We start from the raw sequence: 137,985 nt of genomic DNA on the forward strand, positions 1-137,985 counted from the left end.
GCAGGACACAGATGGGCCCAGTGGGGTAGGCTGGCATCTGTGGGAAAGCTCCAAAGGGTGGACGTTGTCATCCAAGACCCCAGAGAGGCTCAGCAGGGAAGGGGCTGATTTCTCACTCAGCCTCTGCCTGCTCTGCAGGGCACCTCCCTCAGTCTAGCAAGAGCGCCTGTGAGTTCAGTTATTTTCAGAAGAGGAGCAAATCCCAGGCTTTGAGTCCTGTTGCCAGCAGCTCAGTCACATCCCAGAGCCACCAGAAAATGCGGATGCCCTGGTACCTCTCCGTCATCCATGAGAAGGTACCAGCCCCACACTCCCTGGCTCTGGGCCCCGTCCCAATGACTCTTATTCTAGGGTCTGGTTAGCTGTCTAGCAGGTCACCAGGTATGGTCTCAAGTGACCTCCACACCCCCTACTTGACAAATCTCCTGGTCTCTGTTCCTCCTCCTCCCAGTGACTGTCTGGAGCTCACCAGCTCGTTAGCAGCTCACGGCACACCTGACAACCAACCATCCGTGTGTCTTTGGGCCTATAAGGTGCCCTTTGGAGAATGTATCTAAATAATAATAATAATAATGATAGCAACCAGTTTGATACACAAACATTTACATACAAGCCCATTCACTGTAGTGTTCTTTTAAAAAAATCTGTGCTTATGAGAGAGACAGACACAGATCTCACCTGTCCTGTAACCTCACCGTCAAATTTTGGTGTCAAGATTATTTTGCCTCTTAAAAAAAAAAAACCGGTTGGCCCCATTGGTCTCACTCTTGCTCAGATTGGTCTCTAACCTGTGAGCTCAGGCAGTCCACCCACCTTGGCCTCCCAGAGTGCTGGGATTACAGGCGTGAGCCGCTGCACCCTGCCGAGATTTCTTTTTTAACCCATGGGCCATATAGAAGCCCATCACTTAATTTCCAGACATTTGGAGGTCTTTCTGGTTATCTTTCCTTCCAGAATATTTTCTGTTGGGATCATTTTCCTTATGTCCAAAGAATTCCCTTTAGTATTTGTCTTAGTTCAGATCTGCTGGTGAAAAATTCTTCCAGTTTCTGTTTGCCTGAAAATACCTTTATTTTTGTCTTCAGTTTTGAAGAATTGAGGGAGTTAGGGTTTTGAGAATGGAAGGTTGGGGACTTCCTCAGAAGGCTGTCAAAGCAGCTCTTATGGGTGCTGCTGGTTAAGTGTGGTGAGGAGACATCTCACACTGCAGTGGCAGAGGGTGCCGACTGTGCCAGATAGACAGGGTGGGGCTGCAGTAACAGGGCACAGCTGCTGGAAGGAGCTGGAAGGAGGCATCTTGGTCTCAGGACTTGGGGTTTCAGGACAGCAGATTTCTCCTCCCGAGCTGGACGCAGGGGTGGAGGAAAGACTCTGTAAAGTGAGGGCCCATGGGGGCTGCCCCTGTTTTCTTGACCAGGATCACCACCTGTTCAGGTTGGGACAGGAAGTCCATCGCCTCTCCAAGCTGGAGGTGCAGATTCAGAAGAAAGATGAAGAGATTTTGGCACTCCGGGAGGAAAGGGAGGCCCTAAAGAAGCAGCTGAAATCCATCCTCAAAAGCAAAGGGCAAGAGACACCAGTGCCCCAGTACAAGAGGGTGAGTCGGGTTCCTGTGGGGAGAGCAGAGCTCTGGGGCGTCTGTTTCCGAATGGAAGTGTCCAAACGTGCTGGTGACCGCAGGCCCCTGGCACATGCCCAGGCTTCCTGGAATGTCTCCAGTTTCCCATGGGAACACAGACTGGGTATCAGGGCTCTGATAGATGGGTCAGAATGCGGGGTGGGGGCCGAAGAAGCAGGAAATAGCTGAGAGAGCTGTGAGCTGGGCGTCAGCCACTGCTCTCTACTCTGGCCTGCTTTCTGAGTTCAGTTTCCTGACCTATGAAAACACGGCTGAGCCGAGCTCTGAAATCCTGGAGGGTGGAAGGCTCCTGCTGCAGGTGGAATCCCCTCTCTCTGCTTCCTGGCCAGCAGGCACCTGATGGCCACCCCTACTCCAGGTCTGTGTAAAGAACTGGATGGGGCAGGTCTGCGTGGGCCCCAGGATGCTCACCTGGTCTTCCTAAGACCTGATTTCTTTCCCACTGAGGACACAGCCTGAGTTTATTCTGGGGGCAGATGCAAAGTGGAAGCCAGGGCCAGGACATGCTTCAGACCATGCTGGACACCCTGGAGCCCTCCAGGGAAAGCTACCTAGATAATAGATTTTGCAGGTGGAGCAGGCAGGCTCTGTCCCTGTCTTCCCATGGCTGTGGGGTGGCTGTGCGTGGGCAGAGCATGGGGCAATGTCCTGCATGCTGGCAGCCTGAGGCTGGCCCCCTGCTCTTCCACAGAAGCCTGCTCACTGGTGGCAGCCTGAGGCTGGCCCTCTGCTCTTCCACAGAAGCCTGCTCACTGAAGCCACTGTGGGTGGCTGCTCTGAGGTTGCCCAAAGCCCTCTGGCCCTGTGGCTGCCAATCTGCAGATCTCTGTCCCCCTCCACTGACAGGGCGCGACTTTCCCTGTCTTCTTGGCAGGAGGGCATGTGTCCCCTCCTGGACCCGGTGGTGGTAGGGCTGCGGTCGCCTTCCAGGAGGAGGTGCACCAGTGTGTCCTGGGGGTGCTGCAGGAGTGGCTCCCAGCCTGAGGGCTTCCACTTTGCAGGAGCGGCCCTCTGAGGCTACAGTGAGGGTGGGCAGGTTGAGCATCCTGAAGATGGCCCACAGGGACAGGGAGGACGAATTGTGGTGCTACGAGCAGGTGCGGCCCCGCCCAGGAGCCCCGGGCTGCCTCGGCCAGTGGGAGGGAGGCCCAGCCCCAAGGTGTTCCCGCCTGCAGCCCTGACCCTCAGCCACCCTCTGGCCCAGCCCAGCCCCCTGCCTTCCCCTCCCAGGTGCAAGAGGAGGGTGCGGTGGCTGAGGAGAGAGGCAAGGAGGAAGAGGGTCCGCAAGGGGAGCCCCCGGGGGCGGAGGGCGAGAGAGTGAAGGGTGGGGCGGGCAAGATGGTGGCTGAGCACGCGGAGGGCATTGAGGAGGAGGAGAAGGAGGAGGAAGCTGAGAAAGAAGCGGAGGAGGAGGAGGAGGAGGAGGAGGAGGAGGAGGAGGAGAAGAAAGAGGATGAGGAGCTGCTGGAGGAGGAAGAGGAGCTGGCCCAGAGAAGGGCCTCCTCCCCGGGCGAGTCCTTTGAGGAGGAGCTGCTGGCCCAGCTGGAGGAATACGAGCAGGTGATCCTGGAGTTCCAGTACGAGCTGGAGATCACCAGGACCAGATACTCCCTGTCGACAGGTGGGACATCAGGCGCAGGGTGCAGGCAGGGCTGAGGGCCCTGCCAGGAGCTGGGCTGCCCGATGATGGGCGGAGGGTGGCTGCAGGGGGCACTTGCCTGCCCCTGTCCCTCACAGCCCCTCCTTTCCCTCGGCTGCTTAGGCGCGATCACGTCCTTACAGCAGCAAGTGGACTTCCTAGAATCCCAGCTGCGGAAGGTCAACACGGAGAAGGAGATGCTCCAGAAGGAGCTCCGGGAGCGGAAGCAGCAGCTGCAGGCCATGAGCGAGAAGGTGGCTATGTCCTTAGCCACGCTGCTGTGCCCCCTGAGCCCTGAGACTGGGCCTGGGAGCCCCCTCTGCACTTGCAGAGAAGGCTACTACCCCACTGAGCCTGGTCTTGCTGGTTTTTTTTTTTGTAGAGACAGAGTCTCATTTTATCACCCTCGGTAGAGTGCCGTGGCAGCACACAGCTCACAGCAACCTCCAACTCTTGGGCTTAAGCGATTCTCTTGCCTCACTCCCGAGTAGCTGGGACTACAGGCGCCCGCCACAACGCCCAGCTATTTTTGGTTTGCAGTTCAGCAGGGGCCGAGTTTGAACCCGCCACCCTCGGTATATGGGGCCGGCGCCCTACTGACTGTTTTTTTGAGACAGTCTCAAGCTGTTGCCCTGGGTAGAGTGCTGTGGTGACATCATAGCTCACAGCAACCTCCAACTCTTGGGTTCAAGTGGTCCTCTTGCCTCAGTTTTTTGTATTTTTAGTAGAGACGGGGGTCTCGCTCTGGCTCAGGCTGGTCTCAAACCTGTTAGCTCAAGCAATCCCCTCACCTCGGCCTCCCAGAGTGCTGGGATTACTGGTGTGAGCCCTGTGCCCGGCCCAGTCTTGCCGTTTTTGTTACACATCTTTCATTTTAATTTTTACGGCAGTTACTCATGCATATCCCTTAAAGAATCGCATAGTCGCACCAGGCTTGTTATGAAAAACAGAAGCCCAGGCGGCGCCTGTGGCTCAGTAAGTAGGGCGTCGGCCCCATATATTGAGGGTGGCGGGTTCAAACCCAGCCCCCGCCAAACTGCAACAAAAAATAGCGGGTGTTGTGGCGGGCGCCTGTAGTCCCAGCTGCTCGGGAGGCTGAGGCAGGAGAATCACCTAAGCCCAGGAGTTGGAGGTTGCTGTGAGCTGTGACACACACACTACTGCGGGGGATGAAGTGAGACTGTCTCTGAAAAAGAAAAAGAAAAACAGAAGCCTGACCCTCCTCCCTCTCGTCCGCCCCTCCCTTAAAGCAAACTCTCCCATTGTTTAGGAAGTGATCTCCAAATTGCTAAGTTGCAGGCTCTTGGTGCCCATCTTACATTTTTCTCTATCTTCACACCATCTAATGCTCCCCTTTCCTCCCCCACCTGCCCCCCACGGCGGGGGGGGGCACACTCCTCTCAGCATCATTCTGTTAAGTGTCAGTGAGGCGTATGCTGCAGTGGCATTATCAGGACAGCTATTTGTAACACACATGCATGAATGAAGCCAAAGTTTTGTGAAACAATATTGAGATTCATAAACCACCACTTAAAACTGCTCATCCTGGCTGGGCATCCATAGCTGAGTGGCTAGGACGCTGGCGATGTACATGGAGAGTGATGGGTTTGAACCTGGCCCGGGCCGCTAAAATAATGACAACTACAACAAGAAAAAAAAATGCTCATTTCACATCTTTCTCTTCCTCCCTTATTTTTGGTGGAGCACATCCTTCAGTAGCCTTTCTTTTTCTTTTTAGAGACAGAGTCTCCCTTTGTTGCCCTCAGTAGAGCGCGTGGCATCACAGCTCACAGCAACCTCCAACTCCTGGGTTTAGGTGATTCTGTTGCCTCAGCCTCTTGAGTAGCTGGGACTACAGGTGCCCGCCACACGCCCGGCTATTTTTTGGTTGCAGTTTGGCCGGGGCCGGGTTTGAACCCGCCACCCTCGGTATATGGGGCTGGTGCCCTACCCACTATGCCACAGGCACCACCCAACCTCCAGTAGCTTTCTTAGAAAGAATGGATGGGGTAAAATTTGGGGGCAGATGTATTAATTATACGTTAATAACACCTTGCTGGATTTCACATCCCAGTTTGGACAACATGCTCATCCTGCATTACCAAGGCTGTGCTCCCTTGTCTGCTGGAAAGTCCAGTCGGCCTGACCCTTGTTCTTTCATAAGACACGTTCTCAGCGGATGCTTGTCCTGTCTGGAAACTTGAGGTGTTCTGAAACCTCATGAAGTTATGCCTTGGTGAGGGTGTACTTTCTTCCGTTGCACTGGGCACTCAGTGGCCATCTGGAAATTCGTGTCCTTTAGCTCTGAAATTTTTCTTTGGTTATGCCGTTTTCATTCCCTCTGTTTTCTCAGGAGTTTCCTTCTGGAACTCCAATCATTTGGCTACTGGGTCTCCTGCTCAGATCTTCTTTTCTTCTTATCTGGTCCCTCCCACTTTTCCACTTTTCCTGTCTTGTGTTTTGATCTGTTTTCTTTTTTGTTTTTCTTAAGAGACAGAGTTTCACCTTGTCGCCCTCGGTAGAGTGCTATGGTTTCACAGCTCACAGCAACCTCCAGCTCTTGGGCTTAGGCGAGTCTCTTGCCTCAGCCTCCCGAGTAGCTGGGACTACAGGCGCCCTCCACAACGCCCGGCTATTTTTTTGTTGCAATTTGGCTGGCGCTGGGTTTGAACCCGTCTTTCTTCTGTTCTCTGCTCCCTCTTTTTGGAGGCACACCCTTTTTCTGCTTCACGACTATGGGTTCTTTTCTCTCCTCAATGAGACATAAGTTACAGCTCTAATTTTTAAACTTCTTGCCCCATTTCCATCTCCTACAAGTTCCTCTTTTTAGTTTTGCTTTTGGTTTCCATCATTTGCTGGAGAACTTTGCTCCAATCTCCGAGCTGACCAGATCTCCCTGCCAGGGAGGAACAGGGCGGGTACCCCAGCAGCTCAGTGAGCCTGGGTCTCTTAGTTTCTGAAACAACACCCTGCCAATCCCCCAAATGTTATAGAAGAACCCAGAAGAACTCAATTTCTGAGACTTTTAGGAAGTAAAGTGTGAACTGGGCATGTTTTTAGCTTTCCCTACCGCCAGCTTGAGATTCAGCTTCCTAGAATGTGCAACATCAGATACCGGTTAGCCACCTGCTCCTCAACCTCCAAACTGGTCTCAGTTCTCTTTCTTCTCCCCGCCTCTCCGTTTTCAACGGAAATCCCATGGCCTTCAGTTTGGGGTGGTTTCGGGAGGGAGAAAAGTTAGACGCCTGTGTCCAGTCTGTTATGTCCACCTGGGAGTGCCCTGTGCCAACCCCTCTGTCTGCCTTTCAGTTCTCCAACCTTCGCGAGGGTAAGAAACACCAGGAGATGATGGGGTGTATTGAGAAGGACAACCTCCTCCTCCGGCAGGTGATGACTGGGAACGGTGAGAGGGCGAGGCTGCAGCGTCACCACAGCTGAGTTGGGGTCCACTTAGCCCAGGCAGATCCCACTTGGCGAGTGAGTCTCAGGGCCATGGGGCCAGACCGAGGGCTTTTCGCAGCTGTAGCTGGGTCCACATTGGACCGGAGGGACCCAGTGAGAGCTCCAGGGCATCTTTTGGGAAAAATGTGGTGGGAAACCATGTGGCATCGGGTCAGGCCTGCGTCTCCCTGGCTCTCCCCAGCGGGTGTCAGAGCTGGAAGGTGAACTCAGGAAGCAGGACAATGTCATTTCCGAGCTGGAGGCCAGGGTCAGTCAGCTGCAGACCCAGGTCGAGCTGGATGAGAACAACCTGCAGAGGTGGAAGCGGCTGCAGGAGGACCTGCAGAGCAGGATGGAGGCGGTGCGGCAGGAGGAGCAGCAGGCCCACGTGGCCCTGGAGAGCGCCCAGGCCAGGGTATGCCCAGCTGCCTTCTCCTGAGGGAGCCGCCCCAACCCCAGGTTTTCCATCTCCCAGCCCTATGTGGAGTTGATGCTCAAGAAATGTGGACAGGGAGGGAGTGAGGGTCGCAATGAAGACCCCGAAACAGGAGGGGCCCCGTAGGTGGTGGCCAGCCTCATTTATGGGAGAGGCAGTGGTCCTGGGCTGTGCAGGGGTGAGAGAACTTGGAGACAGTGGGAAGGAGGCACCCAGGTGGGTGGGAGCACGATGGTGATGTCCCCGGCTCGTGACCTCAGAGCTCAGAGCGTTGGCTGAGGCCCGGCACTGCACTGAGCCCTTTATTGATATTAAAGTCACTTAATCCTTTCCATACACTGTGAAGTGGTTATTATCAGCATCCTCACTTTACAGACAAGCAGGAGAGGATACATAACCCACTGGAGCTCCCAGACCTGCTCTGAGATGCCCCTGGGTTTGCACCCAGCAGTGTTTACTGCCACAGTGGGTGTGGCCCACGCTCGGGGCCAGGGGATGTAGGGGAGAGTGGGAGGTGGGGAGTGGTGGATGGGGCCATGCCCGGGAGGAGAGTCTGTAAAGAACACACCTTGATTTAGAGCCCCAGAGTGAGCAGAGGCAGCCTGAGTGTGCAATTTTAGAAATGACATTGCCACCCCCCACCCCCAGGGATGCCAACTGTAACCCACTGTTTCCTCTCTCATGTTTAATCCGGCCTCCTGGCTGGTTCAGAGAGGGTCACTGAGGCCCCTGCACCTGCCTCTCTTACAACACTGTGCTTCCAATGCAACCGTAGCTTGAGCCTGAATAGCACATAAGTGTCATTTTATTGCCAACTCACATTGCTTTGGTAGAGCCTGGGATGCTGTGCTGAGGATTCTGAGGGTTTCAGCAGAACACAGTGCCAGGACCAGTGGTGAAGGACTGTACAAGGGCGGGTAATTGAGGGTGGACAGCCCAGGTGACAACTGCCCCTCACCTAGGGGCAGGACTCCCCAGTAGAGGGACTGAGCCCCTCATCCCCTTGGTGCCTCCAGTGCCTGGCACAGAGTGGGGATCAATAAATACTGGAAAGAAAGGACCCGAGTCCTCACTCGAGGCCCAGGGGCTGGTAACTGTCCGGTGCTGTTCCTGACACCTATTGGAGAGACAAACAAAAGTGCTGGCACCTCTAGGGCAAGGCCGAGTCTCCATGGTCTGGCTCACAGTTGGCACCTCTGAATCTCGGGGTTTCTGGACATTGAGGGCTGAGGAGTTGGTACTGAGCCTGCCACTGTAACTTGGGGACCCCTGTCTGAGGCTTCTGGGGCATAGGTTGAAGGAGTTTTCTCTGCACTTCCCTGGGAGGTAGTTTCCTCTGGGAAGATGAGCCGTGGCCATGGACATCTACAAGGTTGTTTGTGGCAGCAAAGCCCATCCTGATGTCCACAGCCTGGCAGCCTCAGTAAGAAATCAGTAAGAAAAGGAGGAGCCCCAAGTCGAATACTGAGAACCAATGCAAGGGACAGACAGGGCCAGAGGACCAACCCTCCCTTAACAGAGTGTGACTCAAGGGCCGGAAAGAGTCTGTTCACTGAAGTTTCCCTGGGAGGGGAGAAAAGCCCGGGGGTTGTATGCTCTTTTATTTATTTTTTTATTTTTTGAGACAGAGTTTCACTATGTTACCCTCGGTAGAGGACCGTGGTGTCACAGCTCACAGCAACCTCAAACTCTTGGGCTTAAGTGAGTCTTTTGCCTTGGCCTTCCAAGTAGCTGGGACTACAGGTGCCCGCCACAATGCCCGGCTATTTTTTTGTTGAAGTTGTCATGGTAGTTTTTGTTAGCAGGCCTGAGCCGGGCTCAAACCTGCCAGACCCAGTGTATGTGGCCGGCGCCGTAACAACTGAGCTACGGGCACTGAGCCCGTATGCGCTTTTATTGCTCAAGTATGTGCAGGTTTTACTTTCCCAATTTTAAAAAAGAAAACAGAACAGTTGGTGAGGTAGAAAGTCCACGGGCTTTGATGCTAGGCCACTCGGGTTTGGGTTTCGAACTAGCACCTTCTAGCTCTCAGGCAGACCACGCTGACCTCTCCGACTCCAAAGCCCCCCAAAGTGTGGGTAAGCTGTACCTTCTCGGCCTGTGAAACTTAAATACAGCAGTAGGAGGCTGCACCCCACATGCCAGGGGCTTTTCTCTGGCAAAGAGAAGCGACAGTGTCTTCCCTTTGCTTGCAGCTTGAAAGACTAAGAAGTAAGATCATCCAGGCCACATTTAGCACCTCTGGGACCAAGTCCTTGACCAGCGAGATCTCTGATAGTGATATCCTGGAAGCTCTGCAGGTACAGATCGGCCCAGTGGCCTCCATCCCACAGACCTGCAGCTGGGACAGGGGTGGGGAAGGCCTGGATTGGGTTCAGGGGACCCTACTCTCATTCTGGCCATGTGTCCCCCTCAGTGAGAGCACTAGGGATATCCTTTCTCTCTGCCCAGGCAGAGGGGACCAGACCAACCCCTGAGCATGCCCAGAGGGGACCAGACCAACCCCTGAGCAGCCAGTCTGGGGCTGCTGTCAGCTCAGCAAGGGGGAGGGACATGAAGTGACTACAGCAGCCCAACGAGCCCTTTCTGAATGCCTCAAAGGAGGGGACAGCTGCATGGGTCTTGGAGATTCTCCCACCGCAGGAGCTTGGCTCTGCTGGAATTATCCCCTGCTGAGCCAGGGCCCTGACGCAAACCCCTCCCTTCTTAGCCTCAGTCTCCTCCCTGACCATGGGATCCCAGGCAGAGGCCTCAGAGGGGCAGGATGCTGTAGGAGAGATTATGCAGGCTTTGTGGTCATGGGGCAAGAGTGAGTCACCACCTACCACCCCTGGGCAGCAAAGCTGGGGGCCCACACTCGTTTCTCTCAGCCCTGAGGTTTCCCTCAGTAACAGAGGACAACCCTGGCCAGGCGCCCTGGGACCCAGAGCTCTCTGTGGGGCCACACACCACAGCTGCTTCTGTTCCCAAGACCCAAACCTCCTCCAGTGGGACTGTTCTTGGACCCAGTGTGTGCCCATGACTCCCCAGGAACTGCCCTGGGGAGTGGGCTGGGCCTTGGCCCACACGCCCCTGAAGAGGGGTCACAGCAGGGGACATGTCTACCACCCTAGTTCTCCTGTCTGGAAGAGGGAGGGAAGGGAGAGAGGAGAAGAGGGAAGACAGGGAGACAGAGGGTGTCCCACCACACAGCCTTTTCCCTTTGCCTGGCATGAAACAGCAACGGGCTATTCAGAGGAGCCTTGAGGAGACTGGGAGAGGGGTGGGGACAACCTTCCCTCTGCACAGGAGAGAAAGGACTTGAGGGACAGATGTGACAACCTCAGAGGTCTCTAGGAGTCTGGGGGAACCTCATCATTCTAAGAGGACAGAAGAACCCTGCTCAGTGCAGGCTGCAGTGACTCCACCTCTGGGTGGGACTATTTACACCACAGAAACTGGCAAATGCTACAGAGCAGAGCTGTTTTTGCTCTTTTCCCCAAAGAGGAAAACATTTACCAGCGCAGCACTGCCACAGGGAGCCCTTCTGGGGAGGAGGGGTGGTGTCCCGGGTACCCAGCCTGGCTGGGCAGACTGGCCTCAAGGCCCAGAGAGGAGCTGGGCAGATCCTCACAGTGGTTGTGTCTCTCGTCCAGCTGATCATCACGGAGAGAACTGACTACTACAACCAGCTGAAGCAGAAAGGCGTCAAAGTACCCCCCCTGCACCAGTCAGAGATCTCCTTGCCCACCAAGTTCAAGAAGGGGACCTCCAAGTAGACCCAGCCAGGACCCCAGGACTCGGTCAGCCCAGCAGAGGCCAGCCAGGCCCCAGCCCAGAAACCCACCTGCCATGTGCCCTGCCCTCTGACTCAGGATTAAACCAGGCCTTGGCACAGTCCCACCTTTTTCTTCCCAGGGACTCACACAAGGGATTACTTTCTGCAGCCTTGGCGGGGTGGGGGCGGGGGGTGGTCAGCACACCAGCTTGCACCCCCAGCTACTTTCTGGGGAAACCGCACAGGACCAGTGTCCCCTCAGAGGCGCTGGGTTGCAGGAGGCCAGAGATGGCATGTCCACCATGCTGGCTCAGACCTGACACCTGTCTTCCCTAACAGCTGCACACACCTAGGAGCAGGCAGGGGGTCCTGTGACCACCTGCCATGAGGTCTCCCCTGGCTGGAGACTCTCTTGCTGGGTAGCACCAGTTTGGACGGTGGATAGGGTGGGAAAGTCTGTTTCAATTCACCTGCTCCTGGAAGGAAAGCCCCGCGAGCGAGGACTCGTGTCTGTGGTCACAGACGTTTCTCCAGGGCCCACAAGAGGCACACTGTGGGCTCGGGCACATGAGAATGTGCTGGAGGGCTACTCTGTCACCCGCATCTCTCCCCATCTTCATCCCGACCTGGGCGGGCACCCTCCTCACAGCGCCCAGCGCAGGTCACGCACGTGCAGGCGCCCCGCCGAGCCCTCTGGGAGGACAGTCCCCCTCGTCTGGTGCTTGGTTCCCGGGAGGCAGCCTCGGTCCCTGGGCTCCGAGCAGAAGGCCGGGGTAGGTGGGTAGCTGAGCCTCCGTGCGTCTGGGGGTGCCGACCCAGAAGCGCCCGGATCCTCCAGGAGCCTCGTCGGTGGGGAGGACAGGTCGCCGGGCGGGGACGGTGGAGAGTTCCAGGGCCGCCGCGTGTGGGGACCGCGGAGTAGCGTCCTCCCCACGACCCCCAAGCCCCACCGGCCCGCCCGCCACCCGCAGCTCCCAGCCGCTGGTCACCGCCACCTCCGGCTGGGAATCCGTTGCCCCGCCCCTCCCTCTCAGCCTCCCTCCCTTCCTCCCTCCGCCCTGTCCGGACTCTGCACGTCCCCGCCCCTTTCGGATTCGCCCCGCCCCTCCCCGCCCACCAGGAACAGGCCACGCCCCCAGCCGGGCCCGGAGCCGAGCCTGCGCAGCGGCCGGGGGCGGGGGCGCAGGTGAGCTGCGCTGGGTCTGCGGCGCGCTCTTTGCGCGGCGGGAGGGAAGGAGGTGGTCTGGGCGTCGTATCTCTGGCCAGTGAATCGCGAGGGTCTGGGCTTGCCCCAAGCCGACCCCGACCTAACACGCGACGGGGCTGCCAGGTTCACAACTGCCCATCCAGCTCCTGGTGAGCGCTGGGGACAGCCCCGGGATCACTTTCCCTTCCCGGACCGCTGCAGGGCGATTCCTCTCTTCACCTTTTTAAAAAAAGTTTTTAAGGCCTGAGGCATCTGCCACACCTCAGACCCCGACTTGCCTGGCTGGGAGGAGGTGAGGTCCTCCCTCTGGCCAGGCCCCGACCGTCTTCCTGGGCCCTGGAGGCTTCAGCCACCACGCAGGAATCTCCCTGGTAAGTGTGAGACGCTTGGAGGTGCTGTGGGGCGAGGGGTCACGTGTGAGCCCAGAACTTCCTATGCTGACACCCTCCAGGAGTGGTAGGACCGCGGAGGCTCCCAGGGCTTGGAGGGTGTCTGGCTCTCCTGCTGCCACCACCTGAGCTGGTCAGGTGGGTGCTGGACAGATGACTGAGCCTGCTCTAGGCACCTCAACTGCTCTGGAGGCTTTGTCCGTCGGGATGGCCCCAGAGCTCATATTCTGTATCAGTCAGGAAGCCACTGTTCCAGGCCAGAGCAAATTGGGGTTGACTCCTCACATGGAGAAGCCCACAGGTGCACAGCTGCTGGCTGGATCTGGAGACTCAGCATTATTATTATTATTATTATTATTATTTTTGAGACAGAGTCTCAGTATGTCGCCCTCAGTAGAGTGCTGTGGCATCACAGCTCACAGCAAGCTCCAACTCCTGGGCTTAAGCGAGTCTCTTGCCTCAGCCTCCCAAGTAGCTGGGACTACGGGTACCCGCCACAGCACCAGCTATTTTTTTGCTATGGTTGTCATTGTTGTTTGGCAGGCTTGGGCTGGATTTGAACCCGCCAGCTCCGGTGTATGTGGTTGGCACCCTAACCACTGAGCAACAGGCACCAAGCCTAGAGGCTCAGCATCATTGGGGCTAATGTTGCTTGAATGTCTGGGTTGCAAGGTGGCTGTTGTGGCTCCAGCCATCATGTCAAGAGGAAGGAGGTAGCTCCTGTTTCCTTCATGGAAGCAAAAGCTGCCCTGTCCCTGTGCTGTATCTCAGCTCTTTGCCCACAGCTGGGTGGGTGACTTAAGAAAGCAGGGACTGAGGGTATTTAGTGTCAGGTCATAGCTGTTACCTGTGGCTGGCATAGTGCAGCTGGAACAAGATTGGGATTCTGCCCACCAGGAGGGAGGGGGAATCTTGGGTGGGCAGTTCTGAGCTGGCCAAAGTCATCTGGTCAACACACTGGGAAGCAGGGCCAGGCCCCTCCTCCCCTGCTGGCCTGGGGTTTGGGAAAGGGCAAACACAACACATCTGGACTTTCAGAACTGCTGGGGCCCTGAGTGCGGCCAGAGTTTGGGGCTGGCTTCTTGCAGATGTGTAGCCTGTGGTGCCTTTAAGCCTCTGTGTGCAGGATTACCCAGGAGAAGAGTCAGCCTTCACCACTGCGAGGGGTGGGGGCAAAGTCTCAGTTGCTGGAAGTGTGGGGCCTGCTGCCTGCCTGAGCACACTCACTGCTGGGGCCAGATGCTGTGAGGGCATCCCGGGGCCCAGCAGACTGGAGACCCAGCCCTAATCCTGTAGCCTGGGTAGAGGTCAGGTTGTAGCAGAGGCTGAGGGCAAATGAGACCCTTAGTGTGGAGCACCAGCACTGGCCTGCTGGCAGCAGCAGCGGGAAACGTGGCAGCCCCACTTCAGTCCCCACTCTCTCTGGTGCCTGGCACGGTGCTCAGTGAGTTGGAGCCCAGCAGACAGCTGGTTCTCCTTCTGCTCCAGGCACCCCCACCTCCCACTGCCCTCCTGAGTCCCTGGACACCCCCGCCAGGGGCTTAGCGCTCAGCACAGGGTGCCCCCCTACGCTCCAGCACCCCAGGCAGCAGGTGGGGGAGGCGCTGCAACTCACACAAGCTGAGGACACAGCTGCTGGGCTGCCCGGGGCCAGCCGGGCCTCTTCCCTGGACAGGGACCAATTTGGTCTGGCTGTACCAGCCACTGCCCCCGGCTGCTGCCCTGCCCTGCCCTGCCCAGCCCCCTCTTGGCCAGACTTCCTGGAGGTTGAGGAGGAACTTATCAGGGAACATAGCTGAACAGAGCTGTAGGCTGCCCTGATAAATGCAGGGGAGTGGAGGCCTTGAGGGGTGGGAAGGCCCCTAGGAGGCCTCTCACTCCTGAGGTCAGGGCTGGGTCACCTTTCAACCTTGCTGGTTTAGAATTCCTCCTTGGGCTGGTCTTACTGGTGGGACCCTGGGTAAGCTGCTTCACCACTCTGTGTCCTGGTCACCTGGTAAGTCAGATGGAAACCATGTGGGTGAGAACCTCTGTGTCAAGCTCACACTTGTAATCCTAGCACACTGGGAGGCCAAGGTGGGAGGATCACTTGAGCTCAGGAGTTCAAAACCAGCCTGAGCAAGACTGAGATCCTGTCTCTACTAAAATAGAAAAAAACTGGCTTGGCACCTGTTGCTCAGTGGGTAGGGCGCCGGCCACATACACCGGGGCTGGCGGGTTCAAACCTGGCCTGGGCCAGCTAAACAACAATGACAACTGCAACAAAAAAAATAGCTGGGTATTGTGGCAGGCACCTGTTGTCCCAGCTACTTGGGAAGCTGGGGCAGGAGGGTGGCTTGAGTTCAAGTGTCTGAGGTTGGTGTGAGCTATGATCATGCCATGACACTGTAGCCTGGGCAACAAAGTAAGACTTTCAAAAAATAATAATTTAGGGCGGTGCCTGTGGCTCAAAGGAGTTAGGCACCGGCCCCATATGCCAGAGGTGGTGGGTTCAAACTCAGCCCCGGCCAAAAACCGCAAAAAAAAAAAAATAAATAAAAAAAAAATAAATAAATAAAATAACTTAAAGAGTTTTATTCTGAGCCTATTCTGAGGACCAGGATACAGAGCCTTACCCAGGAAGCCTTGAGCATGAGGACTGTCTGTGGTGGGGTTTCAGTTTGGTTTTGTACATTTCAGGGAGGCAGAATTATAGGTAAAATCATAAATCTGTACGTGGAAGGCATACATTGGTTTGGTCGAAAAAGGTGGGACATCTCAAAGCAGGAGCCCACGGGATGTAGGTGGGTTTGAAAATTCTTTGGCTGATAATTGGCTGAAAGAGTTAGGGTCTGTCTAGTAGACCAGGAGTTAGTGAAAAGGAATGCCCAGTTAAGGGACTGTTCATCAGAGACAAACTAAAGCCATGTGCCCAGACCCAAGTGGTTTGTCATGTATATTGACACCCTGCAGGCGTGTCTTCCAGAGCCTTAGGCCTGTTAAAGAGTCACAGAGGACATTTCTAACTAGAGAAGGGGACCTGATGAGGTTTGTCTGATCTTTCTCATGGCCAGCAACTCAGTTCTAGAGATCCCCCTTGGCCGAGAGGGATCCAGTCAGTTAGCCACTGGGGGGAGCCTTAAGATTTTATTTCAGTTCACACCTGAGTGCTCCTTCCCCTGCTAGGCTGACTGTATCCCTGAGGGGCTGTGTTTTGCAGTGAAGTTAGAGCCTGGACACCTGCCTGGGTCTCCCCGCTGTGAAGGCTTTGCCCCTCCCCCCGCAGCCTGGCACCATGCAGTCCCCAGAGAGCGGTGTGCACTACAGCAGGTGGGATGACAGCAGCCGGGACGAAGTCAGCATGGCGGCCGTGTCCAGCACAGAGGAGGAGGCCTCATGTTGCCAAAGGTGAGAGGGTTGGCCGGTCTCTCCCTGCACAGATGCCTGCCTTGTCCCTGCTGCAAGCGTCATCTGCCCATGGGGCCCAGCCCCCTGCTCCAGCTGGCTGGATGTCCACGGATGGGTGCCCAGTTTTGCTGTCTCAGCAAAACTTCCCTCTGGCTGGCTCTTGGGCATGTGGGGCTATGGTCTCACACCTCCAGCAGAACACCAGCTCACCTTTGCCCACGCTCCTCCTCCTGACCGTGTGGCTGCCTGCCCTTGGGGCCCACCTGCCCTCTCCCTGATCTGGCCCAACTCCCCACAGTTCACTGAGGGGTCTCCTCCTTCACCCCGACCCAGGGCTCACCTCCAGATGGTTCTCCTTCCCCTAGGATCTCCCGGAAGCTGTGCAGGGGCAAGCTGGGTATCGCCATGAAGGTGCTGGGCGGAGTGGTCCTCTTCTGGGTCATCTTCATCCTGGGCTACGTCACCGGCTACTACGTGCACAAGTGCAAATGACAGCACCAGCAGGCGCTCTCGGGGCTGGCTGCACGCACCTGGGGGCCCCGTGTACAGGGAGCCCTGCATACACACTGCCCGTAATACAGACCTCCATAGATGCAGGGCCCCCATACACACAGACCCCATCTTATATCCATGGGCCCCAGAGGCAGACACCCTACAGGGCATGCGAGGACCCCAGGGGCACAGCTGTTCCAGGCCTGATAGGAGGCAGCACACACACACCCAGCACACTCAAAGGATCCAGAGACAAACACCTGGCGCGGCTGCCACCCAGAGGCGCGTGTGGCTGGGGGAAATAGGCTAGCATCACGGGAGCTGCAGGACACACCCAGGCCACACCAGGAGGCCAGTTTTCCCAAGCCCAGGGCCCAGGGCCTTCCTTTGTCGAGGCCAGGATGAGGGGTGCCTTCTGCAAATAATCCCAGCCTACCCTCCCTGGCAGCCCCCGACGATGGATCCTGCTGTTGTTCTATACGGGCACTGTGCAGAGTTGTGTGGCCTGGGCAGGCCCCTGCCCTCTCTGGCCCTTCTGACTCTGGTTGTGTAAGGATGGCCCCAGCAAGGGCTGTGTCCCCACCTACCTTCCCCTGGGGGTTGAGACCAGCCCTCGGAGGTGCTTCCTGTACAGAGTGAGGTGGGAGCCTTGGTCTCAGACCCACTGGCGGGGCTTCCTGAGTGAGGCAGGCATGGTGCTTGCTGGGCTGGGTGTGTCCCCTTGGGCTGGCCCTTGCTAGGAGGACCCTGGTCTCCCCCCCACCCTGAGGAGCTGTCTGCAGGCCATGCACAGGGCATCATTAAACATCTGCTGGGTGGCTGTGGCCAGTGTTACTCTCAGACTTGTGGATGGGCCTGGTGCTCTGGGGCAGTCCAGTCTGGCTCAGCCTTGGAACTCATACCCTCTTTCCTGGGCCTTCTGGCGAGGACTGGGGCAGGCCTGAGGGCCAGGATTCGGCTGGACCTCTGGGGCTGGCCACACTGGCTGGCTCTGGACCTTCAGTCCCATCTCCTTGGCCACTTGTCCTGACTTCTGTGCTCTCAGCAGACACTCTCCTGGGCACACACTTGGCCCTCGCCTATCGCAGACTGCCCTAGGCCCTGGGGACCCCTGCCTGAACATCCCCTTGGGGAAGTGGTCCTCACCCCAAGGCTGGGGATGAGAGACATGAGCAGCCACTGTCCTCACAGGCATGGAAAAGGGAGGCCAGGTGAGACTGGTGTCAGAAAGCTGAAGCTGTGCTCACCCCAGGTGGGGAGCTTCTAAGTGCCCCTCACTCTATTGAGTTATGTAAATGGAGGGGCTTTGCCAGGCAGGGGACAGAGGTACCACCCTACCACCTTTCAGGAGAGCTGGCCCACCCAAGTCTGCCTGGGGTCAGGAGGTGGCACATGGGGCCACACACCTGTCTTCCCAGTGCCCTGAGGAGGTCCCTCGCTGGAACCAAAGCAGGGGGCCAGGAGGCCTGGTCTGGGATGTGGTCTTCAAGCAGTGGTCATTGGGAGGCTGCTACAGGGTTGGGGCAGTCTGCTTTAGCTGGCCCTGGTCTCTGGGGGTACTGCCCACCCTGCATGGAAGCCCAGGAGGGGAGCAGCTGGAGGTTGGGCTATGAACACGTGGCAGTCTCACTGTGGCCTCCTGTGAGCTCCAGCCCCAAGGCCTGGTGAGGCCCTGGCCAGGAGCCCAGCAAGGGCAGAGGACAGAGGGAGGAGGGGTGCCCTAGCCCTACTGCAAAGGAGTGGGAGTGTCCTGGGAATTTCTCCAGCTGGTCTGCCCTAGCAGGTGACATCCATGTGCCATCATTCTGGTCAGCGGGGGAGAGGTGCAGGTGGCAGGGGCTGACACTGGGGCCTGCCCAGATTTGGCCACTACACCGTTCCAGCCCCCGTGGGGAGACTCACCGGATGGGCACTCCTTGCCCACAGCCTCTACTGAGCCACTTCTACAAGTGAACCCAGGCCCCATCCAGAGCCCACCCCCTGCCCCTCACCATCCAGAGGGTAGGGGAGATGGGACGGGACTCTACCAAGGGGCTGCCTGGCTGCCCCTCCCATATTCATGAACAGGATTTGTGGCGGATGGGCTGGGTGCCAGGGCTGCTCTGCATGAGCCCCAATCTCAGGTGTCCACTTTGTGCTCCCGGTAGGGGGCCCAGTAGGGTGGGGAGGGCCTGGCCCATTCCCAGGATCCCTGGTTGAAGACACTGGCTTCTGTGACAGGTCCCTCACTTCCTGCTGGTAAGATGTGGGCAGGGCAATAGGGACAGCAGGCAGTGCTGCCAGGCAGGCCTCAGTTTCTCTACTCATAATCTACTGCTGGGCTAGTATGGATTGCTGACACTTCCAGCAGTGCCCTCTGGAAACAGTGGTGGGAAAGGATCCACTGGGCAAGGAATTGAGATGTTTCTTATTAAGTGTTTTTACTATTGAGTCAGATGGGCAGAGATAGAACCTAAAGCTGTGTAAGGTGACTATACCTGACACCTCCGGCAGCTGTCAGCAGCACCGGTGACATCTGCTGCACGGGGGCTGCTGAGCCCTTCTAGCTGGAGGCACCAAGAGGCAGCTCAATCCTCCCTCTCTGAGAAAGGATGACCTCCCCCAGCAATTATTTATGGCTCCCAGGCCAGAGCCTGGGCAGAGTCCCAGCCGGGGGAAGCTGCTCAAGGCTCCCAGCAGGACCCCAGGCCCACTGCAGCATCAGTGGCTGTGACTGCCCAACAGCATCATGAAATGACAAGCCAGGACCACTGACACCTGCACACATTTATTTGGTGGGTTTAAGGGGAAACAAAACAAGGACAAGCTGTTTGGTAACGTCTGGAGCCCCTACCTGCAGTGGGACCCATGGAAGGCCTGGTGGTGACCAGATGATGGGCGGGGTCTTAAAAGGCTCTGGACAAACCACCTGGGGATTTAGTCCTCTGGTCTGGTGACAGTACAGGGCCAACAGGGCTCTTGCAAAGCTTCAGGACACCCTCAGACATTTCTACACAATGCAAAAGTTGTCACTTTAGGTCAGAGACCACTGAACAGAAAACAAATGGTGTTAACAAAGAGAGCAGAAGAGTCAGTGTTATGCTGCAGCCAGACGGTAAGGCAGGGGGGCTATGAAAGCCACCTCCTCTGGCTGGCTGGGTCCTTTTTTTTTGAGACAGTCTCATTTTGTTGCCCTTGGTAGAGTGCCGTGTCACAGCTCACAGCAACCTCCAACTCTTGGGCTTAAGTGATTCTCTTGCCTCAGCCTCCCGAGTAGCTGGGACTAAAGGCACCTGCCACAGCACCTGGCTTTTTTTATTTTTTGGTTGTTGCAGTTGTCACTTGTTTTTTAGCTGGCTGGGGCTGGGTTTGAACTTGCCACCCTTGGTTGATGGGGCTGGTGCCCTACCCACTGAGCACAGGCACCGCCCTGGCCGGGTCCCTTCTACCCAAGCACATACTTCTCTCCAGGGAGGGGTGTGTGCACATGTGGCCAGGCACAAAGGCAGTCAAAACTGGAAACACCTCAAACAAAATGCTGAAGAACCAGCCCCCTGACATGCACGCTTCAGGATTTTTGGCTTAAAAATCTACAGGTCCTCTAGTCACCGCCACTACCTGTCCCTGGCTGGCTAGCAACTGCTAATGGCTTGCCAACAGAGCTGGCTGTCCACTCTTGAGAACTCATGCAGACCCTAGACAAGGGCCTCTGCTCCTCACTGCTATTACCGTGGTCAGGATTAAAAGCCACTGCTAGTTCCCTCCCTGCTCGGCCCGGCAGCACCACAGCAGTGCCTGGGGGTTCAAAATGTCTCTGCTCCCGCAAAAGCATTCCCACAGCAGCGTTAAGAAAGTAATTCTGCCAGATCTAAGGTCAAACTAGAAAGTTTTTTGTAGAAAGATTATCATCACTGCAAGCTGGAAAACCCATTCCAGGCTGCACACTGGACAATGTGCTCTAAAAAGATGCTACATCATAGGAAGATGATTTTTCCTTTTATGCAGTTCACAAAAGGTCACGCCGCCAGCTTCATGACGTGTAGCTGGACATTCAGACCGATCAGTCACATGGTGCTCAGAAAGGCGTCATGAGGTGATTTCATCGTCTTGTCAGAGTCGCAGTGTGTACTTATTCAAACCCTGACGGTGTATTATAGTCATACAGTTTTTCATGTGGAAAAGCCAATGTCCAGCACCAGTGTGACCACCAGCCATGTCCCCCACGTAATCTTCACTGCCAACAGCGAGGGCCACGCACCAGGTCTGCACACACAGGATGCTCTGCTACCACCTGACGCACAGCCCGGCCCAGCAGCCTGCCATCAACAGAAACGACGTCGGGGGCGCCAGCGCAGGGTGGTTTCTTCCTGAAGGAGTGTTGCTGCTGTGTGCCTACGCGATTCACAACGGTCTCGACAGTTAATTCTGACATTCGGATGATGGGTTTCATGAAAAACAGTAAAATCAGTTTGGTATTGCAATGACAGCACAGCATCACTTTACAACAGAATCATCTGGAGGAACAGGACAAGGAACACACATAAAAAACGCTGAGGTGAGAAAGTGATGACTAGTATCGCCAGAGAAACCTCCGTGACCCAAAGGAGGGTCAGGCACAGCAGAGCTGCCCGACAAAGGTCCTCTAGGCTCGTCAGCGGATGACAGTCACGTCGGGGGTGGAGGTGGCCAGGTCGGCCTTGGATGGGTACACCACCTTCAAGGTCCCCTCCAGGTCCACCACCCGGACCTGCTCCACCACCAGCAGGGGCTGCCCTTCCTTCCCAGCACTTGGATTCGTTTTAGGATCCAAAAGTTGTCCAGAAATTGCATCAGCTTCAGTATCTGAGAGCGATCCTTCCTCTTTACTTTCTAAAGTACATCTGTTCAGTTCTGCCATTTTCTGTAAATGAAAGTATCTTTTTAACCCGGGGATGGGAGGTGACCTGGGAAGACGTGTCTGTGGCCCAGTGCAGTGAGCGGGGGAGCAGGGAGAGGCCACCCGGAGGCGCACTGCTGGGCACTCACCAGAACGAGGGCATCCATGACGTCTTTGCATATCTGCAGGCTGGTAGCACTCGTCACCTCCAGGAACAAATCAGAAGTTGTTTTCTTAATCTTAAAAGAGGAGAACCGAGATGGGGGGGTCACGGTGTATGACACACCTTTTGGGGGCAGGACACAATTGTAAGCGGGACTTTTCCTAACAAATGCAATCAGTGTAACTTGGTTCTTTGTACCCTCAAGGAATCCCCAACAATAAGAAAAGATTTCAGAAAAGAACGAAGTCACTGAAAGCCGACGCCAGCAACTGTGACATGACTCTGAAGGAAACTGGCAGGGCCTGGTGGAGACCGAGGCTGTCCCTGCACAGAGACACCGATCCCGCCACCACCAGCCCCCGCGCGGCACACGCCGTGACCAGGACACACACTCCATCACATGGGACAGACTTCCAGTGTGTGTCGGTTCTACATGAGACAGCCTGGAGACACACCACGGCCACGCGCACCACCTACCTTTGTCTTCTCGCTGTTTGTTATTGGTGGGAAAGAAATCACATCACCGTCTGCATCCACAAGGCAAGGGTAATTTTCTTTTCCATCCAGTAAGTGAAGGTATCTGTGTGGAAGAAATCCAAGTTAAAGGTGTCACACTATAAATAAACACTGCTCATGGTTAAACTGGCCAGATCTCAAAGGGCTTTAAACAAATTAAGTGTAATATGCAGGGCCCAAGTTCAACCTGCTTCAGAGAACAAAGTGTTCCAAAGCTGAGTCTGTGCAGCAGCAGCCGCCCCAGGCCAGCCCCTCTCCACAGCGGCTCAGGACCGACCTGTGCAGGCCCGAGACGCTCTGCCTCTTCTTCTGCTTCCGCTGCTCCTCGGCCTCCTGCTGCAGCTGCCGCACCAGCTCCTTGGCCTTGGCTTCTCTCCGCCCCAGGGGGACGATCTATGGAGCAGAAACCCACAGACTCCACTAGGACACAGCTACCCATCCTGTCGACGTGGCCTCAAGCATTAATGCTCCCTCTCAACAGGTGTTCACCTCTGCAGTGGGGAGGGGCTGACAACCTCCCCCACCTGACTGCGTGACCGGAAACTGCATGCAGGCCGTGTCTTCAGTGGTCCCGCTGCGGATCTGATACCCACTCAAATACTTCTGAAGCTGAGCTCAACTGTAACCACTGGCTTACACACACCTCCATTTCCAGAGGTCTGTCTAGCCTGAGGACAGACAGGCTGGGCAGCCAGACCCAGGGGACCCTCTGCCACCCGGGACCTCAGCTCACTGTCCGGAATCTAACAGCCCAGGGACAGCATCACGATGTGACAGCTCACTAGAGTCAACCCCACATTAGAGGCTTTTCAAAGTGGGGTGTAAACCAGAACTTTTGATTGAAAGTCAGTAAGCATTAAGGTTATGGGGTGGGGAAGCAGAAAGAGGGACGGAGGGAGGGGGCTGGGGCCTTGGTGTGTGTCACACTTTATGGGGGCAAGACATGATTGCAAGAGGGACTTTACCTAACAATTGCAATCAGTATAACCTGGCTTATTGTACCCTCAATGAATCCCCGACAATAAAAAAAAAAAAAAAAAGTCAGTAAGCAAATGAGGAAGAAACCCTTTTCAAATTACTGCCTGCTTCACTGAATGTTCTGCTAGTTACACCCTGCTTTCAAAGTAACAGTGCACACCACCTCATGCCTTTGCTAGGAGCAGCGTCAGGTTTTACGTTAAAGTGCTTGGTGTGATCACAGGCATGTGCGTCTCTGGAAAGACACAAGGAGAACCTCGTGCTGCAGACGGGGCAGGGCAGTGCGGGGGCACCTTGAGGTCCTGTGGGGGCCGGGCTCCGTACAGCAGGGGACCTCTGACCGCATGCAGGTCATGGGTTGCCATGGTGGCCGCCGTACGCTTCTCACAGAGGTCTTCGTGGAGCTTGGTCTAAAACCCAAGAGCAGAAACAAGGAAAGCTTTTGTCTGCAGCACAGTGAGATGTCCGCATTCAACCCTCACCCAGGTGTGTGTGGCCAGGGATCGCTCCCAGTCCTCAGGGTCCCCTCACCTCATCACTCCCCTGCACAGAACGGTTGTTCACACTTGACCCCTGGCCAAACAAGTTTTGTATTTTGTAGAAATGATCATCAGGAAAATTATCTCGTCTGTTTAACAGCAGAATTTCTCTTCCTCTGATTCTAGCACACAATATTTAAGATTTTAAAAAGCACATCTTGAGCTGAAATTTAACACCGAGTAAACAGAAGATTAAAAAAAGCACATTAGTGACTAGGGTGCCAGCCATATGTACCAGGGCTGGTGGGTTCATCCAGACCTGGGCCTGCCAAACAATGACAACTACAACAAAAAAATAGCTGGGCGTTATGGCCAGCACCTATAGTCCCAGCTACTTGGGAAGCTGAGGCAAGAGACTTGCTTAAGCCCAAGAGTTTGAGGTTGCTGTGACGCCATGGCACTCTACGGAGGATGACATAATGAGATTCTGTCTCAAAAAAACAAACAGACATGTCTTTCTCCCAAAATGCTGGTTTTCAAGTTCTAAAACCCGGGCTCAGCATGCCTATGTATTTCTTCCTGAAACTGCAGGGAATGCTTGGGGGGCAGCGGGCAGCAGGGGTGCTCCACATGGGCAGGGAGGGGTGGGGTGGGGTGTGCAAAGACATGCTTTTAATTTCAACAGCTGGGCAGATGTTACAGAATACACAGAATACAGCCAACAGGGAAACCTAAACAAAAGCTGAACAGTTCCCATTAGAGTGGCAGCAAGAGGTGATTCCAATACTATCTTACATAAAATCAAATGTATAGGACGGCGCCTGTGGATCAGTAAGTAGGGTGCCAACCCCATATACAAAGGGTGGCAGGTTCGAACCTGGCCCTGGCCAAACTCCAACAAAAAATAGCTGGGCATTGTGGCGGGTGCCTGTAGTCCCAGCTACTTGGGAGGCTGAGGCAAGAGAATCACCTAAGCCCAAGAGCTGGAGGTTGCTGTAAGCTGTGATGCCACAGTGCTCTACTGAGGGTGACAAAGGGAAACTCTGTCTCTAAAAAAAAAAAAAAAAAATCAAATGTGTATTTATTTGCAGAACTCAGAAAATCCACCAAAGTATCAGAAACTTAAGCACCCCCAATTTCCCAGGCAATAAAGTGTCCTTAGAAATGGGGAAGAACTGTAAATGACGTAGGCAGAGAAGCAAACGGCAGGGGCGAGTGGCAAGTGGCCCAGCAAGGTCAGAGATGTGCTTGAAGAGGGTGCTCTGGTGACCAGGCCATCCGCTGCTCCCGCTATAGACTGAGGAAGGGGCCATGGCCTCCTGGGCTGTATGGTGGACCCCTCCTCACCAGCACCCTACGGCAGTGGCTGCTCTGGCCCCATTTTCAAGGTGAGGAAACCGAGGCACATGGACACCCAGCTGAGCCTGCACTGCAGACCTCTCCCTTGCATGGCCGCCCACACCCTTGTGCCCAACCAAGGACCCTGCGTGTACCCACCTGTGCTGCGAGGAACCGCTTGAGTGCGTTCCCGGGCTGCAGGTCCATGCCTCGCACAACGGCCCCCACGATGTAGGGCCGCACGTCTCTGACCTCGGGGCTCACCCGGATTGTCAGGGGTGCGGGGTTTTCAGAGACGTGCAGGACCCGCAGCAGCAGCCGGCCCAGGGCCCCAGCCTCCTGCTCTGGCCCCTCGCCACCGTCCCTGCGGGGCTTCCTCTCTCGCCGCTTCTTGCGGCCCTCGTCCTTTTCTGAGCCTTCTGCCCGGGCCCTGCCCTTTCCGCAGCCCCGGCCCCCAGCGCGCAGGTACTCCAGGATGGAGCGCGTGGGGCAACCGCCCAGCATTTTCTCCAGCCGCTTGTCCCGCAGCTTGTTTCCACGGAAGTTGATCTCCTTGAGCTTGGGGCAGTCGGCGAGTTCAGCAGGGATCTCGCTCAACTGGTTATTGGAGAGGTCTAACGTCTGGGAAGATAAGCCAAGGACTCATCAGATGACCTGGACTCTGGGAAAACAGCCCCAAGGCTATGACACTGTGCACCTCTGACTTTCCCCAACTCTGGACCCCATGAGGATGCCACTGTCCAGGGTGCTCCTCCAGTGCAGAGGAGGCAGCAATGACCAGCACAGCCCCTAGGAAACCTTCTGACTCCCACATCTCATTCTTATGTGCAATTACCAGTCGTGGTAACAACAGCAACTTTTTGGACCAGACACTGGGTTATAGAGGGAAAGGGACCAGGGAATGGGCTGCCTCATTATAAACCATGAGCTTACTTCAGAGACAAGTCAGTGCTGCCTCAGATGGGAGATGAGCTCCCAAAATAGTGCTAAGTTTTTTTTTTTAAAAAACAAGCTAAAAAGAAAGAACACAGCAAAATCTCCACACGGCATCACTCTTCTTCACACCGAAGCATGAAGTCACCAGCAAATGCATGTGGGAAGGAAAACGGTGAGTTGGCTCTAATGGCGCCGGGCTCTCAGCCCTCCTCTTGCCCAGGAAGCCCTGCGGTCCTTGGGAAGCACCGTCTATCATGGTTACAGAAGAGACCCGGCAAAACGCGCAGCTGGTATCTCTGAGATGGCCAGTGCAGCGGCACCTCCACATCCACACAGTCTTTGGTCTGGGCTGGCTTGTTCTGTTGTGGAGTTTTGCACTGTTCGTTCAAATGTCTTAACACTCAGAGAAGTGAGAGTGGTCAGGTTCTAAAGAGCCAGGCCTCCTGTCAGGGCTTGTGCTTACTGATTTGACTAGCAGAAAATGGTGATGTGCCAGGAGGCTAGTTCCAGGTCTAAGCCTGAAGAAGGCCTGGCAGCTGCTGCTTTTGTGTTGAGGACCTGGGGAAGGAGAGGTCCCCAGATATGATAGAAGGGCAGCCAGCCCAGCATCTCAGCCAAGCGTGCGCCTGAGCCCATGCCGGCGTGCAGCCACACAAGTGACCCACAGCAAGAGCAGCGCACCGCCCAGCTGAGCCCACCCAGAACCGACAGCTGCTGTTTTAAGCCTGAGTTTTAAGCTCCTGCTGCCATGATGACCACAATGGCCGCCACCGTCTTATACTGACAGAAACTCAGCCCAGTGAGGACATCAAAGAGGGTCTTTGCACGCAACTGCAGCCCGTGTAGCACGTTGCTGCATGGTTCTGGCAGCCGTTCTTCACAAAAGGCCTGCAAAAGCATCTAAGTCCAACAAGGGACTCCAAGTAGCTCTTGCCTGACACTCTCTAAGAAAACAATCCTCTTAATATGAAAGAGATCTGCTGGAAGTCTGAGACTTACAAATGTAATTACCAGAAGGGGACTCGTCCTCCTTTTTTGGGATTCAGAAAACAAGACTCACTGTTTGACTCAAATGAACCTGTTTTGGTCATGATAACAACTGCCACTTTATTGGGTGGGTACGACAGAGAGACACTCAAAATATTTTTCTTTTTTTTTTTTTTACAACCTGAATTCTGGTAAGACATCTATGAACTTGAAGATGATGCAAGGCACTGCATTAAGAGACACACCTGTTGTATCAACCTCCCAGAAAATAAGAACATCTATTAGTTGGGAAGGTGAAGTAGACAGCCTTAGACATCATATGTCACACCTTAGCCATAAAAGCCAACCGCCCTGAGGGTCAAGGTACCTCAGAGTGTGGCTCTACAACCTCTTTCAGGGAATGCCAGCAAGCACCTCACTGCAGAGTGATCTCACACACACATACAAAAACACACATTTTTATATAAACATGTCTTTACATAGATGTATTTGTAAAATGAGTTACAATGTCTTCAGAGTAATTTCTACAGCAAATAAATTAGTTATTAAACTACATAAACATTTTATGAAGAGATGTTTACATTGGGTGGTGCCTGTGGTTCAGTGTGTAGGGCACTGGTCCCATATATCGAGGGTGGCAGGTTTGAACCGGGCCCTGGCCAAACTGCAACAAAGAAATAGCTGGGCGTTGTGGTGGAGTCCCAGCTACTCGGGAGGCTAAGGCAAGAGAATCGCCTAAGCCCAGGAGTTGAAGGTTGCTGTGAGCTGTGTGATGAAATGGCACTCTACTGAGGGCAATAAAGTTAGACTCTGTCTCAAAAAAAAAAAAAAAAAAAGAGATGTCTACATAAACTTGGTGGAAAAACAAAGGAAGAAGAAATGCAGGGCTGCCTTTTAAAGGGTGACATGGAAGGGAAGATGTGGATGTGCCAGGCTACTTCCCTCCTTGCTGGAGGTAACAGGTGTTGTCACGGGCCAAGCATTACGCTGGAGGTAACAGGTACCAGTCCCCAGACAATACAATGGAAAGCAGAACCCAAGTCATGAGTTAATTTGGAGAGGTGCTTTGCTTTTCTGTAAAACAGGAATAACCACCCCTGTCTTGGGAAGCTGTTGAGTGAAACACCGTATGTGAAATCACGTGGTACTATGGGGATTCCTGCTGTCTTACACCTTTGTGCTTTATCTTTGCACCCACCCCTTAGGCTCACTCAGTCACTCACAAGTAAGAGATACAAGGAATCAGACATGGGCATGGGTCCCTGCTCCCAAAACGCTGAAAGAAAGTTACATTCGCTAACAGTTACAAAACAGCATATGGTGTTAAAATCCAGGTGTGAACAGAACGTGGGGGCAGTTCAGAGACCACTGAGTTTGTGGGTCTGGTCAGGAGGAGAGGGACGGCCTCCGAAGGTGATGCCACTGGAGTTGGCTCCTTCGGGCGAGTAGGGATACCCCAGGCCCAGTGCCCCAAGGGGATGACTCTACCCCTTTCCCGGGCTTCTCCGAGGTTCCATCCCACCCCGCCCACTAAGCCCCTGCTGACCTTGAGGGAGGCCAGGTGGGCGATGTCGGGGCTGAGCTCTCGGAGGCAGTTGTCAGCAGCCGCCAGTTCGCTGAGCAGGGGCAGCGCACCAGGGCTGAAGAGCGCGGCGGGGAAGGAGTCCAGGCAGTTGCCGCTGAGGTTGAGGCTCTGCAGGCGCGGGGCGCAGCGAGCCAGGTCTGCGGGCAGCTCGCGCAGCCGGTTGCCGCTGAGGTTGAGGCTCTGCAGCTGAGGGAGGCCGGGCGGCTCGGCGGGGCCCAGGCCCTGGCCGGGCGGCAGCGCCTCCAGCGCGTTCCCCGAGAGGTCGAGCACCCGCAAGGCGGGCAGCGGCCCGAGCTCGGGGTTCAGGCCGGGGCCCAGGGCGTTGCGCCGGAGCACGAGGCTGTGCAGCTGCGGCAGGCCCTGCGCCAGGCCCGGGCCCGGCGCGCGCAGGCTCCCGCAGCCGCTCACTTCCAGGTAGTGCAGCAGCGGCAGGGTGAAGACCCGTGGCGGGAGCCGCCCGCCGGCCGCCCGCACCCGCTCCTCCAGTGCCGGCCCGGTCAGCAGCAGCTCCCGCCGCCGCTCCCGCTCCGCCAGCTCCAGCTCTGGCCAGGACTCGGACACAGCCGCAGCCGCCATCGCGCCGCCGCCCCAGCTCCACCTTCCGGGGGCGCTTCCGGGTCGGAGCGCGTCCTTCCGGTCTGCGCCGGAAGAAGCCATAGAGAGCGCGCCCAGCTGCTAGAGAGTCGCAGCGCCTGCGGCCGGGGAGGGCCTTGGTCCGGGGCGAGCGGCCTGGGTGTCTACCGGGTTGAAAGGGCACGGGTCGCAGGGCGCGGGGTGGCTCCTTGGGAAGTTCTGCATTTTCCTGCGCCGGCCACCGACGTCCGGCGCTCGGCTCCCGCTGCTGCCCGGGGGTCGGGCGCTCCCAGGCCGCCCCTTCTCCCGCGCTGCCCTCCGCGCCCTGCGGGTCCCCGCGAGGCGACGGCACGTTGGGGTTTTCCAGGAAGGTCGTGCACACACGTAGCGACTTGGCCTTCGGTGCCTGGGGGGACCTGGGGTCTGTGTCTCGCTTGCAGTTTCTCCGGAGTAGACTTTTGGGGACGCGTCCAGCCGCACAGGCTGGAAAAGTTTGTTTACAGGAGCCCAGTGGGACAGGAAACAGCCCGGTGTGCACCGGCAGGATAATGGGCAAGAAAACCACGTCCCTCGTGGGAAATGAGCGCCGAAGCACACGCAGCAGCTGAAGGACTAGCGACGGCTTCGCGCAGAGGAAGAAGGCGGGTCTCGGAAGAACACAGCGCAAATCCCTGTGTTTCGCTTACAGCAATGTCCATTCATATGTAGTAAATCCGTGAAGATAACCCAGTGTTAGTAGATTATTTCCGAGCAGCAAACTGAATTTATTATCTTCCGAAGCAAGGGGGACCTGCAGTCCTCTGAGTGGTATCTAAACAGGCCTTTTATCTCATCTCCGTGAAACATGTCTGAGATCTTCCAGGTTGTAGAGACCTTTCCTGACCCAAAATAAGCGACTGAGGCAAAGATCTCCCTCAGTGCAGGCTTATTAACACAGTTGAGGGGGAAACATAAACCACAGACAGATCTGTAGCTGTTTGTCCAAAGGGAAGTTGGGAAGTTTCAGTATTTGGTGAGGAGCAAGGGATTCAAAAAGGCAAAAACGATGGGAGGGTGGAGTGAGACAACCAAGACAACAAAATGGTTACGTTCTTGGGAGATCAGGAAAATCTACATTTTAGATACAAGGAGAATATTAGAAGAATGGAGTGAAGGAAGCATCAATATGTGATGTCCCTGTGTGGGTGGAAGAATGTCTCATTCTGTCTTGCCTCTGTTCAGCACCTGTGAGGATAAACTTGAGTCAACTAAAAATCTTAGATCTGTTGAACAAATGGGCCCCCTTGGCCAAGTTGACCCCGACTCTAAAGCTGAGTTGCTGACGTTGAGAAGGGAGGTCAGACAGGCCTCATCATGCCCCTTCCCCTTGGAGATATGTCAATATGAGGCCCAAGGCCTTTCCAGGCAAAGCTTAAACCACACCTGCAGATGCTCAGTTTACTTAACAGATCACTCCGGTCTGGGCATATTATCCCTATCTGATGGCTCATCTGTGATTAACAGACTTCCTTATCAACAAAGCTCAATCTTTTATAATTGTTTTTTTTGTGACTTGTTTTAAAAAATCCTTACCTAATTCAAGAACAGAAAAAAATTGCTGGTATTTTTCCTACTGAAAGTTTTATGTTAGCTGAGGTGGCTCAGACCAGTAATCCCAGCACTTTGAGAGGCTGAGATAGTGCTCTTGAGGCCAGGTGTTGGGGACCAGCCTGGGCAATATAGCAATACTCCAAACCCTGTCTATTAAAAAAGAAAAATTAGCCAGGCATAGTGGCTCCTGCCTCTAGTCCCAGGTTGTTGGGAGGTTGAGGGGAGAGGATCACTTGAGGCTGGAGTTGGAGAGATCAGCTTAGTGAGACCCCATCTCCAGCATGAGGTGGTGCCCGCCTATCCTCCCAGCCATTGAGGGGCTAAGGCAGAATCACTGGAACCCAGGAATTTAAGGTTACAGTGAGCTACCACATTGGGCCACTTCAAGCTAGATGACAGAGACTGTCTCTTTAAAAAAAAAAAAAAAAACTGATAGAAGCTTAAAACCACTCTACAAATCTACAGAGAAAATGCTGAATTTGTACTTATTTGAAAAGCAAAATAGCCTGTTGGGCTGGTAAAATTACCCTCTGTCAAAGGGGAAAACACAGAGAACATAAAGTGCAGTCCTCTATTGGGCACAGTTAGAGCTCATAAATCATTCTGAATTCATTCTACAGGATGAAATTGGTCAATAATTTGACCAATACAAAATTCTTAATACATAGCTTAAAATTGTTTAGCTTCAGCAGCAAACTCATTTTGACAAATAACTTATTTTAGGGATCAAATTCAAAGCAACTTAGTATAATTTTCAATATATTTTGTGAGGTTTGGCTAGCTATGCTTGCAGGTTTATTGAAGCAAATGTAATTTATAAATTGCTTTTTGATTATCTTGAAATAAAAGTGACAAAACATTTAGTGATCTTTTTATTAATATGCTCAGGTGAATTAAACCTTAAGCCCTAAAGCAACAAAAATATATTACTTTTAATTCTGGTACTTAAAATCAAGACAAGTAGAAAACTGTTAAAATATTACAAAGTTGCAAATTTTCATTAAAAAGAATATACATTTGTATTCTAATGCCAAATTTATAGATACAATTCTTTTAAATTAGATTATTGAATAGCATTCTTAAAATATGAAAGTAGAAATAAATATTAAATATACATAACATACTCATGAGTGAAAATTCAATTATGAATTGGTGTTCCAAATTTAGATATTTATAATATTTATGAACGACCAAGTGATCTTAAGAGTTCATTTTAAACTTTCTGTCCTTTATTCTGGGTCCCTTAATAGTGTATAACTCCAAAGCTCTGAGTAGCATTAATCACTGCCAGAATCATTTCAACATAAACACATGATTCTTCCATAACCAGCAAGAGTAACCTGTTTTAAATGAGCCCAAATGTGTTTGTCAATCACCAAAAATATTTTTGCAAATATCTTCTTTAAGTTACAGTATATTGAAACATCACACATTTATGTTTTTAAAGTTTTGATTAGAGAGAAAAGAATAATTCCTTGGTAAACTTTTCTCATTGTTCTATTTAAAGAAGTGTTTTATCTGTACTTTAGAATCGAATTAGAAAATAATGACCAACATCTCTTTGAAACCAGGAAGGACCATTTTGTAAACATCTTGGTGTCTTTGTCTAATAAAGTTTTAAGTTATTTCTCCTTTCATACTTTTAAAAACTTTTAGTAAAGTGTATTTTTAAAGATTATTTTCTTGGTAGGTCTTACTCAGTATTTGTAGTCAACCATACCAGAGGTATCAGTTTACCAAAAATGGGAGACTGATTAATGCAAATCGTGGTTGCTAATATATCCAGGCTTTACTGCTCAAATTGCTATTAGTTTTTATATATTTTGTTGTTCCACACGGTTGGGGATTAAAAAATATTATTTATATCCTAATTGCGTTATACAAATTTCATCAACCTTCAACATTTCTGACTAGGATTGTGAAAGTTGGCTCACCTCACAGGAAGGAAACACGGCTCTGGACATGGAAATGACTGTCTTTCAGTCTGCAGTGGGCGTGGGACTTGGGGAACAGAGGGTTACAGCACAGATGGGTGTTTCCAGGTAGGTTTCAGATGGACCTTGGCTGTCCCTACAGCCGTCTCCGCCTGGATGGCGAGTGTCTCAGAAGTTCCTGGAAGGAACCCTGAACCCACTTCTGCAGGACCACAGGGTGGAAGGGTGGGTAAAGATCTGCTTAGGGGACTGTTTTTGAGGTTTGGTTTCACCATTTTAAGCAGTTTAGGTGTTTTAAACATCCTATAAACCATTTGAAAAAAGTAAATTTACAGTTCCAATTACAATAAGGATTTGAAAAGGACAGGACAACAGACCCAGACCAGAAAGATTTTGAGCCTGTGGACTTATGCTGAAGACTCCACCATAGTTATTAAATGCAGAAGCTATTCTATGCTGCAGTCTAAGCAAGGTTTTTAAGAAAGGGTAGTTCTGACACATGTGGTCAGTTAGGTGAGCACAGGCAATCAGGTAGAATCATTTAACATTTTTTCCCCAGGAATTCAGAAGTGTGGAGAATTTGAAGTACCTCTGAGCAAAGGCCTGATACGGCCCCATGAGCCAAGTCAATGTCAGCCCCAGTTCCAGTGGGTGAGGTCTGCGGTACCAACAGTGCTTGGTAACAAACACATGGCGAGGCGCATGCTGCAGTGGGCTGTGCTCAGGAGCTACCTTGTTTAGATTTCCCTTTTTACCTTTACTACCTGTTACAGTGAAACCTGAGCTCTGCAGATGCCCACACCCTGCACCTGGGACTCAGCACCGGGCAGAAAGCCGAGGGGCAAGGCCTGCAGGGGAGGGCGGCATGTGGTAGGACCTCTGTGCACCCCGTCTGGCCCCTGGGACTACAGCCCAGCTGAGACAAAGTCCTGGGGAAATTCTACCAGGTGTGACAGAGACCAATATGCAAAGAGTTTATAGTAAATTTTTTATGGAAATTGCTGTAAGCAATTAAGAAAAGTGGAAGCTGTGCGCTGCTGCCTGCCTGGGGCTGCTTTCCTACCTCCCTGTGCAGGGATTTCTGGCTCTTTCCACACAGACCGGCTACTCTTCTGTTCCTCACAAAGGCCTGACATAGTGTGGTGAGGACACGGGCTCTCTGATCAGTTCCACACATGTCCTTTGCAGGAGCCGCAGGATGCTGACAAGGAAGGGCCCGTGCACGGCCCAGCAGGGGCCGATGCCAAGGCTAAAGAAAGTTCTTAGTCCCACGCAGACTGACAGACCCAACACCCGTCATCGCTTTGTGTATGTCCTGCCAGAGCTTTTGCTCAGGCCGCCCTTTGGCGTAGGGATCTTGCTTCCCATCTTAGACGCGGAGGGGCCTGGCCTGCCCGCTGGGGGGCCTCTACCTGCAGCGAAACACAGGGGCTGTGTCAGGAGGAGGCTTCACACATGGAGCAGACACAAACCTGCAGTGGTGAGAGTGACCAGACACGGGCAGCAGGGCCCAGGTCCACAGGGGGCCAGGCGGACAGGGGCAAACAGATGCAGCAGCTGTGTTGGCTACAGAAGGAGCCACACATGGCACCAGGGGAAGGAGGACAGAGGGAGCAGCTGGCACGGAGCCGAAGCTTGCAGGGCTAAGCCACTTCCCCAGCAATAAGCTCCATAAATGAAGAAAATGAACAGCATGGGATCAGGGGTTAATTTACTGGCCAAGTACGGTGGGCAGGCTGCTCTGAGCTTCTTTATTCATGGAAGGTTTTGAGATGAGCACAGGCCGGCACCGGGTGTGGCGCTCAGCACAAAGCCTGGCACAGGCTGGCACCTTCACACCTTGCCACTCCTGTTTTATTATAAAGTGGTGTATCCATGGCTCGGCACCTGCAGCACAGTGGTTACAACTGCAACAAAAAATAGCCGGGCATTGTGGCAGGCAGGCGCCTGTAGTCCCAGCTACCTGGGAGGTTGAGGCAAAAGTTTGAGGTGGCTGTGAGCTGTGACGCCACGCACTCTACTGAGGGTGACATAATGAGACTCTGTCTCCAAAAAAAAAAAATTATTACCGTTTTGTTTTTAGACAGAGTCTCACTATGCCGCTCTGGGTAGGGTTCTGTGGCATCACAGCTCACAGCAACCTCAATCTCTTGGGCTTAAGCCAGTGTTTTGCCTCAGCCCCCACAAGTAGCTGGGAGTATAAGCGCCTGCCACAATGCCTGGCTATTTTTTGTTGCAGTTGTCATTGTTGTTTAGTTGGCTTGGGCTGGGTTGGAACCTGCCAACTTCGGTGTATGTGGCTGGTGCTGTAACCACTGTGCTATGGGCGTCAAACCAGGAATAATTTTCTAATGAAGGATACTATATTTTCTTACAAGGCATCATAAATCTGACATGAGAGCTAAACTTAAGATTTGTAGTGCAGGTGGGGGCATTCTCTGTGGGTCTGCTATTTAAGGTTCCATTTCTAATAACTCTGGAGGCTGGGTGGTGGCTCACACCTGTAATCTCAGCACTTTGGGAGGCTGAGGCAGGAAGATCACTCGAGGCCAGGAGCTCAGGACCAGCCTGGGCAACCAACCTGTCTCTACCAAAAATAAGAAAAATTAGCTGGGTGTGTGTGTAGTCTCAGCTACTTGGGAGGCTGAGGCAGGGGGACACTTGAGCCCAGGAGTTCGAGGGTGCTATGAGCTGTGATCGTGCCACTGCACTGCAGCCTGGGTGACAGTGAGACTTCATCTATTAAAAAACCAGACAGACTTTGGAGTCAGTGAGGCAGGAAGAGTGTGAGCACCACTGTGGGCATCCTGAGAGAACCAGCAAGTCTTGTTACTACTGAATTGATGTCACCTGTGAACCGTTCAGAATGTGCAGCCGCAGGATGGTGCACGTGCAGAGACTGCGGGCTGTTGTGAATGAGTCAGGATGGAGGGCGGAGAGGCTGCACTGGGGCTTACCGGGCAGCGCCTGGGCTCGCTGCAGAATGTGTGTCTTCCGCAGGTTCATAGTGCAGCCGGCAGGGCCCATGAGGTGAGCCTTCCATGCCTGTAAGCAGAGGAGGCCACGGCGTGAACCAGACAGCCACAACGAACCTGACCCCGGGCCCAAGACACCTGGCCATGCGAGATGACAGTGAGGGGAGAACAGCTGTCCCCCGTGTGCACCCCGTAGGCTGCGCCGTCCCGCCTCTGTGAGGGCCTGCCTCAGGACACATGTGCTCCTCCTGCCCTGAGACAGGCCCTTCAGCAGCAGCGTCTCCCGACGCTACGGCAGGGGACAGAGCAAGTGCATGTGCAGTTTACAGGTAACAAGCAGGTAACCCACCAACGCTGCCCAGGCTGGAAACAGGCCCGCAGGTCCTCTGGGGTCTTTGCTTTTCCTTGGTCACACTGCATGTACTCATCCCCAAGGCCCGATTTCCTGTAGGACTCACCTGTGCCACTCTGGACCTAGCCAGCCTACTGAACGCTAGGCTGCCCCCTCGGAATGCTGTGTTTTCCCTCCGATTCATCAAGGCCTCCCAGGGCGATGCTGCAGACTTGCCTCTGCGCACTCTCTGCTCCCTGCTCCCCTTCTCTGTCTGCTCATCAGCGAGCTCCATGTCACGTCCCTCACGCTATGATTTCCCCGCCTCATGTGACCTGACCTCTCGGCAGCACGGGGTTAGCCTCTTGCTGGCAGGAGGCAGACTTACTGTGATGGCCCTAATTCTTCCTCTTCCCAGCACAGAGGTGGAATACCCCTGTCCATCTCTTGAATTTGTGATGGGTGGCTGGCTTTAGCCAATGGAATAGTGGCAGATGGGGAGGCTGGGCCATTGGGATGCCACACCTAGGCTAGCCTGCTGGGGTCAGAGATATGGGGAGCAAGGCTGAATCACCTCAGCCACTTCCAAGACCATCCCAGATCAGCCAGCAGCCAGCGCCCTGGACACGCACACAGCGCCAGTAAGGATTGGCAGAGCCACCGGGCCCTGCAGACAAGTGTAGGTGCCAGAGCAAGCTGGCCGTAGTCATGGACGTCATCCTTGATGGGCTGTGCTCACATGGGTTCCTCCCTCCACCCACTCCTTCACAGCAGCTTTGCTGGGTCACCTTCTCCCTCTGACCTCCCCAGGGCTTGGCCTCTGTCTGGACAGCTGGCCCATGTCATGACCTTCACCCCCTCACATGCTGACAGGCCCCATGCTGACCCTGTAGCCCGTCTGTCCGAGCTGGCGCCCAACTGCTGCAGACTCCTTGGCTCTAGCCTCCCGCTCACCATGTGGTGGGACCCCACCTGCAAGTCTTGCGGCACCTTCCAGAACTTGTTCAGAAGCTGATTGCTTCTCACCACAGAGCTCTCTGCTTCTACCTGTCCAAGCTGGACGCCTCCTGGTGGTGGCTCCTGCTGGTCACTCCCTGCCCACAGCTGAATCTCAACTCTCAACACGGCGGCAAGAGCAGCAGGACTAACCCAGGCCGCTCAGGTCACGCCAGCCCTCTGCGCATAGCCTTGGGGACGCTTCCTTCTCCTTGCTTGGTAGGACAATGGTCAAGATTCCACTCCCAATACTGCCTTTCCTGCTGGCTATGTGTCCTTTGATGAAGTTCTTGGTTTATTATGAAATGGTACTTTTTAAAGTGGATGGTCCAGTAGTGTGGAGTATGGCGACGCTGTCATCTGTGTATGTGGCGACGCTCACTCAGCCTGGATAACTGGGAAGAGGATGAGAGGGAGGGCGGCAGCTCACATTGGATGCCAGGGACAAGCGAGGAGGAGGAAGGCGGCGCCCAGCCCCTTCAGTAGCACTCCAGGAGGGAACCAGCAGACATTCCCCAGGAGAGGACTGTGGGGCCACACACAAGTGTCAGCACAGGTGACAGAACCAAGACAAGAGTGACGGGAGTGACCCGTCCTAACCCCTAAAGATAAACGGAGGGAGGCAGTGTCTGTGCTGGTGAGAGCTGCTTATGTTTGTAAAAAAAAAAATAACCAGAATGATATGCCGTAAAAATATCTCCTGGGAGGAGTCTGGAGAGGTAGGTAGGGCAGGACAGCAGCTGAATGTGGAGACGTGTATCTCATGTATATAGTAGAAATTAATTTTTAACAATTCAATATAAAATGAAACAAATAAGCCTAACTGTGTTTACAGTTGTGGCATAGCTAACTGAAACTCTTCCCAGTGACTTTGAGGCAAAGCCCCTGGGCTCCATGTCACTGGCGGGACATGGGACAAATCTCACTCCTCACAGCCGCCTGCCTGTCTGCCGTGGTGGGTGCTGCTCCGGGCTGCCCCACCTGCAGAACCAGGCCTGGGGGGTAAAAGAAAGGAGGTGCAGGTGGAGGAGGGACGGGTGGGTAAATGATGTCACTCATGAGCACAGAGCTGTTTCTGGCTCTGCCCACCTAGCACGTGGGTTGCTGGTGCTGTCCTGAAACATCATTTCCTGCTACAGGGAACCAGGCTGATTCCAGGCTGGGGCAGGAAGGCGTCAGACTGCAGGAAGCTCTGTGAGGTGAACTGCTCCACACCAGAAGCTTGGGAGGCCCAGCTGAAGAGGCTGTGACCAGCCAGCATTGGCACGATTCACATGCCACTAAGGACTAACTGCGGTGACTGCAACACACCCCATAGTTTAAATCCCAAACAAAAGCAGATCAGCTGTGCCTGGAAGACACTAGCGACCTGACTGCTAAACAATACACCTTCCTTTCCAATACAGCCCGGGAGACCACAGGGCAGAGGAGCTTCTGCTAGAAGAAATGAAGAAACAAAGCAAGTGAACAGGGGAGGAGCAACGGCGTGAGGTGGCTGGGACTGTGTGGTCCCCAGTGAGCCAGTGGGTTGAGGCCTGAGCACGAGCAGTTACCTGCCTCCTGAGGGAAGGAGCCACACCACAGGGAAAGAGGCAAACATGTGGGCACCTGCTGAGGCCACAGGTCCCACCTCCACTGTACAACGACCATGGGGGATAGAGCAGCATGCTACACGTTCCCACGAGGTATGAGCACAAAGACAGTTCATCAGATAAACTAAGGACAATGCATGGGGAGGAGCCTGTTTGAAACACACCAACTGATCACAGAGCAGGAGCCTTCTGTGGGTCCTGGCAGATGCCTCTGATGCTCTGAGACAACTGACAACGCGACAAAGCCTGAGATGGTGCTACTGGGGCTGTGAAGAAAGTCCTCATTTGAAAGCTCCACACAGGACCCCCACAGACAAAGCAGCTGCCTGGGTCTGTCTCAGCAGGACAGGAGGGACGTGGCGGCTGGGCTGGCAGTTGCTCCAGGGTCCCTCTAACTCTCCTGTGTACTTCCTGATGCATCTCAAGTTTTTTTTTTTTTCTCTTTGAAGTTTTCTTTCTTTCTTTTTTTTTTTTTTTGAGGCAGAGTCTCACTCTGTTACCCAGGGTAGAGTGCCCTGGTGTCATAGCTCACAGCCACGTCAAACTCCTGGGCTTGAGCCATCCTCCTGCCTCAGCCTGTGGAGTAGCTGAGAGTACAGGTGCCCACCACACCCGGCTAGTTTTTCTATTTTTAGTAGGGATGGGGTCTTGCCTATGCTCAGGCTAGTCTCAAATTCCTGGTGATCTGCCCACCTTGGTCTCCCAAAGTGCTAGGATTACAGGCAGGAGCCAGTGCACCCAGCCACATCTGGTTTTCTAGTGGAGGGAGGGAACTGGATGCTTGAGCAGAGACACAGGGCCAAGAGTGGTCAGGCCAGCAGTTCTTCCCTCAGTTTGGTACATGAGTTTTCTATGGTCAGGGGAAGGCTGTGGAGGACTGCGGCTTTGAGCCATCTGGGTGACTCCCTGTCCCAGAGAGCAGGATAGGAGAGCCTGGCAGCAGGACACAGCAGGTGGACCACAGAGTGCAGAAGCTACGGAGGGTGAGGTGGAAGTACTTTGGCCACACGTTGGCTCCAAAACTGTGCCCTGAGCCGACCCCCTAAGGCTCAGCACCCACTGCCTGGCAACAAGAGGTCATGGCCAGGCTGTCGTGTCACATAGAGGGTGCAGAGCCACAGTGACAGATACAGAGGCTTATGGCCACCCTGTCATGTCAGGTAGAGGGTACAGAGCCACAGTGACAGACACAGGGCCCTGGTCTCCCCATCCATCCTTGATGCCTCTAGTGCCAGAGGAGCAGAAGTCGTGGAAAGGACAGGGTGGGCCCGGAAGAGCCTGCTGGTCACATGCACAGCTTACGTTGGACAGGGAGTACAGATGTGAAACCAAACTGGCCAGAATCTGGCCAAGATGTCACAAGGGGCCTCAACGTCTGTGAAGGCAAAGAGCAGAACAAAATCAAACCACTGCATGCTGCTATCCCAACAAGCTGAGACTCCTTAAATGAACTGTTCACAAATGTCACATATGGAAGTCACGTGGACATGTAGGTAGGTTAGTGGAATCACTGCACCCTGAGCAGGTGATTTGTTGGCTTTGGCTGTGGCCTGGCATTAACAACAACATCATCATTACCACCAGCAGCAGCAGCTCCCTTTCCCGAGCCAGGCACTCACCTCTTCCCCAGGTGTGAAATTCTCATGGCACAGAGGACAGCGGTTTGCCAGCTTCTCTGGTTTGGCAGCTGAAATGATTTCAAAAGGATTTTGTCACTCTTATGAAACTTGGACGACAAGGAGAAACACAGATGCGTCACCCGCCCACCCATCGGACGCTCTGTCATTGCCCCCAGCCCCAGCCAAGGCCCCACAGCAGCTGTACTCTCTGGGAGGACACCCAAGGACCAGAGGGCAGGCCCTGAAGAGGCACTCACGGTTACAGTCCTTAGCTTTTATGTGTCTGGGCAGCTCTTCCTTTAAAACAGCCTCGCTGCAACGGTAGCACTTCCCAAACCTGTCCTTTTTGTCACATTCTGTCAGCAGGTGCTCCGTCAGGCTGGAAATCTCCACCACCTGGGTTGTGAGACACAGAACACAGCACGCTGCTCAGACGCTGAAGCGTCCGGCACGCATCCAGCAGACTGTGTCACCTGCACGTGAGGCAAGTCACAGCCTTATCTTTGCACTTGTGTAGAGCGTCTGGAGTCATCTACCACACTTCCCCAAAGAACCCACGTCCTTCCTTTCCTTGTCACACAAAGGCGGCTCTGAGTGTGACGCTTGGCTGGGTGCGGTGTGCTCAGTGAGGGATGAGTGGCTCTGGGCTTGAATCCCCACTCCTCTCTGTTGCTAAGAATGTGTACAGAAGGGAAGGAAGGGCCTCTAACGCCATGGGACTCCACGCACCACGGAGATGCCGTCACCCACGCTGGGCCCCTTCTGCTGCTGCTGGAGTCGCTGCTCAGAGGGCAGGGCTGAGTCTTCCTTGCAAACTAGAAGGCAAACTTCCAAGGTAAACGAGAGACGTTCATTTTCCTTCCAGTTGGGACATGGCCGTTTGGCTGTCTGTCTCCTTCAGTCTCAGGTTGAGATTAACCCCCAGCCTGGTGGTGGTGGAGGCGGGGCTGTGGGGGGCTTGTCATGCAGGGCGGGATGCTGTGACTGACACACACATGTACATGCTCTTACCCACAGTTCCCACACCTTTTGTTATGACGGTGGGTACTGCAGGCCTGAGCAGCTGTGTCAGGAACAGAATCTCTTGGGCCTTCTCCTACCCCCTTTTCACTTGCCACGGCAGGAGTCCAATCCAACCGTGGGATCTAAGACCCTCACTCCCTAGGCCGTGTCCCACACCAGGGGGAGGCGCACTGCAGAGGCAGCAGGGTTGGGCAGAGGCCTTGCCAGCCCAGCGCTCGGCTGGTACTAGACCATGCCCCTGTCTAGTCACGTTTTCACACGTCGTCAATCGTTCCTCTCCATGAGGTCACCACGACAGGCAAGAGAGGACAGGGCCCAGGGGCTTCTGCAGAGCTGCACGTGTGGAGGCTGACGGGACAAAAAGGCTCAGCCATGTGCAGGGAAGTGCACCCACAACTCCCTGCAACTCCGTGGGGACAGAAGCTCCTGCACTCAGGACCCTTACAGACCTTGTCCACAAATCTCTCCACGTGCTTCTTTACTTGTGGCCTTTAAGGTATCTTTTGCAATTAGTTGGTAAATGTGTTTTCCTGAGTTCAGAGAGCAACTCTAGGAAATTAATCAAACTCAAAAAGGGGGCTGTGGGAACCCCAACTTGAAGCTAGTTGGTCAGAAGTTCTGCAGGCCTAGATGTGAGACTGGTGTCTGTGTGGGGCTGTGAGGGCAGCAGTCTTAGGGACTGAGCCCTCACGCTGTGGGGACTGATGCTATCTAACTGGAGGGCACACAGCTGGTGTCTGCCACAGACCCAACTGTCAGCCTGTTGTGTGGGGAGGAACCCCACATGTGTGCTCACAGAAGTCTTCTGCGTTCATTCCTATAGAGTGGGGGAACAGAGTGTTTTCACTCTTCTCTCAAAGGGCAGACCCCTCATGAATAGATTAACGTCTCCCTCAGAGATGAGTTCTGTTGTGTTAGTTCCCTTGGCAGCCGGTTGTTACAGAGCCTGGCATCTTGCCGCTCCAAATGCCCTGGCTCCTCTCTGCCTCCCACAGGAGTGAAAGCAGCCTGAGGCCCGTGCTAGATGCACATGCCCAAGCCTGAGCTTTCCAGCCAATAGAGCCCTGAGCCTTATTAAGCCTCTTCCTTTCAAGCTACCTCACTTCAGGCCTTCCCTTTGAGCAAGACACAACGGACTGAAGGAAGGATGGTTGTATCAGAGAAGAGATTAGGAATTTAGGGCAGGGAGAGATTTCTTAAACAGGACACAAAAAGCATGAATCCCCAAAAAGATCGGTAAGCTGGACAACACTAAAATGAAAGAAGCTGTTTATCAAAAGACACTTTAAGACAAGGAGAATGCAGATGAGGAAAGGAGAGGGTGATCACAGCACACACCAGACAAGGGTCATGACCGGACATGCAGGGGCGATTACAAAGCCACAGCTGAGAAAAGGGTCCACCCTCCAACGGGCAGGAGGCAGAAGGCCTCACAGAGGAGGGCAGCCAGTGGTCCACAGCCAGACGGAAACACAGTGGAAAGCCTGCCAAGTGGCAGGAACACTGCCACAGTGGTGATGCAGGCCCTGGGCAGCGCTCCCGCTGCTGCTGGCTGAGCTGGAGTCGAGCACGGCATCAGCACACAGCAGGCCCACACACAAGCACACCGGGGAGTAATCCAGGGCGCCTCAGGACTCGGGCCACCAGTTTGCCCAGCACATTATATATGTTATTCCTAATGGTCCTAACCAGATATGCCAGGTCTCAGAAACAACAAGTGGATGGATGAGCCGTGGTCTCTTTCGACAGGGAGCACTATCCAGAAGGGAGAAGACAGGACACAGGATGGTCACACCTCATGTGATCCGTTTCTGGGAGGCTCTGTGGCATCAGACTCAGGGCCAGTGGGGATGAACCGGGGGTGGGGGGGAGGCGGTGATGGCGCTTCCTGTGGGAGCCCTGAGCCATCACATGAGGGTCTGGGCATGTCTGCAGGTAAGTGCTATGATTCAGGGACTCTTCTCACAGCTTTTCCTCTGAAAATACAATGACTTGGGAGAGCTCTGTGGTTTGGCCTTTCAGCAGCTGGGTGTGCAAGCCCACCAGTGGCTCAACCAACTGTGCCCAGGCTGACCTGTTTGCAGTGCTCACATCTGGCCAGCATGAGGCAGTGCTTCCAATAGTGGAGGTCCAGGCCTTCCTCTGTGAAAGATTCACTCCTCTCCCCACAAAAGATACATAAACTGAAAGAAAACAGAAAAGTAGGAGGTGAAGGCAAACCTCTATAGTTCAGTGGCGGTCAAGTGCTCCCACCCCACTCGCAGACCCCGCCTGCCTGCCACATATGCACTGCCCAGGCTGCTCTGGTGGCAGCGGCTGGAGGGGCTGCCTGTCAAAGTGCCCCCCGAAGAGCCTTTGCCAAGTAGGTGTTTGAAATAAATTAGCTTAAGATCCCTTCAAATTCTAACTTAGCACTTAAAGAGAAGGGATATTTTAAGTCACAAAAAAAAGACAAAGACGGGTGGCACCTGTGGCTCAGTGAGTGGGGCGCTGGCCCCATATACCGAGGGTGGTGGGTTCAAACCCAACCCCGGCCAAACTGCAACAAAAACAGCCGGGTGTTGTGGTGAGCACCTGTAGTCCCAGCTACTTGGGAGACTGAGACAGATAATCACTTGGGCCCCCAAATTTGAGGTTGCTGTGAGCTGTGATGCCACAGCACTCTACTGAGGGCGATAAAAGTGAGGTTCTGTATCTAAAAACATTAAAAAAAAAAAAAAGACAAAGACACTGCCCTTAAATTTCTTGTAGGTCGTTCTGCCACTGTTCAGTACTTTACCACTGAAGTCTTGGTATTTTGTTGCTATGATATTGTGTGCCTGTACAGCAATATTGACGACTGTAGCTTCTGTTGGGGTAAAGCCAGGGAAAGTTACCTTGACTTACTCAGAGTGCTGCTGATTACCTTAGAGGAAAATTTTCCTAGCCTTTAAAATTGCTGAAAAGAGCCAATTAATTCCCATAATCACAATGACCCCGGGGTAATGTCAGCATTTCCAGTGTCTCATGCAGTCGGCCCCTCTGGCCAGCGGACTCACTTGTCTAAGTAGTGGCTGTCTGGAATTTCCACAGCTGGAGCTTCAGGCAGGGCTGCTTTCCTTCCTTGAGAATCTGAAGAGATTAAAAAGAAACAGTTCTCACAACTTTTTATAGAAATTACTTTCTAAATTTTAGTAATCAGTTTGATGTAAAGTATTCTTTTACAAATTAAAGAGGTAGCATCAGTTTAATTCAGCTCTAAACTGGTGGAGCTATCGACAGACTTTTGCCCAACGCGGGAAGGGGGCGTTCTAGGGGCATTTACTTACCCTGAACCTTTGGCTTCACAGCATCACTCTCTTTTTCCTAAGACACAAAAACAGAAAGGTCAGTGGGAAATGGCTGCAGTGTGGGCAGGAGTCTAGCTAGGATATGTTTTGATCCTGAAAGCACATTCCTAGGTTTTGTTTTAGAATTTTTTTTCTCTCTCTCTTTTTTTTTTATTATTAAATCATAGCTGTGTACATTAATGCGATCATGGGGCACCATACACTGGTTTTATAGACTGTTTGAAACATTTTCATCACACTGGTTAAAACAGCCTTCCTGGCATTTTCTTAGTTATTGTGTTAAGACATTTATATCCTACATTTACTAAGTTTCACATGTACCCTTGTAAGATGCACCGCAGGTGTAATCCTACCAATCACCCTCCCTCCATCCATCCTCCCCTCTCCCTCCCCTCCCTCTCCCCCTTCCCCCTATTCTTAGGTTAAAACTGGGTTATAGCTTTCATGTGAAAGCCATAAATTAGTTTCATGGTAGGGCTGAGTACATTGGGTACTTTTTCTTTCTTTCTTTTTTTTTTTTTGTAGAGACAGAGTCTTACTTTATGGCCCTCGGTAGAGTGCCGTGGCCTCACACAGCTCACAGCAACCTCCAACTCCTGGGCTTAAGTGATTCTCTTGCCTTAGCCTCCCAAGTAGCTGGGACTACAGGCGCCCGCCACAATGCCCGGCTATTTTTTTTTTTTTTTTGGTTGCAGTTTGGCCAGGGCTGGGTTTGAACCCGCCACCCTCAGTATATATGGGGCCAGCGCCTTACTGGCTGAGCCACAGGCGCTGCCCATTGGGTACTTTTTCTTCCATTCTTGAGATACTTTACTAAGAAGAATATGTTCCAGCTCCATCCATGTAAACATGAAAGAGGTAAAGTCTCCATCTTTCTTTAAGGCTGCATAATATTCCATGGTGTACATATACCACAATTTATTAATCCATTTGTGGATCGATGGGCACTTGGGCTTTTTCCATGACTTAGCAATTATGAATTGGGCTGCAATAAACATTCTAGTACAAATATCTTTGTTATGATGTGATTTTTGGTCTTCTGGGTATATACCTAGTAGAGGAATTATAGGATTGGATGGCAGATCTATTTTTAGATCTCTAAGTGTTCTCCAAACATCTTTCCAAAAGGAATGTATTAATTTGCATTCCCACCAGCAGTGTAGAAGTGTTCCCTTTTCTCCACATCCACGCCAACATCTCTGGTCTTGGGATTTTGTAATATGGGCTAATCTTACAGGAGTTAGATGATATCTCAAAGTAGTTTTGATTTGCATTTCTCTGATGATTAAAGATGAGCATTTTTTCATATGTCTGTAGGCCGTGCGCCTGTCTTCTTCAGAGAAGTTTCTCTTCAAGTCCCTAGCCCAGCCTGCAATGGGATCACTTGTTCTTTTCTTGCTTATACGTTTGAGTTCTCTGTGGATTCTGGTTATTAAACCTTTGTCGGAGACATAACCTGCAAATATCTTCTCCCATTCTGAGGGCTGTCTGCTTGCTTTACTTACTGTGTTCTTGGTTGTGCAGAAGCTTTTTAGTTAGATCAGGTCGCAGTAGTGTATTTTTGAAGCTGCTTCAATTGCCTGGGGGGTCATCCTCATAAAATACTCGCCCAGACCGATTTCTTTAAGGGTTTTCCCTGCACTCTCTTCTAGTATTTTTATTTATTTTTATTTTTTTGCAGTTTCTGGCCTGGGCTGGGGTTGAACCCACCACCTCCAGCATATGGGACTGGCGCCCTCCCCTTTGAGCCACAGGCGCCGCCTATTTTTATAGTTTCATGTCTTAAGTTTAAATCCTTAATCCAGTGAGAGTCTATCTTAGTTAATGGTGAAAGTTGTGGGTCCACTTTCAGTCTTTTACAGGTTGCCAGCCAGTTCACCCAGCACCATTTATTAAACAGGGAATCTTTTCCCCACTGAATTTTCTTAATTGGCTTGTCAAAGATCAAATAACGGTAAGTAGCTGGATTCGTCTCTTGGTTCTCTATTCTGTTCCAGACATCTACTTCTCTGTTTTTGTGCCAATACCATGCTGTTTGATCACTTTCGATTTATAGTACAGTCTCAGGTCTGGTAGCATGATTCCACCTGCTTTGTTTTTATTTCTGAGTAATGTCTTGGCTATTTGAGTTTTTTTCTGATTCCATGTAAAACGAAGTATTATTTTTTCAAGACCTTTAAAGTATGACAGTGGAGCTTTAATAGGGATTGCATTAAAACTGTATATTGCTTTGGGTAATATGGACATTTTAATAATGTTGATTCTTGAGCCATGAGCATGGTATGTTTTTCCATTTGTTAACATTTTCAGCTATTTCTTTTCTTAGAGTTTCATAGTTCTCTTTATAGAGATCTTTCACGTCCTTTGTTAGATAAACTCCCAAATATTTCATCTTCTTTGGCACTACTGTGAATGGAATAGAGTCCTTAACTGTTTTTTCAGCTTGACTATTGTTGGTATATATAAAAGCTACCGATTTATGAATGTTGATTTTGTAACCTGAGACACTGCTGTGATCACTTCTAAGAGTTTTGTAGTAGAATCCCTGGGGTTTTCCAGATATACAATCATATCATCTGTGAAGAGCGAAAGTTTGATCTCTTCTTACCCTATATGGATAGCCTTCACCGCCTTTTCTTCCCTAATTGTGGTGGCTAAAACTTCCATTACAATGTTAAAGAGCAGTGGAGACAATGGGCAGCCTTGTCTGGTTCCTGATCTGAGTGGAAACGATTTCAATTTAACTCCATTCAATACGATATTGGCTGCGGATTTGCTGTAGATAGCCTCTATCAGTTTAAGAAATGTCCCTTCTAGACCAATTTTCTTAAGTGTTCTGATCATGAAGGGATGCTGGATATTATCAAAAGCTCTTTCTGCATCAATTGAGAGAATCATATGGTCTTTGTTTTTTAATTTGTTTATGTGCTGAATTATATTTATAGATTTACGTATTTTGAACCAGCCTTGAGACCCTGGGATAAAACTGACTTGGTCATGATGTATAATTTGATGTTACTGGATTCTGTTTGTTAGGATCTTGTTGAATATTTTTGCATCTATATTCATTAGAATATTGGTCTATAATTTTTTCTTGTTGGGTCTTTTCCTGGTTTGGGGATCAGGGTGATGTTTGCTTCATAGAACATGTTGGGTAGTCTTCCTTCTTTTTCTACATTTTGGAACAGGTTGAGTAATATAGGTACTAGTTCCTCTTTTAAAGGTTTGGTGGAATTCTGACGTGAAGCCATCTGTTCCTGGGCTTTTCTTTTTAGGGAGATTTTGCTATTTCAGAACTTGATACTGGCCTGTTCAACATTTCCACTTGATTCTGGCTAAGTCTTGGAAGGTGACGTGCTTCCAAGTATTGGTCAATTTCCTTCAGATTTTCATATTTCTGAGAATAAAGTTTCTTGTAATATTCGTTAAGGATTTTTTGAATTTCTGAGGAGTCTGTTGTTATTTCGTTTTTGTCATTTCTGATTGATGAGATTAGAGATTTTACTCTTTTTTTCCTGGTTAGGTTAGCCAAAGGTTTATCTATTTTTGAACTTTTCAAAAGACCAACTTTTTGATTTATTGATCTGTTGTGTAATTCTTTTGTTTTCAATTTCATTTAATTCTGTTCTGATTTTGGTTACTTCTTTTCTTCTGCTGGGTTTGGGGTTGGAGTGTTCTTCCTTCTCCAGTTGCTTGAGATGTCCCATGAAGTTATTAACTTCCTCTCTTTCCATTTTCTTGAGGAAGGCTTGCAATGCTATAAATTTCCCTCTTAGGACTGTCTTTGCAGTATCCCAGAGGTTCTGATAATTCGTGTCTTCATTGTTGTTTTGTTCCAAAAATTTGGCAGTTTCCTTCTTAATCTCCTCTCTGACCCAGCTATCATTCAGCATAAGGTTATTTAATTTCCATGTTTTTGTATGAGTATGCAGATTCCTGTTGTTACTGAGTTCAACTTTTATTCCATGGTGGTCCGAGAAGATGCAAGGAATAATTTCTATTCCTTTAAATTTACTGAGGTTAGACTTGTGACCTAAGATGTTATCTATTTTGGAGTATGTTCTGTGGGCTGACGAGAAGTATGCATATTCAGTTTTGTTGGGATGAAATGTTCTGTAGATGTCTGCTAAATCCAAATGTTGGATGGTTAGGTTTAAATCTAAAATTTCTTTGCTCATATTCTTCTTGGAGGATCTATCCAACACTGCCAAAGGGATGTTTAAATCTCCGACTATTATGGAGCTGGAGGAAATCAAGTTGCTCATGTCTGTTAGAGTTTCTCTTATAAATTGAGGTGCATTCTGGTTGGGTGCATAAATATTAATAATTGAAATCTCATCATATTGAGTATTACCCTTAACAAATATGAAGTGACCATTCTTATCCTTCCTCACTTTTGTTAGTTTAAAGCCTATTGTGTCTACAAATAGAATTGCAAAACCTGCTTTTTTCTGATTACCATTTGCCTGAAAATATGGATGACCATCCTTTCACCGAGTCTATATTTATCTTTTAAGGTAAGATGTGCCTCTTGTATGCAGCAAATATCTGGCCTGAGTTTTTATATCCAGTCAGCTAACCTGTGCCTCTTTAGGGGACAGTTTAAGCCGTTCACATTAATGGAGAATATTGTTAAGTCTGGTAAAATTTTGGGTAACGAGTTTTTCGAAAGTCCAGTGGACATTTTTAATCCTTTAGCCACTGTGGAAGTTGGAGTTTGATCAAAAGTTTGTGAGTGAGTTTACTTTTGTGGTAGAGGATTGGGCTGGTCATTATGGAGGATAGGTCTGAGAATATCCTGAAAAGCTGGTTTGGTTATGGAAAATTTCTTCAACACATGAATGTCATTAAAGTATTTAATGTCTCCATCATAAATGAAACTCACTTTAGCTGGATACAGGATCCGGGGTTGAAAGTTATTTTGCTTTAGGAGATTAAAACATCACTTTCAGGGATTCCAATGAGGCAGATATTAGCCTTCTTCAAATATCCCAGAGCTCTCTGAGAGAACGAACTGTTTTTGCTCTCCATTTCTCTTCTTCTTTCAGAGTTTGGGAGCATTCAAAAGCTTTGTCTTCAATGTCAGAAATCCTTTCTTCTGCTTGCTCCACTCTGTTACTGAGGGATTCTACTGTATTTTTCAGCTCTGTGAGGGCTGCAAATTCTTGCTTCAGTACATCAAAATCTTTGGTGGTTTTGTCTTTAAATTCGTTAAATTCTTGAGATAACTTTTGAATTGCTCCTCGAATTTCTAATTCCAAATTTTCCTCCATTCTATCAATCTTGTTTGCAATCCAAATTCTGAATTCGATTTCTGACATCTCAGCCAGCTGTTTATGAATGGGATCTTCAGTTACATCTGCCATATTTTTCCTTTGGGGGGTTGATCTATTCTGGCTATTCATGTTACCAGAGTTTTTCCACTGATTCTGCCCCATGATTATTTTATACCATTTTATTTTTCCCCTGGAGCTTTGTCGAGGACCTGTACAGTGCTATGGCCTGAGACACTGGGGACCTGTTTGGTGTGGTGGAGCTAAGTGGTTCTGTCTTGTTTTCAGCTGGTCTGTCTGATTGTAGTGAATCAGTTACTCTGGGTTGAAGTCTCAGCTGTGGAGAAATACCAGCAATTAAGTCACCTTGCCCCCCACAGGCAACAATTGGAAAAGGAAAATCAATCCTTCCTACAACCACACACCCAAGGTACCACTTGAACAGTCTTCTAGCAATTGGCTTAGTTCAAAAGGTCCAAATCAATTGTCTCAGTCAGCACCTGTCTCAGGTGGGAGAGTTTCAAATGTCTCTGGCAACTGGATCATAGGGGTCTGGTGACAACTCAGATATGACTTGCTCCGGTGCTCTGTGAAGTCAGAGGACCCACCTAGCAAATAGATTAGTCTGGGAAGGTTGATGCCTCCTTCCCCACCTTGCACCTCTGTCACACCCAGTCACTGATAGCCCCACAGGAATGTGACCCAGTTGCCTCTAGTGAACAGATACTTCAGGGGTTTGCACCTGCCTGAATCACAAGGAAATCTCTCTCTGCTCAGCCAGGCCGCTGAGCTCTGCCTCTATCCAGCAGGGGGAGGTGAGGCCTGACAAACTCGGGCACTTGAGGGAGGCTGGGGGGGTGTTCACTTAGTTCCAGCCCCACCCCTGATCGATGTTATTGACAGAAGAGAACAGAACAATGTTGTGGGAATTTGTCTCTTTCCCTGTTAAATTCCCCTGCAGAAGAGAAGCTGTTTTGAGTTCCCGGAGCCTGTGCCTCAGACCTGTCTTTGCTCCTGCAGGTTTGTATTCAGTTAGCTGTCAGTTCTAGCCTCCTGCCTTCTTTTGTCTATATGCTGATGCTCCCCTGAGGGCCGGGTGCGTCTTAGGCTCAGTAAAGTGGTTCTCTGGGTCAGCCCTGCCCTGGGAATTTCCCAGCTCTGCGCGTGTGTTTTTTAGTTCCTGTGCTCCACCCAGGTCGGTACCTCCTCAGGCAAACCCTTTACTCTGGGGCCTGCGTTTCCATCCCAGATCTGTTCCGCAGTGGTTGCCACCTGAGAAGATGCCTGGCCTCCTCTGGTTGCCCACGGAGACAGGGGGTGTGGCTTTGGAATATCCAGGAGTGAGCCCTATTGTTGCCAAAATGGCTGCTGCTGTGCACCTCAGGGCACCACCTTTCCGGTGTGGTTCCCTCTCAACCAACCATCCTCTCCTCACTCCCATGCCGCAGAATCAGCACTGAGCAGCTGCAGTCTAGGCCCTGTCCACACCCCTCAAGAAATCACCCAAGAATCTGGACTCCTAGGGGACAGCCCTCGAGATCTCAGAGAGAGAGTGGAGGGGAGTGCTGGGAGCTCAGAATTGTGGGTAGAGAATATATACAGTTTATGCCTGGCAGGAGAATGCCATGGCACCCTAGTAGGGGAGGTAGGTCCAGTTTTTAAAGGGTCTCTCCCGTGGAGTGTAGTGGGAGGACCTTTGTACTCTGCTCGTTGTTTGTGGGGCACTCCGAGCCGTTCTCGTGGGGGAGGGGACTCCCATCCGCTTGGTGATGGATTTTGTACCTTTTGTTTGTATCCTTGGGGTCGCAGCTCGCCTCAGCAGGGTTGATGTGCGTTCTTCAACCTTCTCTCTTGGTGCAGCTCAAATCCACCAGGTTACTTGCTAAATTTCTGTCCTTTAACCCTCCTTCTGGACGGGGGCCTCTGTGGAAAGCCGGCTTCAGTCAGCCATCTTTCTCCGCCCCCCTCTTGTTTTAGAATTTTTCTTGATGGGAGGCGCCTGTGGCTCAGTCTGAAGGGCGCCGGCCCCATATACCGAGGGTGGCAGGTTCAAACCCGGCCCCGGCCAAACTGCAACCAAAAAAAAAATAGCCGGGCATTGTGGCAGGCGCCTGTAGTCCCAGCTACTCGGGAGGCTGAGGCAAGAGAATCGCTTAAGCCCAGGAGTTGGAGGTTGCTGTGAGCCGTGTGAGGCCATGGCACTCTACCGAGGGCCATAAAGTGAGACTCTGTCTCTACAAAAAAAAAAGAATTTTTCTTGACAAGTAACACAACTTATGGAAAGAGGTCTGGACACGCCCTTCCCAGCCTGTGCTGCAAGACCCTCCCCCGGGCTGTAGGCAAGCTACCCAGAAGCAACCCAGGGAAACAGCTCTAGTCGAGACCACCTATCTTCTCATGGTGCCGCCTGTCACCACCCTCTCATGTGCCCCCCTCCTCAGTCTGGCTCCCAGGACGTCTGGTTTCCTCCCCCTTCACTGGCTGCTCCTCGGACACTTGTGGACACTGTACTCTGCTCTCTTCCTCTCTTCTGCCTGTGCCCATGTTGTAATGGCCTTTGTCCAGCGCCCGAGCGCCCCTATCACAAACTCACTGCTCTCCCCCTCCAGCCCATGGCTGCTCAGTCTTCTCATCTCAGACGCCACGTCTTGTCTTCAGCCCTTCTGGCCACGAAGGCTGCCTCCTCTTCCTGACAAGTCCTGCAGGCTCTGCTTCCAGAATGCACACAGGTCAACCTCCTCCACCATCCCCACGGCTGGCCTACTGTGGCCATGCTCTGTAAGGGGTCTCCCTCTGGAGAGACTCCCTTAGCGTCCGGAAGGTAACTGCCTTTGGTCCAGGAGCTCTAAGCTACTCCTCTTGCTGCTCATCTCTGGTGTCCAAGCTGATCCTTGTGCGTAGCTGTGTGGTGTCCCTGTTGTTCCCTGCATGTGCTCTGCCTGTGCCCGCAGCTCCTGCTCTGCCTCATGGCCAGCAGCTGTCCCTCTGGTCCCTCTGTGTCTCTGTTCATCAGGCCTCCCCAGCCCCACTGTTCCCTCTGCCTTTATGACTCCCATCTCTTCCTTGGCCTCCTCTGCAGCAGGCACTGCTGTCCCACGTGCTGTGCACACTCCCCCATCCCAGTCTACCCGGGACCACTGCCTCCACTATGGCGTTGAAGGTCCTGGGGGCAGGATTTCGTCTGTGGAGGGTTTCCTCCCAGCTATGGAGTTGCCACTAGCTGTGGGGCTGGGCTCTCCCACTGCAGCTCCTGGGCTGCTCCCTGGTTGTGCTCGCAACCTTAAGACACTTTCTCCCGTTCCCTTCCTGCCCCTCAGCCTCTGAGCAGCACACAGGCTCTACTGACACAGAACTGCCAGGGGCACCAGCCGCCTGGGTCTGAGGGGTTGAGGAGACTCTCCCAGACTTTTAGTTTTTTTTTTTTTTTTTTGAGACAGAGTCTCACTATGTTTCCCTCGGTAGAGTACCCCGGTGTCACAGCTCACAGCAACCTCAAACTCTTAGGCTTAAGCAATTCATTTGCCTTAGTCTCCCAAGTAGCTGGGACTACAGGTGCCCACCACAACGCCCGGCTATTTTTTGTTGCAGTGATCATTGTTGTTTAGCCAGCCAGGGCCGGGTTTGAACCTACCACCCTCAGTGTATATGGCTGGCACCGTACCCACTGTGCTACAGGTGCCAAGCCCCAGACTTTTAGTTTTAATGGGAGCAGGGACAAGTCGGTCGTCCTATATCTGGCACTTGGATGATGTGTTACAAAAATGAATGTCACCTGCCACACTTACAGAAAATTAAATTTGAGGCTGGGGGAGATGGCTCACACCTGTAACCCCAGCACTCTGGGAGGCTGAGGCAGGTAGATCACTTGATCACATTAGCCTGAGCAAGAGTGATACCCCATCTCTACTCAAAATTTAAGAAAATTAGCCAGAGTTCTCCCTTGTCCCTGAAGGTGTTGGGCACTATGGAGGAGAGGGGTTCTGTGCCCCCTGAGTGCCACTCTGAACCCCTGCAGCCCCATGGGAGATGGAGCAGCCAGAAACTACCATCTGGCTCCACCTACATGTGGAGGGCTTCTTTTATTTATCCCCAAATTAATTTTTAAAAACAATAAAGAATAAGGCTATCTGTTTGCATAATTACATGAAAAATAGAGCAGGCGTGTTTGGGCTCTACATGACAAGAAAGGTGTCAATGGAAACCGCTGGTGAGCGGCAGGGAACCCCGACCTGGGTGTTGGCCTCCGCCTCTCTCAGCACTGCCCGTTGCCCCTGCAGGGTTTTAATTTCTTCTTTCTTTTGTTTTTCTGCTTCTTCTGTAGCTGCTTTTTTCTGTGCCTGGTAAAAAAATTATTTTTTCTTTAGAATAGCTTTTTAGGATAATCTTAGAAATTAGCAAACAAGTTATAAATTACATTTCTTATAGTATTTGCTAAGATTAATAGCACAATTAGGGTTAAAGGTGAATTTTTCAGAGGAGTTGAATAGCTGTCCTCATGGTGATCGCTGTCACCGTGTGCAGCCTGGGGTCTCAGGTGCCTGGACTTCCCTAGAAGCACCTCCTTATGGTGCCTTGTTCTTTATTCCAGCACCAAGAACTTCTCAAGTACAGCATCAGCTCACAATTTCAAGTAGTTGACTTACCCTAATTTCAGCATCTGTAGGTCTGCCATCTATTTTAGCAAATCCCTCAAAGATTGTCTTGTAGAGGACGTTCTTGCGTGTGTTGCTGTCATCTGGAGGAAGGTACTCTAGAACAAAAGCCTGGTGCTGTTTATACATGTCCAAAATTATTCTAACCGCTGTCTCTCGAACCTCATACACTCTGTGCTCCAGGGCACTCACTGAAAACTAAAAATAAATTTGGGAGGGTTTCTGTTATTGATTCTTAAAATAACAAAATCAATTTCTTCCAGTACAAAAGAAAGATAAGCACATTATAAAAATTTGAAAAATAAAGGAAAAAAAAAGAAAACAATAGGCCCACAACCCCGTATATTGAGATATAGAGAATTCTCCTCAGCGGGCCTTATATTCTCTGTTAAACTCATGGTTATGTTCAATTTGTTTTGTTCTTTTCTACTTAACATAGTAAGTATTAGAAAGCAGTCCAAAATATAGAGGCAAAGATACAATAAACCCCATGACTCTGTCACCTACATTTGACCAGTGTTAGAACTTCACCGTTCCTGTTTTGGGTCATCTGTTTTTTAGGACACTCAGGCACCGCAGCAACGGCGTCCTTCCCTGTGTGTGGCTCCTGGGACACTGTCGCCTGGTGCTCTGCGGCAACTGCTCCCCTGCAGCCAACATGCATGGCAGCCTCGTCTTCATTCAGTACAAACCATGCGTGGCCCTGAGCGTGGCACCGTGTAGCCGAACATCACTGACAGTGTGCTGTGCGTGTCGTTCTGAAACCTGTTTTCCTGCTCAGCATCACCATTTCGAGATCTGTGCACACTGGTTGATCCCAACCTAGTTCTCTCACTTCAATTGCCCGTGACCTTCCATCATAGGAACACACTGTTATTTGTCCATTCACAGGCTAACATGGACATACTTAGAAAACTGACATCTCCATGATGGCCCCTGGGCATCTGGGCCTCTAAGTCCCTGGGCTTCCTCGCTTCTGACCAGCTCAGACTAAGCCAGTCACTCTCAGGTTCCATCTGGACCTTGTTGTTTCCAACAGCCACAGCGCCTCTGAGACACTTGATCCGAAGGCCCCACACTCCGACCATCATTTCCGGCCTCTCCTGGTTACTTTTTATGTACTTCTTCCCTGAAAATGCTTTAGTCCATCCCCACCACCTGCTACCATCCCTCATGGCTGACAAGTTTTCAAAGCCCTCTGGGTCAGGCTGGGACTATACAGGCCACCTCAACAGCGCCTCTGGCATTCATGTGGCCGCTTCTCCTCCCTGGGCATCGTGAGGTGAAAGTGGACGTGCCTTGGACTTGAGAAGCAGCTGGCTGCTGCACTTCAGCCTCAGGCCGCCCAGGGCCCTGCACTGGGCAGCATTCCCTTCAGCCTGCTCAGCCTCTAAGGTGAGCCTCTCTGCCCGCTTCTCGCCGCTCTAGCCTCTGTCACCCATGCTAGTGTCACTGCCTCTCCTGTGATGAGCAAGACACACCCTGCCCTGTCTGTGCCAGCCCTTCAGCTGTGCACTGAGCCCCATGCCTCAGGCCACCGAGGACTTGGCTCCCACTGCTACCCCTGGCCCGGCACCTTCGTTCATCAGTTCTTTCTTCTTCTTTTCTGTTGGAATTGTTCCTACCAGTGTTTAGATGGACCAAAGCACAACCATGTGCTCAGCAGACCTGTCTCCTTCTCCTCTTGGTGCTCCTGTCCCATCCTTTTCAGTCCCTAGCAGTGAGGACAGGCCATCTTGGTCAAGGGGAACTTGTGTGGGAGAGGCTTAACCCACAACACCCCCTAGGCACAATCCTCTGGTCACTTTCCTTTATTTAGGATCCATGGAGGTCTTATGTGGAGGCTGTGTCGTCACACTAAGGACACCGGGCTCCTGGATGACTGCATGGGGCAGGAGACCCTCTACTCTTGCAAACTGCATGATGCCATGATGAGAGAGTAGCAAATGCGCGTGGTAGCCACTGACAGCTCGGCGTCTGTCCCTGCAACACAGCTTCCTGGCACTGATGCTTACACTGACTGGGGGGGGGAGGCGGGGGGGGCTGCCATGAGAATTTAAACACGCGGGGCAGGGGAGACACTGGCGCCTGTTCTGCAGGACAGAGACAGGAGAGACACTGGCGCCTGTTCTGTGGGGCAGAGCAGTCACTGCAGCTCTGGCCACCTACAGCTCAGATGGCAGAGTAAGGCCCTGCTGAGCTGCAGCACCAGGAGAAACGGGCAGAAATGATGAAGGTATTGGTGTGTTCGGGCTATAGCTGGCTGCCTTGACAAGCTCTACGAGAGAAAGAGGTGAGCTCAGGAGAGAAGCAGCAGTTTGCAAGTAGAAATGAAAAGCCTCTGGGCCTGGCAATCCTATCATTTTGGGAGGTTGAGGCAGAGGGATCCGTTGAAGCCAAGAATTTGAACCCAGTCTGGGTAACATAGTGAGACCCCAGAGCTCTATAAAAAATTACAAATATTAGCTGGGCACAATGGCAGGCACCTGTAGTCCAGCTGAGCCCAGGAGTTGGAGACTGCAGTGAGCTATGAAGATGGCACTGCACTCTGGCCCAGACAGCAGAGTAAGTAAGAAGCTGTCTCAAACCAAAGCAAAACACAAACAACAACAAACAAAACAAAAAAGAAATGAAAAGACTGCTTCTCTGAGTATGAAGGGACATACTGGCAGGTGTGCGCAGAGCACCCGCATCCAGCCAGTGTCCACGGGTATCTCCCAGCGCTGTGTTGAGAGCGGCCTGCGGGGTGGGGAAGGGCAGAAGTGGACAGTGCACCAAGGAGCCTGTGACAGTGACTCCCCAGGAGGTGGAGGACAGACCTGGTGGCAGCAGTGAAGGTGTCACAACTGGTCAGAACTGGTTTGGGGTGTATTATTTTAGGGAGAGCCCAAAGCATTTGTTAATGGAGTTTGGTATCAGGGGAAGAATCAAAGATGACTCCCAGGTTTGTGGCCTGAGCAGAGAGATGGAGCTGCCACCTGCTAAGTGGGACAGGCTGACGAAGAGATTCTGAGCAGGGCGGTGGCACAGGCTGGGGACAGACACTTGAGCACCTTCAGTAAACACACCAGGGGGAACCCACTAGAGCCACTGAGGAAGGGAACATGGGTACACATGACAAGGAAGAAGCAGGCGGGTGCTTCAAATGTAAAAATCAGCACAGGGACGGAGACAACAAGGCTGTGCGCTGCGGGACCAGGACAGTGTGAACTGGTTTCCTGCAGGTCTGCATCAGACCACTACTGAAAAAACGCGATCCTGGCCTCTCTGACCATGTGTTTTACGATGTCAGGTCTAAATTCAGGCATTTGGAGTCAATGGATATATAGAATCAGCCGAGAAAGATTGTTAAAATTGCATCACAGCTGCCTCCACCTCTCTCCACAGGAGAGGAATGAGGCTGACAGCAGCCTAGCTGTGAGGCTGGCTGCACAGGGCTACATTTTCAACATGTTTAAAATCAGAAAGTAAGGAATTCTGGGTTGGCATACAATTTTGCTTATAACTTCTTTGGTTTCATTAAGTTGTTCAAGGCACAAAAAATACATATACAACCAGTATACTTATATTTACAGGCTGAACATTCAAATCTGAAATCCAAAATCTGAAACTTTTTGGGTACTGACATGATACTCAAAGGAAATGCTCATTGAAGCATTTCAAATTTCAGATTTAGGATGCTCAACCACTAAGTATAATGCAAATATTCCAAACTCTGAAATCAGAAACCCTTGTGTTTTCAAGCATTTCCAATAAAGAATATTCAACCCGCATCTGCTGCTGATGACTGGTTCCCTGCCCCCGCCTCCCAACAAAGGTCTGCACACACCAAGGACCAAAGGAAGGGATTACAAACAGCAGGCGCAGCATAGGAGCCCTCACTTGTTAGACGAGATGGTGTGATTTTTCTGATAGCTCTCATTCATTCATTCATCCATTCAACAGACACTGACCAGACGTTGAGCTGCGGGCGAGTTGTGTGAGGCCACTCACCTTCATCACGTTGTCCACAGTGAAGCCGGAGCTCTCGGTGCCCAGGTCTCTCAGCAGCCGGGCCAGGAGCTCCATCTGACTCATTGCCAGATGAGTTGAAGAGTTTGCTTTTAATGGCTGCACCAAGTAAGACGGAATAATTTGGAAAGACTTCACTTCCTTAAACAAGGCCATTTCCTATAAAAAGCCAACAAGATTTAATTCCCATTGGAAAATGCTGGAGGCAATCCAGTACAACTTAGCAAGACCTTCAAACTAAACCCTGAAGGGGAAAACAGGGAAATGCAAAATGACAGTTCACAGGGCAGTAAACCGTCCATCTGTAAGCTCACGTTTCCATTTAAAGCACAGTGTGCTGAAGCATAAGAAATAAAATCGTGATCACTGAAGATTAATGAGTTTTATAGAAAACAAAACTAAAATGTGGTTTCTGCTCTCGGTACTACTCAACCTTAAGAAAAATATTTTCTAATTCCTAAAATTCTAAAAGAAATTAGTTTTGCTGCTAGAACCACCACTATTGTAGTGTTTATTAAATGTCAAGCAGGAGGGACACAGCTAAAGTCCTGCAGTTAATACGATTCCTGGGGTTGAGAGGAACAAGCATGCGTGTCAGTGCACACTGTATGTCTCAAGGCAAGCCTTTCTATCATTAAGACATTCGTTATTTAATTAGCCAGATACAGAGGAAACAATAGTAAAATGTTATAGCATTTAAATTGCAATATAGAAAAAAAAATACCACCTAAGATGATCTCTCATTTTACCAACACAATTAACTTTACATCTGGGCCATGAGGGAGCCTACACAGACACGAAAGCCAAGAGGGCAGAGAGAGCATTCACTCTTCAGAGAGGAGGAGCAGTGAGCCCCTAAATGGCAGACAAGTGCCTCGTGTGTGTATGTGTGTGTGTGTAAGCGCACACGGCTTGAACACTGCTCAACACTGCCTTTCACACTGCAACTGCAGCTTTAAGATCACCTTGAACAGGCTGGGTGCCGTGGCTCACGCCTGTGATCCCAGCACTCTGGGAGGCTGAACTTTGGAGTTTGAGACCTGCCTCAGCAAGACTAAAGATAGAAAGACTAGGTGGATGTCGTGGCGGGCACCTGTAATCCCCACTACTCAGGAGGCTGAGGCAAGAGGATTTCTCAAGCTGGCCTGGGCCAGCTAAAACAACGATGACAACTGCAACAATAACAAAAATAGCCGGGCATTGTGGCGGGCGCCTGTAGTCCCAGCTACTTGGGAGGCTAAGGCAAGAGAATCGCTTAAGCCCAAGAGTGTGAGGTTGGTGTGAGCTGTGACGCCACAGCACTCTACCCAGGGCGACACACACACACAAACCCCAGGACAGTATGAAAGTGCGTCCACAAGGATAATTCATAATGCTGCTGAGAGAGGGAACCAGGCATGGCACCGAGAAAGTCAGGTGTCTACAGGGATGCTTATTGTCTGTATTTCAAACTCTACAGCAGGCGTCTTCAAACTTTTTAAACAGGGGGCCAGTTCACTGTCCCTCAGACCGTTGGAGGGCCGGACTATAGTTTAAAAAAAAAACTATGAACAAATTCCTACGCACACTGCACATATCTTATTTTGAAGTAAAAAAACAAAATGGGAACAAATACAATCACACTGCTGCATGTGTTCCGTGGGCTGCAGTTTGAGGACCCCTGCTCTACAGTGAGGCTCAGACCTGAATGAAATTTACAGCCATGACACGGAGGCGGGCAGAAGAATCCCCAGTCCTGGTCAGCAAGATGGGAATGGTCCTCTCCACACAGTGAGTTGTTTCAAGTTTACTCAGCCTGTGTTTAGGGATATATTGAGTGATGATCATTTTCAACAACTTCAAAGAAGCCTGGAAGACCTGAGAAAAAAGTGATAAAAACAGGTGAGCTACTATAATGGAATTCTGAAAAAGTAAACATGACATTTACTATTAGTAATAAATATGAACATTATATTGAAAATTGCATCTTGGGCAGCACCCATTGGCCACATACACTGAGAACGGTGGGTCTGAACCTGGCCTGGGCCAGCTAAAACAGTGACAATCGCAACAAAAAAAATAGCCGGGTTTTGCGGTGGGTGCCAGCTACTTGGGAGGCTGAAGCAAGAGAATCGCTTGAGCCCAAGAGTTTGAGGTTGCTGTGAGCTGTGACACCACGGCACTCTACCCAGGGTGACAGCTTGAGGCTCTGTCTCAAAAAAAAAAAAAAAAAAAAAAAAAAGGAAAGAAAGAAAATTGCATCTGTCTGAAGGGCTGAAAAAGGCAAACTGAACACTGCTTTTTTTTTTTTTTTTGAGACATCCCTGTAGAGTGGTGTACTATAGCATCACAGTTCACAGCAACCTCAAACTCTTGGGCTCAGGTGATTGATTCTCTTGCCTTAGCTTCTCCAGGAGCTGGGGAGGCGCCCAGCACATCACCTGGCTAGTTTTAGAGATGGGGTCTCACTATTGCTCAGGCTAGTCTGAAACTCCTGAGTTCAAGCAATCCACCTGCCTTGGCTTCCCAGAGTGCTAGGATTACACGTGAGCCATTGTGCCCAGCCTGAGCCACTGTGCCCAGCCCTGAACACTGCTTTCTAAAGGCCTTCCACCCCCAATATGGCGGATACAAGTTGTTACTTCACTGTGTGATAAAGCACTCAACACAGTCCCTTGATACTAAGTATCTATGACTCCTGCTTCAAGGGGTAGACTCCCATATTGCATGCAAGGGTGTAAGTGTAATTGTGGAATATTCATTCTTAAGGGCTTAACCGTAACACTCAAACTCTACAGGTTTTGTGAAAAATAAAAACAGGCATTGAACGCTGGTTAGCACCTGGCTGTGAGGACCATGGAAAAGCTGACCCTTTTGGACCACAGAGGATGACCCGGGCAAAGGCAGATTTCACAGACCCTGCATTTATAATTGCTCACACGATCTATTTCTTGCTAGAGAACACTAATTCTTAGTAATACTACTGAGCTAGAGTTGGCCACTATGTCAACAAGTCACCAGCTGGCCATCTCTCGAGCTATGTGACCTCATCCTTGGATGCTGCAGCCAGTGTCAGCTGAGGGGACTCACTGAGCTCACAATGTCCTTTATGGCTCTTTGGATGAGGAAGATGGAGGCTCTTAGTAAGTTTTTCAAATCTTCTTTTGGAGTTCCAATGGGCATTTCCATCAGCTGTTTATACAAAGCAAGCAGCGCATCCTCTCGGTAAGACCACGTCTTGGAATACGCTCCGGCAACCTGCCAGGAACAGGACCTGGCTTTACTGCAAAGGGTACCATTTTCACAACATCACACAACCACCCTCCAAACTCTTTATAATTTGAAGGCTTTTGTTTCTTAAAACTAAGAAGAATCTTTTCTAAAAACAGAACTTCTAAAGAATATTTACATTTAGAGAAATATTTTTACTGACAAAGAAAATTTATGACAACTAGATAAAGAATATTTTTTATATATTCTTTATTTATAAATATATATTTAATAATATTTATGACAAATAAAGAATAATTATGACAATTAAGTAAAGAATATTCATATTCAATACTTTCCAATGGAGTATGGAAGTATTAGAAGCTCCATCAAGAGGAGCATTTTACAGCTGAGAACCAGGGGAGTCATCCTGTGGGGTCATTTCTCCAGGGAGATTAGTCCATCTGTGCTCTGCGAGTGTTTCTCACAAGAATCAGTGGGCATTCAAGAAAGTGGGCTGATGTTTTCTATAAGCCCTGCCATTATCAGAAACACCAAGTCTTAAATGAATACTTGTTTATAAAATCTGAAATTTTAGCTCGTTTTTGATGTTTGATGTTATTACTAATTTACAAAGACTTTCCAATTCATCTAGAACAATGAGAAATCAATATTACAAACACTAAGCCTTGGCTGTTTCCCTTCGTGTGTATGGACATTCACATATATGTATGCACACAGGCGTCCCCTAGCCCCCCGAGTGGCCCCCCCCTCGCCTTTTTTACCAAGGTTTCTCCTAACACATCGATGGCAGAGCTGGCTTCTCTCAGGGCTTTCTCTGTCAAGGGCTCTGGCTCCCCTGAAACGGCCCCTTTCTGTGCATCCCTGACGTCTGTGTCACTCATTTCTGGCTCCACCAATGTGTCCCCTTGCTGCTTTCGAATAGCTGGAAGTGGCCGCTCATCATAGGGAAGAGACTCCACCTTTGGTGTATGAAGAACAAGAACAGCCCTGTGCAGGCTGGGGTGCTTTCCCTCCCACCCCGATGTGACGCTCACCAGCAGGCTTACTGCACCTGCTCCCTGGGTCTATGCAGGCTGGGGTGCTTTCCCTCCCACCCCGATGTGACGCTCACCAGCAGCCTTACTGCACCTGCTCCCTGGGTCTATGCAGGCTGGGGTGCTTTCCCTCCCACCCCGATGTGACGCTCACCAGCAGCCTTACTGCACCTGCTCCCTGGGTCTATGCAGGCTGGGGTGCTTTCCCTCCCACCCCGATGTGACGCTCACCAGCAGCCTTACTGCACCTGCTCCCTGGGTCTATGCAGGCTGGGGTGCTTTCCCTCCCACCCCGATGTGACGCTCACCAGCAGCCTTACTGCACCTGCTCCCTGGGTCTATGCAGGCTGGGGTGCTTTCCCTCCCACCCCGATGTGACGCTCACCAGCAGCCTTACTGCACCTGCTCCCTGGGTCTATGCAGGCTGGGGTGCTTTCCCTCCCACCCCGATGTGACGCTCACCAGCAGCCTTACTGCACCTGCTCCCTGGGTCTATGCAGGCTGGGGTGCTTTCCCTCCCACCCCGATGTGACGCTCACCAGCAGCCTTACTGCACCTGCTCCCTGGGTCTATGCAGGCTGGGGTGCTTTCCCTCCCACCCCGATGTGACGCTCACCAGCAGCCTTACTGCACCTGCTCCCTGGGTCTATGCAGGCTGGGGTGCTTTCCCTCCCACCCCGATGTGACGCTCACCAGCAGCCTTACTGCACCTGCTCCCTGGGTCTATGCAGGCTGGGGTGCTTTCCCTCCCACCCCGATGTGACGCTCACCAGCAGGCTTACTGAACCTGCTCCCTGGGTCTATAAGATGTCATTGTGCTAACTACCAGTATCATCAGGTTAGAATAATTTATACAATAGAATGTAACCGAAAAAATTAGATGAGGCTTTCCCTTCCTTTCTAAACTCAACAAAAAAAGCAATGTAGATTCTGCTTCAATTACTATTTACTATTGCTGCTATTACTAGTAGCAATTTCATTTCAGTTGACATGAGATAAAGATTATTATTTTTTCTAATAAGATGTCTATTATTTTCTTAATTTACTGCTTAGAAATAAGTATCAAGCCTGATTTCAATAAATATCTTCATTATTGGGGCCTTAACATTTGGAAATGGAAGTCACAGTTAAAGATTCTTCAGACCAGCTTTCTCTGCCACGCCTGTGACAGCTCTGGGCAGATAGCTGTCCACTGCGGTTGTCCTCAGGTTAAAGGATGCGTAGGGCCACAGGCTGAGGGGCAGCCTGGGGGGAGGCCTGGGGTGCCTGACTGTGGACAGTCTCCTACACAAGGTGAGGCTGACAGGTCTATTGCTTATGTTGTGCTTGGTTCTCCTAGAATGGAGGCTGAGAGGAGGCCTGGCTGTGTGGTGTACTCATACATCCCACGCACCCACGCATGGGTATCTGTGGAGTAAAGTGAATACCGCTCTGAACCCGCGCTTCTTACACTGGTCTTTGGAGGAGGCTCTGTGGCAGGCAGTGACTGGTCTGCTGCTGGGTGCTGAGGAGAGACAGTTAGAGAATATGACGAAGGCTTTTCCTGAAGGAAATGTTCTGCAAACCGGTTTTCTGTGCCTCTTTCTTCCAGCTGTGGCAGTAAAGGCATGGGCTTTCGCTGGCCAGGGCTTCCAGAAGGAACAAGGGGCTGTGGGGGCAAATCAAAAGGTCTTCGCATCTAGAGGAAAAAAAGGGACAGTTAAGTTCAAATGCCTCTGCCACACATGATCTCATTCTCCCAGATGAGTAAGAAAGGTTATGCTGGAAGAGGACCTCTGGCACGAGAAGTTTTAAAATAAAGGAAAACTTTGACGGAGAGTGACAATCTGCGTGAAAGCCCCACTGCACTTGCCTCTCTTGTTTCTTGTGGTTACTGTGTGGACTATGAAAGTGACAAACACGCCCCAAATGCCAGCACAGGAAGGAACACTTGTGTGTGGTCACGACAGCGGATGCAGCTTATCCACACACACGCCCTCAGAGAAGCAGCCTGGTGGGGATGAGGCACCCGGGTGGGACCCGAGTAGATCTGTGATTAAAGTCTGGTACTGCTGTCCACTGTGTCTGCAAAGGCAAGTGATGCTGTGGGATCCTGACAGGCAACGCTGACTGTATAGTCTGCACTGGCCATGGCGCCAGGTGCTGCAGACATTAATTCTTACGGTTTTATTTTGTTCTTGAGACAGAGTCTAACTATGTTGCCCTCAGTAGAATGGCATCATAGCTCACAGCAACCTCAAACTCTTGGGCTTAAGCAATTCTCTTGCTTCAGCCTCCCAAGTAGCTGGGACTACAGGCGCCCATCACAACGCCCGGCTATTTTCAGAGATGAGGTCTCACTCTGGATCAGGCTGGTCTTGAACCTGTGAGCTCAGGCAATCCATCTGCCTTGGCCTCCCAAGTGCTGGGATTACAGGTGTTGAGTCACCGCACCCGGCTGATGCTTACTGTTTTTACCCTCATGTAAACTCAGGCAAAAAACTCGTAAGAATTAGTCAGCCATCACCCAGGCAGTTCATCTCCAGAGTGCGTGCTCTGAACCACTACCCACGTCTCAGGCTCTCACCCTCCTGACCTGTAATGTGGGATGAATACCATCAGCCTGCATGACTTACAACAATCACAAGCAGGATTTCTTACATGAAATGCCCTCTCCGTGTGGTGAAGCCATCAGTATTACTCCCTCCCTCCATCCTTACAGTGCTCTGAGGGGTGAGTGGGGCAGGGTTACCATTTCATTTCGCAAAGAGGAGGCTGGGAATAGAGGTGAAGGACTCACAGACAAAAGTGCCAGGGCCTCCATCTCCCTGAGCTCTGACTCATTTCCTTGCCCACTACTGTGAATCCTGAGAGAATGTTCCATGGCAGAGACTGAGCTGATCTATTAGAGTAATCCCTGTGCATGACAAAATCTTTTGCAATTCATTTACAAAACAGACACCCAATGGCACAAGCACCACAGCTGTCTCTCCTCTCCTAGGCTTCTGCCCACCCCTCCACAACCTGCCTGGGCCCTCGCTGGGCGGCCCTGCACCCACCAGCTCAGCGTCCAGGAGGCTGTGCAGCTCCAGCTGCCCGTACACCTGGGCACGGTACTGCTCCATCTGCTGCTTCTTCTCTTTGGCCAGGTCGTAATCTTCCTTCTCCACAGCACAGCGTTTCTCCACCTCGTACCTCCCAAGGCGCTCACCGACCTGGAGCCAGAATGGTGGCTTTGGTTTCAAGTGCGGATCAACTCACATCAAGGGCAAAGACCATTTTAGAGTACTGCTTGAACAGCAGAGGCAACAACTGCGTCCATGTCCCACGGGAGAGGGCATGGGCAAGGGACACCGGGTGGCGTTCGGGGCAAAGGTCTGGCTGCTTGCCCGGTGTTGGCATTCGAGCCCGTGAGTTCATAGTAACTTCCAAGACAGCCCATTTTCCCCCAGCACTAAGGGTCCCAGTAGTGAGGCGGCTGACGATGACACCTGAATGGGAGTCTGAGGAGGGGAAGGACAGGCTTCCGGGTACGGCTGCATTTATGGGGCATGGGCTCCTGTGCCTCACTTCACCCTGCTGAGCTCTCTGAACTCACATAGACTTTCCTACTTTGTTTCAACATGTAGTTATAATAATCACATATAAAACCTACCACAAGCACAGAAAAGGAACAGCTTTCTCCAGAAGCAGTACCTTTTGCAAATCAGCAATAGCTTGTTTTAATTTCTTGGCATAATCATAGCGTTCTTTTTGGACAGCTTCACGTTTTCTTTCATCCAATTTGCGTATAATTTGTGCAACTTCTGGGTCTTGGTACATATCAAAAGCTAAGTCGTCTAGTGGAGAGATATAGTCAGATTTCCTAAAGGGAAGAAATGAGTATTTTAGAGGTCATTCCAGTCCAGCAGGGAGCTCTCGGAGCTCAGTGCTGAAGACGCATAGTTAAGACCCCCACCCACCCCAGTCACAGGTCACAGAACATCTCTTAGGACATCTCTTGCAGGCAGTAACCAGCTTCAGGTCATGGAGCTCTGAAGTGCAAGCACATCCTTCTGGCCTCAGAGCTTCAGGGCACCTGAGCCTTTGGTGAGTGTACTCATTCACACACTTAGCAGATAATCCAGCGCAGACTCTGGGCCGGGTTGCTTGTAGGCACTGGGCATGTAAAAGTGAATGTGATGCAAGTGTAGAATGGGGGGAAACAAAAAGAACAAAATAGCCGACCATTGTGGTGGGCGCCTGTAGTCCCCGCTACTTGGGAGACTAAGGCAAGAGAATCACTTATGCCCAAGAGGTGGAAGTTGCTGTGAGCTGTGAGGTCACGCACTCTACTGAGGGCGATAAAGTGAGACTCTGTCTCTAAAAAAAAAAGAAAGAACAAAACAAATGAACAGCCCCCACCGTGAAAGAGTGTGGAGCCCCAGGCATCTGTGTTTTCAGCACCACCGTAGTACTCTGGAGGAACACTATCGGTGAACAACTGCTACCACTGGGCTTTGGTCTGGAAGTGTTAATCTGTGTGCCATCAAGTCCCCGAGGAGATCAGAAAAGTCTTCTTAGAAGTACAAATGGCCTTTTTTTTTCTTTAACAGACAGGGTTTCATTCTGTCACCTGGGATGGAGTGCAGAGGTACAGTCACAGCTCTCTGCAGCCTCGAGCTCCTGGGTGCAAGCGATCCCCTTGCCTCAGCCTCTCTAGAGTAGGTGGAACTACCTGTACCTGCCACCACACTTGGCCAATTTTTATTTTTTTTAGAGATGGGGTCTCACTACATTGCCCAGGAATCTAATTCCTATCCGCAGTGGTTCTCCTGCCTCAGCCTCCTGAAGTGCTAAGATTACAGATATGACCCTGCCTGGCCTGAGTCATCTTTTTAGTTATCTGAATAAGTCCTCTAAATATTACCTCTATTATTCAAGTTTTATGGTAAGGCAACCATTAGCTTCCTTCTGAGCCTAGAATTTAGAGTAATAATGTGTCTAAACCACTCAACAAAAATTTTAATAGAAGAGAAATTTCAAAGAATTTCAATCTGCTGTAGCAACTACATGAAATAAGCCAGAATGTTTGCTGTGACCTGGATATCTTATAGATAGGTAAATTATAATAAAAATATTCTTTATCACATAGATTTAGTTGGTTTGTATAATACTACCAATAAATTCAAATGGAGGCTGGGTGAGGTGACTCACACCTGTAATCCCAGCACTCTGGGAGGCCGAGGTAGGTGGACTGTTTGAGCTCAGCCTGAGCACAAGTAAGACCCCCTCTGTACTAAAAATAGAAAAATTAGCCAGGTGCCTGTAAGTCCCAGGTAATTGGGAGGTTGAGGCAGAAAAACTACTCAAACCTAGGAGTCTGAGTCTACTATGAGGTATAATGATGCCATGGCACTCTAGCCTGGGCAACAAAGTGAGACTATCTCAAAAAAAAATTGAAATAAAATTTCAAAATAAATTCAAATGGGACATGGGAATATGTCAGTTTAATGTTCCCCACCCTGTGAACAGCATTCGCTCACAGCTGGGGCTCCAGGCAGGCTGATGACTAGGACAGCTGTGACATCTCTGAACTGCATCAGTTAGTCTCAGGGATGACTGAACAGTGACACATTTTAGTGTTTCTGCAAGATCACGTTAACTAGTTTGGCTTTGGTGTCCTAGAGATGAATACACAGACTTCTTTTGATTATAAAAATCCTACAAAGAAAAAACAATGTCCACGCTATCCCAGCCCAGAGCCTGGAGCTGCGCGGCACACCGGGCACCGTGGACCCACCCTGCGCAGCACACTGGGCACCGTGGACCCACTCTGTGCGGCACACCGGGCACCGTTGACCCACTCTGCGCGGCACACCAGGCACCGTCGACCCACTCTGCGCGGCACACTGGGTCCCGTCGACCCACTCTGTGCGGCACACCGGGCACTGTGGACCCACTCTGCGCAGCACACTGGGCACCGTGGACCCACTCTGTGCAGCACACCGGGCACCGTCGACCCACTCTGCGCGGCACACCAGGCACTGTGGACCCACTCTGCGCGGCACACCGGGCATCGTCGACCCACTCTGCGCGGCACACCGGGTCCCGTCGACCCACTCTGTGCGGCACACCGGGCACTGTGGACCCACTCTGCGCGGCACACTGGGTACTAATGACCCACTCTGCGCAGCAGCTCGTACTAACAGCTGACCTAACACGTAAATCAAAACAAAAGAAGGAATTTTACTGGAGATATTCACAGTCTAAAATGATCAATTAATCTGGTTGTTCCTACTTTACTGGCATGAATTTCAGCAAGGACAGAAACCACATGTGGTCAGTGACAAGCAGTGGGGGACACAGCCCTACACTCCTCAGTGCTCTTTGCTCCTGAAGGGTTTTGAGTCCCCATTTTGAAACTTAAGTAAGGAATTGCTATTTTCCTATGAGGCAGAGGCTGAGAAGCTTAGGCAGGGTGGGTACGCAACGGTCATTACCTTCTGTAAATATCCAGCACATCCTAAGACTCCATGCACACAGCACCCGAGGCAGCCGGGGTCTGTATCTCCCCTACCACGCAGCCTCTCTCAGGCTGACAGTGTGCAGGGACAGGAGGTGGCTGTGCAGGAGGACGGTGCTGCCCCAGCATGCACACTTGGCGACAGCAGGTGCCCCCGCACAGCCACACAGAGACTCTGCTCCACACCTTGTGCAGACAGAGGAGCCGGGCTCAGGTGTGGAGCAGACGTCCTGCTGGCAGTCTAACTATATGCAGGGAAAGTGAAATTACGCCAAATTCAAAACTTCTATGAAGATATTTAAAAATGTTCAATCTTTTCTTTATTGGGAAGCTACTGTCAGAGAAGATGAACCAAAGATTGTGGTGTATCCCCGGTCTCCTTAGACGAGGTGCCTCTGGAAAGGGGTGCCCATGCTGTCACCACAGCAAGCATTGCGGTGAGAGTGTCGAGGGAGCTACTATCCCAAAGAGGTACTCAGGGACAGAGGGGTGACCCAGGACAGTGCGTTGGGCTCTTTAGTTCCCCAATTGTGGACCCACCAAGGCTCCTTATACTGTTGGGAAAAAAAGGTAATAAAAGAAAAAAGTAAAAGTTAAAGTGAAGAATTTTTTTGTTTGTTTTGTTTAGCGGGCCTGGGCCATGTTTGAACCCACCAGCACCGAAGCATGTGGCTGGTGCCTTAACCACTGAGCTACGGGCACCCCCAAAGTGAAGAATGTTTTTTTTTTTTTTTTTTTTTTTAGAGACAGAGTCTCACTTTATGGCCCTTGGTAGAGTGCCGTGGCCTCACACAGCTCACAGCAACCTCCAACTCCTGGGCTTAAGCGATTCTCTTGCCTCAGCCTCCCGAGTAGCTGGGACTACAGGTGCCTGCCACAAGGCCCGGCTATTTTTTGGTTGCAGTTTGGCCGGGGCCGGGTTTGAACCCACCACCCTCGGTATATGGGGCCAGCGCCCTACCGACTGAGCCACAGGCGCCACCTGTGAAGAATGTTTAATGGTAGAGAGGCACTGGTAAAAACTGTGTTTTTAAAAATTAGCATACGCATTTCTCACTTCCCTAAAGAATGTATTTTTAAAGTAATCATGAGATGAAGTCTCTGGTAACTATTAATTTGGGTCAATTAGTACCTTCGACTTTTACCTATGAATTTGCCTATGCCAATAAAATATCAAAGGATGGCTGATAGGTCTTTTTTCCAAATGCATTTTAGAAACCTTCTAATAATACCTGAACACAAGAAATGAAAAGTCTCTGAAGGGCAATGACCTTAGTCTGTGTGCAAATGTAAGACAATTCAAACCAAATCTAGAGGCTCTCAAATCCAGGAACATTTCCACGGTTCTGCAGACATTCCCTGCCACGGAGCAGGCTCTTACCCAGCAGAAGTGCCTTCCAGGGCTGGGTCCTCCGTGTTGTGCCCGAGATAAAGGTCAACCAGCTTCTCTCTAGAGATCTGTGGGAGCAAAGTGCTCAGTATCTCAGAGCAAGAAAGGAACAACAGATCTTGACTATGAGAACATGTGACAGAAAGCTGTCTGTCTCTGACTAGAACACCCAAGGATTCTAGTCTTCTGGAGGGACAGCTAATTATGCTGAGTAAAAGAAAAGTTCATATGGGTGCTAAAAATCATCTAATAGTATTTACTGGTTAATTTATAATGATTTTAAAAATCATACTTTTCGTAGTGAAAACAAATGATCCCCTCCCCTGTTAATAAATTTTCTTCCTTAGGAATTAAACTTCCCAAACTTACAATATTGCTTTCATCACTGAAATCTGCAGGGTCTCCAATGATATTTATTGCAACCAAAGCAACCTAAGAAAGAGTCAAATCAACAGAAACTAAGTATAAAATGTTGGAATGACTTAACAAACTCTGACCTATCTGTTACTGAATGGGATGATATGTACCAAATTAAATATCAATTATAAAATGTTATCCGACTGTATAAAATTGCTTTTAGTTTTTTATATATGTAAGTAAATAGTCTACTGCTGAACGAAGCGGCTATTTTAACCATTTGGATGTTAAAAGAATAAAGCTAAAAACTCCCCAAGTTTTAACTTAGTCTAGTGACAAACCATCTACTCAAGTGTGGAGGTCCTATCTAAATGACCTTGGTAAACCAGACAGGGAAATGAAAAGCTAAGTTATCATGGGTCAGTTCATCCAAGTGGGCGGTCCTCCCCTGAGAGAGGCCGTCACTTGACCCTCCCTCCCCTCTCCCTGGGAACCACTGTGGTCTAACCAGGTCCCCAGGTCATCGCTGGTTGAGACGTAGTGGTGGTAAGCAAGGGAAGAGTGAAAGTCGGCCTTCCAGTTTACTAGCGAGTGATGCCACCCTGCACTGGGCAGGACGGCTGCGCCTGGAGCCACCCTCTGGCTCCTGCGCCTGCTCTACCAGCCTGGTTTGCCGGAATGTTTGCATTGCTCTCCGATGGGGCAGAGGATGTCGTAAATATTTGCTAATGAACAAGACTGCGTTGAACACGGTTGATTTCTACTATATCGATCATGTGGGGGGAAAAGGGAGGAAAGAAGACATTAGGAATGAGCATGTTGGAGCTGGAGAGATTTGGGATCACATGCACATTAAATGTGTTTCCAGTTTCACCTGGGGTTGTGTCCTGAAGGCTTAGAGTTTTCTTGATCAACACAGTCCAACACAAACAGCATTCAAGCCACATGTATCATTTAAGTTTTCTAAGTAGGCACATTAAAAAGAAACAGGTGGTTTAACACAACATATCCAAATGTTATCTCCATCATCTGCAACTGATATAAAAATTCTAATGAACGCTTTTCTATTCTGAGTCTTTTAAGTCTGTTGTCTGGTGACGCTGGCTGCATCTCTCAATGGCACCGACTGGGCCTGTTCCTAGTGGGCAAGAGGGGCCTGTGCCCAGAGGCTGCCGTGTCAGCACAGTTCAGAGAGCTCAATGTTTTCCCAGAAAAGATCCTCTCTTACAAGAAATCTTGAAAACTCATCTAAGGCAAGATCCACAACCATGTGTGTGATCCTACAAAGGGTGGGAACATCGCAGGTGAAGCTGCATTCCTCTTACCTGGTTGTAGATGTTGTATTTGTTGATATGGTTTTGGTGAAAAATGAGCTTAAGAAATTGCCCTACTGCATCTACGTAAACGGATTTTAGTTCCCGGGCTTTGCACCCCGTCTTCTCATTATCAGAGAGAGAGACATAGCTGAAAGAAAAAAACACAGCAGAAGACTATGATGCTGCCCCTGCTGCTCCCGAGATCAGCAGGTTTAAACAAAAGCTAGGTCTAGAATAGAAAACCTAGGGACACACCCAGAGGCCAAAGTCTGAGCAGCAGAAGTCACAGAAATGATGCTCATGACGCATGTTCAGCACGAGGGTCACGTTTCATGAACCAACAGAAGTACGTCACATGGGACCACGAGTAAGGGACAAGTATTAACTGTTAAGAGCTCTGAGGTAGAATTAGTCAGTTTACATGTTGACATTATAGATTTTAACTTTCATTCTTACCCAAGTCTTCGAAACCGCTCTGCTTGATAGGGTATAAAATATTCAGGCAAGCTTTCACTGATGTAGAACTCAATTTTACTTGAAATCATATACTGGTGAGCAAGTAACTGAAGTTTTCTTATCCGACATCTCTCCACCATTTGAAGAACAATTTCTTGTGGAAACTGGCAAAATCTGAAAGCAAATACATTTTTTTTTTTTGGATCTATCACTGCAGAGGGCTTCTGCATGCCAGCATCTCATTCTTCTAGGTAAGAAACATTAGCCATGCACCTGCTGCGACCTGGACGGTCTGTGAGGCCTGAAGGTACAAAGATGACGGAACACCGTTCCCACTCTCCCAAGCCCTCCACAGTCAGAGCTGGAGCTTGGAACAACGATTTCACTTGACCTGCCTGCAACCCTACGTGAACCCTACTTTTGGCATCTCATCAGTGGTTTGAAACGACACCTGAAGTTTATCAGGAGATAAGCAAATCAATCTTAAGATGCTGTCGTACAGTGGGCACGACAGAGCCAAAGGATTTTCCACAAGCACCCAAACACGCAAGAGCACGTGCCTCTCAACTCTAAAGAGCGCCAAAACTCGCGCTCAGTGGTCTACGGCTGAGGTCCCCAACTCCTGGGCCGCACAGCAGAAGGTGAGTGGCAGACAAGCAAACCTTCATCTGTCACTGTCTCCCGTCAGGGACCGTCTAGTTGCAGGAAAACAAGCTCAGGGCTCCCACTGATTCTGCATCAGGGTAAATTGTATAGTTGTTTCTCTATCTGTTACAATGTAATAGTGATAAAGTGCACAGTCCATATAGTGCGCTTAGATCATTCTGACACCAACCCCACCTAACTCCTGGTTCATGGAAAAATTGTCTTCCGTGAAACTAGTTCCTGGTGCCCAAAAGGTTGAGGACTGCGGGTCTAGGGGGAGAAGCCTAGGCCATGGCCCATACTGGACCTTCCAATTCCACTTAGAAGGGACTTGACACATTAACAAACTAAATAAGAATCAAAAACCCACAGACATCAGCAAAGACCTTGCACTGAAATAATGGTCATGACCAAGGCAATTCCGTAAATGTTTCAAGGACAGCAAAGGCCACTATGTTCAGCTGGGGGTTGGAGGGTGGCTAGAAGCTGGGGAAGAGCCCCAGGCACATGGAACCTGATAAGCTCCCAAGGAGGAGGGCTGCCAGAGAGACCCCTCCCACCTGCAGAGTGCTCACAGCCGCCCCTCCACTGGGGGTTCTCCTTGTGTAGCAGCCCCCTGCTGGTGTCCCCACCTCCCCCACTCACCTGGCTGCACTGGACAAAGCCTGTCCAAAGCTTGTCCGAGCAGGGTCCACCCACCAGCCTCCGTGAGAACCTGGCTCTTGTGAGGAGCCCTTAGCTATCTTGACCAGATCACTCCCATCAATACACAAAGGCCCTAAAGTCCCAGTTTAAGAGTACCGCCCTGTGACCCTGCAGCCCTCTCCAGGCCCCGTTCCGCAGACAGAAGCTATGTGCAGTTACTATCACAACTTCCTTGTGCCCCTGCTCCCACCCTGCTCTGGAGGGCTGGGCCCCATGCTGCCCCCAGTTACCACTGTGAAGGCCGTCATGGACTTCCATGGCACCAAATGGCACCAAGTGCAGACAGTGCTTCCTCCATGGGGCCCACGGTGCTCAGCCCGCAGACCCGCCCACATGCCTGGGCGTGCTCTGCTCGGTCCCCTTCCTCTCACCTCTCACACTCCTCCCTTCTCCCCAACATGGATGTGTCCCAGCGCTGAGCCCAGTCACCCCTACAAGAACCGCCCTGTGACTTCAAACATCCTGCTTCTCAAGGATCCCCAGCTGGGTGCAGCCCAGAGCCTGACTCCTCTGCATCTGCTGGACACCACCAGACTTTTCCGCAAAGACCCTAAAAGGCATGACAGCCCCAGGGACAAACAGAATCCCTCCCCTTCCATCCTCATCCCTAGGACAATGAGGCCAGATCACCAGTGGCCCTCCCTCCTCCTCTCCCTTTAACCAAAGCCTGGAATTGCAGGTGGCAGGCACCAAGCGCAGGGAGACTGTCAGTGGACAGGGCCCAGGAAGGGACAGTAAAGGGACAGTAAAGGAAGGACCATCTGGCCACACGGGTCAGAGTGTGGGAATCGCCATCCGGGACACGGCACAGACGCCAAATGGGCTGTGGAGGCTGGGTGGGGAGAACGGGGCCAGGGACTTGCTTGTCATTCCTAACATCAAGTCTTCACAAATGCAAAGGCTGTAAGAGAGACACATCTGAGGCCAACACCAGGAAGCCAAGTGGCTTCAGAAATGAATATTCTCCAGTCTTCCCTATCAGTAGAATGTGGCTTCAGATGCAGGAGGTATTTACTGCTTCTAGCTGCAGGGCACATACACTTTTTTTTTTTTTTTTGCAGTTTTTGGCTGGGGCTGAGTTTGAACCTGCCACCTCCAACTCATGGGGCCGGTGCCCGACTCCTTTGAGCCACAGGTGCTGCCCTGGCACATATACTTTTTTGTGTGATTATTTTAAGCATAAAGACAATTAGTAACCTATTATTGAAAAAAACACAAAAATCTCCAAAACTAAAGAAAACCAAGACAAATGACAAAGCTTTGACGTTGTATGGTCACGTGTTGCACACTGACAGTGTGCCTGTGAGATTACAATACAGCATCTTCACCAGACCTTTTCTAGGTTTAGGCATGTTCAGAAACACAACCACCACTGTGTGAAAGGGGCCTACAGCATTCAGTGCGGTGACACAGCATGGGTTTGCAGCCTGGGAGTAGGAAGCTACGCTGCGTGGCCAGGTTAAGTGCGCTCCGTGATGCGCTGGTGCGGGACCAGGAGAGACACATCCCATCTGGCACCCCCACCCTGCTGCCTGCCAAGGCTCTGCTGTCTGGGTGACTAAGCATGAAAAGCTGAGTGGCACATTCTCTTTTGTTTTCTGTGCAAAGGTTGTATGGACAGATTTTTTTCTACCCTTGAGGTTGGGTGCCGATGATAAAAGATTTTGCATTTAATTGCTTTTATATAATGCTGGGCTTTAACAGAAAAAGTGTCTTTTAAGTTTCTTTTGAAATGAGTATACCCTATATAAAAGTGTTCATTATCTGTTTAGTTTTATTGTTTTCTGGATCATAGAAGTCTTTTCTCTCTGATGTTGCTTATGCTGTGTGAGTCTGTGCGAACACACTCGGTGGTGTTTCCACGGTGATGAACCCGCCTAATGATGGATGTCTCAGAACCCATCCCTGTCATTAAGTGACACAAGACCGTGCTTTTAAAAATCCTTCAAAAAAGGGGCAACTGTGGCTGATCAACAGCTTCCAGATAAGTCAAGTTGCAAATAAAGAGAATGCACAGAGAGACTAGCGTGTATCTATTCTTTTATGATAAATCCAGTGATGGATTTCTTTTTGAATAAACATAATTCAGCAACAAAAAAACTGATGCCCAAAGGCTACAACTGTTGGTGCAAATTTTATGTTCTCTTAGAAAAGTGTCTTGCTCTGCAGTTTGAGCTCTTTGAATTCCAAGGTTGTACAGGTGGCACCAGAACAGCCTGCCAGCCCTGTAACCACCTCCTAAGTGCCTCCTGTCAGCGCCCTGAGTGCACCTGCTGTCCTGTCTTTAGGTGTCCTGTTGGATAGCATTTCCTTTGTCTTCCTGTCATGTGTTTGACCTCAGGAAAGTCAGGAGAACCCTGAGCTCGAGCCAGTGGGAGGCTGCATGGTAACCAAGGACACGCAGGTCTTTTTCTTTGGTGTGGTGTCTGAAAGCACATTACTGAAGCCAGTGCAGGTTATGCCCTTACAGAAACACCCTCTTGACACAGAGAAGCATATCAGTGCTACTTTTCTAAATGTGACCATGATGAGTGCCTCGTCTACACAGTTGAAAACCTTTAATCCACACCTCACACTGAACAAACCCAGTCAGCACCAGGGCCCTCTGCCCAGGGCAGTGGATGCTGTGGGTGGGCCTGGAAGTCCCACTGCTCCTTCAGCCTGGGGAGAGGCAGGACAAAGCTGGAGGAGTAAGCCTATGAGGAGAGAGGGGCTGCCGGCTGCTGCGTCACTTGGGCTTGACCTTCCTGATGCTGCCCACAAGGCAGCCAGAGGCTCCCGCACCTGCAGTTATCCGCTCTTGTGAGAAAGGCGCCACTTCACCCTGCTCTCCCTAGGTGCCACTCAGTTCATTCAGAACTCGTTTCAGGGAAAGGCAGGGCAAGGGAGTCTTGTTTGTTGGGTGACCTCAAAAACTCCAAAAGGAAAATATGTTTTAATTTTCAATGTGATTTACATTCAATTTCAGCAACATATCTTCTGAATAAGCAAGACACAGTTATATGAGTGAATTTAAACTGTCACCCCTATTCACATATTCATGAGTTAGGAATAAATTATAACTTCCTCTCAGACTTTAAAGCAAGTCCTGAAGAACACTGTTGCTAAGGAGGTGGGGACAGAGGTGGGTGAGTCTGCGTCACATGACTGAGGGCAGAGGGCAGAGGCTGAGTAACTGCGCGGAGCCACTCCAGCCACTCGGCAGGGAACTGTGACTACTTCTGGTGAAGAATGAAGATGTCTCAGGAAAAAGTAACAAGAGAGGCAAGAAAGACTTAAATGTTTCAGGAAAATAATAAAACTAAACACTGGAATAACTAAGACTTTTATAAAGATGGACAACTTTATCAAAAAGAAATCTTAGAGAAACTTTTTTGTTAAGGCTTGGTGTCATATAAAAGCAGTTAAGACCAGGCAAGTGGGTCATGCCAATAATCTCAGCACTCGGGAGGCCAAGGCAGGAGGATCACCTGAGGCCAGGAATTTCAAGATCAGCCTGGACAACAGAGCAAGACCTCGTCTCTACAAAAACTGTTTAAAAAATCAGTTGGGATGGGCGGTGCCTGTGGCTCAGTGAGCAGGGCGCCGGCCCCATATATACCGAGGGTGGCAGGTTCAAACCCAGCCCCGGCCAAACTGCAACAAAAGAAAATATCTGGGCGTTGTGGTGGGCACCTGTGGTCCCAGCTACTTGGGAGGCTGAGGCAGGAGAATCGCCTAAGCCCAAGAGCTGGAGGTTGCTGTGAGCTGTGACGCCAAGGTACTCTACCGAGGGTGACAAGGTGACATTCTGTCTCAAAAAATAAATAAATAAATAAAAATAAATTAGTTGGGAAAAAAAATTCATTGGGTGGGGTTGTGTATGCCTTTGATCCTAGCTACTTGGGAGGCTGAGGCAGGAGGATCAAAAGAGGCCAGGACTGAGCTGAGGCTGCAGTGAACTATGATGGGGCCAGTGCACTCTAGCCTGGATAGCATAGCTAGATCCTGTCTCAAAAAATAAATAAATAAATAAATAAATAAATAAATAAATAAATAAAGGCAGTTATGTGCAAAATATTTCATTATAGAAGCCTGGCTATAAAACTAAAAAAAAAATTACAAATACAACACAGAAAACAGATTAGAATGAGCAACCCAGCATTATGATCAGGGAGGCTGATGAAATGATTATGGGGGAGGGGGGCATTTTTCTTCCTTATTCTTTTCTATATTTGCACATTTTAAGAGTGGATAAATGATATAAGGAAAAGGGGTCAATAAATCATCTTTTAAAATAGAAAGAAAATATACATCACAGAACAAGATGTCTGAAGATGTCTGACACTGCAGCACAACTGGACACACTTGTGGTCCCGCTGTCTGAGTTACAGTAAAATTCAAGGCTTAGAATGAAGGAGGCTATGTCCTTCAGGGGCCCAATACTGCTGCCCAGCCCTTACCTGGGTGACCTCCATCCACTGACGGTTGGTGCGTGAATCATGAGTTCCCGGGCACTGAAGCCATCTTCGTGTCCAGATGAGCTGACAACTACAAATCCAATCTTGTGGGGCATTCTGCACACTTGGGCTGTTTATAAGAACAGAGAAGATTTCTTCAGAGGGATTTAATAACATAACATTCAGTTTATGGCTTGTTAAAGTACACAGTAATTCAAGCATTCAGAATATTTTTTCCACTTTGAAAGAGTCTAGTTTTTTTTTTGTTAAACTTTTTATAGACACTTCTAATTCTACTTAAGAGATCATGACTTTTCTCAAATATTTGCCCAAAAAGTTTGACCAGCGTTGTGGACTGAATTATGTCCTCTCCAAACATACGCTGAAGTTATGCCTGTGGTACCTGTGAACGTGGTCTTATTCGAAAACAGGGTCTCTGCAGTTGTTAAACTGAGGGCCTCAGGGTGAGCCACGGTGACTAGTGTTGGTATAAGATGGGGAGAAGAGATGCAGACACACAGCAGGGGAACGCCAGGTGATGACCAAGGCAGAGATTGGAGTGATGCCTCTGTAAGCCGGGACTGCTAGAAACCACCAGAAGCTGGGAAGAGGCGGGAGGGATGTGCCCCTAGAACCTTCAGGGAGAGCGCAGCTCTGCTGGCCTCCAGAATACTAGATGTTGTTTTAAGCCATCTCATTTGTGATACTTTGTTATGGCAAAAAAGTTTTTTGCTAGCATATAAATACAAATGTGGCTGCATTAGTTAGGAAAGTAGTCCAACCAGTGTAACCACCAACATAATAATGATTACTAAAGGAAAATACATGACCAGAAAGAAGAGCAGGGACTATGGATAAATTAAGGACAAAAATGTTCATGAGGAGGTGGGTTGAGCGATGTACATATAGGATATATTTAAATACTGGTTTTTAATGTCAGGATTTTTTAGTGAACCTGACTTTTCTCACCGTTCAATCCCATTATCGGAAGGACGAATGTGGTGCTACCCATCCTCTCCTCATCTGCACACAGCATCTCAGTTTTCCATCAGAGACCCTGCCCTCCCCACCCTCGCTGGTGAGGCATCCACTCATCCACCCTGTCCCTCTCAGTCATGCCTGTGTCAGGCACATTTTCTAGGCTTGGCGTCCATGGATTTAGCAGGTTCAGGGAGGGAACAAAGTGACTCTTACACTCAGGAATTTGCTGGGCCTGCTGGGAAACAGCAGCTTTCTTCCCATAGGGCTGCTGGTGGCCACAGGGCAGGTGGGAGGTCACACAGCACATGCCCCTAACCCCGGAAAGCAGCGCCAACCAAGGCAGAGCCATCTTCTGACCTCAAACTATTTTTAAAGCTTAGTCTGCTCACGCACTCAGGTACTGTTCCGTTACTAAGCCCATCAAATTCCTCCTAAGTTAGCCAACATGAGTTAGGGCTAAATCATCTGCAAAAAAGAGAACTGCTCACTAAAACAGAGGATAAAGAAGAGTCCTTCAGAAAGTTCTCTGGGATAAGATATACTGTTAATTGAAATTCTCAATAGGAGGTAACACAAAAACATTCCCTCTTGAAACTTTGCTTACTTTGACACGCTTGATGCATATCATTGAGACTTAAAGAGGAAACTCGAAGAGGTTCACCAGTAAGTTAGTGTTGGCTGGCACGTGCCAATGAGCGAAAGCATTGCAATTAGAATAACCTGCTACCGGCGCTCTGGTCATTTCTTACACAGAGCTCCCTGCAGGACGGCACCCACAGGACAGCAATGGGATGGACATCGAGCTCATTAGATGGTCCGCTGCCTGGCCCACAGCCCCGCCTGCATTCCTGGCTCTCCAGGCCAGAAACACACAGCCTGCTGCTCCTCCAATGTTCTGAGACCCACTACCTCTGGGTCACCAGGGCTTTGAGCCCTAAATTACTTTTCCCTTGACCATGACACCTCCCTAACCCTCCTGCCCCCAGGCAACAAGATGCCAGGTCTTGGCAGTTCTATCCTTCTTCTCGATCCCATTGTCCTTTCTAGAGTGCTATGGCAGACTCCTGGTGCTCTCCCTGGAGCACTGTCCCGCAGACTCATCCTATGCTCCTGTCACAGACATGCCTCAGGCATGGCTCTGGTCACCTCTATCCATGACCCAAGTGAAGTCCCTTGAGGGGCTCTCTCTAGGGATTAAAGTGTCAACTCTGCCCTGACCCAATTTGCTTTTCTAACTCTCACTTTCTGTCTTGCATTCTGAAGTCCACAAATCTAAGTTAACACCCCTCTGCTCTAAATCCCCTTGATCATTTGTCATCTTTAAGAACATGTGCGACTCTTCATCCTACCTTGAAAATTGCCTTTGTCTCAGGCAGCTGGGTTTCAGTCTCTGATTTTAACCAATATACTTTGCTATTCCCTTAAATCTTAAATATGGGACATTAAACTCAAATAAGAGGGAGTTTCAACCACCCCATGTTGTCTCAATAAATCCAAAACAAAAGACTGGCATTTAAGAGCCAGGGAGGGGAAATACATGGTCAGTGTAGAGGCAATGTCACTACCTCCCTCTGATATTTGAAAGGATTCCTTTTTCAGTCCACCCCCTCCCAGAGATCTTCCACCTTTTATGCTAGGGTCTTCTTTGTGTAAACCCTCACGGGTTACACGAGACACTTGGGGACTCACTGAAGGATGCTACTTTTAGGCCCTATAAAAATTACCATAAACCGTTTGGGAAGAACCAAAGCTCTGCTGCCTGCCCCGTTGTCAGCGGATCGCCCCCCAGCACAGGCATGTGGGTCCCAAGCTGCCCACAGCCATCCCCTGCAGGGCCAGACTGAATTTCTACCCAAACAGCAATTACACCCCCAACCCCAGTACACTCTTCCTGGCCCTGGCCTGCTAAATGGTAATTAACTAAAAACTAAATTGAAACTCATTCCAGTAACTTCCAAACATTCCGTGACAGCTCTAGGAAACAGAATTTAATTCCAGTTTTCTTGTTAAGGAAACTTTAGTGTTCTGCAATTAAATAATGATTTACGGCCAAGCAGCCTTAAGGCTGGAAAGGGGTTCAGAGAACCCCGAAACTAAAGAAGAAAAAGAAAAGCATCAACCTTTAACCCGTACGGGGCCAGGGTAACGTTCTTCAGTCTTTTGTTCCGCAGGACACGTTTTGAACCGGTCCCGAATAGGAAAAGTGGGGCAGGAAAATAACGTCAGACGCCAAGCCCAAGAGACCGACTGGGAGGTAAAACCGCAGAGGCGGGTCTCGGGGAGGCTGCTGGCGGGGACCAGCGCCGCCCGTGGGCAGGGCGGGCCCTCAACACCACCATCCGCTTCCCGGCAGCGAGCCCGAAGCCTAAAACGCGCGCGCCCGGGCTCGTAAGACGCGCTCAGGCTTCGATCCCGGGGACGTGTTTCCAGAGCGGGGCCCCAGCCCTGCGGGCGCCGGGGCACCCTCCTCCGTCCGGCCCAGGCTCCCCCGTCGGTGCTCCGCGAAGCCGTGAAGAGACCTACCTGCTCAGAACCGGACGATCCCCGGACTGGGACTGCCGGAGCCCCCGCGGCGACCCGACGGCGGCCAGGGCGGGTGCAGCGCCGCCGCGGCCACGGGGAGGCCGGCCGGGAGCTCTCGGCTCGGGCGTGGGCAGGCAGAGGCCCTCCGCTGACCTCCCCGGCTGCCTCGGTTCCCTCCGGAGGAACTCAGGTGGCGCCTGCTCCGCCGCCCCAGGCCGCCCTGCGCCCCCAAGCCGCTGCGGCGGTGGCAGCCGAGGAGCAGCCCCGGCCGTCTCCGCCCATCGCCCGGGCTTCAGCCGCCGCTCTCATGACAACCAAGCCCAGCTCCGGGCCAGGAGCCTCTGCGCGTGCGCAACCCCGCCCCGACGCTGGAGCGCCTGCGCACAAGGGAGGGCTGGGCCGCTCCGGCCCTCGGGGTAGTGCAGTTTCTGAGGTCGACGGCTGCGCAGAAGACTACGTCGCGGCTTTGCTTCCCTGGGTCTTCTGGGTAATAAAGTTTCCGAGGGGCAGCGCCTGCGTACGAGCCCTCGTCGCCCCTCCGCTTTCTTAAAGGGCCTTGTTGGCAATGTAGTTTCTGGGCTCGGCGTCCGGTCTGTGCCCCGCCTGCAGACCCCTGCGGCCCAGGCGAAGGTTTCCTGAGCTGCTGGCACGCGGGTGCCTGGAGGACATCTGTAATGCTCCAGAAACCCAAGACCGTGAAACTGCGGGCCCTGCGCAGCCCGAGGAAGTTCGGGGTGGCAGGCAGGAGCTGCCAGGAGGTGCTGCGCAAGGGATGTCTCCGGTTCCAGGTAGGCTGGGCCGCGGGGGTCTTCGAAGGGGTCGGGGAAAGGAGCGGCTGCGGGAGCCCTCGGGAGCCGTTTTCACTTGCCGTCCGCTCCTGGGCAGCAGACCCTCCGCGCCCCGGCCTCCTCTCCAGGAGGTGCCCCGGCGCCCGAGCCTGGCTGCAGAGCGCGGGGAGGCGGAGGGAATCTGGACACCGCCTGGTCTCTGCTGACCTCCCGGGTCGGGGCAGCTCTGCACCGAGCCGGGAGCCCTGGCATTAGTGTCAGGCGCTAGTCGGCCCAGTGCTCTTGGAGACACAGCCGCTGCGCCTCTGCCAGCTTCCCTTAGCTTCCCTTCTGTAAAAGGGTTGGGCTGGGCGATCTCCAAATCCCTTCCGGGGATTTCAGTCTTCACTCTTTTTCTTATTGGGTTTGTTTTCTTAAACCAGTGCCCTGCTTGAGTGTATGTGCACGTGTAGGTCGGTGGTGGTAGTGGTGGTAGTGGTGGTGGTGGTAGAGTTGCCATAAAAATGCCTAGAATTTCAGACGGGGCCATTGGAGATAAGACAAAAAAAAAAAAAAAGCCTAAAACTGGCCAACGTGGAGTAATAGGGAACCAGACCTCAGCAAATTAATAGTGCCAGCACACAGAGGCAGTGAGATGGTCAACCAGGGCACGGGTCCGGGGCTGTAAGCTCACTGATGTGAGATGTTCACAAGCTTAGTGGAATCAGTTAGGCATCGGTTTTTTGGAAACAGGCTTGTATTTTTAAAAAGTCCATGTCTGGGCATGGTGGTGGGCCTGTAGACTCAGCTATTGAGGAGGTTGAGGCAGGAGGATTGCTGAGGCCAGGAGTTCAAGACTAGGCTGGGAAACATAGTGAGACACCCCCCCTAAAAAAATACCTGTGTTGTGACTCCTTCAGCAAATGGTCACCACTTGGTATACATTTTTCTGTGACTGTTCATATTTTAGAACTGCCTGCAGTCAGCTATCCTTGTTTTGACTCCCTGACTCTTGGGTGGTAGGGTAACATACACTTCCTGAGCCAGATTCTTTACACATAGCTCCTTCTGATTGTTGATGAGGCCTGTGGATGAAAAACCTTGTTGTGCTCCCTGGAGAGTGGCTACCTGAGACCCTTCCTTCCTCTGTCCCTGCAGCTCCCAGTGCACAGCTCCTGGCTGTGTCTTTACGAGGACGGCACGGAGCTGACTGAAGACTACTTCCCTAGTATCCCCGACAATGCCGAGCTGGTGCTGCTCACCTCGGGCCAGACCTGGCAGGGTTGTAAGTGGCAAGGACCTTGGAGGTGGGCAGGGAAGCTGGCACGGTGGGGTGCTGGGAGGGAAGGGGACCCCCTTACTCTATATACAGGTCTCCAGGAGGAGGCATGGAAGTGCCAGGTCCTGTTCAGTCAGTTGTCTTTTTTTTTTTTTTTTGCGGCTTTTGGCCAGGGCTGGGTTTGAACGCGCCACCTCCGGCATATGGGGCTGGCACCCTACTCCTTTGAGCCACAGGCGCCATCCCAGTTGTCTTTTTAAAAAGTTTTTTTTTTTAGAAGAAATCATAGGGACACTTTCATCACGTTGGATTTGGCAGAGGATTCTTAGATGTGGTACCAAAAACATGAGCAACGAAAGAAAAACACAGATAAGTTAGACTTTGTCAAAATTAAAAACTTTTGTGCTTCAAAGAACACCATCAAAAAGATGAAAAGACAACCCACAGAATGGGAGGAAATATTTGCCCATCATGTATATGATGAGGAACTTGTATCAGAATATTTAAAGAGCTCTTATAATTTTTTTTTGTTGTTGTTTGTTTTTTGAGACAGAGTCTCACTTGGTCACCCTCAGTAGAGTGCTGTGGTGTCTTAGGTCACAGCAACCTCAAACTCTTGGGTTCAAGTGATCCTCTTGCCTCAGCCTCCCAAGTAGCTGGGATTACAGGCACCCGCCACAATGCCCAGCTATTTTTTAGAGACAGGGTCTCACTCTTGCTCAGACTGGTCTTGAACTTGTGAGCTCAGGCAATCCACCTGCCTTGGCCTCCCAAGTGCTGGGATTACAGGTGTGAGCCACTGCGCCCAGCCTAGCTCTTATAATTTGACTAGCCACAGGGGCTCATGCCTGTAATTCCCACTTCGGGAAGCCAAAGTGGAAAGATCACCTGAGGCTAGGAGTTTGAGACCATGCTGGGCAATATAGTGAGACCCCACATCTGCAATAAAACAAAACAGATTAGCCTGGTGTGGTGGCATATGCTTGTAGTTCAAACTACAGGGAAGCTGGGGTAGGATGGCTTGAGCCCAAGAGATTTGAGGTTACAGGGAGCTAGGGTTGTGCCACTGCCCTCCAGCCTGGGTGACGGAGTGAGACCCTGTTTCTTTCTTTTTCTTTCTTTTTAGAGACAGAGTCTCACTTTATTGCCCTTCGTAGAGTGCTCTGGTGTCACAGCTCACAGAACCTCCAACTCCTGGGCTTAGGCGATTCTCTTGCCTCAACCTCCTGAGTAGCTGGGACTACAGGCACCTGCCACAATGCCCAGCTATTTTTTTTTTTTTTTTTGCAGTTTGACCAGGTCCGGGTCCGAAGCTGCCACCTTCAGTATATGGGCTGGCACCCTACCCACTAAGCCATAGGCGCCGCACTGTTTCTAAGTGAAAGAAGCCAGTCGCAAAAGAACACATGCAGTGTGATCCTGTTCATAGGAAACGTCCAGAGCAGTCTACAGAGACAGAAAATAGATGAGTGGTTGTTCGGGGCTGGTGGTGGGGGAGAGAGAGGAATCGGTATCTAAAGTGTATGAGGTTTCTTGTCGAGGTGGAGAAAATGTTCTAAAATTGGCTATGGAGATGGAGGTACAACTCTGAACACACCCATTAAATTATGCCCTTTAAATTGTAGGGACAGGAATTTTATTTCAATAAAGCTATTTAGAAAAGAGAAACTCCCAGACTTCTTCAGGGCCTGTGCTGTTTTCCCTTTCCACGTAACGTGCAGAACCCAGTCCCCACACCCTCGCTGGCTCTCAGCATTGCTGCGTCATTCTGACTGGCACGCGGTGACGTCTCCTTGTGGTCTTAATTTGTTTCTCCCCGTGGCCAGGGATACCGCATTATCTTTTCATGTGCTTTTTTGCCATCTGTAGATTCTCTCCAGTGAAATGTTTCTTCATGTCTTTCGTCCGTTTTCAATTTGGATTTTTTTGTTGGGTTTTGAAAGGTATTCCCCCGTGATACATTTAGATACGAGGTCTTTGTGTGTGTGTTCACTGGGCAGTAGCTTGTCTCTTTATTCTCATAACAGTATCTTCTGCAGAGCAAGAGTTTTTAATTTTGATGAACCCTGGTTTGTCGATTGTTTTCTTTGATGCTTATGCTTTTGGTGTTAAGTCGAAGGACTTTTCCACCAAGGCTTTGGCCCTCCTGTATTTTTCAGCATCAATTGATAGGATCATGTGACTTTTCCTGGTTAGCCTGGATCATGTTGATCGATTCCTGAACATTGAACCAGCCATGCATTCCCACTTGATCGTGGTGTAGACATCCTTCTATGTATTACTGAATTCTGTTTGCTAACGTTTTGTTAGGGTCCTCGGTAGACTTTTCACTTATTAGGAGCTTGCTTGGAGAGCTCGCTACTTTAGGGAGTCATGAAAAGGCTCCATGAGAGGGGTGGTGCCTGTGGCTCAAGGAGTAGGGCGCCGGTCCCATATGCCAGAGGTGGCAGGTTCACACCCAGCCCTGGCCAAAAACCACAAAAAAAAAAAAAAAAGAAAAGAAAAGGCTCCATGAGAGAAGAGGGGGAAAGTATTTGAAGGTCCAAAGTAAGGTCTTGAGGGAAGGGCCAGAGAAGGGGCAGCTTGGTTTGGAGGGGACGCATACAGGAAGGGCAGAGTCTGCTGGTTTGGTTTCTAAAGCACATCTTCACACTGTGGTGACAGGTAGTCACTGGATGATGGTGACAGGGCAGGGACGAGGGCCCGGGGACGCCCTGAGTCTGAGTCTGGCAGTCCCTGGAGATGTGGGCAGAGACTCTTCTTGTGTCTGGGGGCAGCTTGTGTCTTCTGCTGGGCTGTACACCTTTTTGTTTGTCCCCCATTGGCTGCAGATGTGAGTGACATCGGTCACTTCCTCAGTGTGTTTCATGAGCCCCATGCGGAGGTCATCCAGGCCGCCCGGCAGTTGCTGTCTGGTGAGCAGGCTCCGCTGAGGCAGAAGCTGCTGGCTGACCTCCTGCACAACGTCAGCCAGAACATCTCCGCCGAGACCCGGGCAGAGGACCCGCCATGGTTTGAAGGTGTGTGGGAGGTGTCTCTGGACCAGCTGGGGCGAGCAGGGGAGGCCTTCCTTGCAACCTGAGGTACCAGAAGAAGTCAGGTTCTATTTCAGGTCTGAGGTCCCCCCCAGTCCAGGGCTCATCTGGCTTCTCAGGGTGGGGGTTCTGAATAAAAGGTGTTCATCAGAACCTACCCCACCCCAAGGCCTCGCGGGGAAGGTGTCCAGCAAGAGCTCATGTGGTAGGTGAGAGTTTGGGGCAGCCCTCTCATGGGCCTTTTTTTAAAATAGGTAAAATAACAGCAACATGAAATTCACCATCATGGCCACTCTTTAGGGTATGGCTCAGTGACCTGATGCACGGTCACATTGCTGTGAATCATCATCACTGTCTGTCTCAGGAACTCTTCACCTTTTCATTCTGAAACCACTAACACTAACTCCCCCTCCCCGCCAGCCCTGGTGACCCCATTCTGCTGCCTGTCTCTGTGATCTGTCGACCCCAAGACCTCCCCGAGTGGAGGCCTGCAGCGTTTGTCCTTCTAGGATAGGTCCTGGAGTTCATCCCTGTCTGGCAGGTGTCAGAGTCCTTCCCTCTTCAGGCTGAAGAAGGTGTGGTCTGCTCACCGTTTTCTAGAATGACTCTTGGGCAGCCTTCCCCTTTAAGGTGGGCTGCCGTCAACCCTGAGAGACTGAAACCCTCTTGGGAAAGGGACTCGAGGGCCCGCAAGCCACAGCCCTCGGTGGTGTTTGAGATGCTTCCAAACGCACACACTGAAAGAGCCAGGGCGCCTCACTCTTGGAAGGCTCGTCAGAATGGCAGTCTGACCCTCACGTGGGGTCTCACTTGGCCCCGGGCCAGGTGGGCACAGACCAAGAACCCCAGGCCTGCCCCATGGACTCTGGGCATCTGCCTCTTTCTCCTTGCAGGCTTGGAGCCCCGGTTTCGGAGTAAATGTAGCTACCTGAGGTACAGCTGTGAGAGCCGGATCCGGGCCTACCTGAGAGAGGTGAGCCACATCAGAGCCAGGGTGCCGGCAGGCTCGGGGCAGGCAGCTGGCAGGGCTGCTCCGCGCCTGTGCTTGCTCTGACAGCTTACTGGTACACTGCGAACTGGGAGAAGCACCCGCCTCATCTTGCTGCTTTGCTGCCTCCTGCAGGTGACAGTAGGGATTTTGCGTCTTCCGTACGTCTGGCTGCCCTTTGGGGTTGCCACTGCCCACCAGACCCAGGCTCTTCCTCTTCCTTTTGTGTGTAGTAGGCCAGCCTTGCACGTCTTCATGTCCCTGGTGGCTCAATTTCGACAGGGGCTTATCTAGCCTCTGAGAAGAAAGAGAAGGCTCGGGGTGGCGTTTGAAGATGTTTTTTTGGGGACACTTTGAGTGATTGCTGGTCTGAGCTCTGACTTCTTAAATAGAGCAGCCCCTTCCTTCTGGGGAGGTGTCAGACACATGCAGGTGCAGGTTAAAGTGTGAAATTCCAGCGGAATCTGCTGTTCACTTTCGAGGAGAAATCGGTCCTCAGTCCAGTGCCCCAGCGTGACCTCTGTTCTGCCTCTTTTCAAGAGAGAAATAGGCTCAGACGACAAGTGAGGAGCAGAGTGGAGAGCAGGGCCTGCCCCTGGGTAGAAGCGTCCCTGTCCTGGGCTGTGCTTGACATGGGGACCTTGGCCCCCCCACTGCGTTGGGCTCTGTGCCATTCCCTTAAGATCCTTTTGGACAGGACTAGAGAGAGGAGGGACGGTGTCCTGGTGGGCAGATGCTGGCCAGCATGAGTGGAGGGAGCAGACAGCAGGGCTAGGCTGGGGGCTTTCGCTCTGTTCTCTGCAGGGTGCTCGCTTGTGCTCTGCAGGTGGCAGGAAGTTCTGAGGATGCGCCACACGCTGCCACGTGTCTTGAGCCAAGTTTTGATTTTTGTGGTGAAAACTGGACATAGTGTGTGCTTGGAAGCTGGTGCTCAGCAGGCACCTTGGAGGAGGCTGGTGAGGGCCTGCCAGCCCTTCCTGGTTCCCACCCCGGGCCTGGCCTGCCCTGGGGGTTCTCCAGGATGTCAGTCACACACTCCGCTGTGGCACCACCGTCCTGCCATCATCCTGCATTTGCCTACCTGTGGCCCCCATGGGGAGGATGAGCATACCCGGCCTCACCTGTTCTGGCTCATGGGGCAGGGAAAGGGGATGAGCTCCAGGGAGGATGGGGACGAGGATGCCCAGAGCTTGAGTTCATCTTTTGTCCAACTGTAATCAGGGTTGGCAGGTGCTGGCAGAGGTTGGAGGGGCCTGACGGCCAAGCTGTAGGCAAGGGTTACCCCCTCCAGCTCCTTGGCTTGCAGACCCCCTCCCTCCTCCCTTCCCAAAGGTGGGGCTTGCTCTGCCTTCATCTGTCTGCCGCATCTGAAGGTGGGTTTCCTCATTACTCACGTGACTTGTCATGCCACCTGTGCCATGCACACTGTTAGCATGTGGGGGGCACTGTGGGCTGGCCTGCATGTCCTGCCCTGACACTGCCCCACGTGGTCGTGTCCTGTGTCCACCCTGCTGTGTGGTGCAGCCGCCTCTGCTGTTGAGCGTCTCATCAGGGTCTTGTACTGTCTCTACCCCCTGAATCCCCTCACCTGGCTCACTGCAGTTGTCCTGACTCATCTCGATAATTCTTCTGCCAGGTGTAATAGGTTTGGGCTCTTCTGTCCCCCCACACTGACCTGGCCACAGTGAGACAGCTGCCACCATAGACCTCACTTGGGGTCTGTATTGTGGTTCTTTCCGTGTCTTGGACTCAGAGCAGTTCCCAGGGGGAGGGGCAGCCAGGCAGAGTATCTGACCAGAGGGGCAGGGTCTCAGCCCTGCAGCTGAGGGGGTGGGGGCCCAGTGCTGGCTTCAGGGCTCACATCAGGCCCCAGGTGCTCCCTGCCTCCTCAGGTGAACTCCTATGCCTCCTCAGTGGGCGCAGAGGCCCAGGAGGAGTACACGCGGATCCTGGGTGCCATGTGTGAGAAGCTCAAGTCCATGCAGTACAACGGCAGCTACTTCGACAGAGGCGCAAAGGCCAGCAGCCGCCTTTGTACACCGGAAGGCTGGTTCTCCTGCCAGGTGAGTTGTGTCCTTTACCCTGGAGCCATCCTAGTGGCCTAGGGCCAGGTGGGTGAGGATGCTCAGCCCTCAGCCTGCCTGGGCAGAGCCTGGTGAGGAGGTGCAGCCACCACATTCTGAGTGAGGGAAGGACAGCTGCAGCTGTGCTTCTCAGGCCTCAAGCACCCGCGAGTCCCTGGGAAGCTTGTACAGGTGGCTGGGCTGTGCCCAGGGCTTCTGGGCCACACCCAAGGCTCTTGTGTCTGGGTCTGGGCTGTGCCCAGGGCTCCTGTTTCTGGGTCTGGGTCTGGGCCACACCCAGGGCTCTTGTGTCTGGGTCTGGGCCGCACCCAGGGCTCCTATGTCTGGGGTCTGGGCCACACCCAGGGCTCTTGTGTCTGGGGTCTGGGCCGCACCCAGGGCTCCTGGGTCTGGGGTCTGGGCGGCACCCAGGGCTCCTGTGTCTGGGGTCTGGGCGGCACCCAGGGCTCCTGTGTCTGGGGTCTGGGCGGCACCCAGGGCTCCTGTGTCTGGGGTCTGGGCCGCACCCAGGGCTCCTGTGTCTGGGGTCTGGGCCGCACCCAGGGCTCCTGTGTCTGGGGTCTGGGCCGCACCCAGGGCTCCTGTGTCTGGGGTCTGGGCCACACCCAGGGCTCCTGGGTCTGGGGTCTGGGCCACACCCAGGGCTCCTGGGTCTGGGTCTGGGCCGCACCCAGGGCTCCTGGGTCTGGGTCTGGGCCATGCCTTAGGTCTGCTCAGGCTGACAGTTCACTGCTGCAGGGCAGCTGAAACTGCATGCGTTGGTTTCTCGTGGCTCTGGAGCTGGAAGTCCCAGGTGCAGGTGTCGGCAGTTTTGGTCTGGCATGCAGAGGGACCTTCTTGCTGTGTCCTCTCGTGGAGGTGGTAGGAGAGCAGACAGCGTCTCAGTTCCCAGGTGCAGGTGTCGGCAGTTTTGGTGTCTGGTGTGGAGGTGGTGGGAGAGCAAACAGCTTCTAAGGTCTCATCTCACAGGGGCGCTGATCCCATCAGGTGCCCACCCTCATGATCTCAGCACCTTTCCAAGGACCCCTCCTCCTAACACCATCACAAGAGGGTTTAGGATTTGAACATGTGAATTCTGGGGGACACATTCAGACCATGGCAATGGGGCCTGAGAATCTGCTTTCTCACACATCCTGCCCAGGGACCTCACTTTGGGAACCACCCATCTGGGCAGGGAGGGCAACTGCAGGGACCTGTGTGTTTCCATTTAGTGTAGAGGGGCAGCGGCACTCACTGGGGGCTGATGGCAGAAGGACATTCCAGGGGCTTCCGGAAAGTGGTTCTGTTCCCCTGTTTGAGCTTTCTAGCTGATGGGGAGTTCGGGGATTTCAGGAATTGTGGCTGCATGTGACACTCTGAGCACTAGTTACTCAGTGTTACTGTGGTAGTTACTACGGTAGCATTGGCCATACAGGCTGATACCCCGGGCTCTGGCCAGGGCCCCTGTATACGTGGACGGATGCAGGAGCGCGTCATGAGCAGCTGCCACTGCCTCAGTGTTCAGAGGCTGGACGCAGTGACCTCTGCGAGGGTGGGTGGAGGCCCCCGAGGGCCGTGCTGCCTTCCTGCTGCCTGCCCGGGCCCCTTCTGTGCTGTTAGGTGTGTCCCCCTTGAGTGGTGATGGGGTCCAGGGTCTAGTGAGTCTCCAGATCCTGCCCCAGTGTGAGGAGGGACCGGAGGGCGTCTCTCACCTCTTAGACGCTGCAGTCGCTTTCCAGAATCATCCTCCACTGTCACCACTAAGAGGTTCTGGTAGCAGGGGCAGGTGTGGCCTCTTGTGGCTTGTTGCTGGGCAGATTCGTCCGTAGGTGAGGGACTCTGACCAGAAAAGTACTTCTTGTGAGCTTGGCATTCAGACTTCCAGATGAGCTCGCGTGATCACCCGCTGTACCAGGCACTGTGCCAGGTCATCCCTGACCTCGGGGAGGTGTCAGCATCGTGGAAGGTGAAAGGGATATGAACAAGCAAGGGTAGGGAGCACAGCTAGTGTACTGGGGGCCATGGGCCAGTCAGGAGGGGACCCGGGAGGAGGCTAAACTTTGGTGTGGGCGTGGGCCCTGTGGGTCTTTGGCGTACTGGAGTACAGGGTGCAGCTGAGAGCCGTGCCACTCGGCTTATGTTCTACAGATGTCCACGAGAGAATGAGTGTGCCACATGATCAGGGTGAGGGATCACAGGGGCACAAGGGCTGGAGATCACAGGTCTGTAAACCGTTAGTCAGGACCAGTTTCCTGCAGGGCCTGCATCTCTGTAAGATCGTCTGACTTGGCAACAGTGGAGGCAGCAAATGACAGACTCACTTCCTGGTCTCCCCTTGCTCTCTTGGCCCTCAGGGACCTTTTGACACGGACAGCTGCTTGTCGAGACACTCCATCAACCCCTACGGGAACAGAGAGAGCAGGGTCCTCTTCAGCACCTGGAACCTGGACCACGTGTAAGTGCCTTCCCGGGGCTCAGGGACCTGGCCTATGTCTGAGTGTGCTCTCCTGGGGCTCGGGAACCTGGCCCACTATAAGTGTGCTTTCTCTGGGGCTCAGGGCTCATGCTGGAGGAGCACCAGTGCTGGGATCCTGTCCCTACCTTGCTTACAGCCAGGGAAGGGGCCCTGGTGGCCAAGGGGTGGGTGAAGGTTGTGTTTGGAACTTTCCTAACTCTGCCCTAGGAGCTTTGTAACCTTGGTGGATTTTAACCTCTAGCCTTTAGCCATGACAAATTGTAAATGAGAGCATAGCAGCTTTCAGTGGGGTCTGTGGGTCCCAGTGAATAACCAAACCTGAGGGTGACCTTGGGGACCCTGCACCCTTCAGTGGGTGTCAGAGTGAGGGTTCCTAGTGGCCTAGTCAGGGGCTAGGCCTAGGCACCTCCCACTTGTCTGGGCGGCCTCCTGCTGCTGTGTCTGCACTCAGCCCCTCAGCGGGGACGGCCTTCTCTCCACACATCCTCCGCGTGCTGCTTGTCAGGGGTCCTCACAGTGCTCTTGCATTGGCTTCCTCCAGATGCCCAGGGTCTCTTAGTGGCTCTGAAAGTTTCCCATTATTTTTCTTTTGTGTTGCTGGCAGTGCACATCTGCACTGTGTCCGTGTCCTGTGGGTGGCTGCGCGAATGGCTCTCTAAGAGCCCCACTCCCGGCATGCACCCCTAGTGTGCTCCCCAGGCTGCTCTCCCACGCTGCATTCAGGCTGGGCCCGTGTGAGCTGGTGGACAGCACACACAAATAGCAAACAGAGCCTGGGAAGGGCTTGTGTGTGAGGCTCGTCCTCTATGAACGCTGCCATTACCCGTTACCTGAGCCGGCCCCTCAGAGTGCCGGGCCAGCCCCAGCCAGCCCTCCAGCAGACGCAGCCCACAAGGGCACTGGGCAGCACCAGCAGGAGACCTTCCAGGCCTATGCACAGACACACCCAGTCCTGTACCGCTGGCTGGACAGGTGGCTGATGACTGTGACTGTGGGGTTCTTCCTTCCTCCTTCCCAAAGCCCTGGACTCAGCTGCCACTTTGCTCTTTAATGGGGGAGAGTTGGGGGCCGGGGGTGTCTCAGTCTCACTCCCTCTGTCACTTGAGCATCCCCAGCCTGTATCAGGGACGTGAACCCTGGGTTCTTCTGGGGCGGAGCTTTCCCTGGTGGACACAGCATTAATTCCTCTTATCTCGGCAGGCTAGGGAGACTCTTCTTTCTTTTGATCTCAACTATGTATTTAAAAAGAAGGTAACTTTTGTTTGGCATTTCTCTGAGTGTGGGGGAGGGTCCACGCCAGTGTAGCTGCCACAGGCCACCAGCCCAGCTGCGGGATCACTAGTCCAGTCTTCTGAGCCCCCGAGTTCCTGCACATGTTGCCGAGGGCCCAGTGAGTGGTCTGCTTGTAAGTGAAACAGCTTCACAGAATGCAGTATCGTATATTTTTCAAACATACACACATGCAAATAAAAGTATAAAGTTAGTACTGAAAGATAAATATTATATCAAGCCCTTAACAGTGATACCTCTGGGGAGTAAGGAAGGAAGTGAGATTAAGTAGCTAGAAGTGACTTCAAGTTTATTTGTAAGGTTATATTTTCAAAATTTCCTTTCAATATCACATATATATTCTTTTGTAAATCTATAGGTAGATAAAATGTGGAAACAAGCCACATTGTTGATGGTGGGGAGCTATGAGCAATGGGAATACTGTTGACTTTTTTTTTATTCCTATTTTCAGTATTTTAAACAATGTCTATAAATCAAGTTTTACTTTATTTTTTTTTCTGATCCTGTGTTAATATGGAGAACATAAATCAAGTTTTAAAAAGTAAGACCAGGCTCGGCGCCTGTAGCTTAGCGGCTAGGGTGCTGGTCACATACACCAGGGCTGGAGGTTTTGAACTCATCCCGGGCTTCCCAAACAACAATGACAACTACAACAACAAAAATAGCCGGGCGTTGTGGTGGGCGCCTGTAGTCGCAGCTACTTGGGAGGCTGAGGCAAGAGAATTGCTTAAGCCCAAGAGTTTGAGGTTGCCTGTGAGCTATGACGCCATGGCACTTTACCAAGGGCGACACAGTGAGACTCTGTCTCAAAAAAAAAAAAAAAGGAAGACCATAGAGTTGCTGTGCCAGGTCCTGCCAGACAGCTCTGGCCCTTGGGCATGGCCGAGTTTCAGGGATGAAGACTAGGATGAGGTTGGGAAGAATCATGCCCCAGGGCTCCTCTGAGACATCTCCCCAGCCCAGCTCTTTTCCATGCCCCTGGTTCTTCCTGGGTGTTTCCATGTGGGGTTCCTTTTTGATATCCTAATCTTCACCAGTCTCCTGTGAACAGCCAATGCCCCATGCTTGGTTACGGCAGCCAGGTGGAAACAGCTGTGTCTCTGTGGTTTGATAGGAAGTGTGCTGCGGCAGCCTGTTGCCTATGGTGCTGTGACAGCAGAGGGTGACGTTCTACTTTGCAGAATAGAAAAGAAACGCACCATTGTCCCTACGCTGGCCGAAGCAATCCAGGAACAAAACGGGAGAGAAATAGACTGGGAGTATTTTTACAGCCTGCTTTTCACCTCCGAGAATCTAAAGTTGGTGCACATCGCCTGCCACAAGAAAACCACCCACAAGCTCGGCTGTGACCCAGGCAGAATCTACAAGGCCCAGGCGGGGCTGAAGCGGAAGGGGCCTGCCCGAAAACCCCGGCCAAGTGCTCACACCGCATTCTCACCCCTGTGTGAGGCCTGATGCGGGGGCTTAATTTTAAGAGGTGCTAATTTCTTCTGGGGAGGGTCTTCTGGGAAAAATAACTTTAAAAAAGTATTTCCTGCCATTGTGATTTCAGTATATTTCTGAATCTGTCCTCTCTGCCTTCTGACAGCCCAACTTCCAGAGGACAGCTGCCGAGTACTCACTGGACATGTGTGGGGCAGACTGGTTAGGGGCCAGGAATTGTCTCTGAGCTCAGGGATGCTTCCTCCTGTGATGTCACCAGCGTCCTGTGTACTCACACAGGACGGTCCCCATGTGGCAGTTGTGTCATGGCTGAACTTGGCCGCCCCTGCTGGAGGGACAGGCTGTCCATGCATCAGCTGCCTTGTGGTCTCCACCCCACAGCGGGTGGACAGCTGCACCCTGTAGGCTCCTTCAGATGCCCCAGAGAGAGGGGCGCTCTGTAAACAGCACACAGGATGCCCACTGTAAATGGGCATAATGGTAAAAACTGGAGCCCTCCAAGTCTGCAGGAGGGCAGTGGCTGCTTGTGGCATCACATTGAACTGTATGATATTGCTGTTTTTCTAGGTTAAAAGTGGTCAGTTGTCATTTATTTCGAGATCAACCCAATACATCTACATAATGCAAAACTATACAGCAGTGTGAAGCGTCTGTGAGATACAGGCTTATGTAGGAAAGGAGGCCGTCAGGTGCCTGTGGCTCCACCGTGCGGAGGGAGAGGCTGGGGGTATGTCCCCCCACACATGTAAGTGTGCTCCTGGCGCTGTCTGCAAGGAGACGGCACTCCGGGGACACGGAGGGGAGAGACTGGACGGCATAGGGCTGACCTTCTAAATCTTGTATTTATAATAAAATGCTTGAGTTTTTTGAAATGAGGATTTACTTTTTAACATTAAAGTGTACTTTTTTATGGCCATACATACATAACATTCGAATTTTTACATTTATTATAAAATCAGGTAAAACAAGAAAGATTTTTTAAAAACAGATGTGTCAAAAAAGTTTGCACTCCTTGAAAAGAAGGATAAAAATAAGAGGTCAGTGATGTTTCTAAAATTGACCTAGGTTGTTCCATTTTCTCCACTGAAATGCAGCAATTACTCAGAATAAACCAGGTCCGTGAGGAGCCTGCAGAAGCCCTGCAGCATGTGCCGTTTGTCTGGTTTGACGGGGACGTGTGGCTGGTGGGACACTTGGGGCCTCGCAGCCAGGATGCCTGGTTCCTCTCAGATTCCCTTGTGTAGGTGAAGAACACTTTGGGCCTCGGCAGAGCCCGTCGTGTGACGCGGAGGCGGCACTGGCTGGCCAGCCTCTGGCTCCTCCCGGGTCACGGGTGTGGCCTTTCCCAGCGTCCCTCACAGGCCTCCTTGATGGCAATTCTCCCCTCCCACGTGGCCACCGTCCTCTGGACACACGGGCCTGCTACCCTCCACCAGACGGCTGCGCCGACAGGGCTTTCTGTGACTGTGTCTACCAGGGTTTCTGCCCCGGCCTCTGCTGGGTCCCGTCCTGCTCCCTCCTCCCCTTTCCTGGCCTGAGGCTGCACTTCTGCAGCAGGCGTGTCTGCTGGAGCCCTGCACAGAGGGGAGGCCAGTGAGCAGGAGTCACAGGCTCTCAGAGAGGCGACATGGTTATTTTGGTTATTGTTTTCTGCTTGATTCCAAGCTCTCAGCTGGGTGAGGATGGCTATTACAGACACGAGGTATCTCTGGTCAGGAGTGAGGTTACCTAGACCTCAGGACCCCAGGCTGGAGGAGGCAGCTGAAGCCACAGAGCAGGTGCAGGTCCATCGGTTCTGATGCAGGAGGGGGAGAAATTCCAGCAGCTGAGAAGGCCTAAGGGTCACCTTCTCCAGAGAGGTCCCAGTGTCAGTAACATGCTCAGAGGGAGAGTCCAGTGGGTGAGCCTGCAGAGGGCTTGGCGTGAGCATAGTCAGGCCTCCCTGCAGCTCAGGAGGAAGCTGCCACAGGTGGGAATGGGGAGCTGGCCAGGTGCCGAGGCAGAGGGTGGGGACTGGGCTCTGTAGGAGCTGACGCTGGAGCCAGCTGCTCAGAGCTGGGGCATGTTAGGATTGGAGGAAGAGGCCTCTAAGACTGAAGGATGTGAGCAGTGGGTGAGAGACTCAGTGAGGAGAGAAGCCAGACTTATTTTTCAACCTGTCCCAGTTCAAAGAAAGGCCTGTCTCCAGGGAGAATGAGGAGGGTCTCCAGGAACTGTACCAGGCCGGGACATCAGGAGGCTGTGCCCTGGCCTCTGCCCTAGGTCCCTCTTCCTGTTGCCACCTTCTCAACACCTAGGATATTCCACATGATCCTCAAAAATATTCTTCCAATTGCTGCGTGACATGATGCACCTTCACTGTCAGAAGCCCACCCCCACCTGAGCAGAGGCGAGGCCTGGCCACATGGTGAGCCGGTCGCCAGTTAAAGGGGGCAAGGCAGTGCACAGAGGGACCATCACTTCCTACAAGCCTAGGCAGACTGGGAAGGTGTGGCACCTGGGAGTGAACAGGGACGGCTGCAGCAACGCATACATTTTCCGTGTTGCGATTTGCTGGGAGCGTTGCCTGTGCGGCTTCTGCAGGTGCACTGACTCTGAGGGGACAATGTGCTTCCCATGTCGCGGCGGCTCCGGCACCAGGGACGAGCTGCTGTTACTAACAGTCATCCATGCAGCAATCTCAAATTGTAAATTGTTTCCCCGGCTACCGTGAAGTGACTTTACAGGCCACACTTTCAAATATAGTTCATTGATCAAGAAATCACAAATATTCAGAGGAGATGAAGGCCACGGCTGACAAGAAGCGGAAGAGGACTGCCAGGAAAATTACTTTCAGGGAGGGTAGTTTTGGGACAGGAAGAGAGAGCTGAAAAATTCCTCATAGAGCAACTACGTTTTGTTCCTAATTTAGCTGCTATGCAGAGCCCTGCCTGTACTCTTCAATTTAGCTGCTGTTAAAACCAAACCAGAAATGCACAATAGCCCCAACAGGAAGACCCTTGGTCACTCATGAAGAACCCCACACTGTCCCCAAATCTCACGTGGCCTTTCCCTTCTTGGCCTCGGTTACCAGGGACCTGGGTTCCCTCCTGGGTGCTCTGCTGGTTTCTGTTTGCATCAGTGGCAGGAAGAGGCAATGGACATAGCACCCCCCACATGGCCTCTCTCACACCACAAGGCAAGTGGAGCAGCTGTCCCAGGACACCTCAATGGCCCAGAGGGCACAGCCTCTTCCACACACAAGCTAGAAAGCTCAAGGCTGCTATGGCTAAGGCCAGTGAGGGAGGAAGAAGCCCTGGACAGAAGGGGGTCCCTGCCAAAGGTTTTTCCTGCCACACAGCAGGTGGCCCCCCTAAGAGAATGTCAGACTGAGGACAGGATTCATCTCCTCCACTTACGAGCCCAACACTGCTGGCTCTCACGCACTTTAGCTTTTGGAACTAAGACTTCTTCAGAAATATTTTCAAAATATATTTTATTTCTTTCCCACATGTATTTTGCAGAATTTCCAAGATAAACATCAGCATCATATACAGAAATAAAAGAGAGTTCTTTAAGAACTGGCATTGAGTTAATCACAAGAATAATCACATTTTTATAATGGAAAATAAACTTGCATAATACCAAAAACGATAAGCAGAAGGGAAGAGGCATCCTTACCAGATCTTTCTTCCTTAACCCCCCCGCCGTTAGCTGACTCATGCCATCATCATGACACTGACCCAGACGATAGCTCTGCATGCTCAGACTTAGTTCACACCAGTGTGTCTCCCACGGGGTCTGAACTTGGCGCTATGATGGGCCAGTACTGAGGACAGTAAGAACACAGTGTCTTGGAGACATGGTTTATATGACTTTTGTCCTGTGCTACACTGCCAGACTGTAGCTGGACTAACACACAAATCATTCGGTATACTCCTACATTTCAGCGTCATCCTCTTCCTCCTCATCGTCTTTGGCTCTGAAATGCATTTTTCTGAATTCTCTTCTGCTCATTGAAGGACAAGATGGAGACACTGGTGGCAGATCCTTAGAGGGGAGAAAAACAGACTTTAGTCATGCATCACACCACAAGAGCCCTGGCATCACGATGCACCCTCCAGCTCCAGGTCTTGCCTGGGTCCCAGCGCTCATCTCTAGCTCAGAGCTCCTTCCCTGTTGGGTGGACCAAGTGAGGAGGAGGAGGGAAGATGCTGGGATTGAAACAACAGCAACAGCAGTGGGGGGCAGGTGCTTGAAAACCCACAAATCTGATTTCACAGAAACAGGGTTTCTCGGTGGAGACCCCTCCCACAGCTTTCCCCAATGGCTGTGATTGTCAGGTTGGGAGAAGAAGAAAGGGCCCCAGGTAGCAAATGTTTCATCCTCTCCTCTTGGGTTAAAATCACTGACTGATGCTGAGTTTTGTGCTGAGGTGTTACATGAAGTGAGTGGGCATCACACAGCACAGTGCAGGTGTGTGGGTGTGAGGTAGGAGGGTATGAGGTGGGGCTATGAGGGTGTGAGGTGTGTGGGTGTGAGGGTGTGTGAGTGTAAGGTGTGCAGGTGTGAGGTGTGAGGGTGTGAGGTGCTGCTCAGCACCTGTGGGAGAGGCAGGTGCCGTTCTTACCTGCATGAGCTCCACATTTCCGAAGAACCGACTCACAGGCATCGGCTGGCTGCTGTCATCATCTAGAAAGACGCTGTCGTCCATCTGGAACAGCGATGTCTGCGTGCCCTCTGTCCCTGGCGCCGACTCATCCCGCACAGTGGAACTGTCCTGAGACTCTTCTGCTGAATCGGCACTGTGCTTCGGCGCGCGCAGGCCATCTGCAGTCTGTGCTGAGCCGGTGTCACTCACAACTCCACAGTGACCCAGCAGGAGACCTGAAGTCTCCGGTGCTGTGGAAATAGCAGCGTTGGTGCCCGAGAGTGAGGCCCCGTCCTCAGCAGGCTCATTTTCACAGCGGGTCTCGGGTGTTACATTTGGCAAGGAAGCGCTATCGCTTTTAGAGATAAGTTTCTGTAATTCTGACTTTACAAGGTGACCTTTGTCACACTTGAACTTCTTGGAAGTTCTCCTGTCTGTGGCCCTGTGTGATGAGGAAGTCTGTCAAGAAAGAAAAGAGTAAGGGAGAAGCAGACACAGCCAGCTAATGAAGGAGGCCTCCATCCCAGAGGCTGGTATTTCTTTTCTCACATCCAAAACGATGAAAACGCTGTGATCACAACTTTCACAGATCACCATTTCACTGTTCTGCCACCAAGGGACCGAATCCAGAGTGACGGCCAGGAATGAGCCTAGACCTCTCCACATCACTCCTACGTCCAGGTTTCCCTCCGCAAACTCAGAGCGTGTGTTCACATGTTATAAAATGGTCAGGGCAGAACTCTGCATCCTCTGCTTCCATTGGAATGGAGGCTCCACGGAGGCAGGGACCTTTGCTTTATTCCCTCAGTAGTTCCAGACACATAGTGGGTGCTCAGCAAATATTTGTTAAATTGACTTCAACAAGATTTGGACAAACATCTCAATTACAAGTCCAACGCTTTGCTGGCTGCTGGTGCATAGCCAAGTCCCACTGCATGCTGAGTGCTGAAGGAAGCGGGCTGGCCCGCTGAGTCCAGAAGCCAGGGCTCCTGGGAGAGGACAGCTGCATGCTGGCAGTGGGAAGAGTTCCCTTCCCGGGCCCCCAGCCCACCCTAACCTTTCTCTTAAAGCCTGTAGGGGTGAAGCTGCACAGTAACGCACCAGTATCCCTTCTCGGATTGCCTGGCAAGGCAGAAGACTAGCAGGGCTGTGTCTCAGAGACTGGGTCCCTGAAACACACCCACACTCGTGGGCAGAGCCTAGAAAAGCAGCCCTGACTGGCATGTGCCCCTCTCTGGAAGGAGCCATGGCCCCGTCACCTGTCCATCTGAGATGGCCCACCTCTGGGGTATAAGAACATTTGATGTTTTTCTAATGCAACATGTCTTGCAGCGACAACTTTGTATAAAAATGGACCAGGTCAGGCGCTTGGCCTTCTCCAGGGGAATGAGGCTCACCAGACATGCTGTCTTGGCAGACGTGGAGCCAGTGACTTCCTGGGCAGAGGCCAACCCGGATGCTGAACAACTCCGGGCTCTCAGGCGCACTGAAGATCGCACTCCATCTGTGAGCTTATCCGAAAACACTCCAGGTAAGAACATGAACAAGGGATGAGAATTCCCCACAAAAGAAAACTTAAACCATCCTGCCCACGTCTTTATCACCTTCAAGGAGACACCTGGGGCCCGAATGGGCAAATGCAAACAAAACTGCCTGGATTCAACACACATCGCTCCCCACGATCTTGGAGATTTGGGACAATTCATCTCCTTTATCCTGCATGTTTCTGGGAAACATCAAGTGTGAGTTCATGGATAGTATGTCCATTTCAAGTGTTTAGAATAAGCAGAAGTACTTTTCCTGAAAAGGTTCTCAAACTTTTATACGGTGTCAAAGTTCCTGATAAAAGGTAACAAGAAAAAAAAAAAAAGCCAACCCCTGCCCTCATTCCTCTGGCTTCACTGCAGTCTGAGTTCCATGAAAGTGGTTAGCTTCAAACGGTCTGTGAAGCTAGTGAATGATGCCCTATGATCATATCAATGGACACAGCTGTGATTTCATAAAAAAAAAAGAAAAGAAAGCGGTTAGCTTTTGTATCATGAATCTTAACAAAGCGGTCTGCCTTCTATTTTACCCCACATGCAAACGAAAGTCTTCTAATAACAAGAAAGGGACTAATTAAAGCAACAAGTTTTAAAATAACTATTAAGGAATAATTTTAGGTTTTCAGAAAAGTAGTGAGAGTGACCCTGCACTGTTCCTCCAGCTTCAGCTAATGTTCAACAACTGCGGGACGTTTGTCAACGCTAGGAAACTGTCACTAGTACAATACTGTCAACTCAGATTTTATTTGAATTTCATCCATTTCTCCACAAATTCCTTTTTCTGTTACAGAATACCATAGTGCACTTAGAAAACAATATATTTTAACGTTCACCTTAAAACTTGAAAGGAATGAACATAAGGAATAAAGAGAAGTGACAGATGGGGGTGGCGAAGGTGGCCCCTGTAAGCAAAGGCTGTTGTCAAACTGGGTGTAGGGTGGGCAACCCAAGAGGACAGATGAGGGTCCTCTGCCCAGGAGCAGATGAAAGAAATGAAAAGGAAAGCAAGGCATCTGAGAAACTGTTAGACCAACGTCTCCAGGCAGCCCCTCTGCAGGCAGCAGCTCCAGTGTCCGGGGTACTGCGCCCCTCTGTGCATCTTAAAAAGCAGCAAAAAGCTGCAGCAAACTGTGTAAAGACAGCACGTCTGGCAGCTACGAGCACAACAGACAAGGCCCTCACGGGCCAGGTACCTGCTGCCCTGAGCACACCTGGGTCCTTTTCTGAAGAGCCCTGCAGCAGCTGTGTCAGCCACGCCCAGGAAACCCAGCCCACAGAGGTCAGATTGCCTTCCTAGAGTGGCCACAACATCTCTCATAGGGACAAAGTCTCACCACCCAGTCCTGAAGAGGCCCCTCTCCCTAAAAAAAAAAAAACAATCACTTGCATAGCAGCGAAGAAACACTTCTGTCCTACAAGGCCCCCGACTGCCTTCTCCTTTCCCCGAGCTCCTCCAGTCACTCCAGAGCAGCAGTGTCCTGCTCCTGGTGAGGATGATGCGGGGGAGGGACTTGTCCAAGTGTCACCACTTGTCACAAGTGAGGTTTGCCTTTGACGTCCCGTCACCAGCACAGCTCACCCAGATGTGACCCCCAAAGCTCCCTGTGGCCAAGACTACATGAGAGACTCCATGGCTGCTCTGTGCTCCACGCACAGCAGGCCCTTTCCAGGGGCAGGCACTCCTAGGTGTGGTCTGTCCCAATCCTCATCGCAGGGCCATCAGGCGGGCTCGTTAAAACCTGGCCTTTCAGACATAAAGCCTGTGGGTCTAGGGTCTGAGCAGGCCTGGGACAGGTTATCACAGGTGCCTGAAGGCCATCTGCTGTCCATTCTGGATCCGCCCCTGCCTCAGCTCCAGTGTGGGAGAGCCACCCAATGCACCTGCTCCAGAGCACTAAGGACCCACCACATCCTTCCTGGCCTGTGCAGCCCACCCTCCTCAGCTGGTCACCTTGGAATGCTCCCATATAAATAGTCCAAAAAAAAAGAAAGAAAGAAAAGAAAAGAAAAGAAAGAGACCTGCTCATCGAGATTCTCCTCATCCGAGTAGACTGTTTAAAACCCACCATGTCAGAAGCACAATATGGGTCCTCAGAAAGAGCTGGAAGAAGTGACTTTGGCATAACGTGCTAAGGGCTTCCCAGACTCTCTGCCTAGCCTGAGCGATGCAGAGTGTGGTCCTGTGGGCAAGTGAAGAAACACCTGCTCAAAAACAGCTACAAACACTCAGCGAGGAAGAGTCTGTGGAAGGTGGGCTCCACTCTGCTGCAGCCAAGAACACAGCCCCTTTCCTCAGCTCGTTAGAGGCCCAGGGCCATGACCCCATCCCAGCTCGAGAGGCAGCAGTACCAGGCCAGGAAATGCAAGTTGATGTCAGGCTCCCAACCAGCCAGTGCTCCAGCTCCTCCAGGAGTGTCATGTGTCACTTGGAGATAAGCCCGTCACTGTCACAAGCTACAGAGCTGTGGCTCAGGGGTAGCCTTACTGTCTTCCCAAAGGCACTGAGCTCTTGCAGCAGAATGTGGAGAAATTCAGGTCCAAGGGGGCTCTGGAGAACAGTGGAGGCTGTGATGAGGTTCCCACATAAATTATGACGCTTGCAAAGTGAAGTGAAAGTCAACCCATACACTGGAATAAAAGCAGGTAACAGAAGCTGGGTATGAAAGCAACCAGATGCTGGACGTGTTAGAAACAGACTTCATAGTAGCTGTTACGAATGGGATCAAGAGTGAAATGAACAAGGAATGAGGAAATAAAGAGGCCCTCATCATCCTTCCTCATTCTTTTTTCTCTGTCCTTTACTTACATCATCTTGTTGTTATCCCCAAGGGCACCAACATAAACTAACGGGAAATGCAAAGTAAGGAGAGAGAAAGGAGCAGAAAAAATGCTCAAAGAAATGATGGCTGAAAGCACCCCAAATTCATTGAAAAACAATAGCCTGTAAATTTAGGAATCTTAAGTGAACGCCAAGTGGGATAAATGCAGAGACATTTATCATTGTAAACATGAAAGCCTGAGGTGAGGGCAGAATCTTGAAAGCTTTAAAGAGGAAAGTGACATCCTACTTAGAAGGGAACTTCAACAAATGAAACACTCACTGACTTTTCAGCAGAAACCAATGGATGCCACCATGCTCAAAGAAAAAAAACAAACAAGAAACCTATATCTAGTGAAGCTATCCTTCAAAAATGAAACCAAAATAGAGAGATTTCCAGATCAACAAAAACCGAGAGTTTGTTGCCAGCAGACTCACCTTGTAAGAGATGCTGAAGGAAGTCAGGCTGAGAGCAAGTGACCCCAGACAGTAATTCAGAACCACACAAAAAATCAGAGAGCAGAAGAAAAGGTAAGTATGTCCTTTAAAAAGATAGTTTAAATGCATTATTTTCTCCTTTCTTAACTGATTTAAAAAGCAATTGTATGTATATGATATATTCAGAAATGTACTACATGCATCCGCAATAACAAAACAAAGTGGGTGGCAGCAAAGCCATGTTGGGCTAAGATTGTAACATTGTATTACTGAGTTTGTAACATAACAGGCTATAACAAAGTAGCACCAAATGCAAATAAAGGGAAAGGAGGTATGTAAGAGTAATATTTTTGATCTCACTGGAATTAACCTTGTACAAATCTGAAATTGATTAATATGTACTTGGTTAAACACAGAGCAACCACTGGGGGAAAAAAAGCAAAAAATATAGTGAAGAAGAATCATTAACTTAAAATGCTACATTAGGGAATACTCAACTTATGCAAAAGAAAATATTCACTTTAATCCACTTAAAGGATGAACAAGGGAAAAAAATTTCTAAAAAGAAAAAAGTAAAATGACATATGTAAACCTAACTACTGTATATTACCACACTAAATGTGAATGGGCTAAACAATTAAATCAAAAGGCAGAGATCAGACTGAACGTTAACAAAACCTAATCAACTGTCTACAAACAGTAGAACTCACAAGTGTTCACTTCATTTGAAGAAAGGAGAGCCCAGGCACAGCTTTGAGCCTCCCAGGTGGCTATGGAGGAGGATGAGTCCACCTTACAAAGGGACCCCTCCTTTTCCCTAACTCTCACCTTCACCAGTGAACTCTCAACATACTCCAGGCACTGGCACCCCCCCTGCAATCTTCACTATCCTCTGGGGTGGGTCCCTTATCACCCCACATTTTTGCACATGAAGCAGCTGGTGCCAAGCTGAGGGCCCTTGGCATGTGACCTCCCTATGGGGGGCAGCAGTTGAAGGATGAGAACCTTTGGCTCCACAGCACCTACAGCCATTAGGAGTTGAGACCAACTCCGAGAAAGAGACTAGGAGCACCCTCTTCTTGAGCCATCTCCTGCAGACACGGTCTGGGAGCCCTCCTCCTCCTGGGGATGTGATCTTGGAGCCCCCTCTTCCTGAGGGTGTGCTTTGGAAGCCTCCTCCTCCTGGGGGTGTGGCCTGGGAGCCCACTTCTCCTGGCTGTGGGATCTCAGAGGCCCCTCCTCCTGGGTGTGTACTCTGGGATCCCCCCTCTCCCGGGGCAAGCCCACCCCTCGGCCTGAGGCGTCCCAGAACCCCTTCTGGGCTCCTCAGACAGCCGGCGCACCTCCGCCGGCCCCGGCCGCTCACCTTCCGGCTCCTCATGAGTGTGCGCGGTGAGCTGCCACCGCCAAGCCCGCGCCCAGCCCCGCGCTCCCAGCGCAGCGGCAGCCAGGGGAGCCCTTCCGCATCTCCGCGGCGTCGGACGTCACCATAAGGCCGGCCAATCATCCCCCGGTATCCCCAGGCATGTGACTCAACAAAATTGACTTTTTACGTAGACAGGCGGGCTCAGCGCGGAGGGAGTGGTCCGGGGGCGGGGCGCCAGGCCGGCCATATTCGTGAAGGGCGCTCCCTTCGGTGCGCCTGTGTCCACCAAGTTTGCGAGGGTTGGGCGTTCGCCTTGGTGACAGATGCTGCCCTTGATGTGTCTGTGTCCACCATGTTTGAGACGGGCAGGTGGCCATGTTTGAGAGGGGCGCTCCCTTCTGTGTGTCTTGTCTGCCATGTTTGAGAGGGGCACGCGGCCTTCCCCTCTACCCCCCCACGCCCCCCAGTGAGAGCCAGGATGCTCTGGAGCCAGGAGCGCACACGTGTGGCGGCCCTGCCCTCCCGTTGCAGCTGGAGCCGAGCGCGGAGCAGGGCCCTGGCCCTCTCAGCCAAAGACCAAGCGTCGGGGGAGGTGCCTGTCAGGCCTGATCCCGGCAGTCCGGGTGCCGTTACCGTCCTGCTGCGGGGGTCTTTGCGGAGCGCTGCGGGCCGAGGCGTTGGGTTTTGGGTGCCGCCGAGGGTCGGAGGCGAGCTGTTACTGGAGGGTGCCCAGCGAGTTCTGCACAGGGTCCAGCACGTTCTCATGGTCACTCACTCGCACCTGCGCACTCACGCCCCTAGCCCCGTCTGCTCCCTCCTCCCCGGTGCGCGGCAGGAGCATCCCCCAGTGTGGCCACCGATCTACTTGAACGTAACTCGTAACTCGCCACGACGCTGTGTCCCGCCCCAGCCTAGATTGGCCCACGACAACCTGGGCCCAGTGATTTTGCGTTGGGGTCCTTCAGAGGCCGCGTGAGAGCCCCGCGCTGCCTGAAGGTGCCCCCCACTCTATCGCCCCCTCCCCTCCCCAGGTGCCCTTCCAGTCCAGCATGTGGTGGCATCTGCAGCGTCTGCGCACTGGTCGGCTCGGCAGGTGGTCCCTCCCTTGTCCGCCGGCACAGCCCACAGCAGCTGGGAGACCCCCAATGGGCGGTGGCATCTAGGATCCAGACCACGGTCCAGACCCGGCTGCCAGGCTCTCCAGAGCCCGGCACTGAGGGGCTGAGAGTGTGGCACCTGGAGCTCACCAGCTCTCCTTCCTCACCCGTGCGGCCCAGCGCCTCCCTCACCTCTGCTGCCCACGCTTCCCCCACCCCCACCCCGCGCCTGACACTCTCTCCTTCCCCCCCACCCCAACCCCCTTGCCTGGCTAATCCGTTTTACAAACAACTCAGCTGACATCTGCATCCCTGGTGAGCACACCAGACGTGCCTGCCACTGTCCCAGTCAAACCTGCCCAGGCCAGCCTTTTCAGTGTTCTGCTTTCCCCTGATATGGGGCAGCTGAGGCTCTGTTCTCTCCCCTATGTCCCAGGGCCTGGCATGTCTCCCATTTGTTCATCCAGCACCGGTCTGCCTGCCTCTACAGCTCAGGGGCCCCACACCCTGCCCACCAGTAGGAACCTTTAGTCCTGCGGAGAGCTGGGTGTTCATGGGGTCTTCCCTAGAACACTGTGAGTTCCCAGTAATGTAAACCACAGGGTAGGAGCCTGTGCTGCTGGGGCACCTGGGGCGGGGGTGTCCCTGGGGCTCCCTGGAGGTGGTGAACAGGAGGTGACCTGTCACCTCTTCATCACTCTCCAAGACCTGAGTCCCAAGGAAGCAAGGGGCAGGTCTTCATCGGCAGTGGGCATGCCTGGAACCCTAGTTTGGACAGGAGACCCCTCCTGAGGACTTGAACGGACAGCCGTCCAGCTCCGGCACCCCTGTCCTCATCCCTAGTTGCCATGTTGACCTGCCAGATGTCCTAGAGGATCCACAACACCCACAAGGCCAAGGTTGACTCCCAGGCCTGTCCTTCCGGGTTCCCAGGGTCCAATCCATTTCTTCGTTCCCGATCGGCGGCCCTCTGCCCTTCCAGGTCACAAGGAGGGTGCTCCTCAGGACAGCAGCCTGTGCAGCCTGTGGGTCTTGAGGGTGCCCCCCACCTGTGAGGACTGTAAGCCCCAGAAGGCAGGGCCTGTGTCATTCACCAACTCGGCCCAGCACCCCACCAGCTGCTGGTACGTGCCCACAGCACAAATGCGCAGCTTCAACACCCATGTGTTGTACACCAGCGCGTTAAGATGCCAGCATATTGGATACCAGCGGGGCTGGCCAGGAAGCCAGAGAGAAGTTTTAAACAAGGAGCAGCCAGTAGCCTTGTTAACTTAGGCTGCCAGGGCCAGAGCATGTCTCAGTATCCTGTCACTGCTGACAGGTGGTGGCCCACACGATGAGGCCTTGTCTCCGTCACTCTGACCTGTACATGTTAAAAAACCAGGGGGGTGGGGCAGGGAGAACAATCAAAAGAAAAAAGTTTAGTTCATGGCCTCATTTTTTAAATGTTCTCTTTTAACTGACCTGAGTAAAAGTTTTCTTAATCACCTGCCCTCTCCTACCCTGTCCTCTCCTTGGCTGTGCTGGGCAGTCACAGCCCTCCAGAGGGACAGAGTCTCCTGGTGGAAACCCCCATTCCTCACTTGAGTGCATCATGCCCAGGTTTGCCCAGGTTGTATTAGGTGGAGGAGGGTGAAGGGGACGTGAAGGCTCAGAGCCTCTCGGAGCTCCACAGGGCAGAGTGGAGATGCCATGAAGTGTCACAGACCCAGACTGCTGCATGGGAGAGATCAGGACGAGCTCTCAGGAGCTGGTGCTGTGGGCACTGGCAGGTGGCAGGTGGGAGACGTCAGTGCAGGATGGAGGGCTGGCTCCTGGACGCAGGTGGCTGGGGGCCCAGTGTCCCCTGCTCCTGGGTTCTTGAGTGTCCACACAGGATGAAATTCTTGCAGCCTACTTTGCAGACTGATCAATAAATACCCTGTGACATTAAAATGTTTGCTTACGGTAGACCATTTTCTGCTTCAAATGCCCTCTAACCTGCTGGGATCTGGATGCCATGGTGGGTTGATCACATGGGCTCCTGCTTCAGTAAGTTCCTGATGGACGAAAGGTTGTTAGCCGTGGCCTGACCAGTGGGCTGGATCAAGGACCTGCCTGAGAATTCCAGAGAATATTCTCCCCCAGCTCACAGTCCATTTTCATCCCCCTTTGCCCCTCTGGCAAAGGAGAGTTCAGAAACTCGGAGCGTTCCTGATTTAGGATTTCTTAATGCTGTTTTTTTTCTTTTCTCATTCACTTGTCGTTTAATTCTTTTACGTGTAATTTTGTCTGTTTTGGAAATCTAATCGTGCTTCTGTTTTTTATCGATAGCAACTGAAAATCGCTCCAGGAAGTGGTCAGGATGGGGACGGTGCTAGGGAAACCCTCCCATGCTCTGAGGTCTGCCTGGACAGGCGCTGCAGAAACTAACCTAGCAGTCTCTCTACGCCTGGTGGCTACTCTTGGATTCCATTGGCCTCATTCATCAGACTTCCTTGAGCCCCATGTGCATAATGTAGGGCACCCTGCAGGCCCGTGCAGGATGGGTTGGGCGTGCAGCATGCAGGTGGCTTCTGAGAAGGAGAGGCTGGTGCTGCGTGTGGGGAGTCAGGTGCAGAGAAGGCTGCAGAGGGGCCTATGAGGTGTTGAGCTTTGGGAAACTCTGTAAGGCCCTGTTGGCCCTGAGGATGCAAACAGGGGAGGGAGGGGGGAGGATGGGCGGAGGGAGGCTGATTGGTGGGATTACACCTGTGGTGCATCTTACAAGGGTATATGTGAAACTTAGTAAATGTAGAATGTAAATGTCTTAACACAATAACTGAGAAAATGCCAGGAAGGCTATGTTAACCAGTGTGATGAAAATGTGTCAAACGGTCTATAAAACCAGTGTATGGTGCCCCATGATCGCATTAATGTACATAGCTATGATTTAATAATAATAAAAAAAATGCAGATCAGAAGGGAAGTCTCAAATTATGAACTCAGCATCATTAGGGCACGTTGCTCCAAGGGGGAGGGGGGCAGCTGCACCTCTACCAGCTTTATGCGGATCACATTTCTTTGAATAAAAGGCCTGGGGTTTGCAGAGCTGAGAAAAGGCTACATTTTCAGAGATGAAAAAATGCCATTTATGAGAACCTTGGGGTGTACCAGAGGGAAACTGAAAGCCCTGAGCCTGTTCTGAGAGCTGTGGGCCTTCAGCACAGGGCAGGGTAAGACCCGGAGCTGGTGGGTAGACATTGGCCTCTGATCATGTTCCACATACAGTGAGGTTCCTGCCAAGAAAGGGAGCTCAAGTCTGTCTCCCCCACAGGCTCACTTCTGCCTCCCACTGGCAAATGCTTCCATACCGGGCACCCTTCTGGCTCATTTGGCTAAACATCAGTGACACATCAGAGACAGCTGCCAGGGAAATGGATTCCACCCTTGGCTGTAATGGTCATCAGCTGGCAGTTGTCTTTCCCTCCATGGCTGTTTAATGATGTTTTGGCCGTGCACAGGGGTGAGAAGTCCTCTGGGAACTGTCTGTGTCCAGGCATTGCCTTTATCGAAACCCAGGCCTGGTGTGCCCCTGCCGCCACCAGACCCAGCAGGGGCTTTGACAGGTCATGGACCCAGTTAGGTCAGGGAGTGACTGATCTCAAGTTTAGTTCTCTTCCCACATGTAGCCTCCCAGAGTTAAATTTCATCAGGTTTCCAATCAAAGAAGCTTTGTCTGAGCTACAGATCCTCCCCAGCTGTCACGGAGGGTGTGGCAGTGGGAAGACCAATCAGGAACAGGTACAGGGCACAGAAGGGCAGCCCCATGCAGGGGCAGTGCCCGGACTGTCCTGCAGGAGCCCCTTGAAAGAGGATTCTTTAACTTGCACCATTGGCTCCTAGAGGTGCGAATGGAGAGATTTCATACCAGCAGCATTTGCTTCAGAAACCAGGTTTCTGGTCATGGTGGGATCTGCCCTGCCCTGAGGCCTAGGGAGCAGAAGGGCAAGTGTCCAGCCTCTGTTCTCTCTCTCTCCTCTTCACGAGGAATTTCCTCGAAGGGCATTTGCCTACTAAGGTCCTGCTGGCTGGCTTCCCTGTCATGCTGTTTCCTGAGAATCCAGAACAGATTCAGGTCAGCCCGTTTGGAGGCAGCTAAATGCTGGATAAATGGCACCGTACCTAAATTTAAGTGGCACAGCCAGGGTTACCTGCTGCCCACTCACAGTGGCCAACAGGTGTGAACTAATGTTGTGGATATAACCTTGCTTCTCAGGCGGTGCCTCTGCCAAGGCTGGCTCTCTCCAGCTCTCTCCGGCTGCCTAATGGAACTGTTTCACTTTGCCTTGCTCTACCCAGTTCCCCTCCTGCCTCGCTCCATCCTTTTCAAAGTCTGGGCACAAAACAGAAAGCAGGCCCCGCATTGGTACCTGGTCTCCACACACATCCCTGGATTGGCGGGGGTGTCGGCTCATGTGCACGAGGTCGCTAACGAGGTTTTCTGCCTTATCTCTGAGTTTATGACTGAACCATCTGGAATTCTTGGACATTCTCTGGCTAATTCAGCTAGAAGAGAAAAGGTGGGGATAAGTTTTTCCTTGGGTTTGTCAGTTCCAGGATATATCATTTTCTTATGGCAAACGATGGAATTACGCCAGATCAGGAAGTTGGGGAGAGGAATTTATTCCTAGTCTCAGTCTCTCCCTCTCTCTCTCCCACCCTCTCTCTCTCTCTCTCTCTCTCCGACTCTCTCTCTCTCTCTCTCTCTCTCTCTCTATCACACACACACACATACACACATGCAGCAAGTTCAGGCCGACTACAGTTAAAACACACAGTCCACATAACTCTCCTTTCAAGTCTGGGCATCCCAGATTTGGGCGGTTTGACAATTCATTAGGAGCCACAGAACTCCTTGAAAGCATTTCCACTCACAATTATGGTTTCTTATAGGGAGAGGGGACAGATTTTGTTCAACCAAAGGAGGGGAGGTGAAGGGCAGAGTCCAGGAAAAGTCCCTGAAGCAAAGCTTCTATTGTTCCTTCCCTGTGCCAACACGCACAGTGCCATCCACCGGGGAAGCTCCCTGTATCCTGAGTTCTTGTTAGGACTCCATTAACTGTCTGACTGTCCACAATCAGGGCCATCACAATCCCTGGCCCAAAGCCTCCAGCCTAAGGCACACGTGGCTGACCACACCCTCGTCACATCACTGGGCTCACCTGAGTGACCCAAAGCCCCAGGCAAACAGTGATGACACTCCAACCAGCCAGGACATCTTAGAGGTCACCTCCCAGCATTTGAAGACAAAGGGCAGGCTCTTTTTTGACAAAATTAATTTTTTACCTTGTACACTCTTGTGCGCACACACAGACGCACACACAGGAGGAGAAAATAAAATAAAATGTCCCTGGTGGGCCTCTACCACCCCTTTTCATGGGCTGGTTGTAAGTTCCTTATCTCTTTTTTCCTGATTTCTGTTGAAATTCCCTGGAACTAATGTCTATTGTATGTACCTGATTACAAAGAAAGAGGTTTTTTAGACCATTTTTTTTTCTCTCAGGTAAAGGAGGCACCCTGCCTTTTTCTCGGAGAGAGAGAAATGTTCTTTCGAATAATTTTTTAATTTACTAAAAAATTTTTTATCCTTTTGTACAGAGATGCAAGTGTTCCACAGAGAGGCTCAAAGATAATGTTTTCATATTTGCGCTGCTCCAGAGCCTGTTGGGGAGTCACACCGTGGGCATTTGTAAAAGGACTCCGGCCCTTTCTCCGAGAAGACGAAAGCGTGTCCCCAGGCTGGGCAGGCCTGACCTCTGTCTCCCCAGGACCACAGATTTCCTGTCTAGTGAGAAGTTCATTACCCTCACCCTGAAGAAAGGCTGCTGTTGCTGCTCTCTGCTTCCTGGGGTCGTAAAGGTCAAGTATTTATCTCAGCAGAGTTCTGATGGGTCCCTGCACACAGCGCTGGAGATTGGTTCCCACTGTCACCACGGGGCAGAGTTTGTGTACCAATGGTGAAATTTTCAGAGGAGGTTGCCTGTGAGGCTTTGCCTAGCAAGAGCTTTTTAAACCCTGCTGCCGGGGCTCTCAGTGTCAGGGATATCTGATTCCATGATATAGCAGGTGACCCTGTGGTCCTGGCCCAGCCTCCTGAGGAGTCTCCTGAAGACAGTGTCAGAAGCTGAGCATGCGGCCGCCCCAGCCTCTGGACAGCGCTGGCTCTGACCTTCACAGAGAGCAGAGCATCCCCCTGCAAAGGCGTCTGGCAGAGAGGACCCCCGGTTGACTGACAAGGCTCTGTGAAATGCTGTGGACTTGCTGGCAGCTTGGCCCTACTCTGATGGGCGTGACGATATCCACGTGTTTTGGAAACACCTCCACTTGTGGTGACACCTTTCAAAGCCTCTTCTGTGGATCATCTCATGATTCTCCCAGCAACCCTGTGAGGTGGGTTCTTTTATTGCCCCCATTTACACCTGGGGAAACTGAGGCATGGAAGGGTTGAAACTGGCCCAAGATCACATCAGGATTTGGACCTGACTTCCCCCACCGAGTGGGTCTCTGCAAGGCCACCCTGTTCCCCGGGGAGGAGCAGGTGCTGAGCCAGTGCTGGGTGGAGGGTGACCAGCTGGTAGGCCACCCACCTCCTTGGTCTTCCTATCTGACTGAACCAGCCTGAGTGTGTCCTGTCTTGACACCAGGGGGCAGGGTGAGACAGGAGAAAGGGCAGTGGGCCACACAGCCTGCAGCCTCTCCCTGGGACAGCAGGTCAGCCTGTCCGCACTCTGATCTCAGGGCTCCTGGAGGATGTCTGTGTGAGTGGGCCAGTGAGGGGCCAGAAAGTGGCTCCTGTTCTGACGACCTCAGGATCCCCTGGGCAGGCCGGGATTGGAGAGAGCAGCAGCCGCTTCTGCAGAAAAGGTGAATTCCCAAATTCTCAGGTATCCAGCATCTTGGTGAGTGCCAGGGAGCAAAATCAGCTATTGAAAATGCATCAGTGAGAAGTGAGTTGCTTCCAGCCAGGGGCTCATGGTGAGGGGAGCTCCCCTGCTGAGTTGTAGTCTCCCTGGGAGCCCCGAGCTCCTGCCTGCTGCTATCTGGTCTGGAAACAGCGATAATCCCTTGTAATCACCACTCCCTCCCCACTCTCCCAGCTGGTTCTGAGCCAGTGAGGTCAGTGTGGGCCAAGTGGGTGCCTCACTGCTGTCCAGGGCTTTGCCCCGAGGGGCCTCCCGAGTGGAGTCCATCTGGCAAGGATGCAGGGTCAGGGTTGGGGCACCTGGCTTCCTCTGTCTTCTCAACACCCACACCCCCTGTGGGTGATTCTAGAAAACACCTCATCCCTCTCGGGGTCACTGGTTCATGCTGGAGAGAGCTCAGGGATCCATCGGGCCAAGTTCACTTACAGGTGAGAAAACTGAGGCCCCGTCCTGGCATCCCTCTGTTGGTGTGTCAGTCTCCCTGTGTGGGGGCTGCATCCTTCCCCCTCACCTGGTTGTTCCTTCTGCTTCTGAGTCCATGGTCTGCAGCTCAGCGGGAGAGTAGGATCCCACCGGCCATGTTCATGCTGCTGTGATGGGTTTGGGGGAACTGGGGTGGGCCGATGGGTCCCCAGGATGGCAGGACAGCCCGTGGGTCTGCTGATGATGGGCCCTAAACCAAGGGGAGCACGTGGAGCCCTGTCCGTGGCCCTGCTCTCCCCGGGACAAGCTGCCAGCCCTGCTGCCAGTGAAACACAGACGGGGGCGTGTTTATCCAGCTGCCTGGCACCGTGTGGAGGAAGCACAGCTCAGCCCACAGCTTTGGGGGACGTCCAGTTGTGGCCCACCTGGTTGGCTGGAGGTATTCCAATGCCCTGGGGTGGCATTTGAGGGCCCTTTGACCAGACTGTCTGTCTGCAGCCTCCTCTCCAGAGGTCGAAGTCTCATCTTCCTGGCGTGGCCCTGAGATGAGCTTATCTCTGTCTATTTGGCTCTGAGACCACCCTGGGCAGCAGGTCACATTCAGGAGCACAGCCACACTCTCCAGAGGCCACCCAGTGTTGGCCAGGCGCAGCCGACTGGTTCTCTGCGGTTCACATCTGAGACTCTTCCCCCAGCTCTATGGGTTGGACCCCCACCGGGCTGAGGAGGAGCCCTCGGCACTGAGGCTGCGACTCAGAGGCAGATGTGGGGATCAGAGCAGCCTCCTCAGCTCTTCCCCTGGCTGGGGTGATTTCTCTCCCCATCTTGGACTCTCCTCCTGCTATCGCCCAATCCAGCAGGGTGCACCTTTGCAGTGACTGGCCTCAGGTGGCTGTGGCTTGGGCTTCTACTATAGACCGGGTCAGGGCTCAGTGACCCTAACGAGGGGCTTTTCTGTGGGTGGGCAGAGCTGCCAGGGGGTTATGGGGAACAGTGAGGGGTCGCCCCTGTCTCTTCGGAGTTTGACACATCTCTTCTTTGGCCCTAATTGTACTGATGGAGACTGACTTCCGACCTCTGACTTTTCAGCTCTGAGGCTTAGCTCAGCTGGTACCTTTAAGTGACACAGCCATTTGGCTCCTGGGGCTAGACCACTGAGCCGGTGTGGGTGGAGGGAGTTGCCTGCACTTTCTGATTTCTCAGGAATCGGCTGACCTCGGCATGATGGTTGCAGCTCCCTGGGCTCTCCTGGTGACCTGGGGGACACCTCCTCCTGCTGTCCAGGCAGGCCAAGCCCAGCTTCTGCAGGTTACCTTCTCTCTTCTTACATTTGGACTTCTAAAAGCATTTGAAAGATGTCACAATGGTAATGCTTCTTCCTTTGTTCAACTGTGTCAATGTCTAGTTTGTAGAAAGAAGTCCCACGGTTACTGTTTGGGGCCAATCTGAGCAGGCCCGGGTGGGAAGATGAAATGTTCATTATCTGTCCCTCGGGCAGGTTTTTTCTGAGCATCTGTTACATGTCCACCATTGACGTGGATGCTGAGTGGCCATAGCTGGGGACAAAACTGTCCCAGCTACCTGCGCTTGGGGGTCACAGTCTAATGGGGGAGGTGAAAATAAGCAATAAACACACAACTCTGAGGGTCACACACGTTGGTGGACTGTGACAACGGTGAGTGGTGGGGACGTCTGAAGACAGAGCGACCCATGGGAGCAAAGCCAGTTGGAGTGTGAGGCCAAGCCTGGCAGAGCCAGGAGAACAGCGCAGACCCGTGGCTCTCGTGAGCTGCCAAGCTGCCTCTGACTCCTGATCGCTGCCACCCTGTTGGGGAGAGAAGGGGAGACAATGGCAGCCATACTCCCCTGCCCGTCCTGACCCGGGACAGCAGCCTGATTCCCGAGTGGCAAGAGGTTGGTAAGGAAGGAACAGGTGAGAACTGACTCAAGACCAAACGTGCCCAGACGCGTGGGCCAGCTGCATCGTGGAGTCTGTGCCAGGGTGCCTATAGACGAGAGTGATGTGAACGGGCAGACTTTATGGGAGGCAGATGGGTCAGGTCCATATGGGTGACGGCCTTAGGAGAACCAATCACTGACCTGAGCAGGAGTCCCTGCAGAGCCTGGGCCTGCCGCCCGCCTCCGTCACATGAGCCGGCTCCTCACGATAAATCTCTCTGTAGGTACCAGCAGCCCCCAGCTTGCAGGATGGGTCGCCCTATAATCTTTTGACTTTACGATGGTGGTTTCAGCTGTGCTCATTAGTGGTGAGTGCCGGGCAATCATTCTGTGTTTTACTGCTAGTGCAGTGTTCCTGAACTTACAAGATCTTTAACACTTTACTGAACAACAGGCTTGTGTTAGCCCGTTCTGCCCATTCCAAGGCCAAGGTGTGAGGTGGGCGAGGCTAAGCGTGACATTCAGGAGGTTAGGTACATGTAGTGCATTTCACACTCACGATACACTTCAATTTAGGGTGGGTGGCTGTTTCTCTGGGAGACCCTGACTGTCTCCTGACTGTCTCAGGAGGCCCTGGAGGCCGCCTGAGAAGCAGTGGCTGCCGAGAACTCTCAAGTGATGCCCAGGGCTCAGCTGAGCTCTGCACCGTGACACCAAGGACTGTGCAGTGTGTGGGTGCTCCCTCATGGTCAGGAAGGAATGTGTAGGTCCTCAGAGCATGTCAGTGACAACTGTGCTGCCATGACCTGGCCAGACCGGGAAAACTACCCCTGAGGGAGGCTCTTTGGGACTTCCCAGGGCAGGTCGGAGGGCGAAGAGGTGCACAGGGTGCTGCATTCTGATGGGGGCCTCCTGCGAACACGATGGAGCTTCTTGTCCAGACAGGTTCAGTCAGGTCTTTTCTGAGGCTGTCTCTGCACAGAGCTGCCGCAGGGGGAAATGTGAGGTCCAGATCTGCACGTGTGGTGCAGAGGAAAATATCTGAACCACAATGCAGTCTTTGCCCAGACGTGGAGAGTCACACTTTAGTCTCCTTTTCAGGATGACAGAGGTGCTTCTGCTCCTGGGGAATGAAAGGCGATCTTTGGAGGCGCCTTGCTGACGTTCTTGGAGCAGACGTCCAAGGAAACTCTGCAGCTGATAATTGCAGGTCAAATTCTCATCCCAAACCACCTGTTGCAAACAGCCCTGAAGGTGAGAGTGCTGGCAGGTTGTGACCAGAGAGGGGAGGCCAAGATCCCTTCTGAAGGGTGGTCAATGGCACAGGGGAGTTATCTCTAGGGTCACAGCCCTGGGCTTGACAAAGAGGCAGCAGAGGGTTCCTTGCCCTCCACAGGATGCCCCACTGCCCCCTCTCTCCTCTGCCCCTAGTCAGGGGGTTCGCCAGCTGCAAAGGACCCTCCTGGAGTGTTATTTGTGGCTTTGCTGCCCATGTGTGTCCCCTACTTGGTTTGGGGAAGGTGGAGGAGTAACTCCTGCCATCTAATCCCAGCCTACGGCATCAGCTGCTTTGGCAGGGACGATCTCTTCCCTTTTCTGAATAGGGATGAAAGTCATCTGTACCTGGACCCCTTTCATGCTCAAGAACAGCAGTGGCAGGTGGTGGCACTCCTCCCTGCTCAAGTAGATAACCCTCTGGGTGGCACGGATGGGACAGGGGTTGGGCTTATCTTGACACCGCCATATTCTCTCTGGCCACTTTACCTGGTGACTGAGGCAAATGTCAGGGGAGCGGGTAGCTGGCTGGGACGCCAGGGAGGAGAGCGTGAGTGACCTAGGAGCTGCGCGCCTACTCACACTTCACAGGTGTTTTGATCAACAGGTAGAACCTTGGAGAAAGATCTAAATGCAGGCTGCCTTCTCTGTGCCACAGAAGGGCTGGCATCAGCTCCAGGGAGCCCTGGAGAAAGAGAGAAAGACCGCCCGGCTGCCCAGTCCTGGTGGCACTTTGAGGGTGTAGAAACTCACTCTGGGTCTCTTCCCGGCCTGCTGCCCTGGGTGTCCTGGTTTCTGCGTCCTCACCCTGTGAACACAGCTGGGCCGGGTGAACCCTGCATGTCTGAGGGTGAGGTTCCTATGTGGGACGCTTACCTCTGCCACCTATTCCTTGGCTGCCAACCCCACCCTAGTCCTGCATGTTTGAGGGCAGCACAGGGCAGGGAGATGGCAGCCAGCTCCCACCCGTGCTTTAGGGGGACAGAAGGTCTCCACTGTCTCCATCAAGCTTCTCAACAAGTCCCAGCCTCTGACAGGGAGGTGATGGGCTAGAATGGGGCCCCAGGGAACTTTCTGGGGATAGAAATCCCTTCTGTGCCCCTTCTTTTGGGTAGTGATTACATGGGTGTTTATGTGGCCAGAAAGCATTAAGACAAGCACTTCACAACGGTGCACTTTTGCTATGTAAGTCACACATGGGTTAAAAAATGCATGACAGCACCAGGAAGCAGGCAGCTCTTTTTGCTATTTCTCATGTGTGAGAGGAGGACTGTTGGGAGGATGAGACAGGCTCATAGGCGGGCCTGGGATGTGCAGACCCCTCGAGGAGACAGCTGTCAGTAGCACAGCCGTGTCTAATGACCCTGGTGTTTCTCTGTGTCCTGTGGCAGAATCCACTGTACAGTCAGCACAAGTGGACAGTGTCCGTGGGCTCAATGGCCATCATTCTGGGTCATCCTTTTTTTCACCTGCGTATAGCTCTTGCTGGAACACAGGCAGTCTCTGAGTTACTAACATCTGACTTATGTACAACTCACACTTCCAAACGGGGGCTGAGACGGGGATAGGTAAGTGTACCTTTTCCAACTTACATACAAATTCAACTTACGAACACACTTATGGATCCTATCTTGTTCATGACCCAGGGACTACCTGTACTGTGGTCATTTGCATGGTGTGGGGAGACAGATTGTCATGGGTCACCCACCCCACCAGGGCAGGGACAAAGTCTGTTTTCCTCGTCACTGTGTTCAGCATCCAGCATGGGGCTCAGCACGTGGAACTCCTGGTAAACACCTGTGAAATGATACCAGGCTGATGGGGAAGGGGAGTATAAATTTAGTAGTAATTAGAGTACCTCACTTTTCAGACCTTTTCATTGTGAAATAAAGCACATGTACAGAGAACCACACCAAACACATTTAGCTTAATGGGTGACTGCAAGGCAAATATCCCTGAGAGCCGGCCACATGGAGAAACGGTGCTCGGCCTCCTACCCACCCATATACTTTGGTGCATAACCCGGGCCACATGCTCTGCGCTGTGCTGACTGCAGCCTCCTGGAGCCGCTGTTTATGTTCCTCTGTCCTTGGTACTTCCTGGCAAGGGACAGCCGAAACCCAAGGCTCCATCAACTCTTGACAAGACTGTGCTGGGCTGTGTTCCTTCTTCAGCAAGTGACCAATGCCTGGTTTCCCTCTGTTTTGATATTAGCAGCTGCGGTGAGTAGAAATGTGTCTCCTGAAAAGATATGTTCAAGTCCGAACTGCGGGATCCTGTGAGTGGGGTTATTTGGAAACAGGCGCTTTGTAGATGTCATCGAGTTAAGATGAGATCATACTTGATTAGGGAAGGCCTTGATCTAATAACTGGTGTCCTCATGAGAAAGGAATATGGGGACACAGACACGTGGAGAGTCCTGGTGAAGACCCAGAGACACACGTGGGACGGGCTGGGGTACCACAGGCCTAGGACAGCCAAGGGTTGTGGACAAGCTCTGGAGGCACCAACCCCGCTGACTCCTAGGTTTGTCTTCTGGCCTCTAGGACCGTGAGAGGATAAATTTCTGTATTTTAAGCCCCTCAGTCTCCGGTGCCTTGTCACAGCAGCCCTGCGAAGCCACCGAAGCAGCCCAGGGGTGTTAATTCACCAGGCTTTGTAAAACAGTGGCGTCCTGGTTCTGCTGCTCCGTCCCCATCTCTCAGCCAGAATAATGTACCTGGAGACACCCCTTCTCATCCTCCGCCTCCCCACGGCAACATATTTAAGCTTTATCGAGAACTCGCCCTGTACAGCCAATTCCAGGCCTCTGCACTTTCTAATCTCAAGTCTCTGCAGGGTTCCCTGTTCTGAGAGAAAGCACTGCCCCATGGCTCCAGTCGAACCCCACCCTGCCCTGCCTCAAAGGGGATTTGGATCAATCCACGGCCCAGTCTCTTATGAGCCAAGTCATGACAAAGTCAGTGCCCGCCATGAGGCATCCAGACTGTGCCTGGTGCATGGTGAGTGCCCACAGATGGTGACTCTTCCTCAGCTTACAGAGGGCTGACTGACCGGCCCCAGCCCTCAGGCGCATACTCCCTGGATGGCCACCTGTCCCCACCTTCTCAGGGTCACACCCCAGCACACTCAGGACTACCGAGGAGAACTACCAGGTGGCCACCTGGGTCCTGCCCTCCTCACCCTCCCCAGTGGTGCACCAGGGTCTGGGAACTGCCCTATGAGGTCACGTGGTGTGGGTCGTGGGTAGACTCCATGGGAGGGATGAGGGTCAGATACAGGCCTCAGGTCAGGCCATGAGAGAGAGGGCTGGGCCAGTCTGGACCCCCAGCATCCCAGCTATCTGTAGGGCACTTGGGAGAAAACAGCTTTGTCATTTTTCGGCACAAGGTGATGCCTGGAATGCCAGTTGCCCCAAGTTTAGGCCTCGGACTGATGGGATTTGTGGCCCCCTGTTCTGGGTGCGACTATTTTCTCAGAGAAGGGGGAGCCTGGTCCCAGTCGGTCCAATGTCCTGGGTCATCTGGGGACAGCCCTTCCCATTGTATCCACGCTGCCCTGGTGATGGACAGATGGATTATGTAAGAGACTTGCAGAGTCTGAGGGATTAAGAAAAAGTTTGAAGTCATTGCAGATGCTTTGACAGCTGCTGGCTGAGCCAGGATGGGCTCCTGGCGAGGCCCTTTTAAAATCCGCCCTCTGAGGGCTTCGCAGGGAAGACTGACCTCAGGCAGTGGTGGGGAGCAGCCTGAGTGGACGCCAGCACTGACCCCTGGGCTCCTTCCTCCTCCTCAGGGTCCTGCCTCCCTGTCCGGTGACATGCCTAAGTCACCTGCACCCCCTCACAAGGGAGGCACCCCCATAAAGCCTCCAGACTCTTCCTAAGTGGAGTCTCTGCTCCTGGCCTTGCCTTCCTGTGTGGGCGAGGAGTGACGGGTAACTTCTCCAGCTGTCAGCTGTACATTCTGAGCCAGCGGGAGGAACAAGGTCTCAGCCCCTGACGGGATTGTTCTTCCTGCCGCCCACCTCCATGCAGAGGCCCTGCAGCTCCCAGCCAAGTCCATGCTGTGTCCCCTGCCTTCGCCCGGACTGTGTCCCTCGCCTGCTTGGGGAGCTCTGTCCTCCCAGCCACCCAGGCCAGAACCAGCACAGTCCCTGCTCCTCGCTCCCATCCTGGCCCCTCAGTGAATCAGCTGCTGTTGGCCTCCTGAAGGGATCTGTCTCCCCTGTGGTCCTCTTGTATCCAGAGGCTCAGCTTTGTGCAAGGTCTCCAACCACATGACAGACACCTTTCTTAGGGACCATCTGGAATTCTTTCCTAAGTTGTGATCATTTGTAACCAGGCACTGCATACCTGGAAGGGCTTCCCTTTTCAGCCTCCTTCCTCCAGGAGGCCCAGAAGTGGGGCCCGCGCATCCCCGCCCTGGCTGCCCCCGGGGTGGGCACCACGAACACAGGTGACCTTGGTACGTTGCTCAAGTCTCTTCTTCCTTCCAGACCTCGGGCCTCTGGAAGGCAGGGGCCGCCTCGTTCCTGCTGAGCCCCGGGCACAGCTGGAGGTGCGGATGGAATCTCAGGTTGCTCTATGTTCTACCCCTCAGAGCTGGCTGCTGCAATTGCCAGGGAGGCAGGAGGTGTCTCCGCCTTTCTCGCCCTCCAAGGTTACTGTCATGTGGCCTGAGTCCGGATGCGATGTTGCCAGCCCAAACCCTCCCTTGGCTCAGCGCTAGGTCCACACCCCCTCACCTCCAGCTCCCTACCAGCCACGGGGGCGGCTTCTACATCTCCCTTCCTCTTTCCCCAGACACACGGCTGGGCTCACAGGGACCATGGCTCCACGAGGCCTGGTTTCTGGTGTGGCTTCGTGGCCAGCGTTTTCTGCTTAGAGCGTATTTGACTGGCACCATCCCCCCACAGCCCTGAGGGGGCGGCTGCAGCTGTGGAGACCCCTGCACAGACACCATCCCCCCACGGCTCTGAGGGGGCAGCTGCAGCTGTGGTGGACCCCGTGCACAGACAGCACAGTTTGTCTGACAGGAGACCATGAGGGAGGGGAGCCCAGGACCACCCAGGGCTGCGAGGCCTTCAGGGGACAAATGGACTTGACTCCCCACTCCTAATTTTGGAGGTGAACCAAGAGGACCAGCCACCTGCCCGCAGAGCCATGGTGTGGGCATGTGAAGCCAGACACGGGGAGGGCCCTGTGGCCAGCACTGCCCATTGGCAGGGAGAGTGCTGGGCAGGAGGTGGCCACATCGTCTCCCATGGTTGCTGCAACAAATTATTTAAAGCAAAGCTAAGTTCTCTTCCTCTGTCTGGAGGCCGGAAGTCCATCCAGGGTGGGCCCTTGGGCTGTGTCCCTTCTCGGGAGGCTGGAGGACAGCTGCCTGCCTCGCCCTCCACCTGTACTCCTGGCCCCAGGGCCTTGCCTATGGCTGAAGCACCACCTCTCTCCTCTAACGACATTTGTGATCACGTTGGGTCCCCCGAGATCACCCAGGGTCATCATCAGGGCTCTCCAGAGAAATAGAACCAGTAGAGCTTCCACCTCTGTGTGTCAGTACCAGCAAGTCCATTATCTGCCATCGGTCTATTATCTATATGTCTATCATCTATCAATCTATCATCTGTCTTTCTATTATCTCTATCATCTATCACCTATCATCTGTCTATCCATCCATCCCTCCATCCATCCTTCCAGATATGTGAAAGGATAGTCATCCTGGGAATCAGCGCATGTGTCTGTGGAGGGCCTAGAAGTCCCAGGGTCTGCAAACTAGAGACCCAGGAGAGCCTCGAAACTGTGGGGCCAGTGGTCTCCTGAATCTGGATGTCCGCGAACAAGGAACTGTGATGCCCAAGGCCAGAAGAGGAGGGGCATCCTGTTCTAGGATAAAATGAATTTGCCCTTCCTCTGCCTTTTTGTTCTACCCGAGGATCCTGCCCACTTGAGTGAGGGTAATCGGTGCTTAGTCTCCCGATTCGAATGCTGAGCACCTCCAGAAATGCCTTCCCAGGCACACCCAGGAGTAAGGAGCTGGATGTCCCTTGGCCTGGTCAACTTGCCATATAGAATTAATGTCTCTAGGGGCTGTTATTCAGCTGACTGCAGCCCCATGAGTTTTCTGGAGGGCGTGTCCAGTGTCCTTCTGTGTCGGGGGACAGGGCAGCGGGCCAGAGCTCTGCAGCCCCGGGTAGAGCCACCCAAAACACGGTACGTTATTCAGCATCGTTTGTGGAGGGAGGTGAAGCATCTGGTTGCACGAGCTCCTGCGCCCAACACCTGCCCGTGACAGAAGAGGATGCTTCACAGAAGGCTCATTAAATATGAAAACACTATGTTGATTTCTAGCAAACTTAAATTACTTAGGCTAGGGTAAGTGGATAAATATTTCATGCTACCGTTTATTAAGTTCCCGCCAACAGTGTGTCTGGCTCTGCAGCCGGGGATCTCTCCGAGGGCCTCTCTGCGTCTCAGCCGGGAGCCCTGGGTGGAGCCCCTCTCTGCCCTGCCCCTGCAGCTACTGGGTTTTGGGGGCGCCCACCGTTGAAGTCAAGCACAGTGGGTGGTAACCAGGAACCAGAGGAGATACCGTGAGTTGCAAGAATAAATAGGAAGCAATTGCCTGCTGGTTTTCTTGGTGAGGGAAGTTAGAGCCACGACAACTTGGGAACTTATTCTCTGCACTGCTCCTCCTTGGCAGATGCGCGGAAGCTGGTGATGCCCCACAGCTCCCAGGCGGGACACTGGTGGCAGGGAGCTCCCCTGGGCCTCATCTGTGCTATGTCTGGGTCTGCCGGCTCCACAGGCCTCTGGATGGGGGTACCCATCGCTGGCTCTCCACGTCCCGCTCTGATTGTTTGACTTCCTCCTCCAAAGCTGTAACCAGGAAGACCCATCTCTTCCTAAAAAAATGTGCAAAGATCGGTCTTCTCACACCTTGCTGACAGGGAAAAAGAAATGGGCACATTACATAGAAGTCAGAGGGGCCACAGGGCACACAGGATGTCAGAGGGGCCGCAGGGCACGCAGGACATCAGAGGGGCCACAGGGCACGCAGGACGTCAGAGGGGCCACAGGACACACAGGACGTCAGAGGGGTCACAGGACACGCAGGACGTCAGAGGGGCCACAGGGCACGCAGGACGTCAGAGGGGCCACAGGGCACGCAGGACGTCAGAGGGACACACAGGGCACGTAGGATGTCAGAGGGACACACTGGGCACGTAGGATGTCAGAGGGACCACAGGACACACAGGACGTCAGAGGGGCCACAGGACACGCAGGACGTCAGAGGGGCCACAGGACACGCAGGACGTCAGAGGGGCCACAGGACACGCAGGACGTCAGAGGGGCCACAGGACACGCAGGACGTCAGAGGGGCCACAGGGCACGTAGGATGTCAGAGGGACCACAGGACACACAGAATGTCAGAGGGGCCACAGGACACGCAGGACGTCAGAGGGACCACAGGACACACAGGATGTCAGAGGGGCCACAGGACACACAGGATGTCAGAGGGACCACAGGACACACACGTAGGATGTCAGAGGGACCACAGGACACGCAGGACGTCAGAGGGGCCACAGGACACACAGGATGTCAGAAGGGCCACAGGACACGCAGGACATCAGAGGGACTACCGGGCACGCAGGACGTCAGAGGGGCCACAGGACACACAGGATGTCAGAAGGGCCACAGGACACGCAGGACGTCAGAGGGGCCACAGGACACGCAGGATGTCAGAAGGGCCACAGGACACGCAGGACGTCAGAGGGGCCACAGGGCACACAGGATGTCAGAGGGGCCACAGGACACACAGGATGTCAGAGGGGCCACAGGACACGCAGGACGTCAGAGGGGCCACAGGACACACATGTAGGATGTCAGAGGGACCACAGGACACGCAGGACGTCAGAGGGGCCACAGGACACACAGGATGTCAGAAGGGCCACAGGACACGCAGGATGTCAGAAGGGCCACAGGACACGCAGGACGTCAGAGGGGCCACAGGACATGCAGGATGTCAGAAGGGCCACAGGACACGCAGGATGTCAGAGGGGCCACAGGACACGCAGGACGTCAGAGGGACCATAGGACACGCAGGATGTCAGAGGGGCCACAGGACACACAGGATGTCAGAGGGACCACAGGACACACACGTAGGATGTCAGAGGGACCACAGGACACGCAGGACGTCAGAGGGGCCACAGGACACACAGGATGTCAGAGGGGCCACAGGACATGTAGGACGTCAGAGGGGTCCCGGGACCATAACGGCCCCACTGAGGCCTCTGTGTGCCTGTGTCCCCCTCTGTTGCTGCCACCTTGTCGTGCAAAGGCCCCTCCTCACAAGCTCACGGGCATGAAAAGGCTCTAGAATGTCAACCTGAGGGGGTGGGGTACCGGGTGAATCGTACCCACATTCGCATATTGGAGTCCTGCCCCCAGCACCTCCAAGTGTGAGCTTAGGTGGAAATGGGTTGTGGGTGCAGTTAGCTAGGATGAGGCCATTAGACTGAGTGTGACTGGGCTGGAGTATGCAGGGGGGACTGGGAGACATGGAGGACAGAGGCATGGGCTAGATCTGAGTCCTTGAAGGTAGATGCCCTGATAGCCCCAATCCAGATTGTCCACCTGGCCGGGAGGGAAGGGCAGAGGAGCTGGGTCTGGGGGCTTCTCCATCCCCCGACCTGGACTTGCAGGGGGCTGGGTCCCTGAGGAACCCTGACAGAAACCTTCAGGCACCCACTGAACATGCACAGGTGATTCCATGATGCAGAGATGAGTTAGCAAAGGAGAAAGATAAAATATTAAGATGACACTAAAGCTGAGGACACGTGAGCCCCAGGGCAGTCAGTGGGTGGGGGCTCACTCCTGGATGCTGTAGCTGAGTTGGGACCACCCCTTCCTGGCACCAGGGAAATTGTAATATAAAAATTAACTATTCTCAGGCTAGGCTCGGCTGTAATCCCAGCATTTGAGCCCAAGGTGGGTGTATTGCCTGAAGCTCAGGAGTTCAAGACCAGCCTGAGCAAGAGTGAGATGCCATCTCTGAAAAAAAAAAAAAAGCCAGGCATTGTGGCGGGCACCTGTAGTCCCAGCTACTTGGGAGGCTGAGGCAAAGAGGATCACTTGAACCCAAGAATTTGAGGTCGCTGTGAGCTATGATGCCACGGCACTCTACCAAGGCTGACAAAGTGAGACTCTCTCTCATAAAAATAAATAAAATAAAAATAGAAAAACTAGCCAGGAGTGGTGGGTGCTTATAGTCCCAGCTACTTGAGAGGCTGAGTCAGGAGGATCGCTTGAGCCCAGGAGTTGGAGGTTGCTGTGAGCTAGGACACCACGGCACTCCATCCAGGGCGACAAAGTGAGACTCTGTCTCAAAACAAAGAAACAAGAAAAAAGTTCTCATTAGTGGTATGTTCACCCCATCCCACCTGCAGGCGTTCACTAGGTGTGAATGATAACATCTGGCCACGTGGCTGTGTCCCCTAACTGAATTCTCAGGACAATCCTGAAAGGCAGGTTCTCATCTTCCCATTTTACAAACAAGGACAACAAAGACTCAGGCCAAATAACGCAGCTTGGAAGAGGACTGGAACCGCTCTGTCCCCAAGCCCAGGCTCTGGACCCCTCAAGCTTTTGTGCAGGGTCCTACGGAGCCCCCATGCCCCGCTGCACATGGTCCAAGATGCTTCTACGCTCCCGAAACCAGGCGGCACCTTCCCTCCTCATCACTCCCACAGTTGCTGTTTTTCCAGCATAGAAGGTGCAGACAGCTGAGGGCCCCTCCTGCTTCCTGCTCCAAAATTCAGGATCTCCCTCCCTCCTGGACCCAGAGGAGGCAGCTACATTTGCTGTTCATGCCTCTCAAATTCATTGCCCCACGAATGCTTGGAAAAATGCAAATAAAAGTAAGATTATGATTTTTTTTTTGTAAATAAGCAATGCAACAACTCAAATCTGATTTGGGCTGTCAGCCCGAACCACCAGAGAGAGATGGATGTTGAAATATTTGCGTGCGTTCTCACAGAACATTATTGTGGAAAGCCGGGCTCCAATAAGCTTCCATATAAATTATTCATTATGGAATTCAGATGAAACGCCAAAGCCCTCCCACCACGAAATGGCTTTTTTTATTTTTATTTATTTATTTTTATTACCTCTGAAGAGCTGGTCTTCATATCTGCTTAATGCCAGCAGCCCAGCAGTTGGTGTGATTGTCGGGGAGACGGCGCTGACCTCATGCCTGCGTCTCTTGGAGGAAATTTTGCTTTTCTTTAAGGGTTTTCTCTACCGTCTTCTTCTGCTGGGGGCTCTGGTTTTCCAAGAGTCACTGGGACGTGCGTCCTGGTCCCTCCTGCCCCTGTGCTTGCAGGGGAAGGCAGGTGGCTCCTGTGAGCGTAGCCCTTTGGTGCTTGCTGGGCAAGTCTTGGCCCAGACTAGCAGATCGGTGCTGAGTGAATTGGGGCAGGTGTTACCACTTTTGGGTTTTTTTAAAATGAGGAGATGAAAGCTCAGAGATTATTAGGGGTTGAATTGTGTCCCTCCTCCCCCTACAAATTCATAGGCATAGCCTAACCCTCCGTGCCGTTGAATGCAACCTTACTTGCAAATAGGGTCTTCACAGAGGTAATTAAGTTAAAATGAGCTTACCAAGGTGGGGCTGATCCAACACACCTGTGTCCTTCTAGGAAGGGAAATTCGGGCAGAAACACACATACAGAGGCCACGTGAAGGTGAAGACGCCATCTAGGAGCCAAGGAGAGAGCTGAGATGCCTGAGAAGGAGCTGGCCCCGTGGACACCTGTATCACGGACTTCTGGCCCCAGAACTGGGGGAGGATCACTTTCTGTCGCCCAGGCTGCCCAGTTTGTGGTACTTTGTGAAGGTTGCTGCTGGAATTGACAGGATGAGGCAACTTGGCGAGGTTTCCACAGTGGACTGAGACTGACGCAGTGGCCGCAAGAAGTGTGGCACTGGTGTCCTCGGTTGTGCTGGACCAAGTGGCCCTGAGACCTCGCCGGAGGCTGGAGTAGGGAGAAGTTTACATGGGAACTCTTCTTCTTTCTTCTTTTTCAGTTTTTTCTTTACATGGAAACTCTGCTAATGTCTTCATTCTCCCTTTGAAGAACTCTGTAAAGATCTCTGTAAATATTTATAAAATTAATCTCACAATTCACAAATAAATTGGTGGACGGGCAGGTGGGATGATAAACTGCTAACTTGATGCCGTTCCCGACACCTGTGCTGTTTGTTTGGGGACCAGATGTGCAGGTCCCTTGTGCCTGGTGACCTCCTCTAGGGGGTCATAGGAGGGGCCTGGCTGAGCCGTCCCTGTGCCCTGAGGTCATGGGGTCCTCTGGGGCACCAGCGGGGGTTAGTTGGGATCTGCCTCATAGACAGCCCTGGGTGGGAGGGCAGTTCTGGGGACACACTGCCCAGAGCTTTGGCTGCTGAACAGCTCGGAGCTCACCTTCTGTGTTTAAGGCCTTCCCTGTGGAGCCCGGTTGCTGGCTGGATTCAGCTCAGGTGTGGCTGGCACAGCCGGCTCTTCAGGGACCCTCAAGTGACCCTTTAGAGGTTTTAAACATTTTTTCCTCCTTAGGGAAAAACGGGTGATGCATTAAAACTTTTTTAAAAAGCCAAGAAAGCTGTGAATTTATTAGATTTATCCTGAAAATATTGAATGATTCACAGAGGGGCACTGGGTCCTGAGAACCTTCTCTATCTTAGGCTGGAAGCAAAGTGGGAAAGTGCTGGTCCTGGCCGGAGTGGATGTCCCTCCCTCCTCTGTTTCCAGCTGCTCGATGCCCTGTGTTGCGTCCAGCTCTGTAAATTTAAACTTTTCTTTTTTTTTTTTTTGAAACAGAGTCTCACTGTGTCATCCTCGGTAGAGTGCTGACGCGTCACAGCTCACAGCAACCTCAAACTTTTGGGCTTAAGGGATTCTCTTGCCTCAGCCTCCCAAGTAGCTGGGACTACAGGCGCCCGCCACAGCACCACGCTATGTTTTTGTTACAGTTGTCATTGTTGTTTGGCAGGTCCTGGCTGGATTCAAACCACCAGCCCTGCTGTACATGTGGCTGGCGCCCTAACCACTGAGGTATGGGTGCTGAACCTATTTTAACTTTTATCATGTGTTGAAGCTTCCCGTTAGCATCTTATTGAAGATTTCCAAGCTGCGTTAAGGACTTGGCCACAGAACTTTCTGGAGCTCCTCCACCCCTGGCCATGCCTGGTACTGTACCTCAGCCGGCCGGGTCTGTCAGGAGCATCCTTTCCTGGCTTTGGAGGCCACCTGCTGCCTCCCCTCCCCTGCCCCACGTGGCCTTCTGTGTCCAGCTGCATCTTGCTGTGTCCTGCTGTGTCCCACCGTTTTCTGCTGTGTCCCTCTGTGTCCAGCTGTGTCCCACTGTGTCCGGCTGTGTCCCACTGTGTCCCCCTGTGTCCAGCTGTGTCCCCGTGTCCAGCTGTGTCCCACTGTGTCCCCCTGTGTCCGGCTGTGTCTGGCTGTGTCCCCCTGTGTCTGGCTGTGTCCCACTGTGTCTGGCTGTGTCCCTCTGTGTCCGGCTGTGTCCCACTGTGTCTCACTGTGTCCCACCGTGTCCGGCTGTGTCCCACTGTGTCCCTCCGTGTCCCCCTGTGTCCGGCTGTGTCCCACTATGTCCCCCTGTGTCTGGCTGTGTCCCACTGTGTCTCACTGTGTCCCACCGTGTCCGGCTGTGTCCCACTGTGTCCCTCCGTGTCCGGCTGTGTCCCACTATGTCCCCCTGTGTCCGGCTGTGTCCCACTGTGTCCCCTGTGTCTGGCTGTGTCCAGCTGTGTCCGGCTGTGTCCTGCTGTGTCTGGCTGTGTCCCACAGTGTCTGGCTGTGTCCAGCGGTGTCCCCCTGTGTCCGGCTGTGTCCCCCTGTGTCTCCCTGTGTCTCGCCATGTCCCGCTGTGTCCCCCTGTGTCCGGCTGTGTCCCCCTGTGTCTCGCCATGTCCCCCTGTGTCTCGCCATGTCCCGCTGTGTCCCACTGTATCCCCCTGTGTCCGGCTGTGTCCCCCTGTGTCTCTCCAGGTCCCGCTGTGTCCCCCGTGTCCGGCTGTGTCCCCCTGTGTCTCGCCATGTCCCCCTGTGTCTCGCCATGTCCCGCTGTGTCCCACTGTGTCCTGCTGTGTCCCCCTGTGTCCCACTGTGTCCCACTGTGTCCCACTGTGTCCTGCTGTGTCCCCCTGTGTCCTGCTGTGTCCCCCTGTGTCCGGATGTGTCCCACTGTGTCCTGCTGTGTCCGGCTGTGTCCCCCTGTGTCCCACTGTGTCCGGCTGTGTCCCCCTGTGTCCCACTGTGTCCTGCTGTGTCCCCCTGTGTCTCTCCATGTCTGGTTGTGTCCCCCTGTGTCCGGCTGTGTCTGGCTGCATCTTGGCGGCTCTTTCCTGTGCCTTGGGCCTGGTCACTGAACTGTCACCTCCCTCTGAGGGCCTGCACCAGGTTCACTTTGCTGCGACCACTGGCCTCTGTGTGTCACCAGCCCTCAAGTCACTGCATGATGAGTGGGCTTTGGGAGGAGGGGACGATAGCCTCAGTGTGTAATGTTTCATCCATTCAGTGTTTGCCCTGTCTTTGGAGCGATGCCTCCTTTTTCCCTGAAAAGAGCAGCACTGGAAGGGAGGGCAGGAGGGAGGCCTGGCCCGAGGCACTGGGGAAATCAAGGATGTGCCCAGGCTCCCGTGCGCCCGTTCTCATCTGCATCGAGCAGGGAGAGCTCTGGCTCAACCCTCCCCTTTGTGTATTTTTCTCTCTCTCTCTCTGTCCCTCCCACACATCCGCCACTTGGGCAGGGCTCTGGTCTAGATTGGGGTCTCCCTCTTGGCCCCCCTCCCGTGCTCACCAACCCCTTGTCCTTCATTTAAAAGGCAGCAGAGAGGGAGGATCTGGGCGCTGTGCTCCTCACCCACCCGCCCTGCACCCCGTCCCCACCTGCAAACAGCTGTGCGGCCACATGGGAGTTTATGTGACTCTCAGGCCTTTGTGCTCACAGGGTCAGAGGGACATGAGAGGTGAGGGTGGGGGTGAGGTGGGCAGGGCAGGCCCCTGTCCCTGCCTCCCCCAGAGCCCCCTCCTCTGCCACGCAGAGATGTGTGGCAACACGTCCCTGGAAGGCTTCCTCACCATCTGTCTCCTGGGCTCGATTATCACCCTCTCAGAGAGAGGAGTTCCAATTTGCAATTGTAAATTGTCTTTTTTCCTTCTCTTTAACTCCACATGCAGCCACTCTGACGGCTTGAAGAGGCTGTCGCAGTTTACAGTGAACAGTGGGCACGGCTTGTTTTTGGAGGCTCAGGGCACCCAGGGTCTAGCTGGTAAGCTCAGGGGCAGGGAAACCACAGACCCATGCGGCATCTGGCATCTGTTCCTTTATGGCGATGTGAAGCCATTCTCCCAAGCCCACCAGGAAACCCTGGTGGGGCCTGGGGCAGAACAAGGTCAAGTTAAGAACAGTGTCTAGTGGGAGGCTGAGCTTCATCCAAGGCCTGCAGGGGACCCTGGAGGTGCTGGGGGGTTCAGTAAACCCCAGAGGATCTGGGAGCCTGAAGTCCAGGGAGCAGCCCTGTAGAACTGCAAGTGTGGCCCAACCTGCTCCCCTGGGGGTTTCCTACAGGGGTCAGGGTCTGTCCCTAGGCCTTGGGATCCTAGGAAGAGGGATCTGCTCAAGTTTTTTTTTTTTTTTTTTTTAGAGACAGAGTCTCATTTTGTCGCCCTTGGTAGAGTGTCGTGGCGTCACAGCTCACAGCAACCTCCAGCTCTTGGGCTTAGGCGATTCTCTTGCCTCAGTCTCCCGAGTAGCTGGAACCACAGGTGCCTGCCACAACGCCCAGCTATTTTTTTTTGTTGCAATTTGGCCGGGGCCGGGTTTGAACCTGCCACCCTTGGTATATGGGGCTGGCGCCCTACCCATTGAGCCACAGATGCTGCCCTCTGCTTAAGTTCTTAAAGCCTGGGGTAGTGGTTCCTGCTGCCCCCAGCGAGCCCCCGGCACTCTCCCGGTGCAGGAGTTGCTGTTTCCCTCACTCCCCTCATCCCCTACGCCCTGCTCCATCCCCTCCCACATTCTCTCCCTCTCTACCCCCACCTGGTCTGGGTTTAATTTCAGCAAACACAGGCTGTTGGTCTTCCCACTTGGGATGAGAACTGGCAGCGATGTCCCAGAGAAGGCAGCCTCCCCTACTCCTACCAGCTGGGAAAGCAAACATCCACATCAACGTGCAGGGTCTGGTTTAGCCCTGGAAAAGCACACCACTCTCTCCACTGTGGCACCTGGGCCATCATCTCAGCCCCGTGTTCAGGGCACTCCTCACAACGTGCATTTCCCCCCGCCCCCCAACCCTGAATGGTGTCACTTTCAGAAAGGGAGAAATGATTCCTGCAATCCACAGGGAGGTGGAGGAGACTTCTCCGCCCCAGACCCCAGCTAGCACCTGTGGTCAGGGCACAGCCACCCCGACAGAGAAGCCACTTCCTGTGCCTGGCATTCCCCGTGAGCTCGAGCCTGGAGCAGCTCTGGCAGATGGATGTCCTCTCTGCGTTTTCTTCTGTACACCAGGTGGGACTCCCTGGGCTCAGGCAGTGCTGGCGGGAGCTGTGGCCTCTGTGACTTGGTGGTGTTTGGGCATGAGGACAGTCCTTTGGAGGGGTCGGTAGTGGGGGTGGGAATCCCACTACGTGGCCTCCTCATTATGGACTTTCTGCCCTTTCTGGTCTCAGACATTTACTACAACACCTGCTTTGGTGGCAGGTGGATCTGAGTCCGAATCCTGACTTGGCCCTTTGTCAGCAGCATGAGCTCTGACAAGCAGCTCCTCCCGTCCCGCAAAGTGTGGTGGGTAGAGACTTCCAGGGACAGAGGGCTGAACAGTACACTGTGCACTCAGCCCTCGGAGCAGGGATGTCCCGGCTTTTTTGTTTCTCTCATTGGAAGAATGAGAGTTTTCTTGGGCCACACATTAAATACACAAACACTAGCGCAAGACGATTAGCAATAAAAAGGTCCATGCATACTTTTCATGGTATCTGATATTGTGGATAAGAAAAAAGGTCCTCACAAAATCAGCATGTGGGCCGCAGGCTGCAGGTTGGACACCCCAGCCTTACAGTGTCTGGTGCGCCTCAAACGCTCCCCAGGTGGCAGCGATAACACGCTTGGTGCTTTTTCTGAGAAACCGCTTTGCTTCAGTGTCTGTCGTATGTCCATCATCTGTCCGTCTAGAATGAACTTTGAGCGTGGTTGGGAGTCGGCTGCTCACAGGGAGAGTCTGGATTCATCGCTAGCTCCACCCTGCAGCTTTGTCTCTGTCTTCCTCACCTACTTGAGACCCACTGGGTCTGGAGGCTCTGTGGGTCCAGGCGACAGGGCGAGAGTCACCCCCTAGGCGGGCCCCCGTCTACCCACCATGGAGGACTCTGCCTGGACCTGCCCTCTCCATCCCTCTACCCCGTTTCCCCGAAAATAAGACAGTGTCTTATTTTAAGGTGTGCTCCCAAAGATGCGCTAGGTCTTATTTTCAGGGGACGTCTTATCTTTCCTGTAATTAGGTCTTATTTTCGGGGAAACAGCGTAGTCAGACGCTCGGGGGTTCTGTTGTACCCACAGCACTCCCTGGGCTTAGTGTGAGGTGAAATTGGAATCGGCTACAGCACAGGTGAGACCGGAAACACACCAAACATCGACAGCAGCCTTCGCCACAACCTCCACGGAGCGGAAGTGGCCAGGACGCCTTTCCGAGGGTGAGTGGATAGACATGCTCTGACACGTCTAGACAGGGGAATATTGTTCAGTGCTAACAGCAAACAAGTTACCAGTCCACGAGAAGCCAGAAACGCACGTTGCTGAGTGAAAGAGCTGATCTGGAAGAGCTGCACGCTGTGTGATTCCTGCTCCATGACGTTCTGGAAAAGGTACAAAGATCAGTGGTTGCCAGAGGCTGGAGGTCAGGGGGCATAAACAGGCAGAGCACAGAGGATTTTAGGGCGGTGACACTGTTCTGTATGACACTGCGATGGTGGATACATGTCGTTAAACATCGTCCAAATCCACGGGGTGTGTGACGCCAAGAGTGAGCCCCACCTCGATGTGGACGTCGTGAGATAATGCCGCGGTGGCGTCATGACTGTCCCCCCGGTGGGGTAGAAAAGGGTGGGGTTCTGCCTGTGGGCATGGGGGTGCGTGGGAACTCTCTGTACCTTCTGTTCAATTTTATCGACAGTCCAAGTCTGCTCTAAAAAACAAAATGTATTTAAAAAAAGCAACCAGAGGCCAAATCAGTCTCTATGGTAAAAATACGAGGAAAAGAAGAAGTCGGGAGAAGACACTAAGGGGCGGGGGATGGACAGGGAGGGTCTCTTGGTCTTGGCCTGAGCGAAGCTGTGAAGCACAGACTGGGGAGGACAGGTGGGCAAGGGAGGAGAGGACGGCCTGGACGGCAGCTCTACCACCCTCTTCCTCAAGAGATCTAAGCAAAGCTAGGAGCCTCTTTCTGTTCTGTACCCTACTTCTTTGCGTGGGATTTAGTGTTGAGGTTGGACTGCATGGTGTCCTAGCGTCTATCACGGTTACCTTTGTAAATTTAGTTTAATCTCTTCTGGCCCAGGTGAGGTGGAGCATCAGTAAAGAAAGCACCTGACTGCAGAGCCCTCTAGTGTGAAAATAGTATCACTGGTGGCCCAGTCTGGTTCTCTCTCCTCACTCGACCTTCCAGGGCACTTGGTGAGGGGGATTTGTTCCTTCCTTTCCCCGGGGAGCAACGGCAGACTTGGGGTGGTGAGTCTTCTGGAAAAGGAAGAGGCTCTCTTCTTTCTGCTGAGCAGAACTGTGCTTAGCTCACTTCTCAGCCTCTGCCGTGATCTCCTTAGAGCAGGTGATGGCGCGCTGATGGCCCATGTAAGTGAGCACACCTTTATCCTCTCTCACACACAGCTATACAAAATAAACTGCAGGAGTGGCCCCGGGACTCCTGCGGTTGTGACAGGTAGCTGTCTCTCTGAGACCTGCACTCTGGCAGAGCTCCTGCTGGGAGTCTGTTTTTCAGGCAGGGATGCGTTTCCCAGTTTCTGTCCTCCCCAGGTAGGGTCACGTGACTGAGTTATGGATAAGGAAAGGTGGGCGGAAGTGACGTCTGCCACCTGCAGGCCTCAGCTACACACCTCAGCCTCTGTCTTCCCTGCCCAGCGGCTGGGTGGGGCTGACAAGGTAAAGGGCCCCTTTGCCCAGAAAGTGGAGCCTGGGGGTGGGGGCTGCATCCTGGTCAGGGACGCATGTGTGGACTTTATTTGAGAAGAACCAAAGTGCTGTTGTGTTGCGTTGTTAGGTAATTTGGGGGTTCATTTCACTGTAACAGCTGGTGTTACCTTCACTAATACACGCTAACACGACAGCAGAAACTTCCTTTAGGTAGCCGTGGTGGGTACTGTTTTCCCTCTGAAATAGCAATTTACAACAGCACTGCTAAAGGGCAGTGGATTAAAAACAATCAGAATGAGAAGGACCAGAGTTGCTGTCTCTGCAGAGAATGTCTCACCACTGAGCCGCCCAGAGTGAGGACTTTTCTCTGTACAGGTTACAATCCAGCCTCCAGCTGCTGTCCAGAGGTGGAATGTCTCAGGGGCTAAAACACGATGTTCGTTTCTCTCACACCCAACAGTCCACGCACAGGCTGTCCGGGGCTTCCTGCAGCTCCACAGCGTTCAGCAGCCAGGTCCTCTGTCCTTCTGTCCACCGTGTTTGGCAGGTGGCTTCTGCCTGTGAGCCCAGTGTGGCTGCTCCAGCTCTGGCCATCATTCCTACACCAGGCCAGTGGCAAGGAAAAGGGGAAGGGGAAGAGGGGAGCTTGTGGATGTGGCCCGCCTGGTGAGTCAGTGGAGTCTGGTCTCCTGGCAGCAGACGGCTGCAGGGGGGCTGGGAAAGGCCGTCTTTGGTACTTGGCCTCATGCTCTCCTGAAACTGCCGGGTTGCAAACGGTGAGTTCTTACCTTGGTCACCACAGGCTGAGTGGTGACAGCCAGCACTTGCTTCTCACGGTTCTGGAGGCTGGGCGTCCAAGAGCAAGGTGCTGGCAGTTTGTTGACTGGCGAGGGCTCCAGAGAGCAGGTGAGAGATACTGATTCAACCTAAGGAGCTAGACCGTCTAGCTAGAGGCTCACCTGGACAGGGGGGTGGTGAGCTTCAAAGGTCGATTTTAGCAAACTCGGAAGGCAGAGATACAGGGAAAGCTCTGTAGATGTCCTCGGCTGCTCACAGCCCTGAACAATTCTCAGGAGAACTGGAAACCACCCGGACAACAGCTGCCACCAGAGGACGACAGCTGCCCCTTCTCTCTCACCCCCCCCATGCCATGCCAGGCAGTGGTGCCTCTCGGAGCCAATTCGGCCATGGAACCCCACGGAGGGGGGATCTGGGTGACAAGAGAGAGTAACGGTGACGGGGATGACGCTGAATTGACGTAGATGACCCAATCCACTCTCTGTATGTCCTGTTCTCTTAACACAGAGAGTGGCCCACGTGAAGAATTTATCACTAGGGCGGTGCCTGTGGCTCAGGGAATAGGGCGCCAGGCCTATAGACTGGAGGTGGTGGGTTCAAACCCAGCTCCAGCCAAAAACTGAAAAAAAAAAAAGAATTTATCACCAACAAAGGGCAAAAGGGCTTTAAGGTGGTGGGGCCGCTGTCTCCCCTCCCAGGTGACTTTGCTCTTAGCAGGTGTCTGATGCCTGGCCCAGGGCTGACCCTCCCCTGGCCACCCGCCCCAACAGGGATGGGTGGGGTGGGGGAGGGTGTAACTGCTGCGTGTATATGGGGGGGTGACACAGGGGTCCACACAGGGCCAGCCCTGTCCTGCTCCAGCGTTTCTTGACACTGTTGTTTTTCTCCCCTCTCTGGGCTGCTACTAATAGTGCCCATGTGGGCCACACCACCCAGGTTTGGGACACCTCTGCCACCCCACTGCACTGCCACCTTCTGCCTGGTTTCTCTGCTCCCCTTTGCCTGCAGCTGGCTCCATCCCCCATGGCTGGCAGCCTTTCCCTCCATGTACCTGATCCCCTTGACCGTCCTGTGAGGTCAGCTGCTGTCCTCTTGTCTGGCCTGGGCTCCACGAGCTGGGCCCTCTTCCCTTCCTCCACGTCCTGCCTTCCTCTGCTCTTCTCAGCACTCCACACAGCCTGTCCCCTGCCATGTCACCTCCCAAAGCACCAAAGTGCGTGGAACACGTCCCCAGACCCACTGACCTCAGGCTTGGCCATGTGACCTGCTCTGCCCAGGGGAGTTTTACAGACATCATCTAACTGTGCCCTGAGGCTCCACCCACTCCTGACAGTCCCATGACCTGCCTGTTGAGGACTCTGCCTGGTGGGTACCATTCTAGACAGTGGAGAACCCCGGGAAGGCCGGGACAATGCACCACCCATGTGTAGACCCGAGACTGAGGAAGGCTGCCGTGCCTCTGTCACCAGACGCTGAGGTTTGGGGGGCTGTTCCGCAGCATCATGGTAGCGATGGT

At 52.3% G+C, this 137,985-nt stretch overlaps 6 protein-coding genes and 1 long non-coding RNA gene across 21 annotated transcripts; 4 read left to right on the top strand and 3 right to left on the bottom strand.

Annotated features, from left to right (window-relative positions):
- The first annotated feature begins 263 nt into the window (after positions 1-263).
- On the top strand, positions 264-10,959 carry CCDC27 (coiled-coil domain containing 27). The gene is given in 9 exon segments (XM_053576720.1): positions 264-296; positions 1,445-1,597; positions 2,641-2,861; positions 2,863-3,260; positions 3,402-3,532; positions 6,588-6,665; positions 6,922-7,134; positions 9,351-9,455; positions 10,791-10,959. Coding segments are annotated over 9 exon segments (1,455 nt in total). The 3' UTR covers positions 10,914-10,959.
- A 1,095-nt stretch (positions 10,960-12,054) lies between these two features.
- Positions 12,055-17,211, top strand: SMIM1 (small integral membrane protein 1 (Vel blood group)). 4 transcript variants are annotated; one of them, XM_053575458.1, is made up of 4 exons: positions 12,055-12,490; positions 14,431-14,504; positions 15,774-15,895; positions 16,261-17,211. In XM_053575458.1, the coding sequence occupies exons 3-4, from the start codon at positions 15,783-15,785 to the stop codon at positions 16,385-16,387; spliced, it is 240 nt and encodes a 79-aa protein (XP_053431433.1). In that variant the 5' UTR covers positions 12,055-12,490; positions 14,431-14,504; positions 15,774-15,782; the 3' UTR covers positions 16,388-17,211. The 4 variants fall into 4 exon arrangements, with proteins under 4 accessions (XP_053431433.1, XP_053431431.1, XP_053431432.1 ...); XM_053575456.1 differs by lacking the exon at positions 14,431-14,504 and having other exon boundaries at positions 12,057-12,490; positions 15,674-15,895; XM_053575457.1 differs by lacking the exon at positions 14,431-14,504 and having other exon boundaries at positions 12,057-12,490; positions 15,708-15,895.
- Positions 17,212-17,341: 130 nt separating this feature from the next.
- On the bottom strand, positions 17,342-28,805 carry LRRC47 (leucine rich repeat containing 47). The gene is made up of 7 exons (XM_053575447.1): positions 28,186-28,805; positions 24,876-25,337; positions 23,193-23,309; positions 22,199-22,314; positions 21,883-21,985; positions 21,392-21,481; positions 17,342-21,266 (listed from the first exon to the last, which is right to left on the bottom strand). Exons 1-7 carry the CDS (start codon positions 28,798-28,800, stop codon positions 21,018-21,020), a joined length of 1,752 nt encoding a protein of 583 aa, XP_053431422.1. The 5' UTR covers positions 28,801-28,805; the 3' UTR covers positions 17,342-21,017.
- Positions 28,806-31,227: 2,422 nt separating this feature from the next.
- CEP104 (centrosomal protein 104) lies at positions 31,228-81,959 on the bottom strand. Of its 6 annotated transcripts, none has more exons than XM_053575446.1 (22): positions 81,666-81,959; positions 78,165-78,285; positions 72,373-72,546; positions 71,926-72,064; positions 70,613-70,675; positions 70,235-70,311; positions 66,045-66,213; positions 65,408-65,563; positions 63,820-63,873; positions 62,097-62,294; positions 61,192-61,359; positions 59,806-59,979; positions 58,105-58,281; positions 54,103-54,309; positions 53,689-53,796; positions 44,166-44,202; positions 43,896-43,968; positions 42,932-43,040; positions 40,092-40,230; positions 39,835-39,902; positions 35,279-35,366; positions 31,228-33,733 (listed from the first exon to the last, which is right to left on the bottom strand). In XM_053575446.1, exons 2-22 carry the CDS (start codon positions 78,275-78,277, stop codon positions 33,618-33,620), a joined length of 2,607 nt encoding a protein of 868 aa, XP_053431421.1. In that variant the 5' UTR covers positions 78,278-78,285; positions 81,666-81,959; the 3' UTR covers positions 31,228-33,617. The 6 variants fall into 6 exon arrangements, with proteins under 6 accessions (XP_053431421.1, XP_053431420.1, XP_053431419.1 ...); XM_053575444.1 differs by having other exon boundaries at positions 31,229-33,733; positions 63,820-64,017; positions 81,666-81,958; XM_053575441.1 differs by having other exon boundaries at positions 31,230-33,733; positions 63,820-64,047; positions 81,666-81,957.
- Positions 81,960-82,141: 182 nt separating this feature from the next.
- On the top strand, positions 82,142-96,259 carry DFFB (DNA fragmentation factor subunit beta). Of its 6 annotated transcripts, XM_053575450.1 has the most exons (8): positions 82,154-82,453; positions 83,591-83,717; positions 86,543-86,731; positions 87,640-87,719; positions 89,627-89,797; positions 92,152-92,252; positions 94,745-95,040; positions 95,152-96,259. In XM_053575450.1, exons 1-7 carry the CDS (start codon positions 82,340-82,342, stop codon positions 95,016-95,018), a joined length of 1,056 nt encoding a protein of 351 aa, XP_053431425.1. In that variant the 5' UTR covers positions 82,154-82,339; the 3' UTR covers positions 95,019-95,040; positions 95,152-96,259. The 6 variants fall into 6 exon arrangements, with proteins under 6 accessions (XP_053431428.1, XP_053431429.1, XP_053431425.1 ...); XM_053575453.1 differs by lacking the exon at positions 95,152-96,259 and having other exon boundaries at positions 82,142-82,453; positions 94,678-94,880; XM_053575454.1 differs by having other exon boundaries at positions 82,152-82,453; positions 83,591-83,739; positions 86,466-86,731; positions 94,745-96,258.
- Positions 96,260-98,470: 2,211 nt separating this feature from the next.
- Positions 98,471-105,928, bottom strand: C22H1orf174 (chromosome 22 C1orf174 homolog). 2 transcript variants are annotated; one of them, XM_053577230.1, is made up of 5 exons: positions 105,803-105,928; positions 101,034-101,147; positions 99,616-100,095; positions 98,929-99,035; positions 98,471-98,814 (listed from the first exon to the last, which is right to left on the bottom strand). In XM_053577230.1, exons 1-5 carry the CDS (start codon positions 105,815-105,817, stop codon positions 98,799-98,801), a joined length of 732 nt encoding a protein of 243 aa, XP_053433205.1. In that variant the 5' UTR covers positions 105,818-105,928; the 3' UTR covers positions 98,471-98,798. The 2 variants fall into 2 exon arrangements, with proteins under 2 accessions (XP_053433205.1, XP_053433206.1); XM_053577231.1 differs by having other exon boundaries at positions 98,471-99,035.
- Positions 105,929-113,350: 7,422 nt separating this feature from the next.
- On the top strand, positions 113,351-120,429 carry LOC128575582 (uncharacterized). Its single transcript, XR_008377036.1, has 3 exons — positions 113,351-113,784; positions 114,193-116,533; positions 117,267-120,429. It is a non-coding gene; the product is annotated as an uncharacterized LOC128575582 (long non-coding RNA).
- Positions 120,430-137,985: the final 17,556 nt, after the last annotated feature.

Source organism: Nycticebus coucang, chromosome 22 (genome assembly GCF_027406575.1).
Source record: "Nycticebus coucang isolate mNycCou1 chromosome 22, mNycCou1.pri, whole genome shotgun sequence".
In the NCBI taxonomy this organism is placed as follows: domain Eukaryota; kingdom Metazoa; phylum Chordata; class Mammalia; order Primates; family Lorisidae; genus Nycticebus; species Nycticebus coucang.

Excerpts from the sequence above, each read along its gene's own strand:
- DFFB (XM_053575454.1), top strand. The coding sequence starts at position 82,340 with ATGCTCCAGAAACCCAAGACCGTGAAACTGCGGGCCCTGCGCAGCCCG. Across the intron at positions 82,454-83,590 it reads AGGGATGTCTCCGGTTCCAG|CTCCCAGTGCACAGCTCCTG; the intron begins GTAGGCTGGGCC and ends CTGTCCCTGCAG. Across the intron at positions 83,740-86,465 it reads AAGTGGCAAGGACCTTGGAG|ACTCTTCTTGTGTCTGGGGG; the intron begins GTGGGCAGGGAA and ends ATGTGGGCAGAG.
- SMIM1 (XM_053575458.1), top strand. The coding sequence starts at position 15,783 with ATGCAGTCCCCAGAGAGCGGTGTGCACTACAGCAGGTGGGATGACAGC. Across the intron at positions 15,896-16,260 it reads GAGGCCTCATGTTGCCAAAG|GATCTCCCGGAAGCTGTGCA; the intron begins GTGAGAGGGTTG and ends TCCTTCCCCTAG.
- C22H1orf174 (XM_053577230.1), bottom strand. Across the intron at positions 100,096-101,033 it reads CTGCCAAGACAGCATGTCTG|ACTTCCTCATCACACAGGGC; the intron begins GTGAGCCTCATT and ends CTTTCTTGACAG. Across the intron at positions 99,036-99,615 it reads GAAATGTGGAGCTCATGCAG|GATCTGCCACCAGTGTCTCC; the intron begins GTAAGAACGGCA and ends CTCCCCTCTAAG.
- LRRC47 (XM_053575447.1), bottom strand. The coding sequence starts at position 28,800 with ATGGCGGCTGCGGCTGTGTCCGAGTCCTGGCCAGAGCTGGAGCTGGCG. Across the intron at positions 25,338-28,185 it reads CCCACCTGGCCTCCCTCAAG|ACGTTAGACCTCTCCAATAA; the intron begins GTCAGCAGGGGC and ends TTATCTTCCCAG. Across the intron at positions 23,310-24,875 it reads AGCGGTTCCTCGCAGCACAG|ACCAAGCTCCACGAAGACCT; the intron begins GTGGGTACACGC and ends CTTGGGTTTTAG.
- CEP104 (XM_053575441.1), bottom strand. The coding sequence starts at position 78,277 with ATGCCCCACAAGATTGGATTTGTAGTTGTCAGCTCATCTGGACACGAA. Across the intron at positions 72,065-72,372 it reads GAGCGGTTTCGAAGACTTGG|CTATGTCTCTCTCTCTGATA; the intron begins GTAAGAATGAAA and ends TTTTTCTTTCAG. Across the intron at positions 35,367-39,834 it reads ATTTCACACCTGGGGAAGAG|GCATGGAAGGCTCACCTCAT; the intron begins GTGAGTGCCTGG and ends CTCTGCTTACAG.